Below are 144,179 nucleotides of genomic sequence, written 5' to 3'. Positions count from 1 at the left end.
CAGGACTAGGAGAGAAAGGAAGCCTTCGTTTAGCCTTCACCCTTCAGTCTTTAGCAACATGATAAAAATCAGACAAAACAAGTCCCATCCTGAAAAGAGATCTGTCTTTAATACCGACTGTGAAGTACAGTTGATCCATACTAAAACACAATCTAAGTCATCTGAAAAACATAGCGGAAACAAGAGCAACATCTGTGACTTCCATGATGCCATCCAGGAGATTCAAGAGAGCTTGTTAATGTTTTTGAAAAACAAGTGTCAGAGCAAAACTCTGAGGCCAGTCTTAATGTCAGGAATCTTTGTTTTTCTAGCAATGCCCTTTGGGTTTCCTCGTTTATGAGGTTTGAGATTGTGCTGACTTCTCATTTTTGCTTCCTTTCTCCATGATCTGGAAATGCTTGTAGCACATGAACAGCTGGAGCCTAGAAAAAAAATTGAAAGAAAATAACAAACATCATACCATAGAATGTGGGGAGGATTATCAGTGTTGCTACACACCTAACAACTTTGTAAGAGCTGCAGTAGCTCTAAGCCACCTCCCCTTGAGCAGGAGCAGCTCAGTCCTTATCTAGTGCTCTGCTGCTCTCAGGACAGGTATTCTCTCAAACCTTCAAGCTTCATGCACAGTAAAACACAGAACTGGATTGGTTTTGTTGCTGCTGGCATTTCTTTTACTACAGTTTTTAACTTCAGGTGAGAGATCACTGATCTGAAACAGCTAAGGAGAAGTGCTGTGGTGTGACAGTTTACTAGCACACTCATTTAATAGGATGCTCATTCTGGCTCACTGGAAGTGATATATATATATATATTTAATAGGGCTTCTGTATTTTTAATTGTATTCCCTGCAAACATTACTCCCTGATTTCAAAACCAAGAACTGTGTAGCAATAGTGTTCATATTTGATAAAACAGAATAATAGAATTGTTATGGTTGGAAAAATCTTCTAAGACCATCTGGTCCAAGTGCCAACTTACCATCACCATGCCACTAAACAATGTCTAGTATTAGATGTGGTCTAGTATTAGATATGGAGGTTGGTGGCCCTGCCTTAAGCAGGGGGTTGGGGCTTGATGATCCTTGAGGTCCCTTCCAATCCAAGCCATTCTATGATCCTACGATTCTATGATTCTGTGATTCTATGATTCAATGTCCCACAGTGCTAGATCTACCCTTTTGTTGAAAAGCTTTAGAGACAGTGACTCCACCACTTCCCTGGGCAGCCTGTGCCAATATCTCATTACTCTTTCTGAGAAGAAAATTCCAAATATCCAACTGGAACCTCCCCTGGTGCAGCTTATAGCCACCATCTCTTGTCCTATCACTAGTTACCTGGGAGATAAGGCTCACTCCCACACTGCTACATCATCCTTTCCTGGTGCTAGATCTCTCTAGAGAATACTTGCCATACTTTAACCACTTTGCACATGGTCTTGGGTCTCCCCTGTGTTGCATGCAGTGTTACGTAAATTCTAACACATGTTTATGTTGCTTAAGTGTGTGTATGTAATTTTGCATTGCTCTGTTTCAAAGAAAATGGGAGGGCTGTATTGCAGTCCTGGGAATCAATGTTCTTTCATGCAACAAACCTGACAATGCAAATTGTGTGTTAGGAGTACAGGAAGAAAGTATGAGAAAGTGCTTGCAAATATAAAAGCTACTGCAGTGAAGTGGAAGACTGCTGAGGAGAAGAGGAAACAAGACCATTTCATCCAATGTCAGTTAGGACAGGACCCCAAAACAAATTATTTGCAGTAGTGAAGGTTTGTTTTAGACAGAACTGGATGATTCACTTCAAAGTATAGTATGAGAAAACAGTCAGCACACACAATTTGAAGGATGAAAACTGGGAACCAAATTGTCTGGCAGAGTAAGCATATCTTTCAGAACTATACTAGTACAGTCGTTCTTGCAGCTGGATTTATTTAAAGGTTAGCTAATTTTCATTTATCTTACGTGAAATGAAAATAACAGGGAAAAAGTAGGGAAAAATTGTCCTTTTTTATGCCATCTACAAACCAACTGCTGACAGATCCTTAACTGCAGTAAACTGCCCATTTATCTGGCTTAGCCCGTGATCTGCTGTTCAGTACCCTAGAGCTAAATCTAATATTCTTAACACTAAATTAAGTTAGAATGTGAAATTAAAAGAGGAGGAAATTATGCACTTACAGTGACAGAAAACAGATCTTGATGATTTCATACGGCTGGCCTGAATGTAGTCAGTGTAAGCCTTAAAAGAAAGATGGAATATTGCTTACATTAGTTGATATTTTAAAGGAAATATCAGTAATATTGAATGGTTATTTAATTTTTATTCTTATTTTCCTGTAAATATCTGTCTACCTGGACTCAGTAGTGTAAAAGAGCAGCATTATGCTGAGCATGCCTACTTTATATTGATGTTAGAAAATATATGAGATGAGGAATATGTCATAATCATAGAATCAGTTCATGAGAATCAGTTGTTCAATCATAATCAGCCCTTCAGATTTATGCCAAAGTATATTTTAAAATAATAGACTTATCCTATGTTGGATGAATGTGAAAGAAACAGTTCCTATTTCTGTCATCTTTCTATGTAATAAATACAAATGAAACATTAAACTGTATCATGACTATTGGGGATTCACTACAGATTTCCCAGAGGAGCAATAATTCTGGAGATTATATAATCTTTGGTCTACACATTTCCTCGTGTCATGCCAAGTTGTTGTAGCAGTTTCTTTTTTTATTTTTATTTTTATTTTTATTTTTTTTACTCAGATTTTGGCTGCCTTATAATGTAGATCCTTTCATGAAAACAAGAAAACAGATTATAACACACAAAGCCAAATCAAATTATTTTGAAAGTCTGGAAGTTGAGAACTGTCCCCAAACCTTATGAGTTTTCTGAAATCTTCAGAAGAAAATGCACGACATAGTGACATCTCATTTTTGCAGTGTAGATTTAAGAGTTGTGAGATCAAGACAGGCCTGATGTTTCTGGTTCACATAGCAGATGTTGTTTAAGCTACAGTCATAAAAACTCAAATTCTGTTTGCAAATCCCACCTAAGTTAGTCATAATATGAACAAAACTCATCTTAAGTTTACTGATTACCAAAGTAATACTAAGAACTCTAAAATAGTTTGCAGTTGCACTGTCTTTTTGGAGCTGTGGCTTCATCTTGAAAACTTGTATGGAATACAAATGCTCCAAAGTAAATCTCTAATGATAAAATATAAACCACTTCATCAGGTTCAGCTGAGTTCAGATTTTATTACTGTTTCCCAAGTACTTATAATAAACAACCTTATTAACAAGCTGTTTAAAACTACACCATGGCAATTACAAAGCTACTTAATGCAGATCAGCTTATGTCTCTTAAATATTTCAGAGCAGAGTAATCTCAGGAAATGAAAATGAAATACCTTTCTGTTTGTTAACTGCCTACAATATTTCTCTCATCTTCTGAAAACAAATGCAGTCCACTTTAAAGCTCACTTTAAATAAAACATTCATGAGCCATCTTAAATATGATCAGAGGCACTTTTTTCCCTAGAATAAAGATAACAAGAAGTACATATTCACTTGCCAAGATTTCTTGCTAAAATCCTGTGTTTGCAGCTGGCAAACATTTGTTCTTTATATCAACTGGTGGTGACTACAGTTGTAGTACCCATTTGCCTCTCATGGTAACACTTATCTTAAAAAATGGGAGAGCATTCCCAGGACATTCAAATGTGATCTAGGTATTGATTGTTAAAGTGTTTGCATGGTTCCCTGCTCTCAGAAACAGACTTTTCTTGAAATAGGGAGCACCACTTAAATGTCAGAAAATCTTTTGTTACTTTACAGATACCCTACAGATTGCCCAGATAACTTGCATAGCTTCTCATTAAATCATGGTTGGACATGGTCCTGGGCAACCGGCTCTAGCTGAATGTGCTTTGAGTAGGAAGATTGGTCCTGGTGATCTGTCAAGTTATCCTCCAACCTCACCTCCTTGGTGGCTCTTAATTCTTATGCCTACCTTTATATGTTAGATGGAAACTGGAGTTCGTTGTGTGATTTGCAAATAAACAATGTTTCCAGCCCAATTTTTTCCTCATTCAAATTAATCATCTGCTGTGGATGAAAAATAATTCTGTGTCTCTCTCAGCATACTCAAGTGAAAGCGATTGCTGAACTTACAATCTTTTACAAATAAGCTTTGAAGAAGAAAGAGATGGTTTAATGCCAACCTCAAACATTATTTCTCTAGGGTCTTTTTTATCAGCATTTAATTTGGACAAAATGAAAAAAAAAGAAAGAAAGATATTCGCTATTGTGGTGGCTTGGAGGTTCAATCATCAGGTGCATAATCTGATGAAGTGAACAGAGAATGAGCAAACTGAGCAAACACCTATTGTGGAGACGAGTACTAGATGAACTGCTGCTACTGTCAGTGCTTGGAGATGCATGGAATTACTAACAATATTTTAATGGGACAGGTCGTACCTCGACAAGCTAAATCAATAGCAGAACAAAAATCACTACTGAGTCTCATTTGTAATGAAGAACTGGCACATCTGACCTTGGTCCTCTTTAACAAGGATGCTATCATTAACAGAATACATAATGAAGGATAAAAGCAATATTTCAGAAAGTGGCTTACAAATGAATGCCTCACCATGCAAATTTGCAGATTAAATATAATAAAATTATTGAACTTGCTGTTGGCTCTGTTATGGTATTATTAAAAGCCTTGTGTAAATGATGATTGTATGGCTTGCTTCAGAACCAGGGAATCTGAGTAAGAGAGAGAACCTTACTGTTTCTTTTGGCCTAGAAATAGGGTAAGATGACTCTGGACTATCTTGCACCTCACTATTTCTGGAGGTTTTGAGCTTCTCTATGTATTAGAAAAGTAAAGTCATTTACTCACTCTGTCCCTACCTAGATAGATTTAAAAGCAGTATCATTATTCTACACAAAAATAAGTATAGTGGAAATCTACAGAAAGAAGCTTGTGTCACATCATGTTTCCTCATTTGTTTGTTTATTTTTTTAACTTTAAAATCACTTGCAGGAGCTACTTCACTGACAACTTTTACCATATTTTGCTGATACCAGAGTAAAAGACATGTGATAAACAACTGGGCAGGTTCCAGCAAAACATCCAGCTTCTGCATGACACATACTTCTCAGGAATATATGCAAGAAAATAATCTCACTTCGTAGAAGCATTCTGTGTAACAACTATAGAACTTTCTCAATTAAGCCCAATTTCTTATGATATTAGCAACAGCAATAATGCTGTATTCTCCTTGAGCTATCTCAGAATATTATCTATCCTTGCATCTGTGGTCACCTCTGTGTAGAACTGAGAACACCTGTAAAGTTTATATAAGTGCTTGTAGTTTTTATGGCATAGCAGTTTTTGGTGACAGAAAGTGTACAAGGTGGAATCTTATGGGAAGAGAAGATATAAAGGTAACATACATCAGAGTCAAGTTGCAGATGCAGAAATGTAGATCTCAGATTGTAAATCCGTACACATAGGATTAGTTTGCAACCCTTTAAATATTTTTAAGTTCAGGGAAAAATGACAATGCAATTGGAAACAAAATTTGTATAAAACCCAAAGAAATAATTACTGCCTGAGGGCAAAATGTAAGTAAAATTGTTATTGTTTGGCTTCAACTTTGCTGCAAACAAAAGAATTTCCAAATTTTCAGGTTTTTTCTTTAAACTTTTTTCTTTTAAATTAGATGATTTCTAAAATACATAATGCTATTTTGAAGTATACAGCTCTAAACTTTATTTTATTACAGCTGAATGGAGACCTTTGAATATCTTGGGAGGAAAAAAAAATAAACAGGTCCTTTGCTGTTCTTACTTTTATTTTGTCTATTTCTTTCCAGCTGAATATGTTCTACAAAGATTTCTCCTTTTTATTTATTTTTTTTTTCCTTTCCTAGTTTGAAATTTTTGACATATTTACATTTTTAAAGAAAAGACCCAATTGGATATCTGATTTCTGTTATGTTGTTATTTTGTGTTACTAAACATTTCTAAAGGCAATGTTTCTCAAATCTGAGAAGAAAAGACAATATGAAATTTGTCTGGCATTGACTGACTGTGGTTTTTATGTTATATGCCAGCCAATAAGGTGCATGAGCCAAGGAAGTTGGCAATGAAATGTTCTGTTATCTTATCCAAATAAGAATAGCTGGCTGCAAAACCAAATTGGGCAGTACATTGACTGAAGAGCAGAGATGTTAATGAGCATGCAAAAGTCTCTAAAATACAGGGGAGAAAGCAAATAAGTGATACAAACCTTTTTTTACTCAAGCATCTATACATAATGACAAGACTCCCTTTTGGCATCCTCCAGGCTCCTCCCTTCATCATCTTGGTGGCCCTTTGTTGTACTCTCTATTATGTACACATTTCTCTTGTACTGAGGAGCTCAGCAGGGAGAAAAAACACTCCAGGTTTACCTCTCAGCTTGCCAGTAGTATTTTGACCAGTTCAGCCTAAGATACTATTAGCCTTTGTAGTGTCAAGGGCACACTGTTGGCTCATATAAAGCTTTGTGTCCATCAGGACCCCAAGTCATTTACTACAAAGCTGCATTCCACCTGGGTGGCTCCCTGTTTCATGCAGAGGATTCTCTCTGTGTGCAAGACTGTTCCAACCATCTCCAATGCTGGCAGATTAAATTTTTCTGCATACAGCTTCTTGGCCAAAATGGAAAAATTGGAACTAATAGAAATAGTATTTTTTACTAATAGTAAAAAATTAGCGATTACTAATAGTAATACTAATAGTAATAGTATAGGTAGCAATAATAATAGTAATCTTTTTCATGTATTTACACTTTATCCAGGGAGATGGTTCTTTGAAGGCAGCAAAGTAACTTGATTAATAATGGAAGTGAAATATCAAAATGCAGTCGCACATGAGATGAGAAGTTCTCAATGAAGAGGAGGACTTAATTTTCACACAGCATGGCTATTCCTGTTGCTAACCAATTGTTTCCTGTGACAGGTAACCTTCTAGAAACTTGGACAAAATACAGGAGTAATGGATATTGCTCAAGGACACACCACAATCAGTACATCTTTTCAGCTTGGTGTCTGGGAGAGGGTCCTGCCATCCTCTCCTTTCACTGCAAAGTTGCTTGTGGATGCCTATTTGTTGTTCAAATTTGGCTGAGTTCCTCTGAGTGGTTTAAGCATTTAAGAGTTTATTGGAAATGGAAGTAACAAAAGTAAAACAAGTTTTATTAGGGCATTTCATCACGCATCAAGACCAGTAGAACTACTTGTTTAGAGATCTGAAGAAGTCCACAGGGCAAACAAATGGATGGGCTCTGATCAGGGAACGCTGTAAAATAAAGAAGAGCAGCAAGTCACTTTTTTTTGCTCATGAAAGCAAGAAAAAAGAAATAAAGTTAAGGCAGTCTTGTTAAGTGTCAACATAATTTTGTCTTTTGATCAGCCGTATAGAAATATATCCTTAAACTTTTGCAGCTATTCATGGATACACTGTGGGATTTATTGAAAAAAATTCACATATCTTCATTTCTGTTTCAATGGAAACTAAATCTCTTGCTAATATCCTCCTTCCCTTTATTTGGCCATACTTTCCAACTGCCTAGAAATATTACAGATGCATAGAACATAGGAAAAAAATACATACTTACTTTACCACACTCTTTTTTTTTTTTTTTTTTTTGACATGCTGAGGCTAAACAGGAAACACATTGCTCTTTAGTCTTTGATTGTAGAAATAAATTTTAGTACATCATTTTATTTCTATCCCTCTTCTGAACCATCTGACTGCCACTGGAGAAATTGGTATGCAATCCAGGCTATATATGTATCTAAATATAATGCAGGTTTCTGACTTTTATTTTATTTTAATGGACAGCTGCAGGATGACACTTTGAAGGCTCAAAAGCAATCTTTTCTTGTGGGATGTAACTACCAAACTCCAATCCTCAGTCTGAGCATTTGTTTTTTTCATGTATCAGAATAGCAACAAGAAAACTTAGTATTTAGGAAAATAAGTTGGTTTTGTTTGTTTGTTTGTTTGTTTGTTTTTGTTTTTGTTTTTTTCCAGATCCTTTTTGATTTCCTTTGTTTTCATTTAATGATTATCAAAGAACTCTTGAGTGCCATTGAACCTGCTTAGGATAATAAGAACACTTAATGAGTTGGGAATAAACTGCAGTCACACTTCAAAACTGTCTGGTCACTGTGAGCTGCAGCATGCATATCTCAGTGAGCTGAGATGAGTGAAAGGCAATGATCCCCATCTTCACCTCCATTTTGCAATGGAGCATGCTGCCACAAGGTTGGTGTCATTAGCATCACATATCCCGTGTTCTTCCTTCCAACAAAATGGGGGATTCAGATGGCCTAGGTGCTTCCAAGCTGTATGCTATCTGGAAATGTCTGCTACTTTTTTTTCATTAAGAATTCTTTCATTAACCCTCCTGCCATTCATCTCAGTAAGGGAAATTGCAAGCTGTTGAAATTCTGGAAAGCTGAAGAGTGCAGTCAAAAATAGGTGAGGAAATTGAGATTTTTATGGTGACTGAAGAAAGAGGGAGTTTTTCTTAGTCCCACTTATTGCAAGAAACAGCAATCCTCCCCTCCCCTCCCCTTCCTTTCCCTTCCCTTCTTCCCCTTAAAATCTTTTCTTCTCTTTTCTTTCTCCCAATATTGAACACCCAGCCTGAGAGAACTGTGATTTCTTTAATGGTATTATGATCTTTTTACTGTGTGTCAATATGTATGGTAAATAACAAGAGTATGGAAGGGGTGATAATACTAGATATCATAGATCTAAATACATTTAAATATGAATCATTTGCAGTGGCTTAGTCCCACAACAGCTCTAATGCTTTTTTGCTGGTAGGGATCTGTAAACAAAATTTTGTATGCATGTGTCTGTAAAATATATTAGGGTTTTAAGGGAGCAAAATCACGCAAAAGAGATTTTATAAAAATATAACTTTAGAACTGCCACAGAAGCACAGTGTATTATGGCAAATACTGCTTCCTGACAAACTCATTGGAGTGTCAGGGTGGCAGGACCTATCTGATGCAGGTGAGCCTAGGAATAACCAGGAAAATCACCACTGGTGATTTGCAGGTTCTTCCTGATTTTATTTCAGAGTGCCCAGACTGCTGCAAAAGCAACTAATGAAAACAGTTATTTGGGATGTGTTTCAGATATCCTCTCCACAGCCCATCATGAGCACCATCCAGATATGTACATTGTCACGGAGTTGACCAGATCAATCTATGTCCGTGACAGGGGCAGAAGGCCTCTGCCCTTCCCCCCCCTCCCACCCCAGTCCCACAAAAATGGGAAGGAAGGAAGGGAGGATAAGAACAGCAGCAACAATCTATGGAGGAAAACTTATTTTACTATAATATCAGAATACAAGATAACACAATATATACAATTTAATTGAAATTGAGATTAATAAATCAGACAAGATGAGAGAGAGTTCCCAGGACCAATTCAAACCTGAAAAGCTTGGAACGGCTAGGAAAGCACCTCCAGCACCCACTGCAAGGCAGCAAGAGAGCACCCCTCCCCCACCCGGAAGGGCCAGATCCCGTGACTGCTGTAATGTACAGGGATGGGTACCTGGGATTGGGGCATTGACACTTTAATGCCCCGTACACTACATGATGTTTTGATGTGGAATACTGAAACCCAAAAACAAAATAACAAAAAACAAAAACATAGAACCATGACATACATACCACCTACAATACTCAAAAACTCGTCAGTATATTAAAACTGCAGTGAATGGAAATGCAGCTATGGAAACGCTGCTATTAAAGAACATTTTAGCAAGTCTCTAATGGGGACAGATATCACTGTCCCCAAAAGCAAATCCAGCTTAGATAATTAAGGTCATAATGATAATTGGTTTGGTTAATGACAAAGGACAAAAACAACTCAGTCATGAATCAAAACTTCACTAGGTGAAAAGATTTATCAATGTAAAATGAAGAATTTGCATAAAAGATTTGAATCTTAGAGTCATAGAATATCCTGAGTTGGAAGAATCTTAATTCTAACACAGGACAACAATATTTCTGTGAGTGAGGTCCAAATGCATCTTGGAGTATGGCAGCTCGGTGCAATGACAGCTGCTCTGGAGAGCCTGTTCCTGTGCCTGAATGCCCTCAGAGGCATCAGTGGTTTCTCATTACTTGAATTTGTGCAGTACTTTAGGCTTTTTCAGCAGTCATTAGAGAGAGAGCAAGAAATACACACAGAGTGTGACCCAGAATTTGCATATGATCTTTCAGCTTGTGGAGGTGTACTTCTTAATTATTTCTTTATTCCTGAGGTGTCTTAAGATACAAAGTATCTCATTTTGGTATCCAAAAACCTCAGTATAGTTGACTAAGTTTGGATAAATTCATTCGTATGTTAGGCAGTATAAAATATAGCTGCAGTTAGAAGTAGCTGAAGAGCAAGCTAGAAACACTTACTGGTATATGTGTCTGGAAAGCTACACTGATCACCAGATACAGCTTTCTACTTTTCAAGAAACTAAATTATCACTGTCACTGACTATATATGTTAGAAGTCCCTCTGTTGCCTAAATATATTTTTAATCATCTTTTGGATAACCTAGAATATCCTGCATGATCGATTCTAGCTTTCTAGGATGCCCATCAGCCATATGTCTTAGCTGCTCCATTTTAGCTGCTTCACTATATGAGTACCTTAAAACAAACAAACAAACAAACAAAAAACAACAACACAAAACAAAACAAAAAACCTTAAGACATATAAAACAGCACCGAATTAACGTCAAATATCATAAAAATCCTACATTTCATTTGTCGTGTCTATATCGAGTATTTGGTAACATTCATAGCAAAAGTGAATTTTAAGGCAGACTGGAAGGCAAGAGGTATCTGACTACCCAATACTCGGGCACTACTGTAAGAAAGATCCCATACATATGTTTGAAACAAGATCATGCTAGTTTTTCAAGGCCAGTCGTAAGTGTTCATGACAATTCATCTCAAGAGTGCTTTGATGAGATGTTTCCCCAGGTTTGCCTTTCAAAATTCAGTGAATTATTCATGAACACTACAGGTTGATTTCATCTCTACAAAAAATTCATGACCTCTTTATTCATTTCTTTGCTACTGTCAGGCTCCTCAGGGCTCAACAACTGTTTGAATAAAATGTCATTCCAACTACTGTGCATCACAGAATATGAACTTTTCTGGAGGTAAGAAATGAACCAATCACACTCTGGTTTCTCCATTATTTTTCAACATTACATAAATTAAAGTAGAAATACCAGTAATATCAATGCTAAAGGTCATACATAGTTTCAACAAAAATCTCCAAGACAACTGCTAAAGGAAAAGAATACACACAAAGCTAACATGATTGAAATATGAGTAAAATCATTTCTCTCTGTTTCAGGGCTATAAATGCACAGATTATGGGGGCAAAAGATTGATAAACATCTACTTCAAGATAGTGATTGATAAATGAATCCCATATACCACAGTCAGATAGAACTGTGTCTTATTTCATGAAAACTATCTTCCTTTAATGGCTGGTTCATGAAATGCATAAATGCCTGGATGGTCAAAAAATATAAACTTTTTAAAAGTATATCTGTGGTTTCTTATTTAAATTGAATGCTCATGTGCTGATTATCTGAGATAATTCTTATGATAAAGAGAATATAAAGGGAAAGAAGAGGATATTTAGGAAAAATCCTGTTTCAGCCTCAGCTTGCTGATATTCTGAATGGGTGCTTGTGAATTGAAAACCTCGATTTTCCCATTTCCTCTCAATCCTTCCTGCTGCATCATTGTTACAAAATTGTTGTCACTGTTGGTAAATAAAACTGGTGATTAAACAGCAATATTCTAGTAACTGCTGAAACTTAAGCCTCTTCATTTGCATGAGAATTAAACACAGAAGAAAACAAGCTATCACATTCTCAGCTTTATTCACTAGTGCATGCTTTTGGGGTTTTTGTTATTCTTGTGAGTTTTTGTTTTTGTTGGCTTTCATGGTTTTTGTTTTCTTTTAATTATAGAATCCAAAATCAGATACAAAAAGAAAAAGGGTGGAAGTTTTAATTTTCTTCTTAGAAAAGATTAGCTTACAAAATTCAGATTCTGCTTCAGAAGTGATAAGAGTATCCTGCTGTAAGTGAAAGAAACTATTTTATATACACAGGGAACTGGGAGACACCAAATCCACCTGATACTCTGGAGAGGGCATAAAGAGGCAGATACATTTTTGTCTACTTTTCTCAAAAAAAGCAATTATTTTGAATGAGTTAGTTTCTTTTTTTTTTTTTTTTTTTCCCCAGGTAGGATGACTTCCACAACGCACTACGTTTAGAACAAATGCTTAGGGCACCAAAATAGATGGGGGGTTGGAGCTTATGCTTCTAATTTGTGATCATATAGTATTCATAGAACCTTGCCAGACAGTCTAGTTTGTTATTGTGCAAATGCTATTATTAAAACAGTTCTTATTTTCTGATTGCATAGCCAGCCCAAGACCCCTCTCCAGCAAACAGCTAACTAGATCCTAATAAGGTATGTATGAATCATCTGAGCCGAACATGCTATGCTACTTCTTTGTCAAACAGGAATGTTGAAACAACAAATGAAAGTTGTGAACTCCATACATCCTTAGCTGAATAGCAGCTATGAAAACATATAGTTTTTGAATGTCAAGATCAAGATCTAGTAAACCTGTAGTTTTATGTGGAATAGGATGTTTCAAGTGTCTGTCCTCACAAAGCCATTGAGACACTGCATGACACTGTGTCCTTGAGTTTGGAGTTTCAAAAATCTTAAATTCTTATTTAGTCTTCTCTGGCTAAATCATTAATAATCTTCCTAGTCACCTGTAATCAATTATCTGTAGACGATAAAACTCAGATTTTAAAAAAAAAAAAAAAAGAAAAAAAGTAGCATAATTATTTTTTTATATTATTTATTTATTTATTTTAACATGGTCTGCATAAATAACGTGCTAATAGCAGAAATCAGACTTGAAGAGATAATAACAAACTGCATGGACACAGAAGAACTATGCGGCTTGATTCACAAACAGATCCACAAAAGGTTACAAAATCCCACATACCACTTATGTCATTCAGCTGCACCTTCTGCTACTCCTGAAGATATCTGTTTCCTACCAGCACTTTCACATTAGGTGCTTTCAACTTTTCCATGCAAAACCAGGTATAGTTGGACTAATAGTGCCTAACTAACTCATTTAAGTTCGTCTTTCAAATGTGAAACTACTGCATCAAACGCCATCAAACTGAAGAGAAAGAGCTAATATTTTCATATCTTTCCAGTATTTCTGTCCACCAATTTTAAGTGTTACTATGGACTATTCATACATTAAAAAATCTTTTTTTTGTTTTCTTCTTTTTTTTCCTGATAGTTTCCCTGTTTATATGTGCATGTCTTTTACTAGATTTTAACTTACTTATCCTAAGGCAGCTAGCATCATTCACAGGACCACGAGGAGACAGTTTTTCATAACTAGTTATTTTGAGTGTGTTTGGAAGCATTCAAAAACAGCTGGGAACTGCATAAAATTTTACTGCTTGGCCAGTTCTTATTAACATACGATAGACCAGTATTGTCTGCTTCTCCCTTTCACTGGGAATGATTGTTCTGCCATGAGCAGCATGGTTGTAACAGATCTCTGTTTCAGCCTCAAGACAGTTTTTTAATTCAAATTGGAAAATATTGTAGAAAGGGATTGGGTTTTGTTTGTTTGGGTTTTTTTTTTGTATGTCTCATACTGCCTGCTGGCTTTGAGTGCTCTGGGATACCTCTTGACAGCACTGAGCGGTCAAGTTGAACAGAGAACAAGTCAGTTCTCAGGCTGAAGCACATTTGTTATGGCCAGTTGGTGTGAATAAGCAGTTTCATTGAATTCGGTGTGACTGCATTGATTTATATCATCTGAGGACATTTAACTTCTAAATCAGCTGAACTAAAAAGAAGAAAAAAGTTTTTATTTAGTCTATTTTTTTTTTGTTTGCTTCATTTGTTTTTCAGTTCAGCTTTTAAAGTTTAAACTGAAACTACAGTTATATATCTGTATACTAGAGATAACACCATCAATGTGAGGCCTCTTACAGCGTAGGATGACAGGTTGCTGCATAAGTATAGCAGAGATCTAGCAGTGGGCAGTGTATACAAAATCCACCCAGCTCCTGAAATTAGGTGGCATTTTCCCTTGTCTTTAAATCTGTACATAATGGATGATTTCCAGTAAAGACACTGATGACTGACAGTAAGACTTCGATGTGTATAGCCTGTGTTCTGGATGACTTTCATCTGCTGTGCTAATTTAAAAGGAAAGTCATTCTCTTTTTCTGTAGGCAAAGGTGATACATAAAATCTCATTTTGTACAGAGATGCCACCTGCCTCAGAAGCATCCTCTGTGCTACTCCTTGGAGGTGTAACTTGACTTTGTTTTTTTTCTTTTTTTTTGCTTGACTTAAATATTGCAAAGGGAATTAAAAAGACTTAACATAAGGCCTTGCACTCCAATAAGGATTTTCCCTTGTCTCAGATAAAAATTATGGGCTCTAGAATAACTGATGTTTTGGTGCAATTCTGATTAAAATTATGAAAGAGTTGTTGGGGCACACTGTCAACAGATGGCACTTCTTGTGGGGTGGGGGGAATGCAAGCTATGAATGTACCTTCAAAATTCCTGTAACAATTTTTAATTTCTTCTGACAAAAGTGGGTAACAGCAGTGGAGGCATAGCAGAATAGGAAAAGAGTGCAATGATTTGCATATACTGTAAGTACAGCTGTCTCACTGAGTGAGAGTTTTGATAGTTTTAAACATAAGCATGATGCATATATGTACACAAATACATGCATTCTCCCAGGGTTTCAGTTCTGTACTTGTCATCTCTACCACTGTTAGGTTCACCAGTCTGCCAGTAGATCTGAGGAGAGGCGTCCAAAGGGCCTTGTAGAGGTTGGGTATATGGCAGGAGCATCTCTGTGTTGTTCAGATATTCTCAGAAACTTTTTTTCTTGAAATTACATTACATCTCTGATGTTTTTTTCTGTGCTGCAGCTGGTCACCCTCACCAGAGCCATCTCTGCCCTTTACCTTTAAGGTGTCCCTGGAACATCTTGGCTTTATTTCCAGGGCAGACACCTCTCCTCATTTTAGAAAAAAATTGTGAAATTTAAGCACGCTACTTCACAGCACTCAGGACAAGAATAGTTCAACCTATGAAACTTCACTAGTCAGTAATAGCTGGGAAACAAGCCTGAGATATTTCACTATATTCCTCTTGATGTACATGAGGCCTAATTGCTCCTTCATGAACTAGCTGACAAGATATTCAGGGACATAGGGATAGAGAAAAAAAACAGTGTTTTCATTACATTTAATTTTCTTTTGCTTTCTTGTTTTTCATTTTTATTGTTGGTTTTGTGTTTGTGTGTGTGTGTTGGTTCTTCTTTGTTGTTGTTGTTTTGTCTTGTTTTCATTTTTTATAGAAAGGAAACAAAGCCCAAAAGGAGAGATTACACTGGTTAGGGCAATTGGATTCTTGTCGAGGCTGAACTCAGGATGATGGCAGAACAGTCTATCCAAGAATTCAAAATATAGGGGGAAAATAAAAGAAGAATGATGGCACTCTATAAAGTTCTGAAAATTAGTTCAAATATCCTTGTGTCTGCAAATTAGAATTAAGGAAAAAAATGTGGTTTTGCTTCCATTCGTAGTTGCATTTATTAATGAAGTGCTACTGCCTCCAGCCTTTGTTTGGATGGATAGACAACTGAAACTACAACCATTCTAATGAAGTATAGACATTATTAAGTGGAATTGAAATATTCACAAAGATTTAAACATGATGTGGAAGCAAATAGCAGTATATTCCATAACAAATTAACTTGTTTTTCCATGTGGAGTGGCTCAGTATAAACTATTTGGTGAGGTATATGTAAAAACAATAAGGCAACTATTAATTTAAATAAAATGAATAGATAAGTAACTACCTTCATTGAAAAACCTGAGAAAGTGTGAAAAACAGTTCTCTTTGCCCTTCAAGGTGTTGTTGCTAAGTGATCATTTGGTACTTCAGGATAAGGGGATTATTGCTCAGTGCAGTGTTTAGCATCATGTTCCTTTTCTGGCTGGTGTAAATCAAAACATTTTGTTTTTTAAAGAGAAGACATACGTTTTGATCATTCAGAAAGGTTTTCTACTTGCCCGAAGCCTTTAAAAGGTACTTTCAAGTAGTTGATAAAAGCTAGATGTATAGTTTATGACAATATTTACATGTTTTCATTCGAGCAATAGTATAAGACACATCACGAGAATTATACTGTAAGATTAACAACCATGATTAGCATTTGATTTTAGTTTGCCTTATTGAGCTAGACTATTGTTTGATCATTCAAGACCAGTCCATTCCTTTAAGTATACTTTGAGCATTTAATATTGATTTATACTGTTGAAAGCAAGTAACATAGGGTGGATTTCCATGAGTATTAAGCAAGAAATTCTTTAAATCTGGAAAAATGAAAAGGAACCCTATTGTGTAAGGGTCCCCAGGTCCCCAGTCCTTGTACTACAGTCTGTGGGAATGTCTCAAAAGTTTAATTTCCTGAGATAACATCACCAGTTGAAATTTGGTGTTTTCAGGTACCTCTCATGGCCCTTGACAAAAAGAAGCGCATATCAATACTAGAAATTATCTGTTTAAATACTGTTATACAAGTCTGTATATGTCTTTTTCTGCACAGCCTTCTAACCATCTCTGTATGCTCCACATATAACTCTAAAGTTACTTATATTTGGAGAAAGATTTACAAGGTAGGCAGGAAGAGAGCAAGGGAGGAAGGAAGGAAGGAAGGGAGGAAGGGAAGTAGGGAGGGAGGAAGGAAGAAGGAAAAAAAATCAGGCAGCAGTCACAGCAATAAGTTGTTTGTGCAAGGGATACATGAACCTTAGAAAACTGAATTATTTTATAAGAAAAATGAATCTGGGATATGATCAACTCTAAAGGATGCTTGAGATGAGAAATTTCACAGGAGCAAAGATTATAATGCCTCTCCAGTGCACCCTGCTAGGACTGAAATTTTTCTATGTATAAGATGTCATTTCGAGCTTGTATCTGTATTTAAATTTGTAAGAATTAAGGAAGACCATGACAAGAGTTTTCACCACCTCATATTTATTTAGTCAGTGTTACACAAGAGTGTAGATTTAGATTCAAAGTCAGTATACATTTGATTGTTTTCTTTTTCCCTAATGCTATGTCAATACAACACAATTATCTTCTGCTATTAAAAAAAAACTTTGAATATGAAAATCTTTAAAAATGAACAAACTGAATATAGACAAAATACAAATTTTGATCTATTCATTTCTCCTACAGTTAAGATTCTAATGAAGATTTTAATGAAAAATCTTGAATATCAAATTCAGAATGAAAAACATCTTTTAAAAGGAAAATTTTGTAAAAATGTTTCTGTGTATGTTTTAATAATACTTTATTCCAAATAAAGCTCTGAAAAGCAGAGACTGATTGACATAAAATGAAAATTATGAGTGATAAAAGTAATTCCTCATGAAGATTCAAGACTGACCTGTATATTGAACTATGAAAGCCCTCTTGTGCCCAGAGAAGTTGGGTTAGATGATGTGTTAGTACGAGTACCAGGAAAAATTTCAGAACTCTACAGTATATTGGAAAAGCAGGATATTTGTGAAAGGAAAAGGTATATCCAGTGTTACACATGGAAAAAAAAAAAAAAAAAAAAAAAGGAATGAAAAGGACAAAAATAGAAAAATAATTAAAAACCAAATAAATATAAGAAAGGTAGACAAAACAAAGGGAAACAGTGGAAGATATTTCTTCTCAAAGATGAGCATGAGAACATTGTCCTGCTGCAAGTTTATAGGAAATAGGAGTGCTTGAAATATAAGCAACTGTTTAATGGTGGATCGAGGTCTTAACAAAAAGAAGAGGAAAGTGATGGAAAAGAGGAAATAAAGATCAATGGAAGAAAACAGAGCTTTGTGGAAAGAAAAATATAGGCAGAATGCAGGCTCCCGCTATCTGCCTGGCTACCAAGCACCCTGGGGAATGCATAATGTTGTTTCTGCTTTCTCTTTACATTGCTTTCTTAGGTCAGCCCTCACTTCTTTATGTTATCAGCTGCAGAGGTGAAGCCCTGAAGGTGTCAATGGAGATAAAAGAGAAGGAGAGCCACAGAGAGACAGAGGCTGCACCATTGTTATGATGCACTGGCCAAGCAGATCAGTACAGCATATGGTTTTTTCATTGTCTGACAAGAAGGGGAACAAAATCCATCATACTGTGGGCAAAATACCATGCTTATCAACAAGATTTTATGTTGCATCTTAACCAAATCCAGATTTAGGAGGAAAAAAATAGTCAATATTTGTCCTTGAGTTTGCTAGTCTCAAAAAAGACAGGAAAAAACAATTATCAAGAAAGTAATCACACATGGAAGTATTGAAGTTTTCTTATAGTTGTTTTTTTTCTTAATCTGACAATTCTCAGCTGTTAAGTTATAGGTTTGTATCTACAAGGGCTACTTTGAAAGTAATACCTCCTATTTTATTACACTTGCCCACAACATTAGAGGCAGATATTGGTGGTATGGCATTAGTGGTTGAACTTTCCCTTCAATATTCTCTTAAATTTTGTTGCTGTGTGAGAGATGGCAGCAGAGAGACAGTCTGAAAAACTGCCATCTGACATGGAAATGTGTATGAAGCAAAGGTATGGAACTGAATTCCTCCATGCGGGAAAAATGGTACTCATTGACCTTCATTCACGTTTGTTGAAGGTTTATGGAGAGCAAACAGTGGATGTGAGTACAGTGAGGCAGTGGGTGGTGCATTTCAGCAGTGGCAATAGCAACATGAAAGACAAATCACGTTTAGGACGATGATACACAGATGGTGCAGATTGTTATGAGCGTGGCATGCAGGCGTGCAATGTTTGTCACCGGTGAGAAAGCATAGCTAATGGTACTCACTGCTGAAAAACTGTGTCTTATAGCTGAGAATTTGCTGCTTTTTTAATTGTTCTTCCCTTCAAACCTTGTCTGATGAGACATTTCATTATTCTCATTCTGTTCATAGAAAGACATGCATACATCTGAGTTTCCTGGGTTTTTACAATAAAACCAAAACAGACAAGAAAAAAAGGAAAGGGAAAAAAAAAAGGCTAGAAATGGAATAATCCTGGATGCAGAAGGAAATCCAAACAGCATCAAGGGAGGCAGATTTTGTTGAGAATTTTTGCTGTTAATTTATGATAACATATTAAAGATGCTAAATCAGGAGTAGGAAGAGTTGATTTCATATGCTTGTGGCTCCACAGATCCTTTACTTCATGAGCCATCTGCTTGTCCCATGCCTGAATCTTTAATTTAAAAGGGAGACATTGTTTCCCTTTCTGTCAGGATAAAATGATGAATATTTAAGTAGCACAGTTAATATTCCCTAATAACAGAAAACAAGATGCTCCTACTTGTTAACTAGGCCTCCATGAGTTGTGCTCTGATATCATGATGAAATATATTAGGGAAAAACATTTTATTTAAAAACATATATTTCAATAAGCATATGAGCATTTCAAGCTATACTCTCTATATAAACAAAAATGATTCTTTTCCGTTTGTGAAATTATCTGAAAATGAATGTCTAACCTTAGCTTACACAGAGCTATGCAAATCCATCTGTTAGAAATACCATGCCTAAAAGCCTACACCAGAGTTTGCAAACCCCAGCATTTAAAGAAGGGAAATTTCTTCAGGCGGAAGATTGCCATTATGCATGCAGTGACTCCTGATGGCAAGCGTTCTTCACTCAAATTAAGGATGTATACATGAGGGCTTGTCTATACTCCTTACTTAATAATAAATATCATTTAACCTGGACACGCATTCATCGTGACCTCTTGTTAAGTGATTTACTAAACAAAACATGGGAGACTTGTTTTGTTCTTAAGACCAAAGGAGTTATTCAGCCCAAGGAAGTAGTCTGGTGAATAGATTAATATTCTGTCATGTCACAGGCTATTTAAATCATGGCTGAGGCTATAGCCAACTGATGCAGGAATGGAAAAAAGTCTTTTGTCAAGGTTGTAACAATCAGAAGCTTAGTAACTGTGTACGCCATTATTCAAGAAGTATAAAAAAGTATTTTTCTGCATATATCTGATACAAATCACCTCAGGATTATATGCCACTCTCACTTCTTGGAAAAAAGCAGAGGACATTTTATGAAATGATAGTGCCTCTCCTTAAACTGCAGAAGAGCATCCTTTCAAAGGGTGGGAATAATGTCACACACAAGATGCATACGTAAATGGAGGACAAGATTACCAGCTCCTGCACATCAGTGTTTCTCCAAAGCTGTCTATCATGGATATCACATTTCAAGGGCAAAAACAAAAAAAATGAGGAAAGGACACTTCTCCTCTAAGACACTAAGGCAAATTAAACCCACGATGGAAATAATGATAGTTTAATGATCAACTGCAATTATGATATCATGATCTCATTAGAGTTGTTGGAATCTTTATTTAAGAAAATGAATTTGCAAGTCCCCATAGTGTTTCAGTGAGACCAAAGTGAATCCAGACTGAAAAAAAAAAAAAAGAAAAAACAAATGCCCCTCTCTCGTAGTTTGTAAAAATGAGATGCCAGTTTGCTTCTAGGAACTGTTTCACTAATTAAGACTTGAGAACGAAAAAAAGAAACTGAGAAACTGAGTAGACTGAAATGACCCATAGGTAAGGGCAAATTCTTGAAAAAATACAGAGCTTTTTAGTGTGGTTGTTAGCATTAAAAAAAAAAAAAAGAAAAAAAAAGGAATGCTGAAGGAGACTGTCAATATGTTTGAGTGAAAAATATAACTATGTTTTTGGTTTTTTTCAGTATTTTTTTTCATAGAATAAAATTGTGGAATCATAGAATCTTCAGAGTTGGAAGTGACCTTTAAAGGTCATCTAGTTCAACTCCCCTGCAAGGAACAGAGACGTGCACAGATAGATTGGGTTGCTCAGAGCCTAGTCCAGCATCGTCTTGAAAGTCTCCAGGGATGGGGCATCAACCACATCGCTGGGCAACTTGTCCCAAGCACCTCACCACTCTTGCTGTAAAAGACTTTTTCCTTATATCCAACATAAATCTATCCTCTTTATGTTTGAAACCATTTCCTTTTGCCCTATAACAACAGACCCTGCTAAAGAGTCTGTCCCCTTCCTTCTTGTAGCTCCCCTTATCTGCTTTTGATTCAGCCCAGGTTATGGTTGGCTCTCCTGGATGCAGGGGCAAAAAAAAACAAAACACCAACCAACAAACCAACCAAACAAAAAAAAACCCTTTTGTAAAAGAACTTCAAAAAGATAAATTGAAGAACAAAGAAGGGTGAGAACTGCATGCATATTGTGATTTCATAACTGACATTTTATTGTGAAACTTTTTGTTCCTAGACTGAAAGGATATCTGAGCCATAAAAAGCAAGACTCAGCAGTCTACTAACTTTGCATAGAAGGCAGACTGTAACTTGGTAGGATTGATAATAGGCCCATAACAAAACAAGGTTGAAGCGCCAATTAAAAATGTAGTGAACAGCCATAATCTGTGTAAATAAGTTTCTGATCACACGGGGAGCCCAGTTTATGTAACATGTGACCCTTTGCCTGGATACAACCACCAAAGACTCCTTATGAGAACCTGAATTAACACAGAACATGCATAGTATTAGATTTATATACATATATAGCAACCCTAGGAATAGGTGGCCACCTTTTAGAAATGTGAATATCTATATGCTAAAATATGTAAAATCTGCTTGCTTTCAGTCATGGGTATGCTACAAATATGACTATCCATATGCTAAAGTGTATAAAATCTGTGTGTGATGGGTGTGCATGCTGGAAGAAGTGATATCCCATGCAACCAGCACTGAAATAAAGTAATGTCGGTTTTCTATCCTGTCACCTGGGTTGGCAAGCTTTATTCATGGATTTTGGTGACATCTTGGGCTGCAGGAAACTTCTGCTCTTCACCTGGAGCATTTCCTGCCCTCCTCCTGAACTCACCTTGTTGCCTGCAGGCTGCTTCTCTCATTTCTCACTCTTTTTTCCCAGCTGTTTCTGTGCAGCAGTTTCCCTTTTCTTCAGTCTGCTCTCCCGGAGCACGCCCTGCATCACTCATGGCTCAGCTCTGCCCAGTGTTGTGTTCCTTTGGAGCAGCTGGAGCTGGCTTTGATCTGATATGGTGAGGTGCTGGGCTCCACTCACAGAGGCAAACCCTGAAGCCACTCCACTACCAAAAATCTTTCCATGTAAGCTCAGTACAACATGTTATCTTCTTTTCATTGAGTGTATTAAATTTTGTGCAAAACTTAGGAAAACTGCACATAAAAGACTGTTCTATGTGATCATCTGTCTTTGCAGAAACAAATCCTACTGTTTACATGCATCTTCTCTGTGATGAATTCAATCAATTGTACAGCAGAACTTTCTTGACAACTCCTTTGGGTGGCAAGATTGCCCAGCCAAAATGTTAAGCATTACACTAAAGTAAACAAGTAGTGCCATTCAGCAGATCTAGGACCTGCCCAGGAGATTCTTCAGAATTTCACCAGGGAAGCTCCTTCAATGATGAGTCGAATATTCTGCTGTGAAGTCATCTTAAGAGTTCAGTCTATTACCTCGCTCTACTATCTCAAATCAGTATGTTGTCATCTATGCAAATTACTCAAAGTAATCTTCCCCTACCACTGTAGGAATTACCAAGTGTATGCCCTGGCGACTTGCACAGATTCAGCCCTGATGCTGATCTACAGGTCTAGCTTTTGTTCCCAGCACCACAGTTATAATTCAAATTTCATCTTTATCACAGCAGTTGCTCAAAGCCCATATATTTTACTACAGAAAGAAGATAGAGCTATGTAGTCTTGGATGAGTACAAGAAATCTTTTTCAGACAACAAAGAGACATGGAAGTACATGTCTCACAATACATCAGGTGTTGACTTCTGAAGAACTGTCAACTGCTCTTTAAGAGTGATAGTGTCTTCTTTCTCCATAACATCTTTCTCTTTTTCTGCCCTTGCCATAATCCTTTGTATGCTTTTCTGACTCTTCCTTTCTTTTCCTCAATAATGCTTCATAGGTTTTATGTTATGATTTTTTTTTCACCTTCTTGTTTCATTTATGCATTTATTTCATCTCAGTCCTACTCACTGACTGAAATATAGAGGTTGTCAACAAGGGTAAGAATGAATTAATACATGTAGGACAAAGCAGTTTTATTAAACTTGTTTTAATTCCATTCTTTGGATTGCTAAATGTCCTTAGCTACTAGATAGCTGAAAAATAAATAAATAAATCAGAGCTAGAAACAAGCCTGAATTTGAATTCTAGCAAAAATACAACTTCCAAAATTTTGCAATAAGCTTCCCAGGCTCTGACTGCTTTCTTTGCAGTGTCCTGTGGTTCACATTTGCATTATAAAGATGAGGTCGCTGATGGTTGTTATCTCTGAATAAGCTGAAGTCCCCTGTCTTGTAGGATTTGGTGACCATGGGGAGCTTCTCCCAGCACCTCCACTTTTTTTTTTTTTTTTTTGAATAATCTTTTCTTGAGATAGCTGCTTGGCTATCATAATGTACCCAAATTCTTTTCCTCTCATGACAAGATTGAACGTGACTAAACTTGTGATTTAAAAGAGGGTGGGTGGGCTTTTTTTTTTTATTTTTTTTTTCCAAATGATTTTGCATGGAAAGAAATGGTAAAAAATCTATCTTTTCCTGACCAAGGAAAAAAAAAGAGAGATCCAGAATTGAGTGACTGAGAGGAAATTTGAAATCATTTGAATAGATCTAGTGCAAAATATTTCTTTGGCATTGGCAATAAATAGAGTAGAATCAAGAATCATAGAATCATAGAATCACCAAGGTTGGAAAAGACCTAAAAGATCATCCAGTCCAACCGTTCACCTATTCCCAATAGCTCCTACTAAACCATGTCCCTCAATACAACATCCAGTCTTTCCTTGAACACCCCCAGGGTCGGTGACTCCACCACCTCCCTGGGCAGTCCATTCCAGTGCCTGACCACCCTTTCCGAAAAGTAATACTTCCTCATGTCCAGCCTGAATCTCCCCTGCCGTAGCTTGAAGCCATTCCCCCTGGTCCTATCACTAATGACACGAGAGAAGAGGCCGACCCCCAGCTCACTACAACCTCCCTTCAGGAAGTTATAGAGAGCAATGAGGTCTCCCCTGAGCCTCCTCTTCTCCAGGCTGAACATTCCCAGCTCCTTCAGCCTCTCCTCATATGGCCTGTGTTCCAGACCCCTCACCAGCTTTGTTGCCCTCCTTTGAACACGTTCCAGGGCCTCAATATCTTTCTTGCAGTGAGGGGCCCAAAACTGGACACAGTACTCGAGGTAAGGTCGAGTAGGTCTCGAGTAGGTCCAAAGTGAAGAAAAAACTCTTTTAGAATCGGGCAGGTTCTTACAGCATGGATTATTATATTTGCAAACTGGATTTCAATGTGCTTCAAGTATTCGTCTGGGAGAAGGCGAAAGAGCTAAAGGAGAATAAATAAATTTATCATTTATTTGAGCTGAAGGTTGTCCCCCTGAGGTGCTAATCTTATTCATTTGTCATCATCAATCAATTTGTGATGCAAGAGGGAAAGGTGTGGGTGTGGGCTTTTAAATCACTGAGTATTATGTGTGAGTGTGTCTGGAAGTAGCTTTGGTTGTACAGGGAATTCTGTAGCTTCCTCAATTTACAGCATTAGCTATAGAAGAAATATGAAATCTTCTTTCAAGTTTGTCACCTTTAATTATAATCTTTAGAAGGCTTTGCAAGATAAAAGATCCCGTTTCTTTCATAGCAAACTGTTGAGTATAAGAAAACATTGTTGGCTTTCCAATGCCCAAGACAAATAAAACTTTCAATTTTCCTTCAGAAACTTTGTCTCAACAGAAACATTTTAAAATAAAAATTGAGTTTCTATTACATATAATGTTGTATATGCTGTCATTGTACATGCCTTTAAGAGGTGAGGGGGAAACATACCCTACACATCCCGAGAGATTCATTGTTAAGAAATCAATACCAGTAATGCTGCATTTTTGTGTCATTACTTTCTGCTTTGAATTGCTTTACTGCTTTTCTATAACAGCTGTATGACTTTCTGGTCAACAGCTTAAAAGCAGTTTACTGAATTTCCTGTCATGAGCTATCATTTAAAAATCTGAAAGTGTAAAAGTGCTGTTTCAATTAGATCTCTCCAAGGAAAATCTCAAACACTATGTATGCTTTGGCTGCCTCCATCTTCCACAATCCTCCAAAATGTTGGGTTTGATATTCACAAGCACTCTCACATGAAAAGGTGTGCAGTAGGTTTGCATAGTGCTATGAAAATCCCGATGTGATGATCTGCAGTCCACCCATCATTTTAGTCCTTTTCAATTGAAAAGAAAAACAAAATGAAAACAGAACAAAAACAAAAAAAGCAGCAGCAAAAACAAACCCACAAAATTTAACATGAAGCCAAAAGAATAATGAAGATCAAGGTCTCAATGTTGGAGATATAATCAATCACTCTAAAAAGAAATAACCCTGATCAACTTGGACAACAGGTAATGTCACTTGTCCTCAGAACTGGGAATCACTCCCTGGCTCTCTTTTTATTTAGAAGTATAGAACCATCTTGGTTATATACTACTATATATAATAACCTTGGAGAATTCACTAGAAGAATCCATTAAATATAGATGCCTGAATCAGCTACACGAACTGCTTGAATCTTTCTCTTGGATATACTATGAACATTTTTATACACTTCACATTCACATTTCTAGCTACCTATATCAGACATTTGTTTTAAAACCAGACAAATTGCATTCAAGAGGTAACTCTTTCTCTGTGTGGCTGATGGAAGGTTTTTACGTAAGTGGCTTAGACTAAAACTGAGAAAGGAAAAGAATCTCAGACTACACTGGGTAGTAAATACGCTACCTTGATATGTTTGCCTTATCAATACTACATCATTCTTTCATAAAATATTCTGATTTATAGGTTCCTGATCTGATATTTCTGTGTAAACTAAAAAGTTTACTATAGCCATCCAGACTTTTTCCTGTGTTGGCAGTAGGATAATTTTTCTTGTGGGCGACTGTATGAGTAAGACTTTCCAAAAGACAGTATTTCTATAAATTTGTTGCATGCTAACTTTTACCGTTTATTTTGTTATTTAGTTGTTTTCATAGAAATATTTCCAATATCCCATTCTATTTCAATGCTATCTCACTGCTAGTCTAGAGTGCTAGAGCGTTTTTATTGCTTGTTTGTTTTGATTTGGTTTCTGTTGATTTTTTTTGGTGTTTCTTTTTTTTGGACATTTTTTCTTTCTTGGGGAAAATAGCAAACACAGTGTCTGACAGAAATTTAAGAAATCTGTAGTGGATGTAGTTGTATATGCCTTAGAAACCAACAGATTTCATTAGAAAGGTGAACTATAAAGAAATTGGTCATGTTTAAGAACTCATAGCACTGATGGGCAGAGAGCACAGTGCTTACATGTGCTGCACAGCCTTGCTAGGACCTTGGGGAAGCATTTGAGCACCACACTGCCAGAACCAGACTGCCAACATTAATGAACCTAAATCTGGGCTGGAGACATCCCTCTGTGCTGCTGTTGCACCTTGACAAGCTGCATTCACACATCTCCCAGACCCTGTGGTGCCATCAAGACTCTGTGCATTGACAGAACACACGTTCCACTTCGTCTAATTTCCTTCTCTTCTCCCTCAGCAATGTGCAGAAAAGCAGCTGTGGGAAGAGCTAGTCATGCTGCTTTACACCAGCTGAGAACTCCCTTATGCCACAGAGAATTGTAAACATTTCATTAAGTCTCTGAGCAGTGTCAAGTGGCAGGAAGACAGAGGGATGTGGCCTGGCACGTGGCCATATGCACCGCTTTCTTGTTGAAAAGCTGATGCTGAAACAGCCATTGATACCAACACCAGGCAGAAAAGCCTCTGTGGGGTGTTAGGGATCATATGATTATATGACGTTGGGACAGAACCCTGGAGAAACAAAAACAGAAACTCTCAGGGACAGAAATAATTAAAGCAAGGACTGGGATTTTGATGAAAATGCCTTGATGTGACTTTCTCTATCCTGCTCCAAGTAGGTATTTATTTACTCCTCTGTCTCCAAAGAGAATTGTATTCTTCCCTATTTTCATGCTCATATTATAAAAGATAATTTGATTTTATCCTTCTGGCTTTACTCCGTATCTCTCCCTTCAACTTCCTTCATCTGTCCATCCTTCTCTCCCTCCTCCTCTCCCTCTCTCAGGAGGAATAGTTTTGGAGAGATCAGGAACAGGGCACTTATCAGAGCTCAGAGAAGAAAAACAAAACAAAACAAAAAAAAACACCACAAAACAAAACCTCACAACAGTTTAAATAAGATGAAAAACCGAAACGGGAAAGATAAAAGGGCAAATGAGCCCCTGAGGTAAACTTTCTTTCATATTTCTGTACAACTGTAGATTTGGTTGGTATTTAGTTTGTTTATTCTGGGTATGTTTTACAATTCTTTTTATAGACATCTCACAGAAGACAAACCATTACTTTACATGAAATTCAGCAGAGATACTTTATCGAAATACTAATTTTTGCTTCCTTCTTCTGTCCCTCACTCCTACAGTGATTGAGACTCTCTTACCAGTTATCTAGTAGCTTAATTTACTGTAATTCACTTCTGCATTGCTTTTGATAGCTTAATTACTTTCTAATTATTTTTTGGCTGTGGGAGGAAGACAGGTGAAGGCAGAAGAATGAGCCGCTATAAATTATTTGTAATCTAGTGAAGTTAGAATTTCAGACCAAAAATTAAATTCTTCCTTTGCTTGGCATTACATGGAGAGCTATATGCAATCAGTCAAGGGAGAAGAGAAGGGAAAGTTGATGAAGATTAGCCTTATTTTTTTCAGGTGGAATGCAGAGATGATTAAGGATGGATCAATTTACTGCCTGTCAAAATCTACATCCCTCTCACAGATAATATTCCAGTCCATCCTACTAGCCCCCAATAGGCTCATCCTCTCTGCACTTTTATTTCATTATTAATAACAGGTCCTCATTTGCTGTTGAGCCTATTTCATTCATGAGTAACATGAACAACAAACAGATTGAGAAATCTGTATGCTGCTATATCACAAGGTAGCAGCCATGAGCAGAAGTGCAATACTCTTAGCCTGTAGCTTCTTTCTAAACCATGCACTAGGTTTTGTTTGTTTTCCAGCATAAGCTGGTTCCCGACATAGCATATATATGGGATTAAGTTGCCTAACTTCAAGCATCTAATGACGCTTGGCATGTCCTAGGGAATAACACCCATTCTGTTTCAGAGTAAGGATTTTTATTTCATGTAATTTTAATTTACACCAAATACTCTCAAGACTTCCATGGCAGTTTGCCTAATACTTTACAAAACAATTTTTTCATGCCTATTCCCCTCCTGTCCCCTTCATTCTCCAAAATCCACCAAAACAATCCTCTAGACATTCCTAAAACAAGCTCTAAATCTGTCACATGTATGAAATATTTAAGTTTTCATGAAGTAAATTCTGACAGTAATATGCAAACTAGCAAAATATGTAACAATTTGCTGTAATTCCACCTAGCAAGCTATACACATATATTATGGGTTTATCATTGTATGAACACGTGCATCTACATCTAGAAAGATACATGCAATACTTATGTACATGTGTATATATATTGGATTGTGTATAAATACAGATTAAGGCAAAAGCAGATATCAGGCTTAGTGCATGCAAGCACACAAACACTTATTGACAGATAATGTAATACTGTGATGCACAGCTCATTCAAATCCAAGAAGACAAAAAAAGACAAAAAAGAAAAAAAGTTAAAGCTTCTGGCATTGGGCTCCAAGCCAAAGATACAGATTGCAAAAAAAGAGCTGCAGGCCCAATGTTGCTATGTTTGCCAGCTTTAGCATATTGGGTGACAGTGTAATACATTTAGCCCTAATCTAACACATAATCTCACTGTAATTAAAATATAGCACATTTTGCATAAGGTCACATTTAGTTTTATTGACCACTGTGATGCTAGAAAAAGATTTATGAAGATGGCTTGACATGTTTCAAGTGCTAAGGAAATAGATGTAAAATGCTTCTCTCTTGAAAGCTGGCTATGTAATCATCCTTTTCTTCTGTGATTTCTTCTGAAATCTCTTTGTCTGATGACTGCAATACACCAGTCAAAAAATTCTCTGTGCCATTATCACTAGGGATTTTGAAATGTCAGCTATAGAGTAAAGCTGTAACAGTGTGTTAAGAGTATTTCTTTTCATATGTAGTTGCATTCTGTGGATAATCTAACTAGCTGAGGACAGAAACACAAAGCAATTTTTCTTCTGATTTTTGATGTGATTCCTCTGAGTTCTTTACTTATGATTTGTTTTTTTTTTGTGTTCTTAATGCAGATAGAGTGGATTTTCTGTGAGTTTGTCTGTATCACTAAATTCCAAAGGAAGATGTAGATTGAGTACTGCTGATGCTGGTTTTGTGTCAGGCTAGTATTTATTTGGAGGCTGCAATGATATTTGAAAAAAAAAATAATTAAAAAATCCTTCTTTTAGTTTAAAGCCATTCCCCCTTTGCCAACCACTATCAAACTGCATATAAAGTTGGTCTCCCTCCTGTTTATACACTCCCTTCAAGTACTGGAAGACTGCAATGATGTCTTTTTCCCAAACTAAACAAGCCCAGTTCCCTCAATCTTTCTTCATAGGAGAGATGCTCCAGCCTGCCAGTCATCTTTGCAACACTCCCTGGACCCACTCCAACAGCTATGCATCATTCCTGTGCTGGGGGCCCCAGGTCTGGACACAGTACTCCAGATGGGGCATTAGAAGTGCAGAATATTTCTTGAATAAGTGTTCTAATGATAATTGCTAGCATAGAATTTTCAGAGGCAGAGAGGAAAGGACTTTATTTAACTTTCAATATAAATATACTAAAATGCAAAATATTCTTCAGCTACCATAAACAAGTTTTGGAGACCTATGGCAGGAACTATGGATTCAAAATTTAGATGACACCACATAAATTTAGGATTTTACATATGATATATGTGCTAATAGTATCTGAGGAATATTTGAACTTTAATTCTAGCCACTGGGGCTCTAGACTGGGGTTTAGACTGACTATTCTATTTCTGTTCCCTATACCTAGCATCATTTTGCTAAAGGCTGATATTATGCTTGGCTCCCAGGTCCTCAGGAATGAAGTTTTTCACATGTAATGTTATATCTCTCAAACTGATTTATATGCTTTACATATATTGCTTTGAATTGTATAAGTAATCTATTTTAGGCTAAATAACTGAGTCCTAGATTGCCACCAAACTGTAATGGCAGCTTAGACACCTAGTTCACAAGTAAACACCTACACATAAACACTTAAGTTAAATTAAATTGCCTTGATGTCACACTGAAAACCATCCTGCATGTCAGATGAGCTGTAGTTATCATCAGAAGCATAATCAGAGTCCTGACAAATACCAGATAACTTCAGTAGGTACTTCTATAACTTTTATAATCTTAAAGATTTTTAACATGCATTGTATGCGATGTATAAGCAGAAACTTATATATATGTATATAATTAATATAATTAGGTTAACTGATCTGAGATGCAATGAAATATTTGTCTCCATGAAAACAGTACTGTGAATTATACACTAAAAACTGAAAGAATCACAGAATTGCAGGGGTTGGAAGGGACCTCTAGATGTCATCAAGCCCAACTCCCCTGCTACAACAGGTTTCCTACATCAGATCACACAGATAAGTGTCTAGATGGGTCATGAATATCTCTAGAGAAGAAAAATCCACCTCTCTGGGCAACCTGTTTCAATGCTCCATCACCTTTGTAAAGAAATTCTTCTGTATGTTTGTATGGACCTTCCTATGTTCATGTTTTAGCCCATTACTCATTATTCTATCACTACACACCACCAAGAAGGGCCTGGCCTCATCCATTTGCCTCCCTCTTCCCTCCAGTTATTTATAAAAATTAATCAGATCCCCTCTCAGTCTTCTTTTCCCCAGGCTGAACAGGCCCAGGTTACTCAGCCTTCAAAGAATGAGGATACAAGAAAAAAATTAATGTGTATTAATGATACACATACCTTACAGGAAAATGAGGAACTTTCCCACAGTTCAGAAATTCACTTAAATTCTCACAGGTTTCAGTGGGAGGAGTTGCTTGGTCTGTGAGACAGTGAGGCTGACTGAACCTGAAGTTCCTAAAAATCATACCAAAGGACCATGCAACTCTTCTAATCACGGTTATTTCACAGCAGCTGAGTTTTGAAAACTCTCAGTTTGCTAGGCATTAGGCAGCAAAGCAAGTCGAGGGAAGGAATGGAATATAGCATAGAAAAACTATCTTCCGTTGGAAAACTCAATCTTTCTATAACGCCAAAAGTTTTTACTTAGGGAGTTGCCTTGGGTCAACTGCCATTAAGTAAACTGGTAAATAAAAATAACTTGTCAATATCTGAACCTAGAGTGAACTTGAAAATAAATTAAAAAAAAAACAAAAACATGAAAATTAGGCTCAGAGTAACACAGATTGTTCATATTTCAGAAAATGTAACTACTTTTCCAAAGCAGAATATGGCAACTTTGTGTAATTCAGCCTCAATACTTGATGTTTTCAAATTAGCTTTGAGAGTATGCCACTACTGAGACTAAGAGCGTTCAAACAGAAATGATATTCTTAATTAATTTTTGCTCGTGGAATGAATTTCAAGTCTAAAACTGATCCAGTCCACACACTATTGTGCCATGACCTGTGTGCGTGGTTATAAAGTGTCTCCAAAGCAGATCTTGTATGGATGATCTATTGATAATTACTGTAGATTAGGGGAGCTCTATGGTGGTAGGATGTGTATTGTCATAATACTGAATCCTGCTAGCAGAAAAGTGACTAAAAGTCAGAAATGATGCATTTGGTAGAGCTTAAAAGCAGAATATTGGGAAATTCTGCTAAGCCAGTTATGGAGATTGTCAAAATGCTAAAAGTTCAGCCACAGTGCAGGTAAATTGGCAACTGCCAAAAATCTTAGTTATACTTCATTTAAATCTTCAGGGAATATCACCTGGTTTAAAGGACTAATATGTTGGGCTAAATATAAGTAATTACATTGCTCTATGGAAATATCAGACTTCTACAGAAAGCTCAGTTTATGTCCCACTGATTTTTTCCCTGTAGAATATCCACTGACTGTATTTAAACTGTCTATATTTAAAACCTATAATGCATTATTGACATTGCTGTTAAGAAGTGACAAGTTTTGTACTGAGTTTGCACGGCCTCAGGGCTGTCAACTTGTCATGTTGTTCTAACTAAAATGATGCAGTACAGAAAAATGTATAACTTGGACAACAGTAGAAGACTTGAGAAGCAAAAACAGGGTATAATCTCAGCACTGGTGCCTCCACAGATGTTAGCAATTCATTCATGGTTAGCTTAAGAAATGCAAACGTGGAACTGGAAAAAATTGGATACAATTATAAAGAGAATACAGAAGTAGTGCCTAACACATGTTAAAGAATCATAAATTCAAGTGTAACGTAGCAGTAGATCAGTGGAGAGAGAGCAAAGGTATAAAGTGTGATACAAAATATATACAAATGACCCTGAGTAAAGAGTTAAAATAAACCATCAATATCCTGTTCACTCCAGAGAAGTCTGGATGCTGATGACCATCTATAGCATCCCTGTCACCATTACATGAATGAAACCACTGATCTTTAGGATCCAGAGCAGCCATGAGAGGGCAAGCATAACGCCATAGACTAGGCAGTAGAAGCTAACAAGTGTGTGATTGAAATTTTAACTGCGTTATTCCTCTTTATTTTTATCTAACAAATAGATCTGAAATAATTAGGCTGAAGATTTCAGTTACACAAACAACAATTTCTTGGCTTTACATATGTTTCAGGCAAATATAGGTTTTTAGCTTGATAGAAGATATAACCAAAAAAAACATAAATTTCATACCTTCATCTTGATAGTATCCTCACAGTCTGGGAGTTAAAAAGATCATAATTTTTGATTGGATGTATATATTTTTTCAGTTTCAGTTGAATAATAAGATCTCTTTTTATGTGAAATCTGAAAGCTTCAGCACAAAAACTGAAAAAGACTATTGAAAGAAAAGTCAATATTACATTCAAACCTTATTCAGATTTAGGAAAATCTCATGTTCACACTGATTCTTATACATTTTCAGGATATCAGTTCTGAAATCAGGAATTCATAAGGGTGTATGTATTTCTTCATTTTCTGTTTTTTTTATCTTTGACCATTTTTGAAATGCCCAACTAAGTCTAGCACAGACACATTTTAAAATGCTTATCACTAATCACTCCATTGTTATTCACCTGTAGCCTTTGCTGATGCCATCTCCAGTATGTTTGACTGAAGTCTTAGAAGTTGCACAGAGGAACCCTTTCTGTCAGAGTTCTAATATAAGTGTAACTATTTTAGGGGTACTTAGTCTTGCTAATCTAATATAATCACCCATCAGTAATTGAAAAGAACATTTCAGACTCTGTATTTCATCAATATTGCATTTACTTTTCCATCCAGCTCTATGCAATTAATGAGAAACAATTAACAGAAAAATCACACATTTAAGGGTTAAAGTCACACTAGTGTGAAAGATGTCCTTTGCTTACTTTGAGAAAAGAGTTCAAAAAAAAAAAAAAAAAAAAAAAGGGATTTAACTTAAGAAGATTTTGAGAATTTCATTAGTCTTGGGGTAGTGTGAAGACTTTGGCAGCTTTGCACATCTGAACAAGTGAAAATTAGGAGTTAGATTCATTCTATATTTAGATTTTAGCTGAAGTGTTAAAATTACGAGTCTGGCTGTTTCAAGTTGTCCCAAGTATCATCAGAGAAAGAAGTCAGTACTCAGAGAGATCTAAGATATAAATTATTTTCAAAGCATATGGCTCTTCACATTTGCTGTAAGCAATGTCTGCGATAATTGACCAAGACAGCTCCTTTAAATGCTTATGTTGAATTCAGGAGTAAGGTTGATTAACAAGTTAAGTTCTAGTAAATTAGGGCTATGAGGATAACAACAGTGTTCAGTATGGAAGATTAGGTCTCAGGTAATTATAGAGGATGAAGTTTTGGCATTATGGGCAAACTAAAAGAAAGTTCCTGCCAACTTGGTGTGATCTGCAGATTTACTGAGGATGCAATCAATGCTCTCTTTCAGGTCATCAATAATGATATTGAACAGGACAGGCCCTGTACCAAACCCTGGGGAATACTACTAGTGACTGGTCAACAGCTGGATTTAACTCCACTCAGCATCACTCTTTGGGCCTGGCCATCCAGCCAGTTCTTTACCCAGCAAAGATTATGTCTGTCCAAGCCATGGGCTGCCAGCTTCTCCAGGAGAATACTGAGAGAGACTTTGCTGAAGTCCAGGCAGACTATGTTAACATTCCTTCCCTCATCCACCAGGCAGGTCATATGATCGTAGAATGAGATCCAGTTGCTCAAGCAGGACCTGCCTTACAGGAACCCATGATGGCTGAGCTTGACCCACCGGTTGTCCCACACACGCTATGTGATGTCCTTCAAAGTGATTTACTCTGTAACTTTTCCTTGCATGGAGGTCAGGCTGGCAGGTCTGAAGTTCCTCAGATCCTCCCTACGACCCTTCTTATGGACAGGAGTCATATTCGCAAGCCTCCAATTCTCTGAGCCCTCCCCACTTGACCAGAAATATTAATAGATAGTGGAAAGCAGCTTGGCAATCACCTCCACCAGCTCTCTCAGCATCCTCAGGTGGATCCCATCTGACCCCATAGATTTTGTGGCAGTCCAGGCGGAGTAATAGGTCTTTAACTGTTTGCACCTGAACGCTGGAGGGTTTTAGCTTCTCCCCATCTGAGACTTGTAAGACAATGTGATGTAAGAAAATATGATTCTGAGTTATAGGTAAGAAATAATAATTATAAAAATAATGGGAGAGAGTGAAATTCAAACCATGATGCTTGCTGTGCTACCAGAAAATGGAAGAGCCAGTTCACCTCCATCATCCAGAATCAGAGATCAAGTAGGGAGTACTGGAGACTCCTGTGGACTGTATTCTATCCTTTCTCAGTGTATCTTCCTCTTGGACAGCTGGAACTCATGCAGGAATAGCTGAAACTGCTAGAATCAAAGGACCCAGGAAGTACACTGTGCTCTGGCACTCAGCAGGCTGCCAGAGCATGATTTCATGATATGGAATACTGATAAAACCAGGATAGTGTGACTTTCTAGGGCGTAGCTTTTAATAACAGTGAACTCTATGCATATTGCAGGTTGATATAATAAGGTTGTCTTAGATTGGAAAATCATGTGTTTGTCTCAGTGTGGCATTAACCTAGCTAATAGAATCTGTTGGCTCTGTACCCTGACATTAAGTATTGTTGTGATCTCTGTTTAAATTGTATCAGTTGTATGAGACTCAGGTGTATATGAGGAATGCTGGAAAAATGCTTTTGAATGCTTTTAAAAGTCTCCCTTTATCAGTTACAATCATTATATTTTGGTAACTGTACTAATATTCATACTATTAAGAAACTAAACCAATGAAAGGAAAAATTAAAAAAAAAAAAAAAAGGTCAGAGGGACACAAGAAAGAGTGTCCCATTTCTTTGAAAAACTTTCATCAATCCTTTCCCTCTGTTTTAAAAAGATGTCAGATACATATTGAAAAGGAGATTTATTGTAACTTGAGTCACATAATCTGATTGTTTCATGACCTTACTGCAGACAGTCTTATAAGTGCTCTGAATATATAGACAATGATCTATGAACATATTCTGCATTGCAGTTGAGATTTCCTAGATTGATGATTAATGGTGGGTTCAGGCTGTACTTGGTACATCCTCTACTGTGGCATAAGCACTATATTCCAATGTCCTGAACAATGTTGTAGATGTACAATTATAGCAACACTTGATAGCATTGAGGGGAGTTGATAGATGTAACTAATTACCATTTATTTTAATTGAGTTATGATGTAGTTAAAACAGTAGGAACAGATTAGTCTAGGACCCCAAATTAAAACAGTCCAGCCAAGAGTTAGCTCAAGACAGCAGCCATCAATCATGAACAAAGCTGAAGTCCAAGACTGAAATGTTTCTGAATTCCAAGAATTTGACCTGAATCCAATGGAAATACCATGTTTGAGTTGCCTGAATTCTGTCTCCACCACAGACAAAAATCATAGCACATAGTCCTTCCTTTTTTCTAGATTTGCAGAAACATTTCTTCAAGACATAGTAGATGCATGATCTTCTGCTTTTATCCTATTTCTACTTCTCATCCTCTTCAGTCTACCAGCAACATCACTACTCATGTTTCCTGGAGGTGTCCCACTGCAGTGTTCTTCCTTTGACTGCTTTGTCATGCTTTAAGGAATATAATCAGTAAAGAATTTTCAGACTGAGATGAAAGAATATATCCAGACTGACTCTTTGGTGATAAAATATTATTTTCTTGACTTTCTGCAATTATCTTGACTTTAATACTGCCTTTTCATTATCATAGGGTGATTTCTACTTCTAGAAGTTTAGTAAAGCCAGAGGAATTGGTCTTCTAGGTTCTCTTTCTTGTACATGACATCCTGTTCAAACTCATCTTCAAATACTGAGATCATGGATACATATCACATTCTTATTTTATGTGTAACTCAACAGCTTCCTTTTTTGCTTTTCTATTCTTTTGTCAGCCTCTTTATTTACTTTCATGTCCTGCACCTAGACCCTTCAACCTCCCATATATTTTCTTACTCAGATACACCTATTCCTCCATAAGTGAAGACATAAACCTTTTGCAGAGTAGTTCTGGATGAGATAGGAAGGGGCAAACCAGGGATACCACTTTTTTCCCTGGATGTAGGCCATTGAACAGGCTCTGTAATAAGCTAATTGCCTTTCCAGGCTGGAATGTTAATGACTCCTCTGTTGCTAAAGCAAGGTGATAAGATATATTTAAGAATTACACTCCTCTACCTCTGAACTTTAATTACTGAATTATAAAAATTATGTCTTCATCTTGGAACTACTTGATCTGATCTGCTCTACTAGCAGGGATTTGTCATTTAGACAGCATATACATTCACATTCCTACCTCTAATAATGATCAAAGTACTGGCCATAAATTGTTCTCCATAAGATTTATCTTGGTTTTAATTTATAGTTGAACTTCTACAGTTAGAAAGGCAGTTGTCAGGTTTTCAGGACTGATGTATGTCTGTTAAAGCAACACATTGTACTTATCATCATCAAAGCACATTGATGTTAATCTGGAAATATCAAGGGATGGGAATTGTGAAACTTCTTTTGGCTAATCAGCTAAGTCTGTGCTATTCAAGAAATGCAATAAGCTTCTAATTTAGATATATGCAATGTATTTTATTTACATCCTTGGATCTTGCCATGATCTTCAGTGCTGGTTCACAAACATGTCTAAAAATGTAAAACCAAGAACTATTTTACTTTTTATTCTTGATTTCTGATCAAAATCCTTACTGTATCATTCCTACCATTGATTCCCATAAATCTTCCCTCCAGGTGATAAAATTTTTGGAGTGCCATTTATCCATTTCTTCATCAAACTAACTTCTGCATTTAACATTATAGCTATTTTTCTCTTATTCTTAGCTTTTCTATTTGTCTTCATTTTTACTACTCCTGAATCATTTTCTTGTAACCCCAGGACTTCAGTTTTCCGGCACTGAAGAGTACAAGAGCTTTGACCTGCAGCTTGCTTACTCTCTTCTATCACATTGATGGAGCAATTATAATAGAATGTAAAGAGTTCCCTGAAGCCATCCAAAAGCAACAAACAGAAAACCAATAAATATTTCCTTAGTGCTGTTACCTTACACTATGGCACATCTTACAAACTGTGTGGTTTATTACACAAGGAACAATGAAAGAAACAGTATTTTTTATAACTTCTGTTAATCTATATTTCATTCAGGGTCACAAGGTCTAAATCAGAATATTGCAGCATAGTTAAATGTAATTGAAAGGTTATTGATCATCCAAGAAAGAATTACAGGGTAGTAATTAAAAAAATCATGAAAATACTTAGTACAAAATTATTTTTTGAGGTTTGCAAACCAGATGGAAAAAAATTTTCCTTTATTTTTTCATTAGCACTAAGGGCACACTAATTTTACAGTGAAACACTGGTAACACATGTAGAAATAAGTATTGATTTTGAATATGTATGTGATTTTACAGCATTGCTGGCTCTTAACAAATAGGATACATCTCCCTAGGAGATGCAGGATTAGAAGTATTTATATGTACATAAATATGTATTTATATGTATTTACTTTTTAAAAGCAAAAGAAGAGAAACAAAAGTTACTAGCCTCTTTCTGCTTAATTTTATAGGACCTAATATAGTAAGAGCATGCTTTTGAAGTAATTTTATGACAATAACTTTGATAACAACATATTCCAAAATCATTTGGCTGAAGAACTCACTTAGCTCACTACCCTACACTGATAATAGACTATAGAGAGAAACATAGCTATAAATTCAAAAAGGCACTTCTTCATGATCATGACTTTCACACAAATGTGTCAAAATTAGAAGCTGCAACCATACCTTCCTTGAATTGGTCACTTTGTTCTTTAATTTTAAGGAACGAAGAGCAAGGTGAAAAGTTGAATAGTAGTCAGCAAACACCTGCATTACTCAAGCAATCGTGCCTTAGCATAGCATCGATCAGATAAAAGCTGAGTACAATCCCTCATATAAACTACTAGTATGGGCAAAACAGAACTGGAAAGGTTTTTTGGACATAAATAAATCCTCTTTTTTTCTTCATATGCAAAGGTTGAATTGTGTCTTCACATTATTCCATATTTAGACTACAGGAGAGCTCTTTCCATGCACCTGTACTCTTACTCATAGTATGAGGGACATGAAACTCCATAGTCCTACATGCAGTGTGTTATTGGTTCCTCCCTAATGTCGTTCAGTACAAATGAATACTTGTAGAGCAAGACAAATCACTGCAGTTGACTGAGCCATGAGAAACCAATTCCATCAATAATGGGAATATTCTGATAACCTTTCTGCTTCACATAGTTTTAAATGGGACTGTTTTCCATAGTTTGTCATGTTTCCCTCTGTATCCAAGCTGACAGTTTACTAGATTTTTTTTTTTTACTTGTCACTATAGACATTTTCAAGTATCACATTCTTCAAAGAAATCCAACAATATTTTTATGAAACAGCTTTCATCACTGATTTAGTTCTGTAATTAAAAAATATCATTAAAATTGAAGCAAAAAATATTGAGGGAAAGGGAAAATTATTAATTAAAAAAATGGATTTGAGAAAGCATATTTCTAACAAAATCTTTCTTGCATGAAAACTAATGCTTTTTTTCTTTTTTCCCTCCCATTATTGTGGTAAAGTTATTTATTTTACTCTTTGTATATAATAAATGATAAATTCTATTAAATGTAAAATAAAAAGATGATGACAGAATTATCCAAATACCCTTCTGAGTTAGAAGAAGATATTACTATGTGAATTAAAATACAATTATTGTTTCCTTCATCAAGGTTAAGCACTTTCTTCTGATTTTTAAGTGTTTTTCTTGAAGAAAAATAACCATGCTGTAGGGTTTTCTGTTAATTGCGTAATCAAATGTTTATTGGCATAACAGTTTTCTCATGTTGAAATTTTTAATTTAACAGCTTACATAATTGCAGTCTGTCCTATGCAAACAAATCACTGTCTTATCTCCATCTGTGACTTGTAAGTTATATTTCTGGTATTGTGGATTGGTGGTTTTTTTTTCCTCCATTCCTTGAAATACATAAAATTTGGGGTCTTTTTTTATTTTATTTTTTTTATTTTTTATTTTTTATTTTCAGTTTATTCTTTTTTTTTGCTTCTTCTTGTTTTGTTTTTCTTTTGCTGGTACCCTAATACACTCAATTTCCTTTCTATACTGTTCATATTCTCACTCTTTTCATATGTCCCATATTCTCTGCTCCTTTCATTCTCTCTGAGTCTGTGATTATTTCAAATAGAACTTGTTACTTTATTGTGCTTTAAAATGGATAGATCTTGTGCTTGTTTCCACCTTGCTTAAAAGAAATGAAAATCTATTAGCACCAGTCATACTAATCTACAAAGAAATGGCCAGACAGAAAGTAGCTGTGTTTATAGCAAGTAGTGACATTATATTTTCATCTAAATTCTTTGAAGTTGGCTATTATGTGGTGCCTTGGAAGTGTACTTTAATTTGATTAGAATAGAAAAAAAAAACCTAATTGCAACAGGAACTGTTTTGTTTGTTTGTTTGTTTTAAATTTTTTTTTATTTTTTTTATTTTTTTTTCATACTCAAGCCAGTAAGAAGGAAGAGATGATGCCTTTTAAACATCATTCACTTGACATCCTAAACTTTGCTGCTACAGCCACTACCTGATCTCCAATGTAAAGCAGACCCAAGGGTCAAGCTGGTTAAGTATGAGTGTCATGGGAGGAAACGAGGGCTAAGAGAACAGTCCAGAAGAGTCCCAGTACAGAGAGAGAGAATCCAGTGAGAAGTGAGCATCACAGAATATCCTGAGCTGAAAGGGACCCACAAGGATAATTGAGTCCAACTCTGGGTTCCATACAGGACTACCCCAAAATTAAAGCACGTATCTGACAGCAATATCCAAGTACTCCTTGAACTCCAGCAGCTTGGGGCTGTGCCCACTGCCCTGGGCAGCCTATTCCATGCTCACTGCCCTCTGTTAAGAATCTTTCCCTAACCCCCACCCGCCCCTTCCCTGATGCAGCTCCATGCCGTTCCGTCAGCCCTGTCGCTGTCACACAGAGCAGAGCTCAGCGCTGCCCTCCGCTTCCTGTGAGGAGCTGCAGCCGCCATCAGGCCTCCCCTCAGCTCCTCTGCTCTGGGCTGAGCAAACCAAGGCACATCAGCCTCTAATCACACATCTTGCCCCCTAGATCCTTCCCCATCTTTGTAGCCCAAACCTGTACTCAGTGCTTAAGGTGAGGTTGCACAGCAAAGAACAGAGCAGGACAATCCTTTCCCTTGCCCAGCTGGCAGTGCAGGGCCTGATGCACCCCAGGGCACAGTTGACTATTTTGGTTGCCACAACACACTGCTGACTCAGATTCAACTCACTGAGCTGCTCCTTCTTTACTCAGGGAGTAGTGAGGTGGCACAGGCTGCCCAGAGAAGTTGTGCATGCCCCATCCTTGGAGGCATTCAAGACCAGGTTGGATGGGTTCCTGGGCAGAAACCCCGAGCTGGTGGGTGACAGGGGGGTATGAACTGGATGATCTTTAAGGTTTCTTCCAATCCAAGCCATTTTGTGATTCTATGAGTCTGTGATTCTGTGATTAAAGGAAAATGCTAAGCTCTACTGAAATCTTGTCATACGCTTCCCAAGATGGAAGCCAGTCCTAGCTCTGAAGGTGAGTAAAAATTTAGTAGACCAGCTCACCAGACTGGAATTTGTACACTGAATAGGATAGAGAAAATGGCTAACTAAATACTCATGATCTCCTTTTTCTTTTTTCTTTTTTCTTTTTTTCTTTCCCTTCTGCTTAATTCATGACATAGTAAAAGAAATTGGGAGACACAAATTTTTCATCTGCCATGTTCACCCTCCTTTAGAGTGTCTTTAGAGTGCCTGCATTCTGAAACCTGGGAAGACTCAGGAACTGCAGAACAATTGTTGTATTAATTAATGCTAAAGAAAAACAAAACAAACAAACAAAAAAAAAGAAGCTGAGATATAGCTGTCTGTACATAGATATAAATAGTGCTCAGCACTTAACCGAAGTTTATATTGTCTGGTGTAAAAATCCAATAAACCTCCTTCTTTTAAGTCAAGTTATTTACAGTGTTTTTTTCTCCCTTAGGGGATACATTTACAAACTCCATGCCAATAATTCTGGGCAGGAAACATTGTGATTACATCTGAAAATAGTGTTCAGCAACAAATGAATTAGCTGTTCTCTTTGCTGGCAGATAACTCTGTATTGTTTCCATAGCTATTGTTTTAGTAAAAAAGTATTTTTTTAAGAGTTTATCAGGGATTAGGTGAACACTATGTCAATGAGACACAGAATAACCTTGGCTTAAAGTTATATCTGGGGATCATTTGGTTCAACTAACATCCCAAAGCCAGTCCATTTTCAAAGTTAGATCCACAGATATGATGAACATTCATCAGTCCAAATATCAGAGCCTGAGGGATTCTGATAATCTTTCAAAGACTTGCAACCTTCATTAGGTCAGATTCAAATTTTAAAATTCTTTTTTACTTGATATCCAGTCAACTTTGTCTAAAGGATTTGAATGGATTGTACATTGCTGTGAAAGTAATGCCTCCTATTTATTTCTTTGGAAACTACAACAGTTATAAAGAATACAATAACAATACTTGATAGAGCAAATTCTCAGCTGTGAAATACTAGTCAACATAGTCAACACCAATAGCTATGCATTTTCATGAGTGATGAACAAAAGCCTGCATACCATGCTTGTAAAAATCTGCACCAGTGAAGGTGACATACTGTATGGATCACAGCTGCTGTGAGTCCAAATCTGGACTATATAGTGAGTCATTCAGTCAAGATTGGCAATGTGCTCCAAGGTCTTGATTTACCTGGATTCCAGGAAATGCAGAGGAATCATTCCTTTCCTATCCTGCAAGATAGTGCATATCACTTTACCTGTTGAGCACTGCATCTTGAATTTTTTCTTTTATGGGGAAGCCTTATGTCAGCACTTGTAAGAGGTGTGAGAGATTATTCTGTTAACTTCTGTGTCTCAAAGCTTGCTGGGGACACAGATGGACTTGTTCAAGTCCAGACAAGTCCCGAGCAAGGATTGTGAAATCCTTTGTCTGGGGGAATGCAGATGGACAACCAGGGGCAACGAGAGCGAGATGAGCTGCAGCTAAATAGCTGTGAAGTGCTCCTTTGTGTGGACCTATCTCCGGATGATGGCCATCTCAGAGGGTACTCAATGACTCTTGCTCAAGGCCCATCCTTGTCACGTAGGCAGGAGAACAAGGAGGATAAAAGAGGAACTGAAAACCATGAGGATAGGTTTTCTGACAACAGATTCCTCATGAAGAAGAACAGAGGTTTCTGACAACAGATTCCTCATGAAGAACGGAGGTTTCTGACAACAGATTCCTCATGAAGAACGGAGGGTTTTCTGACAAGAGATCCCTCATGAAGAAGAACAGAGGGATTCCTGAAGATTGAGGTGATTCCTGCATACTGTCGAACTCTCCTGAGCCTGCTGCCTGACCGCTGTTGCTGCTTCAAGAATTGGCTCCTCGACTTCCTCATCTACCTGCCTGCTGCCCAGTGCCGGCCACGCTGCTGCTCCCCATCTTCTGCTGCGTTCTGCCCGGGACCTTCAAACACCGTGCAACAGGACCGCTGCTGGATCCTGCTGGTGACTATCCCCGCTTTACGCAACTCCTGCTTCTTTTCCATCTTTTCTATCGCACTCCTTCCCTTCCCCATCTTCCTGATTAGGTTTTAGTAATAAACTGGATGCAACAACATATGAACTGTTGTTTCTTAATCTCACACCGGGTGTACAGATATTAAAGAACCTCATCTCCCTCCTATAAATTGGAGTGAGACAAGAGGTTATTCTTTTACATCGTCTCAAAGCTTGCTAGGGACACAGATGAACAAGTCCAAGCAAGTCCTGGGCAAGGGTAGCAAAATCCTTTGTCTGGAGAACACTGATGGTCAAGGCCAGGGGCAATGAGAGAGAGATAAGTTGCAGATTAATGGCCAGGAAGCGGTCTTTTGTGTGGGCTTGTCTTGAAGAAGATGACCATCTCAGTAGGTGCTGCACATGACTCTTACCCAAGCCCAGGAATGGTGTGCTGGCAGAAGAAGAAAGATAAAAAAAACAACTTGCATATGATCTTTCTCTTCCTTTGTGAGCATTCGTGGGACCCATCTGGTGCAAACTTTGTGATATTCCAACATTGTTAACAATGCATGGAATCCAATATTCAGTTCTGTACTCAGTTCCCTGTGTGACAGTTGTGCTGTCAGACATGTAACTTGTATTTCACTTTGACATCACCACTGATGAAACATATCACTCACTGTCTCACTGTGCTCACATCCACTGTTTGGTCTCTGTAAGCATTCAGCAAACATCAGTGAATGTCAATGGGTGCAATTTTTTTTGCACACGGATGATTTTTGAGTTTCACACCTTTACTTTATATGCACTTTCATGTCAGATGCCATTTTGTCAGACTGCCCCTCTGCTGCCATCTGTCACATAGCAACAAAATTTAACGAAATATTGGAGGGAAAGTTCAACCTCTACTGCCATACCACCGACAACCACCACTGATGTTGTGAGCCAACATAATGAAATAGGAGGCATTACATTTGTAGCCCTCAAAAGTGATACTACTATTACAAAATCTAGAAAAACATATGCTTCTGGCTCAGCCTTGCAATGATTTTGAGTTTCCAAGTTTGTGAAATCACTGAAATCACAGAATGGTCTGGGTTGGAAGTGACTGCAAGGACCATGAATCTTCAACCCCCCTGCCACATGCAGGGCCACCAACCTCCACATTTAATACTAGACCAGGCTGCCCAGAGCCCCATCCAATCTGTCCTTGGACACCTCCAGGTACGGGGCATCCACAACCTCTCTGGGCAGCCTGTTCCAGCACCTCATCACTCTCTCTGTAAAGAACTTCCCCCTGACGTCCAACATAAATCTTCCCTCCCTCAACTTAAAACCATGTACCCTTTAAAAGAGTTGAAAGGGTTTGTTTCTGGAACATATTTCTAATTTATATTCATCACAAAGAAAGTCTTGTATCAGCAGTCCAAAACTGAGTAAGAGCATGAAATCCAGAATGATATTGGTTGGAAACCAATATATTGAAACCTTTGGGAAACCTTTATATATTGAATTTGGCTTTGATCATCTTAGCAAGAAAAGCTTAAGGATGAGATAATAATGCCTCTGGTTCCTTTGAGCAAAATGCTTTTTGTTATTCATGTTATTCATACGTGTAATGAGAAATGCACATCTAGGCAGACTGACAATCATTGGAGACTGCATAACATCAGCTTATTGTGTTATCCTTAAATCTGTTTCCAGGGGACAAAGCAGGGTAACAAAGCTAGTGAGTGAGTGGCTGAGGGAAGTCGGATTGTTTAGTCCAGAGAAAAGGAAGTTCTGGGGAAAACTTACTGCTCACAACCACTCCCTGAAAGGAGGTTGTTGTGGAGTTTGGCCTCTTTTCCTGTATAACAGCAATAGGACAAGAGGAAATGGACTGAAGTTGTGCTAGAGGAATTTCAAGTTAGATGTTGGAAATGACTTCTCCAAAAAGAGTAGTCAGGCCCTGGAATGTGCTGCCCAGGGAAGTGGTGGAATCACCATCCCTGCAATTGTTTAAGGAAATGGTAGCGATGTGTGTAGGGACGTGGTTAGTGGGACAGTATTGGAGGTAACTTAGAAGTCTTCTCCAACCTTAATGATTCTGTTATTCTATGGGTGGTGCAGTTGACATGCTAGAGAAGAGTGGCATCCAAAGGGATCTTCACAGGTTTGAGGAGTCTTCCACAGCAGTGGTCTGTCTTCAAAAGCACTTAAATACAGGACGTATGTGAAACAAAGACGTAGACAGCTGACTTCCCTTCCTTTTCTCCAATTGGTAGAGGTAGAAATTCACTAGAATTTCACACAGAACTCTGTAAGGTGATCAAACATTCAAAAAGGCTTCCTAGAGAGATGACTGATACTTCACGCCTGCCATTTGGATAACATCCTCAATAAAATGCTTTAACTTTTGGTTTGTCTTGAATTAGTCGGGCAGTTGTATTAGATGATTTTTGTAGATCCATCCCAACTATTCCATTGCATTCCATTGCATTCTATTGCATTCCATTGCATTCTATTGCATTCCATTGCATTCCATTGCATTCTATTGCACTGCATTGCATTCTATATTCTTCTATCAGGTTTACCAGAAAAACAACATACCTTGTGTTAGGTTTACTTGAAAAGGTTTTGGTTGAGGTGAAACTGCTAAGGGGCACCTCTAACCCAGCAGCTTTCCCAGGTTGGGTAAGAGCCAGCTCCATCCATCTCTAAAAGAACCCACAGACAAGACCAGAACTGAGCCATTAGCAGTGTTGGTTGTGTGTAAGAAATGGGGGGAAAAAAAAATCCCTGCTAAACAGCACTTGGGAAAGAGGAGAGAAAATGTGAAGAGAAACAATCACGCAACCACCAAGGTCAGTGCAGAAGGAGGGCAGGAGGTGCTCCAGGCACACAGCAGAATTTGCCTGCAGTCTATGGAGAAGACCACAGCTGTGAAACCACAGTCCATTTAAAGTCTTTGTCACCAGTGCTGTCACCTCAGCTGGCAGTGTGATTTTAAAGGCTGTCATCTCTAGCTGTTGGATACTAGCTACATAATTCAAATAAACCAAATGGTTATGTGTATGATTTTAACTCATGTTGAAATCTAATAAAAGAAGTTAAAATAGCAACCACCACTGAATCTTAGATCATTTTATTTTGTTTTGGGGTAAATGGAAAGCACTGCAGATGGTACAGTTGAATAAATTCAGGCTCTTTTCCTCAGCCTTTCTGCATTTGTGGATATCAAGAACACTGAAGACATCTACAATTTTAATAAATATATTTTTTTTTTGTTTTACATTTACAAATACAAGTCCTGTTTAAGTTACCATGTGAAATTCATGCTTAGTTCCTTTATATCTTAATTACTCATACATATGCTGCACATACAAAAACACACAGAATAAAATGAAATGAGTTAGAAAGGTGGGGAAATTACCTGAAGCATATAAAGTTAGTTCTTTTTTGTTTATTGTTTTTGTGATTAAATAACAAAAAAACAGTAACTAATTCCCTCCACTTTAGGATACCTTACTCACAGGACTAATCATCTTGATTTTTACAGTGTCACAGAATGAATGGGGAAGATGCAGGAGAAGGCACTTCTGTAAGATTGGGCCCTCAAGTAACCCTGGTGATTGCTTTCTCCTTTAGAAGAAAACTTTTGTGAAAATAAATTGCTCAATCTACAATTTGTCCCTATACTGTTCCACTGTTTACGGATCATTTACAACACTCTTGTGATCACCTTGCTAAAAATACTTTGAAATATCAAAATTGACATTATTTGTGTAATGAGGTTTGGGGTTTAATAGCTCCATTCACACTTGAGGAATTGCAGGCTTTTCTGATAGGCATCTATTAAGCAAGATGATTTGCAACCTCTGCTTGAGGGGAGAAATACTCTTGTGTTCCTGCTCTGGCCCTAGATTAAATAGAGTTTATATCTGAGCAGGAGCTTTTTTGTCAAAGAAAAGAAGCACATGTTTGCTGCAATACTTTTATTAGCATGACAGCCAAGTGGGAAATAACCCATGTCACTGTCAATGAAACGAAGGGAGTTGAGAGAGATTTTTCAAGAACATGGCAGCCTAACTCTCCAAAGATTGCACTTAGGTTCAATTTCCAATTTTATTCAAGTTCTTAAAGGTGTGGAGAAGTGCCTAGGAAAATTTTCTGAAATCACATTCTTTTCTGTCTTCTTAGTAATTATGAAATTCAAGGCAAGTTGTACCACCATTAGCACAAATTGGGACTTCAAGAAAACAATCCCTTTCTAGTACAGCAAGCTATTGACGTGGCTTTATTATAAAGCTCTTCAGCTAGGTCTATGCTAGTTAATTAAATAGCTTCAAGGAACATTTATGGGTTGTGAAACTTCATTCTGTCTTCAGTGAAACTGTGATGAACCTTGGAATTTTTAATTTTTTATTTTTTTTTTTTTAAATCTGAGCCAGCCTGTATGTTTTAGGTCTTACTCCAAGCTTGGAACCATTTCCAGTTATACTGTTTGGATATGTCCGCTCAGATATTTGAGGCTGAATGAATTTAATAGCACAAACAAGTGTTCTGTTCAACTCAGGTTTAGTAGCAGTTATATTCCTTCAATCCAGAAACAACTACAGAAGTACAGAAGTACCACCAAATGTCTAACTATCTCATGGAGATTTGCTATCACATTTTGCATGGTTCTACAAAACTTTAATTTGGCAACTGCCTATGTTTCTATGCTTGCGTAATACATATCTTGATCTGGACCTGAATTCTACTGTTACTGACTGTAAATCAAACAGTCTTTTTGGAAGGAGGTTCTGAAAAAATAGTTGCAGTGAATAGATATGACTGTGTCCATGCTAATAAATTAAAAATGATTGGGTTAATGGCTTGAGTCAACTATCACTTTATCGAGTAATGTCTGAAGACATTCTGTGAGTTAGTAAAGATGACAAACTATTCTAACTAGACACTTAAAATAGGGCCTCACAGTTTTGAGTAAAATCAGACTTCTATAATGTGAACATGAGTCTGCTGTGGTAAATGTCCTCAGCACCACAGAACGTGGTGAAAATTCTTCTCAGCTTTATTTATCAGTTTGCATATTTTCTGTATGAGAAGCTAAGTTGTAGTTTTGTTTCAGTCACAGTGACCTTACCACTTGAGTCTGCCACATGATGGTCTCTTCAGTCCTCTGAATAAATTTAATTTTCAGCTTCTTCATCACACTGGGCTTGTTCAGTCTCTAACAGAATCAGGGAAAGCTGTACATTTTTCTACTGTACTTATTATATGGATAACTAAAAGGCTTCATGCCCATAGAGGTCACACTGACGTGTGCTTTCACAAAGGAAAGAACCATTGGATGCACTGGGCCACAGAGGAGAAAAGGAAAGAGCATCTAGCTAGGAAGCACTAAATCACTTCATCTGCTATCTGTATTGTCACAGATCAGCCTGAGGGTACGTATTCCCTTAGAGCCTCTGCTAACGAAAAGTGTTGGTAAAGTGGCTAAAAAAAAGCTGTCTTCTCGTGTCTCTGTGGTGGGAGATTTCATTATTGTGTTTTACCCTCTCCACACAGTAAGGCAGTTGAACGGGGTGCTGGTAACTAACCCCAGGTATTGGAGTTTGCCTTGGCTAATAGTTGCTTCCTTTCCCTAGCTGATCTCCTCCTCAACAGGTCAGGTGGAAAAAAAACAGGATGAGAAAGATCATGGGTTGCAATAAATAAATAAAATCACCTACCAGTTACTGTCTCCAGAGTGCAGAACTCAGTGCTGCCCCTCCACTCCCTGTGAGGAGCTGTAGACCACCATGACATGTTCCCTCAGTGTCCTATGTTCTGGGTTGAAACCCAGAGTGAAAACCAAGTGAATTGAAAGTGAAAAAGAATGTATAGGTATGCACATGTATATACACTTGCTATATTTCTCTTTTTATGCATAAAAAATACAGAGACAGGACTGTACAAACATACATATCAGTGCAAGGGTGTGCAAGCTATATATATATGTGTACACTTTTTATATATAGCTACATAGCCCATAGCAAAGGACACCTACAGCTAGATCAGGTTGCTTAGAGCCTCTTCCATCCTAACCTTGTATGTCTCCAGGAATGGGGCGTCTAACATGCAGCCCCAGGCCACTCTATATGGCTATATAATTTTACCAGCTCAAACAGCTGGGTAGGGTGCTGTGAGACAAACAGCACAGTCCGTGAAAACAGAAACAAAAAACTAAATGCTTTCTCAAAAAAAAAAAAAAAAAAAAAAAAAAAGTGCATAGGGATGACAAGGAATTGCATGAGGGGAATTGGACTTATCATGTGAACCAGACGTACTGGTCAGTCGAACTGTGAATTCAAAATTATGTTTTTTAATAAGTTCCACAATGAGAGCCTACGTATAAGAGGAGGCCTGTGGTAAATACTTTCACCTATATTCAAGGGATGAATTTAGGAAAAGCTGAAAAAAATCTGCCATTCCTATCAAGGAGCTTGAGACAGAAGTGTGCCATGCCAGTGAGGCTGAGGATGCCCCCTCCCTGGAAGAATTGAAGGCCAGGCTGGATGGGACTGTGAGCAACCTGGTCTAGAGGGAGATGTCCCTGCCTATAGCAAGAGGTTGGAACTAGGTGATCTTAAGTGTCCTTTCCAACCCAAACCATTCTCTGTTTCTATGATCTGTTCATGTACTTCAAACAGTGAAAGGAGAGGAGAAAGAACACAGGAAGTATAGCAGGATTTGTGGTAAAAAAAAGAAACATGGAAGCCTGGCCACTGACCAGTGTCCTTCATACATTGTTAAAATTTTTTCTCAGTGTCACACTGGTGTGTCTGCCTTAGGACATTATTTCCTTTTCCCTGTTTACCTGATTCACAAGATTCAATAATTCTACAAAACAAATTTTTCTTATTGTCAAAGAAAATATTTTGTTCTTGAACTTTCTTTATAGGATGCAAAGATACAAGAGAAATGTAGCAGAGAAATGCAGAATCATGTGGAACAATCAATATGACTAATTACATATTTTACCTTCATATAAACCACACTATCTGAAACCACATGTCACACGAAAGCTGCTGTGGAAGAGAGCATTTCTAATGATTGCAAAAGCCTGAAAAGGCTGCTCCATAGTGATTGAGTCCGCATCCGAGGGCTTAGTTTTAACATTTTTATCAGATTTCTGTGATTATTCTAGTGGTTCTGAAACAGCTTGCTATGTTATCATAATCACCTGATGATAGAGTGTTTTGATAGTTCCTCTTCCTCTATTAATGATTTTATTTTCTCTTGCTGCTGCTAGCAATGTAAGATTGAAGGTATAAATAAACATTGTGCACTTTTTTTGTTTCTATGTTCTGCATGTGAAATAATCACGTGCAGAAAACAAGGTTCTTCCTATTAATATGAGCTCATGTCTGCCTGATTCTTTCACAGTTCAGTTTCCTTTTGAACATTCTGACTTTCTCATAACAGAGATTTGTGGAACTGAATTTCATCTAGCACTGACCATTATGCTGCTAACCTTAGAGAGAGTCAGCTGCTGCTCCCAACTATAAATGTAGACAAGAGGAACTGGATAAAGTACTTATCTCACATATACTGAAACCACTTAATAAAGTTATGATTAGACAAGAAGGTAACCCCTGATAAACATGTAGCAGGACAGTCAATGGAAGAGTATTATGGCAACTCACAGAAAGAGCATTTTGGATATTATTTAAAAATGAAATTAAATCCGTCCTGTCAATAGCAATCCTTCCCCTCTCTCTCAAATACTTTTTCCAGTTTGTCTCAGTTTAAAAGAAGTGATGTAAGGTGAATGATGGAGGATGAGAAAGTGGAAAGCTCATCTGAATCCTATAAAGAGGAATAACTGACTATGAAGAATGGATTAGATTAGAATTTATGTGTAAAAGTATTAGGAAATAGGAATAGGTGAATTTTAACCTTCATTTGTGTTCCTGGATCAAGAAAATGGAAACTTTTCCATAATATAATGCTGAAATGCTACAAGGCAAATTAGAAGCTCAAGAGGCTCTTGGGAAGAAAATGTTTGAATTATAAAAGATATCTCTCCCTTTATTTTTCTATTTATTTATTTAATTAATTTTCTCTTTAACTAGCAAATATCAGATTGCCTATAATGTATCAAAAATACAAGCACACACTGTCATCTCCTGGAAGGTATGACCAAAACCACATATCCTAAAGAAGGATCCTGGAAATATGGTGAGAGGCTGGAAAACAGATGTTCCTCATCTTCTCTCTTATTGAAAGCATCCTGGACTGATTCCTTGAGCACAGGAATATAGAATGGTTTGGGTTCCAAGGAACCCAAGGAGTTCCAAGGGGGTAATTCCAATCCAATTCCACGAGTTCAAGTTGCTCAAAGCAAGGTATCATGTTTTTAGTAGATCCTAACAGATATGTATACCGCAATAAGTAGTTGAACACTCACTCATCTAATTATAACTTGTGAGATAAAATTCCCTATTTGTCAAATTTTCAAATGTATTTTCAAATACATCTTTAATTGTGATTAATGTTATTGAAACTCTCTGTGTAGGTAAGCTTAAAAACTCACTTTAGTCACTACTAGGAAAATTAAGGAAATCTGACAGAATTACAACTTTGAAGTCCATTTCATCACAGCAAAACAGAAGAGGATTAAATATATACATTTACTGGTCCTTACTCTGATGCAATGCAGTAATAGATGGCTACTGAGCATAGCAGAATTCTCTCCATTTAAAACCACTGTGAAACAACAAAGCATCAGGAGAAATGAGAATGCTTTTATTTGACCAGGAAGACATGCTGACAATGGAATGTCCTGTGTATTTTGTAATGTTCTTAGCTAAGACCAGTAATTGTTTTGGGAAGTTCATGTGTATATTTACAGTTGCAAATAGCTGCTTATTTTTCTTATTTTCACCTTTTTCTTTTTTTTTTTTTTATCTGTAAGGAAGGAATATCTAGAGCTGTCCCTAAGATAATGTATGACATACAGAAGATGGAAAGTCTTTGCTAATCCCAGATGAGCAAGCTTTCTGTCTTTATTGTTGTGTTTCTAATTGGTGAGTACTTGTTTTTATTGAAATAACCATCTGAGATTTGAGAACCCTGAGGTGAGGGATATTAATGTGAAAAATTTTCACATACAGAAACAATTATTTGTGGAAGTGTCAGGCAGTGAAAATAAATCCAGGTAGGCCCAAATACTTCAGGGAAGCAGTTAAAGAGAGCTAGCATGAATAACAGAGATGTTCTGTCAGAGAACAAGTGTTTAAAACAATAGATTAGGGAGCAGGTGCCTACTTTTGGGGGGTTGGACACGCATTGCATATATTACAAGTGTTATGAGGCTACAGATATTAAAGAGCTTTTCTATTAATATGTTTCTATTTGAAATATTTAATTCATAAATTAACAGCCAAATCAAATCATTTTGTATACATACTAGCTCAGACTATCTTCGTACTGTAAAAATTTCAGTGAGCAGACTTTCTTTTATCCATTATTTCTTCATTATAATTGTTTCTTTCTTTCACAGGATACTTGACACTTGGCACATTGACTAGCAAGACTGCTAATATCTCTTAACCACAAAAAAAGCCAACAGGTTCCATGACTAAATTAGTCCTGCAAAGATGCTACCTACTATGAAAGTTGAGTCTGCAGTGTGTCATGCCATTCACTCAGAAGTATTCAGCAGTTGTAGCCTTAATCCCTCAAGCTTCCACTTCTCAGCAAATTGCATAGTGCAGAGGAAAAGACACTACACTGTGCACACACATACAGCCTTTAAAACAGTGTTAATTGTATGAAATGAATGCGGGGAGTGAGCGTGAACCAAATTGATCCCCCATTCAATTACTTCCACTTCCTAAATAAAATTTAGTTTTAAAGGGAGATAAAAATGACAAGGGTAATAAGCCTACATAATACCTTCGATTTTAAAACTCTTAATATTTAGCAGTTGTTTAAAAGTCAATTAGTCATACTCAGACATATTTTCTCAAAGTACTCCCCTCGGAAAATATTTTTAACAAATAACTGTGATTGGCATGTGGTACCAACAGATGGGTGTTATTTTTCAAAAATAGTGCTTGCAAGTGCTGTGGAAGAGAGGTTAATGAATACCATAGGTCAACATTTTATATGGAATTTTGTACAAAAAAAGTTTTTAGAGAAATGATATTTAAAAAAAAAAAAAATGGTCCTATTTTTTTTCCTTTTTTTCTTCTCTTTTTTTTTTATTTTTAATTTTTTATTTAAAGTTTGAAAACAAACATGTCGAAGTTTATACGCATTTCTGCCAAGTGGAAAAAAAAAATCTTAAAAAATCCTCAAAAGGGTGATTTTTTTCCTAGAAACAAAGTTAATATTCTTTTTGTTTGAATTAAGAACACTTTCATTTGACCTTTTGTATCTCTGCAGCTCAGAATTAAGCTCAATATTGTCCATATACTTAACATTTCTTGCTATTTTGATGTATAAACAGCAGACAGTGGTTGAACAAGGGCCAAATATCTTCCTTCAAAAGTCTGAGACAGCATCTTGAATGACTGCCTAGATATCTCCTCTATGTTCCTGTTTGCAGCAAGAGTCAGCATTTGAAAAACTTACTCTAGGAACGTAGACTCTATATTATCAAGCACCTTACAAGTGTCATCACAACTCAGTTTTCCTCTGCAGTACAGTAGCTTTCTTCCTTCTCAAGAGCATCATGACCAGACAAAGGACAATAATCTCACTTATAATCTGCTGACAAGATGTCCCAAGTAAATAGACTTAAAAGACTACAAAGAAGTGATAGCAAGACTCAGTGCAACACAACTGTATAACATTAAATCCATGCGTGCCTGTCTACTCTGTTTCAGAATGTCTGAAAGATGGAAAAGTCAGATTCTGCTTAAATGTTTGGCAGCATTAGTTCATAGGCTCCAAACATTGAACTAAAATACTTCATACTCAACAGGAAAACACCTGGCTCTACTAACAGCATTGAACTTAGATTTCTCACCTGTTTAATTTGTCATAGTCAGAGTTATTAGGTAGCACCATCTTTGCAAAGTCTTGGTGAATCCTTTTGAGCAGGTTCCAGCCTTTTTATACCACCTCCCAAGAGGAGCTTCCTTGTGCTGTTCTATATACTTTGAGATTGAGCACTTCATGAGAAAGTATGAGACCCAAATTCAATTTCTTGACAGTGAATTAAACATCAGGTTAGGTTCTGTTCATTTCTAAAGTACAGGAGGATGATGCTCTTTAATCATTTTGTCTAAAGGAGGAACAATATAGAAAAATGTGAAGCCAGAAGGTCAGAATTTCTATGGGAGTTCTGAAGAACCACAATGATAGGAGATTTCCCCCCTCTTTCAGTCAGGAAAAGGGAAACATAATTTCAACTATTCTTACTAGATCTACTCTAGCTGTAATGGGAACCTAGATTGTTGTATCAGGTTGTTTCATCCTAATGATCCCTACTCTGTGCTTTCAGGAATTGCTGTCCCTTGCTTTCAACTGGAGATAATGTGTTTTCCCTCTTTCCATTTACTGAGTTCTGCAACTTGATTTCTGATAAGGATATTTTTTAGAAGAGATTTACAGATCTGTTTCTCCTCTTCAAATTAAGATACTTTATAGGTGCTTCCATCTTTTGGATTTGACAATCCATTCTGAAACTATCACAGAATAACTCGGATTGGAAGGGAACTTCTACCATCAATTTCAAGTTTTCCCATGATTTACTGGCATTGACACAGTTCTCCCAGTGCTTGTCTTTGTCAAGAAGAAGAGTCTCAGCTAACTCTCATTAAGGGAGACGTCCCAGTATTTCCTCCAGCTTGGCTGTCATTCACTCTCTCTGGTATGTCCAGGTCTCTCTTCTGCTAGGGAGACCAGAGCTGAACATAGTCTTTGGTTGTAGTTTCACAGGGGCCAAACAGAGGGGAACAGAATGATGACCTTGAGCTGTTGGCAACACTGCTCTTAAGGCAGTCCAGAAAAGAGTGACTGTTACTAAAAAACTAGAGCAGTTTTTCGGTACCTCAGTCTTCTCCACTGCCAGCACTTTCCTATTCCCATGCTCTTCCCACATGAGGCTGGGCCATGCACATAGAAGTGTAGTCCAGTTGGATGCCACCCATGATCACCAACACCTGGTTCTTCCTCTCAAATTTATTCAGATTTGTACAATTATTCATGAAGTTAACAAGCTGTTTACAATAGGATCCTAAAATGACATGGTATACTTCGAGACAAAATAATATATTTTTTTTAATCAACATTTCTCTTATTTTAAAAATTTATTTCAAAAACTGATGAAATATTTGTTGCAGATGATCATATAGTAATTTTTGTCTAGGTGGTGAGATGCAAAGCTGACAGCTTTGCAGCCAGAGGACAAAAAAGGTAACAATAAGATCAGGACATGAAAGGCAGTTAGTAGGCAGAAATAATGAGGAAAGTAGGAAGAAAGGCCACTTTTCTGTGATTTTTATCCTGTTTTTATCTAAATATCCTACATGGATTTCACAGAAAATGAAACAACAGGAGTCTCCATGAAGAAAATTAACTCTCTCCTCACCAAAACCATGTCATATGGAATTTCATACAGCTACAAAATGGAAACTGAATAGCTTATTTGAATAGCTTAGTTCCCATAATATTGATATTTTTAATTCTTTTATCAGTTTTTATTTATCATATAGGACTACAGTCCAGATACTGACAGGTCTTTGAGTATGCTACAATTATTTGTTTCAGAGCAAATGATTACTCTCAAAAATGCCAGAATGCCTTTTGAAATATATTCCTTCAAGACCCAGGTCTCTGTAGGACAGCAAGCTCAACAAAGTTTGCATAAGTTCTTCTGGGATTTGTTGTTTCAGAGCAATAACCTTTAGCTTCATGCAGCTCCTTTAGGAAGTGCGTTTCAGACATACACTCCCCTGGGTACAAGTTGGCTTGCACTTTTCATTATTCTGCTGCTATGGAGTTAAAATGCAATTCATCCATTCTTAAACAGGCCTATTTTGACACAAATTCATAGAGCTTCAGTTTGCTGGATATGTTTTTCTTTTCACTGTTTGAGTTTGGCAAAATGGTGAGTATGCTTTGTCTAGAGAGCTGACAAAACCCAGTCAAGACCGTTGAGTGTTAACAAGAATAAAAAGGAATTTTTTTTTCCCAAAAGATTGGAAAATTCTGCATTATGGCAAACAGCTGATACTGAGGCCACCTTCAGACATTGGTTTATGAATATGGAAATATGTTCTCTCAGCAGAGTACATGCAGTCTGGCTTTCTGATAACATGAATGATAGACTACAGTTTCTTTCCTTCAATCATTGAACTCTCTTCCTCAGCCAGTTTACTAAACCTAATGGAGAATATCTCTAAACTAATACAACCTTCTTACTTGGATTATCCTACTCCTTGTTCATAGCTTCACATTAATCTTTGGGGCTTTGGTGATACTCAAATCTTTACTCTTAGATGGTGGCACATCAAGGGTGTTGTCTTAGCTAATTGCTGTTCATTTTATTACACAAAGATGTGGCATATTATGCCACTCACAGCTTGTAGTTTTGCATGCTATTTTCAGAGCTGTTGAAAGCTATATGCTCTGAAATTGATAAGTACAACATACTCAAAGGCCTTTCAATATCTTGGCTTTAGTTCAACACAGTAAATAAAAACTGGATGCAAATAAATAAAATTCATTTGAAAACACCAAAATTGTGTTAACTAAAGTGTTTAAATTCAGTTTCCTAATTATATGTTCAGTATACCCATGCACAAATCCCAATATAAAGCTCAAAATTTCCCAAAGCAATAAATAGGAACAATTATAGTCCTACATTCTTAGATGTGATTACAAATTCAAAGTTGATCCAGAAGGTATTTCAGACCAGATTGCATTAACAACATTTTGTAATTTTTATAGACAAAGAATGGCAAGAAGTTGGAACTTTGCCTTAGGCATATTGCAGTCTAGAATTTCATTTTCTGTCTGCTTCTGAAATTCATTGATGATTTTTTGTTTCAGAGACTGCACTTCTGGAACATACCTGTGCTCTCACTCCTTTAATGTGTCTTAGTAGTCAGTCTTCATTCTCTCACTGGATCCAGACATAAGCTGTGTGCTTTATCTTTGTTCCTCGTGCAAATTCTTAAATTGAAGAACTCACTGTTAAATCCAGAATAAGCTACTGCTGAGTGGCAGTGCCTAACTTTAGTGTTACTGTGTCCAGACATTCAGCCCATGTAACCCCTGTCATGCCAGTGAAGTTAGATGAATTGGCACTATCTGAGAACACAACCTTCAACAAAAAGACCAGCTGTTCAGTACATTTCAGTTGGCCCTTCAAGCCGAACGTGTCTTAGCACCATATGAAATACTTGTAGATCTCTGAGAATCCTCTACTATACTTACAGTATGTATTAGAAGCTGTGATATTTTCTTCAGCAATTGAAACATGCAACAGAAGGCATTTCAGTGTCTGCTACACTTGTGTTTCTCAATCAAACAAAGGCAAGATATAGACCTACTGGAAAATTAGAACTAATCCCTTTGTTATCACATTTCCTATCATTCAAAAAGAACTTGTAATTTAAAGCTTATAATAATTAACTTTCAAAGAAACTAGCAGAAATTTTATGTGGAATTTTTAATTTCCTGTAAAAGTGTTTAAAATTATGTTTTCCAGAAAAATAGAAAGAAAGGAGCAATAGAGCTGCTTCTTACTCCATGGGAGACTATTCATCCCATCACTAGATTGGTCTACAAAATAATCAAAGCTGATTCTGGAAATTAGTAATACTGAAGACATCCTACAGGAAATAACTAAATAAGTAAAGCTAAGATTTTCAAGGCTAGTCAAGTAATTAGTATTGATGATAGAAATCAGCTGTCAAAAATCCCCAAGACTCTCTCGCTTACCTCAGTGTAAATGTCAATTCCCTCATAAATATGTTTTATTCACAATTAATCTTTCTTCCAAATGGCATAATATGTATCTGTTGATGTTTCTGGTTCTGATTATCAAAACAGAGACTTTGCTTACTCTGCAGCTTCAATGGAAGAATAGATTGTAATACAGAAAAGGACCTCCTAGTTCAATAAAATTATTCCCTTGGCATCAGAGATGTGAATCCAAGTCATGCACTACCACTAATAGCATTAGCTATAATGTTATTTAAACTTAAAAAATTCCATTATCTAAATATATATTTCCAAACATATAGTTTAAGTGAGAGCAGACTGAATTACCCTCTAAAAAAAACTATTGTTTTTCTCATTGACTCAATTTAAATAGAGATTGAAACGACTGGAGGTACCCATAAGATTAAAATTGACTAGTTATCTAATTTTTAGATGGTCAAATTTACTGGCCATCAAAATGATGCCATAAGGTTTTTTGTTTATTTCTTTTCTTAACTGTTAGTAGAAAATTAGCTCAGAAGTTCATTTCTTAGAAAGATTGAAAACTCTAACATGTTGCAGCCAGTTTTTGTTAGCTTTGCTTCTTAATTATAGGTCTTAATGGTCTAGAGCATTGATACAGTCAGATTTTCATCCTGATTTTCTCCATAAATATAGCTTAAGTGTTTTCCATATCCTTTACCAGGCATCCTGGCATCTAGCTTTCATTGCAACTGATGCATTATAGCTGCATTAAAATCATTTTCTCACGCTATAGTTCTGCATTTTAGCTGCAGTGAAGTTGCCCACAAAAAATGTGGTCCAGATCTAAGACAACATTTGCATATTTACAGAGTTGTTAGGAAGGATTGCTAAGGCAATGGTGATAGAATATGAAAGATAACTCAGTGATGCTGTAAGGGCCTACAGACCAAATCTTTGTATCAATAGATAAAATCTTGGTCCATGTATTGCACTTAACAGCATATTAAGCCCTAGTATGAAAAAGCAAAAGAAAATATGAGTTCCAGATATTATGATCACTGTCTCCTTCACAACTGCCAGAACAAATATCCTACTGTTCTGCATGCAACTAAACACATACCTAAATTATTTATGGGAGTAGATTATAGCACCCAAATTTAGATTCAACCCTACATGCATAGTTAAATCCACAGTATTTTGAAGCAGAAATACTTCATTTTCCCTAAAAGGCATTGTTCAAGGAATTAAAAATAAACAGAATTAAATGCATAAGTAGGTCCCTTTTAGGCGTGGTTACCAGTGCCTTAGTATAGACAGCATTAGGTGGTTTGCAATGAGGGGAGAGCTAGGATGTGAAGACATCTTTCTCTTTGAAGAACATGTAAAGACACGAGTGCTTTGTACCCAGAAACCTTTCTCCTTCATATGCACTTTCTACTGATGTTTTTCAATTTGTTAATTATATTACAGATTTTTTGTGGTTCTCTACTATAAGCTAAAGTTCTCCTTAATCACTACCTAACAACAACCCAGAGTTTCTCGGAAGTGTGTGAGAGCATGACAAGCAGTGTTTTATCCAAAGCTGCATGCTACCCTCATGGTACCTGAGAAATTTGCAAGTGAGGAGAATACAAAGTACAGCTTGAAACATCAATGAGAACTGGTGGTGAATCAAAATCACTTTGAAATCAGCAGTTTTGTGGTAAGTTCAGTCAGCCTTTGATCAGATTCCAAAGAACAACACAAGATGATGCATTAATGTCTGAAAAATGTTTTGCTATTTCCTTTCTGCTTGTAAGGAATAGATGTATATAGATATTATAGATATTATTATAGATATAATACATCTATAATATATAATAGATATTATTGAGGACAAATGCTCTCAGTAAACCTTTAGGTTTTGTAACATGTAATTATTCTTGACTAGTTTTCTGAATAAGAAAAGCCCCAGATTCCTTCTTCCCTCTGTCCTTGGGATAATAGTTAGCAATGTCTTATAAATTTCTTTGAGATGTATTTATTCAAAAAACTAAGAAGCTAGTCCATACTGTTAAATTGTTGAGGAAAAAAGATTCTAGTTAAAAATCACACTGGATGTATTTAAACATTCTAAGGTAGTTACATGATTTCTTCATTCTGCAGCAAGAAAAAAAAAATAAAATAAAAATCCCACAAATTAATTGTACTTATTAGTGAGGATGAAATTACTCAGTTGAATCATGGGAAGAATTATTCCAGTGCAAGCAGATTGATGGGTCCTCCAGTGCTATATTCTTGACTTGTACGTTCTTTCTGAAAAATATGGACTGGGAGAGCTCAAAGTGCGTAATGTCACTATATAGTGAATGTCAAGTACTATGATAGTATGTATGTGTGTGAATTCAAGACTCTGGAACTATGCTAGCTGATAAGAAATGCTAAATAAATAAATGAATGAATGAATGAATGAATGAATGAATGAATGAATGAATGAATGAATGAATTCTTTACTTTTGGTGCAAAACCTTTCCCACTCAAAATCTCCAGATCATGACCAAAATTCCGAAAATAAATCTGTAAGCTACAGGAAAATCATGCTAAGGAAACCTTAAATGTTTCAATTGCAATTTCTTATCTTAGAGTAATTGGCTATCTCCCTTCTACTCCATTATAATTTTTGTTGATTATGCGAAGAAACTACATAGTTTGTCCTTCAAAGGAAAGAACTGTACATCTGATCATGACACTGGTTCAGGAAAACTGACTTGCATTTTCAACAGCATATTGATGGATGGTCTTGAGTGATTTACTGAAATTGCTCTTTGTCTAAGTTTTCTCTTACAAAAATATGGATGACAGTTTCAAGACAACCAGGGATGAGTTAACCCTTCACTGAGTCAGATATATGTAAAAAATAATCACCAGAGGATATAGATCACCAAAGCCCTCTCTGTAAGTTTTTCTGTTTCAGCTTTGCATGGCCTAAGAGTAATTATATGGGTAAAAATAAGGTAAGACAGTCTTTCAATGCAAAATAAACGTTGCCTGTTCATCTTAGATCCACATATTTTCTAAGCAAATAAAACCAGTGCTTATTTGGAACTCGGTCCACATTTACCACAGTGATTTTGAATATTGGATAAACTTCAAGTTTATAACAAAATGACTTAAGACTCTTGGTAGACACCAAGCTGAACATGAGTCAGCCACATATTTTTGCTGCTAAGAAAGCTAACAATAGTCTTGGCTGCATTAGGCAGAATGGCTGGTAGACCAAGAAAGGTGATTCTTCCCCTCTAACTGCACTTATGAGGCCTCATCTGAATTACTATGTCCAGCCCTGGGCCCCCAGTGCAAAAGGGACATGGGTATACTGGAGCCCATCTAAAGTCTACCAAGATGACAAAGGAACATCTCTCCAGTGAGGAAAGACTGAGAGGGCTGGGTCTGTTCAGCTTGAAGAATAGGAGGCTCGGTGGGATCTTATTCACATCTACATCTATGAATACCTGAAGGGAGAGTGAGAAGAAGATGGACCCAGACTTTTTTGAGTGATGCTTAACAACAGAACAGAGGCAAGGGGCAAAAGCTGAAGCACATAAGGTCCTGTCTGAGTAACAGAAAGCATTTATTTACTGTGTGAGTGATGCAAGACTGATGCAGATTGCTCAGACAACTTGTAAGATTCCTTGGAGATCTTCAAAAGCTGTCTGAACATGGCATTGGGCAACCTGCTCTAGACATCTCCAGTTGAACAAAGGTTCTTTTCAATCTTAGCCCATAATATGTATTTCCACAAAAGGTGAGTATCTTTCACACTCCATATAGCTGTGTAACCAATGCTCAAATAATTTGGCTTTTAATAGCCTCTGATTTTGCTTACAGTTAACTCAGCATATATTCAGTCATGGGTTTATATCTGTTTTCCTAATTGAAGACTACAAATAAATACGGATGCCCCGTCCTTGGACATGTTCAAGGCCAGGTTGTACGGGGTCCTGGGCAACCTGATCTAAATGTGTATGTTTGGTGGCCCTGCTAGGCAGGGGGGTTGGAACTACATGATCCTTGAGGTCCCTTCCAACCCGGGTGATTCTGTGATTCTGTGATTCTGTAATACCTCAGTGTATGCAGGTGTGTTTCAGTCTCTGTAAACTAGAAAACCATGTTCCTCTGTTTGTTTCTAGTCTGTCCTAGTTATTCTTATATGTCTATTTTTGTAATATTTAAGTGGAAAAATATCCATGCTTAAAGCTTTGTAAGTCTCTTGCAAAATGCCACTAGTAATTCAATCTCTGTGGCTTAAGCTTATCTAGGGTTTCAGTGTGTAAATCTCTTATCTTCATTGTATTGTGCAGTGTTTTACCCATGCAAATCTCTCCATCATCCCCTTCTCACAGCTAAGTAGTTGCTGCATCCAAGAGCCAAAATAAATATGAACAATTGCAACGTGCTTACGTTTGTTGCATCTTTCTAAATGCCTCTTTCAGGGTCATTTTCTAAATAGCTCCAGCAGAGCTCTGTGGACATAGTGCTTACAAAATACTACCTCATGTCATTGCTTTAGGGACTCTAATTTTTCCATCTATGCAGATGAAAGGGTATTAACAAGGACATATAAATCACACTTTTGAGAGGGATGAGCTGATTTCCTGAGAAATGCATGGGCTTGAATAGATGACTATAAAGAATAGTCCAGCAGAGCACTTATGGAATCAAAGTGTTCCTTTTTTTCCAGATATCTTTATTAATGGGCATCTCAAGTCCAATAGAGTCAAAAGCTATAATAACAACTGTGTATTCCCTTCATCTCCCAACTGGGTGGCTGAAACACCTTTTGTTCCATCTGGGTCCTTCAGTGACTAACTGTGCATGTGCCAGAGTGTATGATAATAGCACAAGCTTAAGCAGTAATCAATCCATTATGTGCTGAATATCCATTAGTATTGTGAAGAATTTTGCCTCTTGGGCTTATGGCTATAGCTGTCCCCACATTTATTATTTTTGTTATTTTTCTTTCAATGTTCAAATATTTTAAAGCAGAAATTTTTTCATGATATGAGGAATGTGTCCCTTATGCCTGTCAATGGCACAATGGCTAAGCTGCTATGTAATAGAATGAAACATGGGTTCAAATCTAATTCTAAAGCCATGTTAAAAGGGCTCCCATTCTGCTTAGCTAACAGATACTTTGGTGGAACTGGAAGTGCTAGGTTTGCCTCCTAGCATGCTATTAGCTAATGATGCAAGACTTAATTACAGCAGCCTGATAAGGTGCCCGCTCTCAGGATAAATGATCAGCACAGTAAAAATATTTATTCCTAGTGAGTAAGGAATAAGTATTCTATAAGTATTACGTTTAAAATGGATCACACTTTCTAGATAAAATATTTATGGAATATTACTTGCACTTCTGCTATTTGGATACATCATATCTCTATGACTAAATTAAACACACTGAAATCATAGAACAACATCTGTCACTACGGAATGTACCATATCTATATTGCTAAACTTTTAGTCTTTAAAACACAGTGCCCACATACAAGCTGCCTACTGGGAATAGCACATACCTCTACTTTGTTACACCAAACCATATCCTGAGAATGTAAATTGGCATGGATCAAAGTGCATCAGACATCTTTATTGCCACAAACAAGAAAGTGCCCTGAAACTCTGTCATTAGTTTCCCACTGTAAGGATAAACAGCAGCAGATATAGTTGTTTTAAACCCAAGAATGGTAATGGTTACAATCTGTTAATAAAAAAGGAATCACTCTTTTCCAAGGAGTCCACCTCTTCCCGTTACAGATGAATTGCTTCCACTTGTACTCCCAGGGCTGGCTACAGCCCTTCTCCAGGTGTTCAATTATGGTCCAGGCCATGATCAAACAGTTCCCTTACATCCATATAAATAAATATAAACAAAATAAATAAATTTAACATATTGACAAACCTGCTTTCACGTATTTCACTAATAATTAAATAAAGCTTGGTTGATTATATAAAGCCATTAGAAATTAGGATATACTTAAATAGGATATAGTTATATCATTTTTGTTATAATAGATACGTGATAGGAAAAGTGTGTTGTTCATCTTGTAATTGTCATGGTGTTTGAGGTGATATGGTATTGTGTTAATGTTTTTATTTTGTACAGGACAGAGAGAAATGCAGTTCCTATTCCAAAGAGTTCACTAATGCATAGATTATAAAAACTAGTACAAGAATGGTGGTGTCATTTCTTATTGGCTTGCAGATTAAGCTTCTCTTCCTCACATTTCTCCGTATCTTTTTCCTAAGTATTTTCTCTGATTTTCCTGTGAACTCAGCAGTATTTCTGAAGGATAAAAGGTGTTCATAAAGACAAGGAAATCTGTATTTCACTCTATTTGCATCCAAAAGAAATCTGAGCTAAAACACAAAATATCTCCATAAAAAACACTAGTTGGATTGCTATGATTCCGGTAGCAATTCAATTCAGTATGAAAATTGTGTTTATATACATTGGCTCTTGTTACCAAAGTAAGTGCTAGTAAAATCAGTTTATCAAATAGTGCCAAGGAGTGGTTTTAGATAAGGAAACATAATTGTTCATGCAATTAAACTATTAAAGCACATCCTGTGATGGTCTTGAATTGTGCCAGCTAACAGGCTCCCCAGAACTGATCAGCAAGGTTTGGGAATGCTGGCAGGCCAGGAGTCATTCCCAGAAAACCACTTCCACATAGCCACGTGGTTTTCAAGCCTGAGATAATTTATCGCATTATCAGAAGATGACTGCACGCCAACTGGCCACAGAATAAGAGAATAGAGCTGGCAGAGCTAGTATAGCAGTCCAACTCCCTAGTCAGCCTCAACAAGGAAAACTGTTCATGTAACACAATGCCAGCGTCAATCTTTAATGAGATTTATAGCTTGAGAAAGAGGGGAAGAGCTTTGTTATTGTTCTGTTTGCTTGTGAAACTGGGATTGAATTTGATAAGATGCAGATGGTACCTCATCTGCATACTTGGCCATATCTTCCACTGTCTTCTGTATCTACTATTTCCTTACTTCTCTTCATTCTTAAAGAATCATATGGATTTTTTTTTCTTTTTTTTTTTTTCTTTTTTCTCATTCCCCCCTCCCTTTTTTTTTTTTTTTTTTTTTTTCCCCTTCCCATCAAGATTCTGGTCAATATAGGGGTTGTAAATAAATATGATAATTCAATGTAGGTAGAGAAAAAGCATTTTTTGAATAATGGTCAAATAAGGTAAACTACCTCCAAAATACTTTCTATATTTGGCTTTGCAGTTATTATGACTTCAATGGCTGCCTCTCTACCCAAGAAGTGTACTCTTCTTTATCTAAAATCTAGTGGGCATTTTCTGCATCTCTTGTATATCTTGAAATGTCACTTTCCTATGTAAGTTCCAACCATTTTTTAAGATGCCTTTGGAGTTGCCAAACAGTATTCCAGCTCAACAAGAAGAGACAGAGCCTTGTCAACATTCATTAAACACCTCAGTAAAAGCTATTTTCAGAAAGCGGCACTCCCTTTGTTAATAAGATTTAGGAAAAGCTGTCTGGAAACACTGCCACAATGTTAATTTTTGACAAATTACCCCAGAATTTTATTCAGCCTAGAATGACCACAAAACGTGGCTAGCAGGTCAAGGGAGGAGATCCTCCCTCTCTATTCTGCCTTGGTGAGGCCACATCTCTGGAGCACTGTATCCAGTTCTGGGCTCCCCAGTTCAAAAAAGACAGGAATCTCCTAGAAGGAGTTCAGCAGAGGACAACAAAGATGATAAAGGGCTTGAAGCATCTCCCTCTTGAGGAAAAGCTGAGAGATCTGGTACTCTTCAGTCTGCAGAAAAGAAGGCTGAGAGGGGATACCATCTCCGTTTATAAATATCTAAAGTACAGGAGTCAAGTAGATGGGGTGGACTCATTTCAGTGGGGAGCAACAGTAGAACAAGGGGAACTGGGCAGAAACTGGAACACAGAAATTTCCATACTAATGCAAGGAAGAAAATCTTCTTTATTCAAATGACACAGTACTGAAACAGGCTGCCCAGAGAGGCTGTGGAGTCTCCTTCTCTGGAGATATTCAAGACCCTTTGGGATGCCTACCTGTGCAATCTGCTTTAGGGAACTGCTTCAGCAGAAGGGTTGGACTTGATGATTTCCACAGATCCCTTTCAATCTTTACAACTCTGTGATTCTGTGACTCTGTGAATGACAGAAGCTGGATTTCTGGACAGAAGAGATCGACATACCTTCAATCTGTGCCAGACATCCATGGTTTATTCAAAAAATTGCTTCCAATTTTCTTCTTCGTGTTTCTTTCTTCTAATTGTCAGTCTAAATGTATTCTTAGATAGAATTACTATAAACAGCAATTACCAATTATACAGTTAATTAGAATCTACCACATTTTGAAAAGGCCAGGCAGAACCATAACCTTGCACAATCAATTATATTAAAACATTCCTCTTGATCAGTTGTCCTCAAGATGCACTGAATAAGTCTCATGAAGTGGAATAAGGAACTCAGGTATTATTGGTTCAGGCAACCATCAGAAAAAAGCAGTGAAAGGAAATTACAGAAAAAAGGTTGCTATCTTGCATAGTTGAGTATTTCATAGTGGTTGTAGTGTTACTGAATCTTGAAATAGAATTCTGTAGAGCAGAATACAGCAAGTAACTTTGTGTTAGATTTTAATAAGAACAGGGAGATGTGGAGGGTGTCATGGGAGGTTTTGAGGATTCTTTTTTCTATTCCAATTGTGTTTTGTTTTTCTTTTTTAAAATAAAATTCTACAGTATATTATATCTTCATTAATGTGATGCACAGTTCCACTCTAAGTCCACCATGCTGTTCCCCATCTAATCACGTAAATTCCATAGTAAGAGAAGAATTATTTCAAATAATCATCAAAGGGCAGAGCGTGGTTATCCTGCTGACACCAAAATGCAGTACTACTTAACTGAAGGCAACTGAATGAATGGGTGAGATGGACCATACTTTTGGGATCCATGTCAATCTTTGAGCTTGTCATGGTTTTGTAATTTTTGGTTTTCAGTATTCTGCATCATAACATCATGTAGTGCACTGGGAGTTAAAGTGTTAATGCTCCAATTCTGGGTATCTATCCCTGTACATCATGGAAGTCATGGGATCTGGCCCTTCTGGGTGGGGTGGTCTCTTACTGCCTTGCAGTGGGTGCTAGAGGGTGCTTTCCTAACAGTACCAACCTTTTCAGGTTTGACTTGGTCTTAGGAACTCTCTCTCTCTCCTATTTTATTTTATTCATTAGTTTCAATTTCAATTAGATTGTATTATATTGTGTTATATTGCATTCCGATATCATAGTGAGTAAAGTAAATTTTCCTCCATAGATCGTTGCCACTGTTTTTTTTTTTTCCTTCCTTGAGCCCAGCTCCCATCACCCTATCCCTTTTCCCTTTTCCTTCCCATTTTGTGGGGTCACGGGGGTCCCAGGGACATACTGCTCCCCTGTCACGGGCATAAATTGATCTAGTTAACTTTGTGACAGAACTGCATGCAGAGTGTTTTATTTTTTTCTCATTTACCCTAAAATAATTAGGAAGAAATTTCATTAATTCTCCTTGAGGTCTACTCATGCACAGATTATTTAATCAAACATCTCTCTTATCTGAATCAAACATATTTCTTTCCATTTTTGCAAGCATACAGAAACTTAGTGCCACAAACACTGCATGTATGTCTGAGTGTACATATGTAGATATGCATATACAGATCAACATAGTCTACATGTATCAAACATATCCTGCAGCTCAGCCCCAGAAAATTTTGTCTGCAGGCGTTTGCACATGCAAAATGATTGAGTGCCTATACAGACTCTGTAATACAAATACAATTAAATTTTTATGAATATTTTCATCTTAGTATACTTTACTGTAGTGAAAAGCACAGAATTTGATCTGTGTCATAAACCCAGAAAAACAGCCATTCTACTACTGAGCAAATCTCACTTTTGAAATCAGAAACACCAAGGTGCCCATTAAGAAAATAATGAATGTCACTGAACAGAAATAAATTGCTTTCTATGCTTCAGCATCCTTCTGTAATAGAGAAGCATGTTACACTCTTCTGTCAACTGCCTTGTTAAGAAAGGAATTGTCTGTGCTTGTGAAACAAACGCCTCCTTCCATCCATCTTTGTTCCTGATCATGAAAGAGTCAGTAGTACTTGAATCAAGGCAGACAGAATCATTGTATCTACTTCTTTTTGCTAGAACTGCTTGGAACCACCAAAGAATTGAAAAATATCTTTTAAAATATAAAATATCTTTTATAAATTTAAATATTTTTAAAAAATATGAAACAAATAAATTAAATAAATGAATGTAAATGTAAATCATCTTTGTGGCTCTCCGCTTGACTGCTTCTAGGAGATTCCAGTCTTTTTTTGTAATGGGGAGCCTAGAACTGGACACAGTTCTCTTAATGCAGGCTCTGCAGAGAAGAATAGAGGAGAAAGATCATCCCTCTTGATCTGCTGATCATGCTCTTTTCACCCCAGGATTCCATTGGCCTTCTTAGCCACAAAGGCACGTTGTTAGCTCATGGCCAACCTGTTATCCACAAGAACATCCAGGTCCTTCTCTGTAGAGCTCCCCTCCAGCAGGTCATCTCCCAACCTTCACTGACGTATGTGGTCCCCAGGCATAGGTCCTTTATTTTCTGAATAAAGGACTGAGAACCACTTAACTAGTCATGCCTAGAGACCAGGGAAAACTTGGTCCCATATAGCCAGTCTGGCATAAGAATGGCCATTTGTTCAAATAAGTCAATTGGATGGCTGGTTTCTGCTGGGAAATATCCAGAAACAATGTATAGGAGTTTGCTAACAACCTATTAATGCTCCCTTTGATTATGAGGCAGAGATCAGAAAAGATTGCAAGATGGCAAAAAGAGTAATACAAACTATTCAACTTGATCAGAAGGCAAGGAAAGCAGTACTTTTAAATGAAAGGTATTAAACTTGCTTGATTAAGATGGGAGAGTTTATTTGTTGCTTTCTTTCTCAGGTGATAGACATGAAGTGGAAAGCATCCAATAATGGAGAAACTTTGAACAAATTATTTACCTTCTCAGCAAATGTGCTGATGTCAACCCCAAACAATGAAACAAAACAGATTCTGATGAAGAAAGCAAACATGTTGATCCAAATTAGAAAAGACAAAGGTATTTTTCATCCTGGATCTCCTATTTAAAGGTTGACTCTTGGCAGGCATGTGATAGCTTAGTGCACTACAGCACTGGTTACCAGGGCATCCATCACACAGGGGATGTGTAGCAAGTTCAAAATCAGACTTCATGCCTGGAACTGAAACGCCTGCCAGAAGCAGATAGGTCATTCTCTTCAAATGATGACAGAGTAATTGCCTCCCAGAGGAGGGCTAAAATCTGCTGGCAGACCTTTTAGGGATTCTGCAGCTACTGCTTATCTGTCTGATTATTGCTGAACTTAAGAAGACCTTAACAGGTTCCCCAGGAGTCTTCAGTATGACACTAAACCCAGAAAGTAAGCAATTCAGGAACTTAGATCAAAGACTGAAACTTCACACTAGGAGCACAGAATGTAAATGACAAAATCCAAACATACAAAGATTTTTCAATAATCAAGCATATGATCATCCTAAGAAATAATGGAAGTTGTACATATGAAACATCCCTTCTCTTCTAATTTGTTCTCTTGGAGCAACTAACACTGTCAACTGCTGGCCTTATGTCATCGATTTTAAAGTAGTTATAAGTGATAAGCATAAGTAGTAGTATAAGTGGTGGATTCAAAAGGTACTCAAAATGAGAAAACATACATAAAAAATTTAGTTGAACTATTGCCCAGTGGCAATGGGATGACTCCAAATGTAAATGTTCTTTCTCACATTTTGTTTGGTTAAGGTCAGGGATATGCCAGTAGAAAGTTTATATTGAATCTTTTTGACATGCTATTTCCATTGGTGAGGTCATCACTGGAGCACACAGTGGTGATAGATTTTATGTCTAGAGTGGTATCACAAGGGAAACAGATGAGGCAGTCGTTTGTGCAGACGAGTGCTATAAAAAGCTGCTATTTTACGTGTAAATGTGGTACTGCATCTTGTCTTCACAGTTGGACATCAAACAGAAGATGGTGCATTCTGATGCAGAGGATAAGATGACCACAAATCAGCATTTTGCCCTGGCAGACAGAAGGGTCAATCATACCCTGGGTACATCAATCCCAGCACTGCCAGCTGGGTGAGGGAAGGGAATATCTCCTCTGCTCTGTGCTCTATTGCCTCACCTCGAGCACTGGGTGAAGTTTTCTGTGTCACATTTTAAGAAGGACATAAATCTATTAGGGAGCTAAAGTAGAGCTACAAAGAATGTGAAACATCTGGAGGGCAAGAAGTTTGAGAATGTCTCTTGGTTTTTCAGGCCAGAAGCTCTTAGGAGGAAGGTTTTCACTCAGAGGGTGGTGACATTGCCTGAGGAGGTTGTGGATGCCCCATCCCTGGATGCATTCAAGGCCAGGCTGGATGTTGTTCTGTCGTTTACAACCCTGCACATAGCAGGGGGTAGATGATCATTATGGTCCTTTTCAACCCAGGCCATTCTGTGATTCTATGATTCTATGATTGAGAGCAGGCTGAGGGGAGTCCTCATAATGTCTTCAGCTCCTTACAGGGAGTGGAGGGGCAGTGTTGACTTCAGCTCCTTGAGGACATCATCAGGACCAGAAGGAATAGCATGGAGCTGTCTCAGGCATGGATTGGGGGGAGGTAAGGAAAGTTTCTTCATCAGAAACTCCCCAGGGCAGTGGGCATAACCCCAGGCTGCTTGAGTTTAAGCAGCATTTGGACAATGTTCTCAGACATAGGGTTTGGTTTGGAATTTGGGTGGTGCTGTGTGGAACCAGGAGCTGGACTTAGTGATCCTTGTGGGTCCCTTCCAACTCAGGATATTCTGTGATTTTATGATGCTCAGTGTTAATATCTTACAATTACTAAAGTGGAAAAGAAGATCTGACACAGCTCCAAAGAAAATAATCAAAGATATTTTTCTCCCTTTTTCCATATCAGAGCCTTGTACTACTTATACTGTTAACAAAGTGCACTCAGAGTGCAGAAATGATGAGAGAAGGAAGTAGTTTTATTCTCTGTATGATTGGCGCGTATGGGACAGATCTCTCTAGTATTCTGATGTACCCTACTACAGCTAAAGACAATTGCAGCCACATATTTGCAATTTCCCTCTCTGTAAGTTTCCAGGAACTTCTCTCTTGTTCCCTAAAACTAATGATATAAAAAGACAGTACTAGTACAACCCTAAGAGACATGTTTGAAAGACATACCAAAGAAAGGTTATCTCCTGACTATGATACAGTAGGAAATTACTGTGTGTTTTCAGAGAAAGTGAAAGGACAGCTGACTGCAGCTCCCATTTTCTGATCTCATGCACCCCACAATGGGAGGAGATAAAGGATGATGGATGAGATAAAGTGATTTTAGTTTGCTTTTGCTCTCTGTAGTCTGTTAGTAATAGGCAATAAATTATATTAATCTCCCTAAACTGGGCATTTGTGTCCTGAGACAGTAAAACCACCATGCTGCACCAGCTAAAGCAGGGACACCCAAGACTACATCCAGGATGCTTTTGAAGATCTCCACAACTTTCTCTGGGAAAACTTGACAGTGCTCCATCACCTGCACAACAAAGAAGTGGATGAACAGTCCCAGCTCTTTCAGTCTTTCCTCATTAGAGAGGTTCTTTTGACCTGTAACCATCTTGGGGCCCAGAACTGGACACAGTACCCCAGTACCCAGTGTACTCACCAATCCTGAGTAGAGAGAATTGATTTCACTGTGTTCTGTGAGATTATTTGAATGTATTATAATGAGAGAAGTTATCTGGTGGTTTTATTTTCATAGATAACATGTCATTAGTCACACTCCTACAATAACTTTTCTGAACTAAATTGCTGGGTAATACACATTTAAAGCTATCAGTGGAAGAATGTTGTGAAAAGTTCAGTCAGCACCTAGCAGAGAAAATCAGAACTGAGTATGAGAAATAATGTCAAATATTTTCCCAGCCAGAACTTTAAATTGTCAGGAAAATAACAATCCATAACTAATATTTTTAGATATTCAATTGCACACAGCTTCATTACCAGCTTTGTTCTGAACTCTCAACTATAGAAAAAAGTGAGTATGTTTTATGGATTCCGTATGGAGTGCTGTTGGCACTCTTCTTTTACAGCTACTTGATGGCAGTATTGTCTCCCATTTTTAAATTTGAAAATGTTTGCTTTTGAGTGGTAAATTCATAATAGTCATGTTTATTCTCCAAAGTGTTCTTGTATGTTATTAATCAAGAAAAGACAGAATCGTTATTAACTCAATTTACTGGCAGTATATACGTACATAACATTATTACAGGACAAAATTAAATGCTCTTCATCTTGGATTATGGCACAGAACTCTTGATAAAAAGTGTTGCAAAAATATAATTACAGATTTCTAGTCCTGGCTGTATGGTGTACAACTCCAGCCCTAACAGAATTCACAAGGAGATGTATTTCACCTTTAAAACAGTCTAGTTTGTAACACATTGATACTACAATTTTAGTGGAAGACTCTCTGTTTAAGAGCATTTTTGAACAGAATTTCTCTAGTACCTCTTTCTCTATTCTGATGAGGCAATTCTGAGCTGTATTTTTTATCTCCTGAGTCTCTGCTTTCCCCTCCAGTTCTGCGAATTATTTTCCAGGCTAACAATGCAACAGTGCTGAATGCTGAGAACTTCAGTCCACATCTGAACAGGAAAACCATTTTTATCCTTAGAAACTATCAATGTTTTGGAATTAGAAACTAAATAAACTTGTTCTGAGAACTTTATTATTATTATTTTCCCAGAGACTAAATGCTTCAAGAAAATTTTTCTGAGAAGGACTACGGAGTTATTTTTGTAGCTTGTCAACTTCCTGCCAACTGAACACTCCTGTCAATTTCACCTTCTGACCTTTTGTCAATTTCATTTTCTGCCAGAAGGCAGAAAGTGATTCCGATGAGAATCTTTCAGGCAGGGAGCCAGATGCTGGTCACCTGCCTTCTCTGTCTTGCAATTCTCAGCCTCCCTACCTATAGCCAGCCTACTGCCAGTCCCTTAGCTCCTCACATGAAGGATCTTCGGCAATCTTATTTTATTTTCTTCCTATTTCTTTTCCAGGTAGGTCATAGAAAAGGAAAACATAATCACAAACTTTCAAAATAAAATCAGGAGGATTTTTTCAAATATATTTTTTCCCCTATGGGAATTTTTTTTTTTTCTGAACCAGTTGTTTTCTATTTGAAAATCATTCTGCCATAAAATTGACTGTCAGCTAGGTTTCTTTCTTTCTCCTTTAATACCTAATAAGGGACTTAGCTGACTCCATAGTATGCAGAAATGATGCTTCCTAATGTACTCAGCATGGTTGCTTGTTGGAAATGAGACGAAAGCACTTAAATCGCTTTCCTTTTCAAATGGAAGACTAATTAACATATAAATCAGCTGGCTAATATTTCCATGGAACATGTACAGTACTTGTCATTAAAATACAAGCACTCTTTGAACTTCAGCAGTCACTTGAATTTTTTTATCTTCCAATTCTGCCTTTGTTTGCAATAGTTTAGATAAGAAATTGGACATACAAGGAGTGAAACCTAAGCAATCATTTGAACACTCTGGAAGTCGTGGTTGAGCTTCTATTTACTTAACAGCACATATTATGCATAAAGAATCACTGTTCAAGAATTTATCTAAATTGAATGTTTTATAGCAGATGACAGCAAGAGGATTTCTTTCAAAATTAACTTGTGTCTTTTTAGGCAAAGTGAATTATTCCCAGGTCTCAAGAAATCATCTAAATAGCTTTCACTAGCTCTTGGCAGCAGTAATGCCTTCTGCTGAAGAGCCAATCCACTGGTATATGCCTTTGTTCCTGGACCTGAAAACTGCATAAGATAGGAGCATGATTCATGAAAAACATAGGAAAAATCCTAAGGGTAGCATTACTGCTCATGGATTGCATAATGTAGATATGAAAAACAGAAGGAGCTTAATGATTTGTAGTATGAAAAAGGGAATCTTGTAGGCCTATAAGCATTAAAGAATATGTAAGAGAAAAATATTGATTCATGATTTGAATGCGTTAAAATACACCCCCCCCCCCCCCATCTTTTTTTTTTAAATTAAAAAAAAAATCTGGTTTAATATGACTTCCTTTTCTGAGTATTTATTGCAATTGTTCAATTTCCTTTGACATGAGCACAAACAATAAGATTGTTTTGTTTCGCTTCACTCTCTCTAGGTTTTGCAATATTGTCTGTAGATAAAAATCTGCTTTTTTGTTGTTGTTTGTTTTGTTTGTTTTGTTACTGGTCCTAGCATTTCCACAGAGCAGGTCATATTGTTTACAGAAAAAAAAAAAGAATATATACATATATATTCTTTTTATTTTTCATTTCATTGACTAAAGTTAGCTAGATTTAACTGCCATTTCCAGTGAATATATTTCAGAGCTCACCATATAGACAAGGAATTTATGGATGTTCTTAATTTGAAGTCAGTAGGATTAAGACATCTGATACAAATATGAGCTTAGTAACAGTTTTGCTCATAATTTCCTACAGACAGTGAATCATAAGTGCAAGTGATGAATTAATGACAGATGCAAAACTAGAGGGACAATTTATTTCTCCTTCATACTGGAGACTTAATGCAAAACTACTGCTCTTCAGGAGATGAAGATACTCTAAAACCCATAGCAAGAGTTATTTCCATTCCAGGCTTTTAAAATTTTGGTTCTCCAGCTAAACATAAAAACAACACTAAAAATATCCTTGTTTAATTTTATCACTTTTCAGTGGCAAAAGTTATTTAGGATTTAGCAATGATTACTGACTGAATTAAACAACAATAATTTCTCTCTCACTTCAGCTAGTTGTCTAGAAGGTGTTTCAAAGTCAATATGCAACAGATAGTGAATGTGCTCCGACTCTTTGACTATTTTCCCTTTGAGCTCACTCACCTCATTGCTGCCTTTTCATTGCTGGAAGCATAAGATCCAGCCGATTGTATGCGCATTTGCTGCTTTCCAATTTATTTTCTGCCATTGTTACTTCTTCATATATAACAGATACTAGGTAGAATATTCATTGTTTAATGGATAAGACATTCTCAGACAAGTAAAATACAAGATCTGGAGAAACCCTGGATCTCTCATTTATGCCAGTAAACACACATTGATGTGCATGTATTTATAGATAAATTTCAGTAATCACAAACAATTAACCTGATCAAGAAGACTCACAGTAGTCTGATCTGCCCTTAGTAGAGGAAGAATGCTTCTGTTGAATTGGGTTGCTTTCTGCCAAAACCAAACCTCCAAGAACCAAGCACCAAAAGATCCTGTAACAACTTCTTCTCAGGTGAAAATGAAAACGTTTGTCCTTCTCAAATAAAGACCTTTTATTCATATTCCCTAGGTCCTCTATTTCATCAAAGTAGAGTTAGACTCAACACAATTAGAGTCATGTTTCTATGGAAATTATGGGAGAGGTGAGGGAATCTAATTATTTTTATGTAAAGTCTGAAGAATTCATGAGAATATATAGATTATGTGGATCCTTTTGTTGGCAGAGGATCTGCCAACAACACTTACAATAAATTCTAAACTCAGGTTCTTCTTATAGCAGCTGAAGCATTTATATTCAACAGGTTTTGATTTCATCTTTGCTTCAGTATTTATTGGCATAAAGATGAGGGATCAGTCTGAAGGAATATCTCATGATTATACTTTTAATTTGTCTAAAATACAGTGGGTTTGTGCATGTGTTTGTTGTAAATTAAATACAAATACGTACTTTTCATAAATCACCATGAATTATTAGTACTTTATTAAATCTGTGAAGCCATTGTACACTAAAACACCATCTTAAACAGAACTATATGGTGATCATGACACATTGGCCTAAAGACCACCAGTCATGTACCGTGGTAAGCACAATAGCAGACATGCCAATCAAACAGCACCTTCCTTCTCCACTTTAAAGTTTTGTATCTGGTAAATCTTTCTAGCCTCTTTCGGAAGGTAAAGATTAGCTCGACTGAATGTTCAGTGGCAATCTCAGTTGCCCTCCTTTCTACCATCAGACAGGATTATAGTTAATTCCATGAGCCTGCAGATGCTAACAAATTATGTTAGCAAGTTGTGGTAGTTGTAGTCTGATATTTTGCTCTCAATGCCATTGTTTTACAAGTTTGTACTGCATGAGAAGTTTACTACTGAATAGACTCAAGTGAATTAAACCAGAAGGTAAGAGTGATAGTAATTTAACTGAAGCAATTCTTATGTGCATTGCCTTCAAAGTGCAACAGTTTTGGATTCTCCTATTTCTTGAGGCTGATAACATAGGAAAAATATTACTTAGCCTATAAGGGTTAGCAAAGGAACCTCAAACATAATGTATCATCTTGCTCTGGATTAGAGAGAAAGAGAGATGTGTTTTAGGAGAAGGCTGTCCTGTGATAACAAGTTATCTGCCTCTTCTGTCATAAATCACTCTGAAAAAAGATGGACTTCAAAAAGTAATCACAGTAAAAATTCACACCTCATATGTTTCTAATGGAAGAGTCTATATAGCATACTTACAGCTACCACTGCTTCTGAGGAATTTTTTTTCATGTGATTTATTTTCTACCTTTCTGCCATTGTTCCTTTATCTTCATATATTATAGATACTAGATAGTGAGAAAAATGCTCATCCTTTAAATTAAGGAAATTATGTGGTAGAACAAAAACATAGTTTTACTGTACCCCGACATTTGCTTCACAAAAAATATTATGTTTGTATGATCAGTCTATATTTTATAACCTGTATCAAAAAATAACTTCTTATGTCTTTAATTCCTATCTAAAGGCAAGTAGATTTCATCATAGTATTCTGAACTGTAAAGCAACAGTAGGCTTAGCTGCAACAGCTGATCTTAATCTCACTGTTTGTAGTATTCTCTGTTAAGGACTACTATCCCAACACTAAGGAGGGCTAAATGAGATCTAGAACCATTTCTCAGCTTTCAACAAAACTGAATTGTAAGGTGGGTGTAAAAGTTGAGAAAAGAGTAAGTTTCATTTAGACAATACATTGATATTTATTTTAAAAGTGAAACAAACTGTTTATATATTCTTCTTTTTCAGACTTCTCTGATATAACTTTCCTTTACTGATGTATCAAAACCTGTGTTTTCTGTTGAAATTATCCATGCATTCTGAACTGCATAGGTAATACAGAGTAGAACCAAGCTTTAAAATCATTATTGCTCCTCTTTCATCAGGTGATCAACCTGTTTTTTCACTCATCTATTTTTTTGTATCAGTGTTCGAACCTACCTTTGCTAGGGGAAAAAATAAAAATAATAATAATAATTTAAAAAATCATCTATCTAAATGTTAAGTTAGTGAATAGGACAACACTAGTGATACATGTCTTTATCATAAGGTATTCACAAGCATTCTGCAGTGTAGTTTTCATTTATACTTTGGTTGTCCTCCTGGAAATGTTAAATTATGACTTTAGTAGGGAGAATTAGTTGCATGCACCCATGATTTCCTATGATGAAATATGTTTAGTCTAACTTTTAAGATTATGTAATCTTGCCTGTTTTCAACAATAATGCACACATTTTTCTCTTTTGTTTACCTCAAAATACCAGAGCAAGGTGAAAGTCAATAAAACTGATGCTGGATTTTGTTCTATTTGTATTTTGTCTCAAAGCTAGTTGAGGAGATTGGTATCTTTAATCATCCTGTCAAAATCCACAAGTCTTTCTATATGTCACATGTTGGAATGAGAAGAAATCCTTTTGACCCTTGATATCACTATCTATTCTCAATAGGACTGACAGTACTCTTACACATACACACATATACAAATGTTCTGAATATACACACCTACAAAGATATACAGCAGATTTTTAGAGTTACGTACATAAAGAGGATTCTTCTACTACATTTGAACTTAAACCATCTATAGCCTGAATCTTCACACATACTTAAATGTTTTCTGTTTGAATTTTCTTATACCTTTTTCCTGTATACCTCTCATGAACTTACTTTGTAGGTGTTTGACATTCTGCTTGATCTCTCTATCTTTTTCTTCCCTGTGGCAATTTTCTGTCTGCTCTTTTTAATAGCCTTTTTTTTTTTTTTTTTGAGTGCAACATGAGCATATTCGGTTTGATTTAAATTCAAATTCTGTTTATACATCTGAAGTGAAGTAAAATAAGTTCTCCCAGCTGTCGCTATTATGTCTCTGGTTAGTGATAACTTTTCCAAGATAGTGGAATAAATATTTTTGTTGGCACTGTCTTAATATAGGTAGCCTTTGGCTGGTTCAAAGAAAAATAAAATGCTCTTAAGAACTCCGATAATACTCAGCTGTGAGTATTTCTTGAAATAGAGTAGGAATAATAGAATCATGGAAGCATACAATGGTTTGCACTGAAAGGGACTTTTAAGATAATCTAGTTCCAACTTCTCTGCTGTTGGCAGAGACAGCTCCCTCTAGACCAGGTTGCCTAAAGCCCCATCCAGCCTAGCCTTTGATGCTTCTAAAGGGGGGCATCCCTAACCTCTCTGGGCAATCTGTTCCAGTGCCTCACCACCCTTACAGTTAATCTTTTCATCCTAATATCTAGTCTAAACTCTTCCAGTTTAAAAACATTTCCCCTTGTCCTGTTGCTACATGTCCTTACAAAAAGTCCCTTCCCAGCTTTTCTGTAAGTCCCCTGCAGGAACAGGAAGTTCACTTTAAGGTGTCCCCCCCCCCCCCCCCCCCCCCAGAGCCTTCTCTTCTCCAGGCTGAAGAACCCCAGCTCTCTTACTCTGCCCACATAGGAAAGATGCTCCAGCCTTCTGATAATCTTCCTATGGACTTGTTGTAGAAGGACATTTCTGTAGAGAAAAGTGTTTAGGATCACTAAAATAATTTAATCCTTCTGTTAGTCTTATGGCTTTGGGCACAGTGCTTTTTGCTTATGACACTTGAGTCCATAAGTGAAGAGTAGGATGTACTAGGGAAATAAGCTTTGCAGCTGCCAAACGACTTGAGCATACAGACTAAGGAATATTTAACATTGCATGACACCAATCATTAGGTTCTATTTTTCATACAATTTTCCAAAGCCTCAATTAAGATTGATGGAAATGTTTTTTTCAGATAAGGGCCACTCTGGCAATGGAGTGATTGTATAAAAATTCTTCCATGACCAGGGGGACTGCATACTACTAAAACAGTACTGACATTGATAATATTGATTTGATCTCATGTGGAAATTTCCATTAACATGCTTCTAACACCTTCCAATTCAGTCACTTGATACATAAATTTAAGTTGTAAAGCAGTCTTAAAACTGTGGATGTGTTATCAATAAATAATTTAAAAACTACAAATCACCTAATAAAATACAGGAATTTAGGAATTCACCTAATTTTCAGACATAAACTTCGACACTTTCAACTCCCAGTAGGACCCAGAGTTCCATTAAATAACATTTACAATAGAAATTAGAAATGTACTTGGACATAACTATAAAGTATTCAACATAAACAAACTATATATTTAGGAATCCAGGCTGCCATCTTCTTACTTACGTACATACTTACATGGATGTTAAAGCCCAGCATGTTCTTTTATATTGTGAACACATCTTGTAGGTACACCTGAGCTCAATCTGCCATCACTAGCAAAAGGCCTATCAAAAGTAAGTTCATACTTTCAACACAATCAAGAGAATAACTCAAAGCAAAATTGACAGTTAAAGAAAAATGAATTTTTCTGACTGGGAGATCCTATTGTGGACTGAGCTGCAAAACAGTTGGAAGCTTCTGACCTTGTCTGCTCTCAGTTTAGAACTTAACATGTTTAATTAAAAACACATCAGATTAAGACATTTTGTTATATGGGGAAAGGTTGGAGCCCCTTAGGTGCAATATCTATTGGAAGAAACACAACAAGGACAAGATTCTTCATTTCAGCAACAGAAATCAATCACAAAAATAGCTTAAAGTCCATTCTACTGAGGAATTGGATAAGCTTGAGAACAGAAAGTGCTCTTTTATTTCTCTGGTCAGCTAGAACACAGGATAAGTTAGAATTGGTATGAAAAACCTACCTGAGACAAATTATGTTCATGTCATTCATTCATTTCCCTGTTTCCTTGTAATCCATGTTTCTCTTGTATCAGCCACTTCTGCCACTTCTGGGACTTGGATGAAACTCAGGAAAACGGAAAGCCTCATGTGAGGAAGTTTTTCTGAAGTGGGAGATACAACAAAGATATGAAGAAACAAAACAAAACGAAACGAAAAACAAAAAAAAATCCATGATTTCAGTTCAATCTTTATAAATAACGAAGTATTCCTTTAATGTGAGGCTGGATAGTTTCTGAAAAATTGCTGTTAGTAGGTGCTTGTAGTAGAATTTACTATGCAAAATTTTCCCTTTTTAAAACAGTGCATACCTTTACCTTAGGCCTTATAAATAAAAGCTACACTTACATATACTTGTGTATGTATGTGCGCGTATATTAATATATATAAGTATACATGTATGTATATGTATATACATATACTTGCATGTGTACCAAAAACACACAGAGTAAGGACATATACATGTGCGCACTTACAAGAGTATTTTTGTCTATATGTTTGATTGTTGTTCAGAGATTTTTTGTATCTAAAGTGCTCAGAAGTATTTGGACAATGCTTTCAGACACAGGCTTTGAATTTTGGGTGTGGATCCTGTGTGGAACAATGTGTTGGAGTTGATGATCTTTATGCGTCTATTCCAGCTTTAGATATTTTATGATTCTAGAGTTATCCAGTAACAGCCTGTCTATCTGTCTTCCCAAAAATAAACAAACAAAGAAAGTGCAAAAACGGTACAGTGTGACTGTTTATTGTACAACTGTAGCCAGTGGAAAGAGTAGCCCAATATTGCAATTTCTTATCCAATCATCTTGAGCATCAGGAAATAAGATAAACTAATCTCATATTTTACAAAATGTAGTCCCTTTTAAATTACATCTCCTTCCCCTAATGAAATGTTAATGTCAATAAAGCATGGATGATGAGCCTATATGTAGTTCTAATGATACCTTCAATAAATCTTACACTTACATTGATAAATATGCCTTGGTTTTTTTTTATATCTGAAATAGTCTTAAATTATCAAAGAAGCTCACTGAATACATTAATGTGAGACTACAGAGATTATTAATATTAAATGTGAAATTTCAGCAAAGATGACATTAATGATCTGATATAAACTGACAAAAGCAAATGAATTTCAAGTAAAACTTACTACCTTGTCCTTAATTCACTTTGGGGTGTCTAGCAGGGGTGTTGGAATTGATGTGAAGTGACATGAATGTTTAGGTTGCCCATTGGTGTATTGGCAGAGGGAGGTGTCTTTGAGCTGTTCTCTTAGTCATGTAAAGGACTGCTCTCATTCCCACAGATTTAACTCAAACCTTTGAATGCTATGTTATGAAGTTTGAAGTGTTTTCATAAAGGTCAAGTCAAGTAATTAAAAATGCATTGCTGAAGAAGGCTGCTTATTTTTTAATTTAATTATAATCACCTACCTTTCAATTTTTATCCAGATCAGGCATCTTCAGATTTTAGCTCCTATCTAATTGAAAGCATTGTCCTCCTCCTGCACTTTGCCCCAGAAAATTGATTTATAAGGCTAAGGTGCTATTTTCAATGGCTCAGCATTTGAATATTTGTCTTCAAATGATGTTTTACTCATTTCATAGTTCGATTTGAAAAACAAGAATAATTGTCCTGAAGCAGAGATTAACAACAGGGACAGGACTGCCCTTAAAATTCACCATATCATGGAATGCTCAAAGGACAGACCAAAGCTTATTTTGTTCAACACTGGATCTGGCTTAAAAAGCCTTCTATTCTCAGATTCTTTTTTCTGATTTATCTAAAAGTTTCCTGTCTTTCCATGATGTGATACAATCAAACTGTTTATTCAGCATTTACCAAACTCAAATACTTCCAAAATAGTTTCTCTTTTTCCATGATGGACATCAGTTTGATGATGTAGTTTATAGAGTGATCCTGGAGCAGTTAGTCCAGTGAGAGACAAGAAAGAGGCTGGGATACAGAGGAGCCAAAAGTATTTCATAGAAATACACTAAGCAATGCTATGGTGGAAAAGCATGTTTCTCATGTCATGTAGATGTGCATTTGAGAAGGTACAGGCACCTGAGTGGAGATGCACTGTAACACAAAACTCACCGCGTCAATGCTAGAACGATAATATAATAGCCTTCTTCTATGAAGCAGTCAAGCAGATTTAAATTAAATGAGAAAAATCACCTCAGGAGGGGAAGGAAGAAGAGGATGGGGTGGGGGGTGGGGATGCTAAGTGCCAGTTTCTAGTCTGATGCAAATTAGAAGATTTCACATGATAAATCCCTAAGCAAATAGGCTTTCATAATGGAACCACTGACAGTCCCTCTGTTTAGCAGCACTGCCAAGCCCTGCCATATGAAAGCATAAAAGCAATCATCTGCTGTGTTTGGTCTAGATTCAGATCCCTCCTCTTTGCTTCTTGGACCACATACAAATCATTTTGGAGACCAACTGACATCAGTTATTAGACCCTCCCTCACAAAAACACAGTGACAGGTACCTCAGGCAGTTCCAAGCCATTCCTTTCGGATTTATGCACCCTCTGTCCTGAAAAAGCCTCAATCCAACCTTTCCTCAACCTACCCAAGGGCCAGAATGTCTCTAGAGTTTTAGATAAACAAGTTGAGATCTAAGAGAAATTTCTTAAATAAGGTAAAATGATGCTATGAACAGAAAAATAAAAAATGAAATCTTGGAGTTCCTCAGTGGCTTTCAGGAACCTGCAACGCCATGAATGTGAATATACAATGCACTTAAAAGCATTAAAAATGTAAATCCCGAAGTTTCAACTAGGCAGTCCTACAGCAAACATGATTTCAAGAGCACCTCTCTGACTGCACAATAAGACTCTCACTTCTAATAAATCACTGAATCAAGTTATCTCTTCACAGCATGCCATTCTGCTTGTGTCAAGAACAAGGGCTCAGAAATCAGAAGTAATGTGAAATATATGCCTGTCTCGATTTCTGGGGATCTCTGAGCAGACAGGGAGAGTTCAGTTTCTCCTGGTGTTGTTACTCCTTGAATTAGCAGAAGGATACAGAAAAATGTGTAGTCGGTGTTATGACTACCATTAGTCATAACAGTATAACTACTATTTCAAGAGATATACTTGCTGACAGTTTGCAGGAGGCTAATGGATTAGCTAATTGGTAATGAAAATTGTTGAGAAAAAGATGTGGATACTTAAAAGTGTCTCACGTGTCTGCTTAGGTACTTAACCAACTAACTATCCATTGGTGCTCAGAACCACTCCTTCTCAGATAGTTCACATCTCAGTGAAAACAGCAAATCCCACTTACTGATTTTGCAGGTCCACATCTGTATTTGGACCATAAGCACATTGAAGACACAGTATAAAAGCAAGAGTTTAGGGTACAGTTTCCATCCTTCTATAGTTCCAAACAGAGGGAATGTAATTAAAGTACTATCAGGCACTCTGGAGGAATATTCATGCCTAAATAAAGAGAAAAATTCTCTAGATGCAGAATGACGAAGTGAGATATAGCTCATGGGAAAGTTCACAAGGCTCCAGTGTTCATGTGTGTTTGATATCTTTCACTGCAAGGCTTGATTACTTTTGTTTGTAGGAAGCAACTTATATGTGAATATATATAGCAGATCTGTTTCAACAGGTTAAACATCTTACCCCATTTCTACCACCTGCATTTTGCTATAGGTAGGCTTACAGCTCAGGTAAATCACCTCTTTATATAGGTTACTCTGTTTTATCCTGGCTATATAAAATTGCCAAGAATTTCACTGCATTGGGACTTCAGCATTAAGACGTAAAAAGAGTTTGAAAATTTTCTGAGAAGACATTTTTAGTGAAAATCTCTTAGAGCACAGAAGCAATGTGTTAAATGCAATGATTACTTCATAATTTCTGAACATTCCTTCCATTGGCTCCAGTGGCCTTTGATGCTATTCTCAGAAATAATTATTAGTGAATTTGAATTTTATGAAGTGAGGCCTGTGGAGAGTGATAATGTCATTTAGTAGGCCATATAAAGCCACTGAGAAATATGGAAATAACAACTTTTTTCCCCATATAAACTTCTATCTTTAGGGTCAGTCATGACTGCAGCAATTTTAGGACTTATAGCATGAAGTACATTGAAAATAAAACATTATTACTCATTAAATTTCCTATCCATTTGGAGGGATTCAGAATGTGTACATTTTAAAGCTATTACTGCAGGAAAAAAATTCTCATACTGGTTCACAAACTGTTCAGCTCCATGAAGATCAAGTAGTTCTCTAAAAAATTATTTCACCATGACCTCTTCTCTCTATTACTGCTATAGTTGAGAAGTACACCTCTTTTGTTTCAGAGGGTTGGAGGCACTAGAAGATTATCTAAGGTATCAAAGAAGCTACCCAGCTCTTAAATACACAGTGGCTCCCATCAAGTTCTTCTCAGTTCAGCCATAAACTAGTTGGTATCTGGAGATGAAATTATTGCATTTGCAATTAAGGGGAAGAGGAAGGGGTTTTCCTATCACAGCTGTATAACTTCAAATATTTCAGAATATTTTAGCCTTGTTTTATCTCACACATGATTAATTTACCTTAATTTTGATTCTTTATGAACTACAGATATATTCTAATATATATTTCTACGCTCTCATTATAATCAATGATGAGGGGAAAAGCAGCATATCTACAAAGTGGTTTATGTAGAACAAAAGAATTCATGCCTCTGAAGTATTTTTTGTCCAAGCTGGATCATTAGCTTAGATTAGATGTATACTTTAGATAGCTGGAGTTAGTGTATCACCTGCGACAATTAAAAATTGGGTCTGCAGTATTATTTGCTGGCCACTAAGTCAGTGAAGTCATTGAATATATAGTCAGTGGAAAGAAAGAAGCATATTCAGAAACAAAACCTGGATAATTCATCATAGCAGTTTTAGAAAGAGAAGAAATATCATCTTAAGGGTACTGTCCAGGGACTCTAAGCTACAGATTTTTGAAGGATAAAGTTAGTTGAAACACATTCCCTGTCAGGTGCCAAAAGATGAGTGCAAACATAGAATAACACTTACACAGATACCTTCTGAAATCAGTGGGGACTGAAAAGCACAAGTAATTTTAGATATCTGTCTTTGTCTTTTCCTGTACTTCAGCTTCCCATGCATAAGGCAAAAATGGCAACAGATTTCTGTCCTCCCAGAAGTACTGAGCAGAAAATTATAAAAGGCTCCTAAAGTCCTAAGCATAGGAACAGTAGCAAGGCATGTCCACAGCAGAATAGTATAAAACCAAGGCCACTCACAAATTCAGAGACATGAATCCAAAAGCATTTGTGTTTTGGTCATTTGTATGGCTGAAAAAAATAGACAAATCCGAGTACAAAATGTATATGCTATTAGGTATTTTGATAGCATTAAACTTGATTGAAATTAGTATTTAGGATTACTATCACAGTTGATATATCATGTCTTTCATGAAAAATACAAAGGATCCCCTTTATAAGTGCTTGACTAAGTTACTAAGAGATAAGAGCTTTGACACTAGCTTTGACACTGGTTTTGTGTGTCCTAAATAATTTCCCTTGAATCTGGGAGTGATAAAGCACATAGAAAAAAATGTATGTATGAGTTTATGGGGTGATGGTAGGGATGTGGCTACTATGTATTAAATGCAAAATAATTTAATTGCAGAATGGGTTTCAGTGTTGTTTGGATCTCCTATTTACTGTTACAATAGCCATATATTTTATAAATCAACAGTTCTTCTAGAGATTCCATGTAGACAAAAGCAGTAAGTTCACTAATACAATACAGAAAAACAGCACTGAAGAAACACAAGTGAAGATTGTTGTGTTTGCCTGAGTTACAGCAAGGAAAGCCTACACAAAAGGAATAATTGTTGTGCCCCTTCATTCTCAGAGACATATAAAGCTGAGGAATTAGCCAGCTAAGGAATTACTGGCTGATAGAGTAATAATTTGAGTAAGAACTATATTCACTGCTCAGAGCTCACGTGTCTGTTAAGTAAACCTTTTTTTTTTTTTTTTTTTAATGAGGGAAAATAATTAAATATCTCTTGAAGAGGAAAAAGACATATCATAGTTCCTATATAGGAGTTTGGTTCTGGACAGGGTAATCTGCAGTCCTCAATTAATTCTGACTCTGCCACTATCAGTACATTTTTCCTACTTAATCTGCAATGGTCTTAGTAAAATGAAATCCCAATCAGTTTTTCCTTCATGCATCATTGTAATACAAATAATAATGTTAACCTGTAATAATAATTTGCTTCCCCTCATTAATTCTTTCAGTTTTGTTCCACATATATATTATGTTTGTATGTGTGCATATATCAGCTTTCACAGAAAAAGTAAAAAATTATTAATGAATATTCATCTTATGGCTATTCACCATCTTTACTCTTCTAATGTGAGTAACTGTTAAATTAAATGTCACTGGGTTTAACAATTGAAAAGAAATCTGGATGGCTTTGTAATTCAAAAACAGGATAACAATTCTTCTTCAAGTAGTATCACAGATTAATGATGTCTGTGAAAAACAATCCCCTTTATTTATAACTCTGCAATGATTTCACTGTGTAATACAGTTAAAGGATGTATCTCCTCCTTGTTGATGAAAATGCCAATTGCTACAAGCTAATTCCTTTAGTACCAAAAGTCTCAATTTGTTCTTATACCAGAATAAATTTTGGCTGCTAAGAGGTGATATAGTCACGGGAAGAGTGTTGTTCTACAATAGCTTTGATGAAAGCAGGAACAAGCAAGGGCTTAACATACCCTGAGACAAAGGTCAAACTGTGATTACATAAGCATTAACAACCAAGAAGACCTTCCCATATTTTGATATGTAATTTCCTTAATGTAGTAGCACCAAAATTAATGATCATTACAGAATTTTATGGTTCATAAATTTATATATACATTTTGGTCCCCCTCTATCAAGTATGGTCTCAGTATCCCCTTATCTCCCAGGCACGTTCTGCATCTGCTGTAGTTGAATATCCACTTTTCATAATCCATATACAGAACAAATTTCATGATGAATGACTGGTTTAGTTCCTCTCTTTTCTGTAACATGCTTTCATCTGTTTCAGAGCAGAATTTATCTGGCAGGAAATACGAAACAGCAACTTATTGCCAGGCTTGGTGAAAAAGTGAGGTATAATTATAAACCTTGAGGCTAGTTGCAGGCATTGAGAGGTTCTGAGGACCAGAACGGTCCTCAGTTATCTAATGAATGGTTAGTTACAGTTGGCTACAACTAGTGCATCTTGAGAAGTTGTATAATATTTAAAATATCTATATGACAGGTATGAAACAGGACCTCTAGGAGGCCTGAAGCTGTCTGAAACATCAGGAAAAATAACAGAGTATTGTAAATGCTGGATATCTGTATTTAGGCATCTGTATCTCTTCCACAGTGTCTCTGACTCTCCACAGTGTGAAACAGACAACAGTAAAATCAAGCCATTTACAGTGAATACTGTTAAGCTCAAAATGAAAAACATCTTTCATATTTTGGTTGCTGAGAATAATAAATATTCATTTAGACAGTAGTAGTTGAAATTCTCATCTCTACTTCTTTTGAGGCCATGTTTGTTTGTTTTTTTTCCCAAGTCATAATACTTTTCTAAGCTGCTGGGCTTCATGGAAAATCACTATGTGGAATTCCAAAATAAGTGCTAATTTTAACTCAGATTAAATTATTATTCCTGGCCCTAGATCACACTTCAGCCAGATAAAAGACAATTCTCATTTGTTCTGAGTATTTCTAGCAATAGATTCATTAAATATACCCAAAATCATGACTGTATAAGTAAAAATTCCTGTATTATGAATATTATACTTGGACACAGTTAATTTAGTTCATTCTATAAAAATCATTTTTAAGAATTACCTTATTGGGTAGCAACAGAGAAACTGTAACAATTGCCCAATTCCACTCTTTTTTATATCCCTTTAATTTAGAAACTGCTCTCATTTACCCATCCAAACATTCTACAATGAATTAAGAAAGTACCTAGCAATTCCTTAATTTTAGCAGATTATTTAAGATCAAACAAAAATTAAAAAAATTACAACATAAACTGTACAATCAAAATGAGAAGATTTACCCAAAACTAGGTATTCTGGATGTCTGGAATAGTAGCTTGATTTGGATTTTTCTATTACTTTTATATTTCTTTAACGTTCTGAGTTTATCCTCATATAGATAAAAAAACAATAGCTCAAACTGCAGCAGTAAACCTGGGTTAGAAAAACCTATCCCCCATACAGCTCTGTGTATAACTCCATACACAGCAAACACTTTCTCAGGCCTGCACCTCGTTGTCTAAGTTGTCAAGAGTCATCTCAGAACTGATTGAGGTTGTGCTTCTGGCTTGCAGGGTACTGCTGTATCCAGCACCCTTTCAGTATCTTCTCCGTGTAACCTTTTGGAAAAAGATGAGAGTTGGCCAGGTTTCCTCTAGGGAAAAAAATGTTTAATTACTTTTACGCAGTTTTAACAAACTATAAATCTTGGAATGAAGATGGCAGACATCAGAGACAGCACTTCTGCCTTCAGCTTGTTCTTGATGCATTTGATAGTATTTCACATGTAAGACACATCGAACTGAAACTACTGTTTGCAGTGTGGAATATGAAACTTGAGCTGCTTCATCCTCCTTGTTCTAGGAAGATGCTTGCCACGGAGTTAACTAAATCAATCTGTGCCTGTGACAGAGGGCAGCAGGCCTGCAGGTCCACCGGCCCAAAAAAGAAAAATAACAGCTGTGACGATTTAAGGAGGAAACTTAATTTTACTGTGAAAGTATCTACAGTATCTCTAAAACTCAAGTTTATTTCTTTGGTCACTTATTCTGACTGAATATCCTCCTACTGGAAACTGGATACTGCTTCTAGTGGTGTGGTCTAATATACTCTTACAAATGAAGGCAGGCAGACAAGTGCATAAGTTCCTATCACTTTACTAAAAAATTATTTTCATCTCTTACTATGTCAATAATTGTGTAAGTCTGGGGGAAGATATCTTTATTCAATAAGAGATCTAGATTCTAAAAGTTGCATAGTAAAAAGCATAGTAGATAAGGCAGATAGAAACAAAAGCTGTGTTTTCTCTTGTCATGGAAAATGTCTTGTGCTTAATAAAATGCTTTGCCATTGTGTCTATTAAATTTAAAAAGAAAAGTCTTCCTTACTAGCGGAAGTCAGAAAGTAAGAAAATGCTATAAATCACAAATTTTTTAAACCACTTACACTATTCATTGATTAACTGGTGAATACAGATGTATTTTAAATCACTTAGATTACTTTGAAGCTTCTTATTGAACAGCAACACAGATATACCTGTTTTAACTACTTTTACATTGAAAAAAATATAATAATTTAAAAAAATCCTGCTGCATATTTCACAGGAGGCTGGTATGGGATTCAATTGACCAAATATAGATACCTACCTTATTTATAACCAGACCTGTATGTGTGTGTTTTCCTTCATGATTAATTAAAAGGAATAGGCACAGTTATAGCACAGTCAATATCACACTGAAGTAGGCATCTATAATAAATCAGATGAACTGTGGCCTTCAGATACTTCCATCTCTTCTTTGATGTTAAAGGAAGCTCAAATTACTAGGCTTTTGTCTTTGAATTGCACTTAGCTTACAACAAGTGAAATAATCCTGCTCCTGTGACCTAGCTCTGGTTTAATGATGCATTTAAAAAAAAAAAAAAAAAAAAAAAAAAAGGGAGGTTTTTAATAAACTATCAAAATGTACCTATGGCCGAAGGGAGTCAGGAAATTGTTTTATCTTAATATAAGCATAATTTCAATACACACTATTTTGACCAACATGATCTTATCCATGATCTTAAACAGACCTCATCCAGACCAATGTTTTATTTTTTTCTCTTTATCTCAAGGAATTAAGTATAAATATTTCTGAAGACTGAAAAAAAAAATAATGAAGTGAAATATTAAACATCTCTGTTTTGGAATTCAACCAACACTTCTAACATTGTCTATGGAGGGAGAATACGTTCTGCTGTGAGGAATGCCATTTACCACAACAAACTTCCAAGTGTTCACAGTGCACCTAGGGAACATGACTACACTAGCACTACAGTCCTGTGGTTACAGTACAGGGCACTTAAATAGATTATTAAAGATCTACCATTTGGAATAAACAGATCTTAGGTCTGTGTTATTGTTTCTATTAGGTAGCAAGTGACAAACATGTCAAAGAGCCACATGTTGCAGCATCACAAAGACACAAATCCAGTTCCTCTACCTTGCATGTTCTGGATGATAACTTCCCATAGCAGGAATGCATTTCCATTTTTAAGCACCTATGTTTTTTGCCTGAATAGACACAAAGAATAATAATGAAATTAAGGAGATAAAAAAATTTTCTTGTTTATTTATCCAGCTCAGGCAATCAAGAAAGCATTTTACTGTTTTCCAAACTTTCTTATTTGGGCTTTCGTGTATGTAATGATTACTTTGGCTAACCCCTTAGAGTAACATACAGTGTATTTAACTCTGACTTCCATTTAGACACGATAATACAATTCCTGCCTTAAAAATCACTGCCTTAGCCATTTGCCAGATTTTACCTACATGAAGATGATTGCCTAAATAAATAAATAAATGAAAATGAAACAAAATAAGGAAAAGATTATTCATACTTCCACTTTTATTTCTTTTAACTTAATTTAAACCGAATGATGAGCAAGAAACCTTCACTAGGTGTGGGACAATAGAGTCACTTTATACAGCAACTAGTAAAACTGTTATATTTATTTAGATTAATCAAAGATTATTCTGTGGTAAGCTTATAGATCTAAACTCACTTGATTAAAGGTGTGATATATTCAAAATTAAATTGTAAACACTTAAGACATGAGCACTTACAGCTGTAAGTAAGTAGATTCTGTACTGAATCTTTTCTCACACAATATACTCTGCCTTATTTTCCAGTAAATAGAAAAGTCTGGCACAAAAAAAAAAAAAAAAAAAAAAAAAAAAAAATCTGCTGATTTTTGGTGGAAAATTTTACAGAGACACTGTATGTTATAGAAAGAAATAAAACAGTTCTGTGGGAAAATTTCCATTGTAGATTTTTATGTAAATATCCATAAGCTCCTGTTCAGTTATTTTACAGTATGGAGGAATTGTCTTTATTTCAGAAATAATAATGAAAAAAATAGTAAGAAATGCTTCATTTCTCTGGGAGTGGCATGATATGTAGTAAAAATTATAATGGCATTTTGAAGTGAATTGCTTTCCTCAAAAAGGTAAGGAAAGAAGGCCCACTCAGGGACAGATTCTTAAGAAATAAGAATAGAAATTCTGCCTTGGACAATGATGTTAAATTACCAAATTTGAAATTACATTGTCTGAAGGCAGAGATTCTGGATTTATAACTACTAGTCCAAGTGGATAATAGATGTAACAGAATCTGTACAGTAAGCAATTTTTTTTGTCTAAATCCATGACTATTCATCTGGTACATAATTTTTGTTTCATATTCAGTCCTAAGAAGCAACACAATTTTAAATTAAGATGTAGTCTGCATTTTTGTGGAATTTTTAAACTTTACAATTATAGTGAATTTTAGATTTAATAAATAAGTAAATAAATAAATCAGCTCCTGATATTTCTAAAGGAACAAAACTATTGAGATTTAAATTGTATTAATCTCAGAGTCATAACATTATTCAAATGGAGCTACAGGTATTCTCTATGGAACAGAGCTAATTGAAAGATTCTAAAGATTTGCTAGGTATTATCAGGCTATGGAAATTGTTCTGTAATACTGATTTTTGTGACCCTCTACAGTTATTCAACTTTTATCTGAACATGAAATGTTCCTTCAGAGTTCATTTCAAAACCAAAAGATTACACAGAAGGAATTTTTATATTTTCATATTGTAATGACTTTCATCCAAGAATCCCTTGGCATCTTAAAATATTAATTAAATGAGCCTGTCTGGCATATAGACAAAGATGCTGTTTTATAGATGAATAAACTCACATGAGAGACTCAGTAGTAGGGACAGAAGTTAAGGTCCACGTTTCTGAATGTCTTCAGCTATAGGAGCACTGAAAAATGTTTATAATTTGAAATACGTAGTTAAATCTTATTACTGTTAATTTGTTAATTCATTTGCATCTGTGTTAGAAACGCATGAAAATGGTACTTAATTGGCATTCCAGCCTGAAGTCAAATACCAGAGATAATGTAGTGGACCTGGAGATTTCAGTGTCATTGCTGCTCCAAAATCACAGCCAAGGATGAACAAAAGCAACAACAAAATACTTCATTAAGAGATTTGAGGAGAATCTGGAAGCCTTTCGGTAGTCTATAAACTATTCAGAAAATCTTTATGCCTTCACTGACCATACAGAGGGAAGTAAGATTTTTATCTACAGGCTCTCTTTATAAAATCCAATCTTATTTTCATCTATCATTTGCTTTGCCCTGCTTTCTCACCAACAAGACTTACTTATATTCTCTCAGTAATATTTTAGCCTTTATTTTTTCATCCAAACTTGACCCTTTGCAGTCCTTCTTGTTTCTCTTCTCCCCCACAAGTAGTCCAAATTACAGATTTGGAAAGTAAAATTTCCCCTCAGCCACTAACGCTTATCTTGCTGGGTCATGAAACTATCTTGATAATGGTGAAAATCCAGATATCTTCGTACAGTCATCACTGCAAATATATAGAATGTTTTTAACCTCAACTTATCTAGCTGTCAAAAAGTTACAGGTCATTTTACAGAACCATTGAGATTTGTCTCATTCACTGAGGAACACAAGCAACTCCAAAGAGACATTTATTTTAAGATGGGCTGGTTCACTCTCTAGTGGTACCTGAATATCTGTGTGGGAGAGGGATCCTGTATATATGCACCCAATCTCCTGATATGTGGCACAAACTAAGTAAACTTTAAAAACAAATTAAAAAAAAAAGAAGTGCAGTAGGATAGTCATCGTTTTCCTTCACATGAAGCAGTCAAGTAGATGATGCAGGGAAACAGGTTAATGCTTTCAGTGTGAAACAATTTTAGGTGCTCAAATGTAGTAAGAAACCAAGCTGCAGCCATGGGAGGTACATTAATTTATTGACAAATTGATTACATTTGGAATGGATTCAGTGTCTTGCATCAACTTCCCTTTGAAAAAAATAAAGGAAATTTCTGTAACTTCTTTGTAAATTTTAACTCTTATCATTCCTGTAAATTGACTGATGATTCTACATCTTTTGATCCCATCTTACTCCTGCTATGGCTTTGATTGTATTTTTGTTTCCAAATTGCACTATTAGCACTCAGTTGACCATATTTAAATAACCTCACCATGAATAACCATAGTGATAATGGTTTCTGTCATTTTTCCTTGTTTATGGTTTTTTTTTTTTTTTTTTTCTCCATAAATTCTGAAACTCAGTTGCATTGCTTTGTTTGCTTGTTTGTTTGTTTGTTTGTTGCACCATGGGCTCCTCCGTGGCTGCACATGGAGACCTGCTCTGCTCTGATATATGTCCTGGTCTACAGGGAACTTCTCCACTTCTTGTGCACCTCCTGCCAGTCTGCACAGAATGCACTGGGTTCTGTGCCTGCAGGGCTGTTTCTCACACTTTTTTCTTACTCCACTCTCTCCCAGCTGCCATGCAGCATGTTTTACTCTTTCCTAACTACGTTCACAGAATTTACCATCAATCAGCATCATTAATGAGCTCAGCTTTGGCCACTGTGTATCTGAGTTGGAGCAAGGTGTAACTGGCTCAATCCAACATGGGTAGCTCCCCTATGGCACTTGCATCTACAATATAAAAAATTGCCACATAAACCTAATATCTATATTTAAACTAAACTAAAAAAAAAAAAAAAAAAAAAAAAAATTAAATGTACTTTCATGCTTTATTCAGGGACCCAAATAAATTGAATTTATTTGTACATGCATTAGAAAAAAAAGGGACTTCAGCAGACTTCAGCAGTGTACACAAGTGGTGTGACAAAGCTCTCATCACTAGAGAAGTATTGTTTCCCCCCAAAACATGCTTTCTTGTCCATGAATCTCAATAGCATACCAATTTCTGCAGTTTTGTGCTGTATGTGCCTTGGGAACTGTGTCTGGGTATTGTGGGAAAAGGCTCATTTTCACAAACTATGCCTTGGTACATGCTAGATGACAATATATTCATCCTATATTTGTCAGATTTTCTATTAAGAGACAAATCCATCGTATCGTATACAGGGATAACATTTTCTTTTCTCTGCATTGCTGCAGTTGAAAATTGTATAGGGAATGTTTGTTTAATAGACAGATAAGAGATGATCATATAACACTTAGGCATTACTGTGTGCTATAAAAAGAGGAGAAAAAGATACATAAACTAGCTAGCTAGTATTTTTGCATATAACATCTGCATCAGAGAAATTGAGAAGAGGAAAACAGAGTGGAAAAACTATGTGGGTGTCCACTTAATACTGTAAGAATATTGAAGATTCAGTAAAACTGAGAACTTACTCCATTCAGAACCACAGAGTCTCAACTCAATGAGACAAAAATCAGGACCTGATAGCAGAGCATAACCATACACTACATCTTTGTCAGATGGACTCAGATTTAAAGTGATCTTTGAAAAAGTTATGCAGATATGTTTTCCTGAGTAAATTAAATGTGCAGAGATGTCTTAAAGTTACATTTCTGAGAGTAAATAGATTTACTGTTTTGCCAATTAAGTCTTCTAGAAGACTGTGACAAGTTTACTTTCCTGGTTTTTGTTGTTGTTTTTTAAGTAATCTGCCTTTAAATGTCTGAATCGTTAAGACAAATTAAATGTCATTTCCTGCAACAATAGCCATAATCTAAACACTTCGTCTGAAATCCCATCAATACTGTATATTTGGCTGGCAAATGATTCATGTTGCATTAAATTACATTTCTGTTTTCCTGGGCTGCCTCTTCAAATTTTCCTGACACTTCAATTCATTAAGCAGATGGAGAGGCAACATGTGACTGAAATATTTTGTTCAATAATACTTAGGTCCATTCCTGCAAACCAGTGTAGTCTACCGCTCTTAGAGGAGAATTGTTTCACTTCAGCACCTTTCCTAATAACTGGCTGAAGGCTCCCTTACAGAAATCCATTTCTGGCAATTCATGCATGGTTGATTAAATACTTCTATTTAACCCCACTTCTTTCCCTTGATAAATTCAACAAAACTGAAGCTAGAAAGTTGTTGATTAGGATGATATTGGACAATTAATTATGCATTGTAATAACCTTTGACCCAAGCAAATACTTCCTTTTATTTTTAATCAACTAAAATGAAAAGTGATCAAATAATTACATGTTCTTGTCTTCCAATCAAGCTGTAGGTAGAGAAAGGAGACAGGAAATCAAGCAGAACTTTAAAGAAAGTAATGGTAATAATGAAGCATACACATAGAAATGGATCTCTTGAAATGAATAATTATATTATTATTTCACCGGCTTCAGCATCATATGAACAAGTGAACACCTCCTGAGATTACTTCTGCACTCAGTTTGATGTCAATTAGCACCACTAGGACATCATGACTGATAAGAACCTCATTCTGCACTTGATTCTGCACAGGTTACTTCCTTTGTGTCTTGAGAGTGGGGGGGGGGAGGGGAGTATTTAATGAAGCAAACAAATAAAAAAAAGTACAGTGCATTGTAATAAACACCACACAAAAGGAATGTTTATACCTTCTCAGCTTCACATTCTTATAAAAGTAATTACCTTTTGAAAAAAAGCAGTAACAACTCTTGACTTCTTCACTCATTTTGGATCCTGGGAAATAATTTTTATTGTATTGTTTTGGAGTAGAACTGTATTGAATTTATTAAAATCCCTAAGTAAGAGAATCTTATATGTAGTTTTTGAGTGGATTCCTTATGAGTCAATTCTTCACTGACCAAACCACCTACTTCTTTGCCTGCACTGTGGTTTGGTAGTCAAAGCTACTCTGGATACATCATCATCATTTAAAGCACTACCAAATGTGCCTATCACAGAATCACAGAATTGTAGGGGTTGGAAGGGACCTCCAGAGATCATCGAGTCCAACTCCCCTGCCAAAGCAGGTTCCCTACACCAGGTCGCACAGGTAGGCATCCAGGCAGGTCTTGAACATCTCCAGAGAAGGAGACTCCACCATCTCCCTGGGCAGCCTGTTCCAGTGCTCCGTCACCTCACTGTAAAGAAGTTCTTGCGCATATTTGTGCGGAACTTCCTATGCTGCAGTTTCCAGCCGTTTCCCCTTGTCCTGTCTCCACTCACCACTGAAAAGAGTCTGGCCTCGCCATTCTGCCCCCCACACCTTAGATATTTATAGACCTGGATCAGGTCCCCTCTCAGTCTCCTTTTCTCAAGGCTGAACAGACCCAGATCACTCAGCCTTTCCTCATAGGAAAGCTACTTAGCTTCAGCTACTGTACATATGTAATTATCTTAACTAGTTGTCTGCTGTTTACGGGCTGGTTCGGCCCGTTTTGTGACTGGCGGGGCAGAGGGATTTCGCAAAATCTGTGCCTCTGGAAAAAGGGAACAGGGGACCACAAAATAATTAAAAACAGTGGCAATGATCTGAGGAGAAGCATATTAAATACATTATTGGAATGCAAGATAACACACTATAATATAATATAATCAGCATTGAAGCTAATAAATCAAATATAATGAGAGAATGTCCAAGAGGTGGATAGGCCTCACCACAATACTGAGGTGAGATGCGCCATCCAGTTGAGCAGCAGGAAGACGAAGAAGAGCGGATTAAAAAGAGTGCATCAGGTGACCTTGCCAGGAGTTATATCTCCTCTCTGTGACCGCAAGGTCCCCTGGGGAATGTAGGTCTTCTTCTCTTCTGGGCAGGTAACCAGGACTTGAGCATTAACAGTTAAACTCCCAGTGCCCCACATGATGTTATGATGTGGAATACCGAGAACCAAAAATCACAAAACCATTACACTAGTGAAATTAAATACTTTGCTTAAGCAAATTATATGTTAGTCAGTTTTACCTGCAATTTTTGTTTTGAAAAATTGCATCTCTTGGCTGCACATGGCATGGGGGAATCCAGAATATATGTACAGACTGGGAGATGAGATGTTGGAGAGCAGTCCCATGGAAAGAGATCTGGGGGTTCTTACACTGAGGTGCATTAGGCCCAGCACTGCCAGCCAGGTGAGGCAAGACATGTCCTGCTCTGCTCTGAGCTGATGAGGCCCAACTTTGAGCACAACATGAAGGTTTGGGTGCCACCACATAAGAGGGATATGAAGTTATCAGAGAGTTTCCAAGGGAGGGCTACAAAGATGGTGAAGGTCATACAGAGGAAGATGTGTGAGGAGCAGCTGAGGTCCCTTGGTGTGTCCTCACAGGGAGTAGAGGGGAAGCGTTGAGCTCTGCTCTCTTTGGCAGTGACAGGAACCAAGGGAACAGCATATCTCTCCATATACTGTATGTATATACATTATATACTTTACATATATAGTCATATAATATATATGAGATACATAACACATATCTATATTGTATAATAATACAATGTCATTGAAATGCATTTTCAGATAAGTGCTTTAATGATCACTTATATGCTTAGAACACCTTTCTGATGCTAAGGGCTTGCTTTAATTTTCAAAATGGCCCTTATTTGTAAATGTCCTGAAGTACATTTTGTTTATTTCTGAATACTGAAATAATAACTGTATTTAATTCCATGTGTATTGAACTATTTACTTGACTTGCTACAAATGTGTTTTCTCTTTTATTAAGTCCTCACACAGATGTGAAGATTTTCATATTCTCTTTAGGATTGTCAGCAGGCTATGCAATATATAGTGCTGAGGAGGGATAGAGTACATTGTTCTCTCATGAATATCACTTTTGATCCTGTCATTAAGCACACAGTCCTGCCATACAGATGAGCAGGGTGTTTGTGACCTGATGATGTGGATTATAATGAGCATTTTTCCTTGCATCTGACTTTGATTGAACTTTTCATCACCTTTTCTGTTTGGAGAGCTTTGCTTCAATTCCAGTTAAGTCTTTGCAGAACTCATTTAATTTCTTTTACATGACTGACCTTTCTCACACATGACTGGCTGTCACAAGCTGAAGAGCCTGGTAGGTCTGGGTTTCTGAATCTTGAGCCATTTAATTGCATCAAGAGGCATTTTACTGTAGGGTAGGAAAGAATGCTTGATTGCTTAACTCATTACATGCTTTTAAAATGATCCAGAGAAGTGAGGTCAGACACAGATTTTCTATATGTTTTTTCTTTTTTCTTAGCATTCCTGTTACCCTTGCTACTTCCCCCCTCCATGCCCCCCCCCCCCCCCCAACTTAATAATAAACAGATCTATATAAAGAATCAGAGAATGTCCCATGTTGGAAGAGACCCACAAGGGCCACCAAAAAAATCAAAACACATTTTTGATAGTGTTGTCCAAATGCTTCTTGAACTCCAGCAGCTCAGTGCGATGACTACCACCCCGGTGAGCCTGTTGCATGCACACAACCCTCTGGTGAAGTATTTTTTTCAAACCCAGCCTGACCCTCTCCTGATGAAACTCTATGCCATTCCCTTAGATCCTGTCCCCACCACACCCTTATCTCCAAATTGAAGGGATGTGGATTTGATGGGTGAACCATCCGATGGATAAGAAATTGGTTGAAAGGCCGCAGATGAAGGGTAGTGATTAACGGTTCTATGTCCAGGTGGAGGCCAGTAAGGAGAGGGGTCCACCAGCGGTCTGTCTTGGGACCGATGCTCTTTAACATCTTTATCAATGACATTGGTGATAGAATCGAGTGCACCCTCAGCAAGTTTGCTGATGTCACCAAGCTGAGTGATGCAGTTGACATGGTGGAAGGATGCCATTCAGAGGGACCTCAACAGGCTGGAAAGGTGGGCCCGGGTGTACCTAACGAGGTTCAACACAGCAAAGTGCAAAGTTTTGGCTAGGGGCTGTGCAGACCTGGACTGTTTAAACTGAATACTTATTAAATTATTAAAAAGAGAAGTAGAACATTACTGCTTCATGTATTAGTCCAAATCTGTCTACAACTTATTATGGGGCTGCTGGATTGTGGCTGTAAAATTATCCTGTGATACAGAATATCAAAATTCATATAATAAAACAAAATACTGGTGATCTTTAGAGACAACCTTGTACTTTTAGTAGGAAGGAAAATGTGGAGAAGTTCAGTTTGCATATGACAGTTACAGCTATTTTTAAGGTCAGAACTGGCATCAAGGAACTGCTGGAGGATATATTCTTACTCTTTTTAAAAAATATTTTATGAGAATCTTGCTTTAAATTCCTGGTGATCTACTATGATTCTATTCTATGATTCTATGAAGTCAGATATATTTGGAAAGAATTAAAACTTTTAGAAAAAATGCCTGGCTCCTGGAAGAAAACAAGTTGTAAACCATGCAGCCATGGAAAAAAATAGTGCCAGGAACCACCATGAAAAATCTCATCTTTTAATAATTTTTGTTTTGTTTTTCTTCCTAAATCTAGCTATTTCTATTTTCTCTAGGCAGGATCTGATCTTTTTGTAAAGAATCACATTTCATTCATTTTTTTTAGGTGGACTCTTTACGTAGAAAATCCTTAGGAGGCTTTCTAGCATGATTAGTGTGTGTAACACATGTATACTATAGGTCCAAACACAGGAACAGGACACCTCAAGTTAGAATCATAAAATCATAGAATCACCAAGATTGGAAAAGACCTCCAAGATCATCCAGCTGTCCACCCACCACCACTATTTCCCCACTAAACTATGCCCCAAAGTAGATGCTACAGAAGACCCATCCTAGAAGATATTCCAAACACTGTTGGATGAGGATCTGAGCATCCAGGTCTACTGTAGAATTTATCCATTTTAAGTGGAGAGTTGAACCAGATGATATCCTGAGATTCCTTCCAAACATAGTTGCTTCCCTTTTTGTAGGCCACAGTTTTTACTACTCCTATGTAAAAGAGTTCTATATTTACCTCTGCTGGAAGGTAACAGCTCTCAGGGAAAGAAGTGGAGTGTGCAATTGCCAGTGTATAGATATATAATCTTCCCAAATTAATTGTTTGGTCAAATGTTTTCCTATCTGTAAAATCTTTACTCTTTCCTGTCACAAAATAACACTCTCAGTTATATTAAATTATTCACTTCCCTTGGTTCACCTTTTAAAATTAGCTATTATAGATTATACTGACAAATAAGTATTTGTCATCATTTTGTGTATAGTTCTCAACTGTATTTGCTTAGCTTAGATGCTTTGTACGATGCTTCTGAGGCCAAACAATTAACTGTAACTATAGCAACCTCTAAAATAAGGCTGCTCAAAGAATTTAGCTCTCACTCACCAATATCTGCCAAGGTGAGTTAACAGCACAGCCAGAATAGAATGCAAGCATTTAGATGCTTCAGCCTTTTTTTTTTTTCTTTTTTTTTTTTTTTTCTAGCCATAAATCTTTCCTTAAGGAAGAACATATTAATTATAAACATTTTCTTTCTCCCACGACCTATCTGGCTCACATTTAATGCTACGCTGGAAGTTGGTAATGATGAAATGAGAAAGTTTATCTGCTGTTTTCTAGGATTAGACACATTTGTGGGCTCATGTTATCAACTATCTATGCTGTATGTTTACAGACAAACCTCGAGCTTTTATTGGATCTGGTCATGGGGTATACAAAGACATACAGTCTTCTGCCAGTTTTATTTGCCTGAGATGCTTCCCAATATCAAAATAGCTTCAAAAATAAGGTATAATCTGACTTTCCCTCTCAAGGTCTTTCATTCAGCTTAAATTCCTAGCAGCACTGGCTCAGTATTGTAGTGGCAGTGCAGATGGTAAATTCACACCTGTCCCATATTCTGCACCTTGTCAGAACCTGTCATGGCATAGATTCTCTGGGAGTGACAGTATTATTAAACATCTTCTGGCGCTAGCATCAGAAATCAACACTTAGCTCAGATTTGAAAGGCTGAAATGTTTGTTCAGAACATGAAAAAAACAATAACGTTCTACTGTGGCAAGGGACTAAAGGACAAAGGAATCCAAGATAATTCCTCTTCGTTTTTTCTTTCATTTTTTTTCTTTTCATTCTTCTCACTCTCTTTCTTTGTGTAACAGCTTTAATCTAAAAGCAAGTAGATTTAGATTAGAGTTTAGGGGAAAATTCTTCACTCAGAGAGTGCCTCAATTTGTGTGAGGCCCCTATGCAGCCTCAGGCAGCCAGAACATGTCATGGCAGAGGGGTAGGACTAGATGGTCTTTAAAAATCCTTTGTAACCCAAGCCATTCTATGATTCTAAAAGTCTTGATAATTGCCAACTTTGATAAGACTAAACATAGGTAAAGTTCAGTTAACATACTGCAAGAGAATTGTCCCTATCCCTTCAATAGTATAGACATGCAGCCTGGATCTAATTAGTTGAAAATATAGATTTGACATTCTGACCTTACAAAAAATATTTTAGCTTTATAAAATATCCAGAAAATCAAGATTGAGTTCAGCATTTCATCAGCATCCATAATCACTTGCACTCATTATGAAGGAAGTATGTGCATTTCTTACTGGACAGATTCAAGGAGTAGGAGCCTAGGGAGACTTTGCTGTTAAATCAAAGGATGATAATTTCATCTGTGATATTTTAAGTAACAACACTGAAGAAAGTAGTATCAAATGAAAAGGCTTGTTTCTTAAAGGTTTATGGTTTCACACTGTCTCCTTCATTTCTGGCTAATGAGAATGGGAGAGACTGCAACTAATTCGGTAGCCAAGGAGATTGCTATCCTGTTTTATATGATTAATTATTTTAGAGAATTTCCTTTTTGGCTACATAATATTTGCCAGAATGACAGATATTTGTATACCGTTCTTACCAGGTATGCACACTTATGATTTCAAATATTCAATTAACTGCTACAGAATCTCAGGATTCAGTGGTTCAGAGCTAGATTCTCTTAGGCACAGTAGGATAAATTTTATACTATATGTATTTATATCCTATCTATACTATATACATATATTATTTATTATAAATATTTATCTCATATACATACATATATATATATTTGTATCTTATAAATAATTTATCCTAACAAATGACATAATTAATTTATATCTAGGAAAGTGTTAAGTAAGTAGATTAGAAACTGGCAGAAATTTTCATTCCATGAAATTTCTCATACACAGTACCTTTTAATTGAGTTGATCACTTGAATTATCAGAAGATCTAGCTCTAAAAGATCTTGGATAACTGGATAAGTTAGTTCAGGCTTGATATACGTATTTTAATAAAGTAGTATGTTTATTCATAAATGCTATGAAAAAGAAACCCAAGCAATTATTTTTTTCAACAGCATAAACTAATTATTAAAGCTGATTTTTAATTAAAAACAACTCAAGTGTATTTGTGCACAAATGGATAGCATAGGGCTTTTTAAGTAATCACTCTGAACATATAAATCAGCTAAACATTTATCTAAGGTAAATTTAATTTATTTTTTCTCTTGAGTTAAAAATTGCACTTACAGAAAAAAAAAAACACAACCATTAACAAAAATGAATGTGTTTCATTTTATTTCCATATGAGCCTTAATTCTCTTCCACTTTTCCTGGACACATCAAAATTTTACAATAATGGTGGTGAAGCACTGGAACAGGTTACCGGAGTGATGCTGGATGCTCTGTCCCTGGAGACTTTCAAGGTGAGTCTAGACAGGCTCTGAGCAACCTGATCTAGATGCAGGTGTCCCTGTTCATTGCAGATGTTGAAGATGTCACCATGCAATTCTACCCATGGTGTTCTTCCTGTCCTCTAATTGGAGGATTTAAGCCCTGTGTTGTCATTTGCCAAGTGAGACAGATGATACAACATCTGCAAAACCTGAGGGCTCAGGAGCCTCTCAAGCTGGATCAGTGTTCGACAGAATAGATACCTTCTGTGTCAGTTCTTGCTCCAGTATCCCAGCCTCATTCACTGCCACAGGCTCTCATGCGGCTGAATTGCTCATTTGTGTAGTTTGAGCTAAAGGTTTGGAGTTGTCCAGGGAAAGGTATGTAGAAAAGGTCATTTTTCACTCATTTAATCAATTTTTTTTTTTTTTGTCTTTTTTCCCAATTGATTCCTAGCTGTTCATACCTGTCATAAGAAGCAACACTACTAGAATAAAACCTGTAAGAGTTATCTTGGCTTTGTTCAAGCACATTCATTTCCCAAATAATTGTAACGTGTGACAGTCAGAAGTGCTGATCTGTCAGTGTGAGTACGTTCAAGTTCACTGTTTAGGTTTTGCATTCAGTCACAATGAGGATGAAAACAGAAATGAAACTTCACAGTCTATTGTGCTGGAATGGAAATCCTAGACTTGTTTTCTCAGTTTCTCACAGTCAGGCCATAAAAATGTATTTATATCCGTTACTGAAGGAGACCTCCTTGGTGCCCCTGCACTAGGAACACATGCAATGAGATTGGCCAAACAGCCACTAACTTCAGCAATGCTCAAATTGCATCTCTAAAGGGCATAAATTAAGGAAGCCATGTGCAGTGACACAGATGGCACAGCAAATTAACAAAGCTATATATATATATATATATATATATATATATATATTTTTTTTACAGTGGAAAAAAATGCCTTTAATTTAAAAGAAAGAAAATAATAACAAACCAGAATGAACTTATTATGCAGAATAAACTTATAATTGAAGTTTAATTGTCACCTTCCATAAAAGTAAAACTGCATAATAAGAAGCATTAAGAGCAAGCAATCGCAGTTAAAGGCATAACATGAGCATCTGGTTCTTGCATATTATGGATGATATGTTAATATATGATCTAAACTTCATCTCTAATGCTTTATAAACAAAGATAAATTAACAGGATCAATTTTTCCTAGCAAATATTTTCCACCTAACAGGATAATCTTTGAACACTAATAAAATAAACCACAAATCATATTTACTCTTGGGCTTACTTTCTTGATGCATTTTAGCCTAGCTTGAGACAATATGGCAAACTCTATTAGCTAAAGCATAATTTACTTTTTTCTCCAAAGAATTAGTTTTGTTTTTTTTTAAGGTGGTTTTGCATAGATACAGTTGCTCTCAGAGTAAATGAACTAATAATAATTAAAATTTACTCATTAAATTAACTAATTTAATTAAGCAATTAACTTAATCTGAATTTTCCATGAGGTATGAACCCAATACTACACATTTATTAAAGATTACAACCACTTTTTACATTTAGCAAGAAGACTTTTACTCATACAAGTGCATAGGTGTATTATGAATTCTATACATGATTAGAACAATGAGTATTATATGCACGTGGTCATTTTAAACCAAGATCATTTCATGAGTTAAGACTCGTGTATATAACAATCACAAGTACAAAAATACAGTTGGTGGGTGAAAAGGCCATATATCTAAGTTTATATATTTTTGACTCAATATATTCTTAGAGTACTGAGTATCTGTGTTGAGGGGTGAAACAAATGAAATTCCCATTACACTGAAAAATGTTATTTTCTCTGTGAATTGGTAGATAAATGTCATTCAGCAAACCATCTGAAAAACCTCGACTTTCATGTAACTCTGCATGTTTACATAGCCACAAACAAGTGAAGACACATCTGGAGGTCTTCTCTTCTCAGGAGATTCTCAATCCTGAACTGATAGATTCACCTATCTATCTGATCCTTTTTCACTGAGAAGCATACAGTCAATTACCAGGTCTTTACTGAAACAAAATAAGCACTGTCTGGAAAATTAATAGTTTCTTTGACCACACCTATATAAGCTTTTTTGCCAGGGAGGCTGACAGAAGACTGAGAAGTTCTGAAGTGGGTGAACAGAGAAATGGTTAAATGGTACTGACCAAACTTCCCCAACAAAGTAAACAAGTACATAAATAAATAAAATATAGAAAAAAAATAAGACAGTATTGTTGAATCCATTGAACGTTTTTGGGTTTTTTCTTTTTCTTTCTTTTTTTTTTCTTTTCTTTTTTCACTTAGATTACAACCTAAGTTCTTAGTGGTGCAGTATACCAAGGAAGCTCTGCCATAAAATCATAGAATCATAGAAACATTTCAGTTCTCTTAGAAGAGAATATCAAGTCCAACCTCTTTGCAGGGAACAGGAACACCACAAGATCAAGTTACCCTGATCCAGGCCTCATCTCAAAAGTCTCCACAGACGCGGAATCCACCACATATCTGGGCAACCTGTGCTAGTGCCAGTGCCTCACTACCCTCACCATAATAGACTATTTCCTTGTGTCTAACCTAAATCTACAAACATTCTTGCAAATGTTTCCCCTTGTTCTACTGCCACAGACCCTGCCTGTCCCCTTCTTTCCTGTAGCTTTCTTTTAGATATTGAAAGGCCGCAAACGGTCACAACTACAGGCTTTCTCTTCTGCAGGCTGAACAGCCCCAGCTCTCTAAGCCTGCCCTCAGAAGAGAGGTGTTCCATCTCTTGGATCATTTTTCTGATGTGCTCCAACAGGTCTATGTCTCTCCTGTGCTGAGGACTACACACAGTATTCCAGGTGAGGTCACACTAGCACAAAGTAGAAGGCAGGATCAGCTCCCTCAACCAGCTGGCAACCCCTCTTTTGATGCAGCTTAGGATGTGGTTGTCTTTCTGGGCTGCAAGGGCACATTGCTGGCTCATATCCAGCTTCCCATGACCAGTACCCCCAGGTCTTTTGGGGCAGGGCTGCAGTCAATCCTTACATCCCCAAGCTTGTATTGGTAGTGAATGTTGCCTTGACTCAGGTGCAAGACCTTACACTTGGATTTGTTGAACCTGGTGAAGTTCACCTGGGTTCACTGCTCAAGCCTGTCTCGGTCCTTCTGGATGGCATCTCATCCTTCTGTATCTAACAAGAACAATTATATTCCCTTAGAAAGAACAATTATTTCCAGTGATAGTGTTTCATGATTGATTATATGTCTGTAAGAGATTATTCTGTTAACTTCTGTGTCTCAAAGCTTGCTGGGGACACAGATGGACTTGTTCAAGTCCAGACAAGTCCCGAGCAAGGACCGTGAAAATCTTTGTCTTAAGGAGACAGATGGATAAGTCCAGGCAAGCCCTAGGCAAAAGTTGTGAAATCCTTTGTCTGGGGGAACATAGATGGACAAGGCCAGGGGCGACTAGAGCAGATGAACTGCAGCTAAATAGCTGTGAAGTGCTCCTTTGTGTGGACCTATCTCCGGATGATGGGCCATCTTAGAGGGTGCTCAATGACTCTTGCTCGAGGCCCATCCTTGTCAGGTAGGCAGGAGAACAAGGAGGATAAAAGAGGAACTGAAAACCATGAGGATAGGTTTTCTGACAACAGATTCCTCATGAAGAACCCAGGGTTTCTGACAGTTCAGATTCCTCACGAAGAACGGAGGTTTCTGACAACAGATTCCTCATGAAGAACGGAAGGTTTTCTGACAACAGACTTCTCATGAAGAAGAATGGAGGTTCCTGACAACAGATTCCTCATGAAGAACGGAGGTTCCTGACAACAGATTCCTCATGAAGAACGGAGGATTTCTGGCAGCAGATTCCTCCTGAAGAAGAAGACGGATTCCTGAAGATTGAGGTGATTCCTGCATACTGTCGAACTCTCCTGAGCCTGCTGCCTGACCGCTGTTGCTGCTTCAAGAATTGGCTCCTCAACTTCCTCATCTACCTGCCTGCTGCCCAAGGCCGGCCACGCTGCTGCTCTCCATCTTCTGCTGCATCTGCCCGGGACCTTCAAACACCGTGCAACGGGACCGCTGCTGGATCCTGCTGGTGACTATCCTCGCTTTACGCAACTCCTGCTTCTTTTCCATCTTTTCTATCGCACTCCTTCCCTTCCCTGTCTCCCTGATTAGGTTTTAGTAATAAACTGTATGCAACAACATATGAACCGTTGTTTCTTAATCTCACACCGGGTATACAGATATTAAAAGAACCTCATCTCCCTCCTATAAATTGGAGGGAGACAATGTCTTAGAGAAGTAATCAAACAAGCAAACACAAACAGCAACATAATCCCCTGGAGCTGAGAAGATGACTAAGAGACTGGAATACCTTTCACATGAGGAAAGGCTGAAATAAATGGAACTGAGAGTCTAGGGGATCTTAAACACATCTGTAAATATGATGGGGAAAATGAAGTTGAGGGAGAAAGACTTGATGGATACAAATGACAGGACAAGATGAAACTTATAAAACATAAATCTAATTCTATCTGAACACAACATTTTATTGAGAGAGTGATCAAACATTGGAACAGGTGGCCCAGAGATCCTGTGGTGTCTCTGTAGATATTCAAAACTTCACTAGAAATTCTATTGTACAATCTGATAAATGATACTCTTGATCAGAGAGTTGGGTTTGATGAACACAAGAGGTCCCTTTCAACCTTAACATTTCTTTGATTTTGTGATTGTTTGAATTAGCTGTATCAAAATTTTGCAAGTTTTATTTAGCTGGAAATTTTTAAAAGCTATAGTTGATTCCACAGAAATATCTTTATTCAGATGTCTTTCTTTCTTCTCCTGATACCAACCTAGAAAAGATATTGAAGTTAGATAGATGGACTTTAATTAGTGTTCTTCAGAATGCCATGTCGAGTGGATTTGTCCTGGCAACCCTGAAGGTTGAACGAAGAGGACATCTAACTGGGACTGTATTCCAGCTCTTTTTTTCTGTGGAGTACAAAGGCCAAGAAAGAAAGACAAGCATCATTCTCGCAATGTCTTCAGCTCTATCAATTAGATCAGTCTATATCAGTTTAGATAATATGTACACAATATACATGTATAAATTAGATGACCAGTCACTTTGACTCACTGTTTCTCTAAGTGGGAGAATATTTTTGAGATAATATTCTCATTCTAAGTGGGAATTTAATACACTTATCTCCATTTCAGACTTAAAATGAAGATTACTGTACCCCAATGGAAGTGCCTGAGAGAAGACTCGTGGGGCTAATATTTTTCGTGCATGTCAAGGGTGCTACATGTTATCATCTTGCAACCCACAGTACTTCATAAATGAAAAATAATGTGAAAAGTCGTCAAAATGTTATTGTTATGAGCTTCAGTCCTCTGTATTATAGCTAACTACTCCTTGGTTTTCTCCCTATTCACCCAAATTTCACATTCTTTTTAACCAGGAAAGTAAGCAGATAACTCCATAATCTGGGCTCTCATTAAAAGACTTTCTGCTACTATGAAGTCACAATGGGAGTCATCAAAATCAGCTTTTGATCTGTAGTGCATAAAAATTAGCATATGAGCAATGCATCTCAGAATGGCTGGGAGACCAGTTCCTACTCCAAGCTACTTGAAAGTGCTTTAGTTAGCCTAGGTTTTGTTGTTGTTGTTGTTTGTTTGTTTGTTTTAAACTAAGGTAAGGGAAGAGGAAAATTCAGTCAAAATTTTGGGTTTGGGTTTAAAAAAAATTTTTTTTAAATGTTTACAAGAGACAGGAGATCATTATCTAAAAGAAGTATTTTTAAAAAGAAAACAAAACAATATCCTCCCTAAAGTGAACAGCAGTCCTCACCAGCTCTACCTGTCTGTGAATAACTCTCTTATCCTACAGGCTTCCAAATCATAAATATCACTTTAGCCTATAAGACAAGATACTGTCTGTGCATCAATATCACCAGATTGAATTTTAAAAGAATACTGGGAGAGGAGATGCTACTGCCATGCTAAGAATTTGCTGTTAAGTCAGCCTCTGAATACAGATATTAAATGACAAAGAAAAAAAAAACAAAACAAGGGAAGAATGTTGCCAGATACTAGATACATGACATGACAGACAAATTATCTCTTCAGTGTCACATTTCTCCTTCATATTTGAATATGAAGTTTCATGAATGATAAAATGGAGTTTAAGAGCTCAGAGTAATTTCTGTAGGTACTGACTGACCGATGCTCTCTCTGATTAACGCTAAATACAGAGGTAGCTCATTGTCCTCAGAGAAAGGAAGAAAAACTGTTTTGGCACTTCTGTTTGACTCCATTGTAATCCAAGGATAGCACATCATGCATCAACGTATGTGTGAGGCACTACGAATTATATAGGGACAAAGAGGAACTGGCAGGCAAGATATCTGATAAATCTGCCCTGAGTAAGATCGGAACATTCAGAAAGGAAGAGAGCACCAATTTCTTACACTGCAACAGAGGCTCAAAACATATAATCCTGACTTTCCATCTTTGTGGCCTTGTAACACAGGATGATTGACAATCCACTAGCATGTTCATTTTCCTCTCAGGAAAACAGCAATGACTGTCTCTGAAGTAACTTACAGGAATCAGGTAGTAAGTAATATGACTTCAGTCATCCTTTCATTAAGTAAATTACAGTATTCTTGACAGAATAGGAAAAGGGCCATATATTACTTCACTTGATTAAATGCTTAGTATGGGGACATTTTTTACCTTGGAAGGTAGCCTCAGAGACTTGAAGCAGCTCTGCCAGACTACCACACACATTAGTCACTGAGGCAAGTCTGCTACCATCCCGTCCTTTCACTGGATTCATTTGTATTTCTTCCCTTCCCTTCCCTTCCCTTCCCTTCCCTTCCCTTCCCTTCCCTTCCCTTCCCTTCCCTTCCCTTCCCTTCCCTTCCCTTCCCTTCCCTTCCCTTCCCTTCCCTTCCCTTCCCTTCCCTTCCCTTCCCTTCCCTTCCCTTCCCTTCCCTTCCCTTCCCTTCCCTTCCCTTCCCTTCCCTTCCCTTCCCTTCCCTTCCCTTCCCTTCCCTTCCCTTTACCGCATCAGACCCATTGAATTTACCTTGTAAACTGAGCTGAACTTCCTTTTATAATCCCTAAGAGTTCACACATGTTGGAACTGCTGAACAGGAACTGATAATTTCTCTCCCTGCTTTCCATAAAATGGTAGGTTTAGTTTCTTCTCCAGCATAGTGAGCATAGTAAGATTTATAGTTAGCTGGGCTGCGTCAGGCCTGGTTGTATGAGGTGTTCATTTATGTAGGCCACCTGACCTTCTGGATTGTTCAGATGCCTTAAGAAATTCCCTTCTATATTTTCTACCATCTGTGTCTGTTCCTTCGAAACTCCTGATTTTACTCTTGAAAAAGTACAAAACTAAAACCTTGCCAGAAACAAACCAGGCAGTTTGAAGTATGCAAAACTTGAGAATAAATGAATGACAGATAGCACTCATCTTGCAAACTCCATCCCTAATGGCTGCTGTTCTGTAAATATTTTAAATTTCATCCAGTGTGCTTGGCCATTGAAAAGTATTGTGGTGTGCAACTGACAGGTAATATATTTGGTCCAGCAGGCAATAGGGGAGATTCATTAGGTGATTCATTTTACATTCAGCCTCCCTTTTCTTTCAACAAATGATCTATCTAATTCATTAAATACTGCAACATATTCCAGACACGGTATTTTTATTTTGATATATGTCATATATGTTTGATTAGAAATATTTGTTTCAATAGTTAATGTACTTTAGGCATTCTAGTTTGTAATATTCCCACCTCAATCCTTTGTTTCTGTGTTTAGAAGACTGAAGCACCTCTGAATAATAAATATGCTGATTAAACTCCAACTGCCTTGTGCAAAATGTGCTGATTCTGCTGGAAAAAGTTATATCGTTTGTCACAGGTTTTGGCCTAAGAAGTATTCGCAGAATTAAGATAGCTAGGCCCTAGTTCAGAATTTGTATTGTATCTTATGAATGAAGTCCTTTAACTTAAGCCAGTGAAAGCTAAAAAAATTAAGCATGTGCTAAGATTGAGTTGTTAGCTAACTACATTCCTAAAGGAAACCTTTGCATAGAACTGTGCTATTCTGTTTTCATTCTTCTAATAAACAACAATTCATAGTAAATTTCTAATAAAGACTAATATTTATGCATGTTTAATTTGCAAAGTATCTAGTTTCTCTTGTTCTTTGACCCTGCTGCTTTGATTCTCCTCATGGAACAGGACATTGTGCTTTCAGTTGTTTTTCTTTCAGTTTATTTCCTCTTTTTTAAATTATTCATTAACATTTAAATGAGAAATCAGCAATGTTGTTATTTGAAGCCCCATATTATATCAAAGAAAATCAATTGTAATTTTTTTATTGAATATTGTAGTAGTATCTTGTCCTTTATCTGTATTGATCTAATGAGATAATATCTAAACTATTTGCTGTTTAGAGAGTGGCATATTTTGATGGTGTCCATACAGCTGACAAAATCAGACAGTATGACAAAAAATAGCAAAATGACTTTCAAAAGGAAAAGGAGGTGAGAAAAGAATATTCTGTGTACAGTGTACTTTTATTCAAGGGCTGAGTGTGTGTGTGGAGCAGCAGAGAGAGATGTGGAAACTGAAATGTTTCATGAAGACAGTTTGAGGTCCACATAACAAGTTTTCCAAGAACTTTTATTTCAAATCAGTCCTGGCATATGTTCATAGACTGAATGTACGTTTGTGATTTGAGAGTTGTCTTGGTGCTGATCTTCCTATTTCCTTCATTCAGGATGAATACAATCTACAGACACAAAGAGTATACTATGGTTAAAGTACATAGTCACTGGTGTGACTACTAACTATGATGCAGCCTTAGACACAAAGATATGAATCCCATACTTCTTTTACTTCACTTTAATTACTGGACATAGCTGAATTTCTTAGCAAAATTGGTGTAAGTATATATAAATAAATTTATTGAGAGAAAATCTCAATTCATAAGTAAAATAATATTATCTAGAAATGATGTATCTGATAATTAAAATTGTTACAATTTTTGCTATTATTTTACCTTCCATTACTCGAGATAAAATCATAATATTGTAAAGAACCAGCCATTTCCCACAGTGCTCCTCCATGAAAATTCATAGAGGTGGAAAAATTTCAGATACATCTTTTTTACTTTCTCTATCAGGTTCCCTCATTTTAAACAGACACAATAAAATGACACTGGTTAGGGAGGCACTGGATTATTCTGATATTATTACATGCAATTTGAAGAGTCTCTATTTTGACCTGCTTGTTCCATTGTGACCAAAAATGCAAGAGAATTGCAAGGAATTAGATTTTTTAAAAGTTCTAACTGCAGTCATAGTATTACACTTGCATTTTTCATAGCCACAGATCTGCAGCCTTTGATCTCCAAAAGTTCTGCTGGTTTTGCTTTCAGTTTAAAATACAACCTGCAGCTGCAAAATTCACTATGTGAGCCAGGCTAGTTCACTACATTGCTTTTTCATTATCTCTGTTGCTTTCTTTGATGCTTTCAGTTCTGTTTGGCTTTCTGTCTCCTTTAGGCACTCACAACTATTACAGAGGCAATGTTCCGGAGGTGAGAGAATGAAAGATCCTAATGTCACTTCTGGCTTCTTGGGAGTTTTGCTTGTGTATGTATAAGCTCCATTAACTCCTAAATCTAAGCTGAAAAAAGCTATTGTGTCTCACCTATGCCAGTAACATTCTGTTTCCTTCAACTATGATATTCCATTTAACCCAGTTCATATACAGTTTGTGAAAAGTCCTTTCATAACTTTTTTTTTTTTTTTAAGGAAAATAAAAGTAACATGATATTACCTTATTTTCAGGTCTGGTCTTATTGTTAGTCCATTATTCTTTTCTAGCAGTTTCACACCAATAGTTACATAAGATCCAAAGCACCTCTCTCTCACTCCTTCTCCTCCAAGGAGCAGGAGAAATTAAAATGAAAAAAAAAGCTCACAGTCTGAGCTAAGGACAGGGAGAGTACTCATCAGTCACTGTCATGGGCAAAGCATACTCAGCATGGTGAGTTTAAAACAATTTACTACATATTACTAAACAGACCAGACAAGTAAAAGCAAACTGCAAACACCCTATATGCCATCTATTCTTGTAGATCAGAGTAGATTAAGTAGTAAATTAGTAGTTTAGTAGTATTCTTATTTGTTTCCCATGTAAGCCTCACTTGTAAAAATACTTGGTTCAATTAAAATTACTACCATCAGATTTTACTTTTACTATTAATCATGCATGGATTCTTGTGACCCTATTATCATTATAAATACAATTAGTTATCAGAAAATATTTCACAAAGGACTATGTTGCAGAGGATATTTTCAATAGTTGTGAATATATCCTTGCAGTATCCCATAGAAGAGCAGTAGATGTTTTGTGGTTCTAGTCAAAATCTCAGTTGTTCTTTTTCACAAATGAGAAGAAAAAATATGAAATTGGTAAAAGAAAAAATATCTGTCTTAAATTCTTTCCTTTAAAAACATAACTTAGAACCCTAAAAGGTGAAAGACTTGAAATGGGAGGTGGTGAGATACAGATAGGATTTTTGTTGTATGTATTTTTATTGATCTCATAGCCAATGAGAGACAAGCACGAAAGACAATGCATGTCCCCTTGTGGCATCCTGATGGAAAAGGACATATGCCCAGAATAGCTTGCAATTTCTCTGAAAATAGGGTTCAAACCAAAAAAGTTAATAATTTTTAGGCCTAATCCTTAAAAACATTCCTTCACTCCTACTGCAATTAATAAGATTACACATTTGGAATAAAGTATGGATTGCATATCTTATTGCACAGATAAGAGAACAAAGAGCATGATGTGGTAACTAGGTATGTTGATATCTTGTGGTGAAGGATGATATGGGAATATCCAACCTACCTGGATCTAAAGTCAGCTTAGGCGTAGAGAAGTACAGACCAAGGGAACCACCTCTGAGTGTCCAGAAATAGTTGGTCTGAGTTACATCTTAGCTGCTGTCAGAAAGATATGTGTATTGTCATGATATATATTGTGTTGCTTCTTTCAGATGGACAGTTTCCAGTCAGTTGTAGCTCAGGGACTGCCTCACTATGCTCTGTTGTGCAGTGCATTTGAGTTATTTGGCTGGCTCTGATGAATCCAAAGCTTTTCTATTCTTTGATTTTAGTTTGCTTCAATTTTTTTCAGCCTTGCTGAAAGTATTTTTATTTATTTTGCTAACTAAATAAAAACAACCACATCACTTCTCTCAATCTCAAATATTTGTGATTGACTTGTGGAAATTAATATCAACACGTATTATTTTCTCTTCTTATCTATGCTTTTATATGAAGAAAATTAAATACTTTAGCCAATGTAAGTTTTGTTGTGTGATTTCACTCTCCAAATTCTTTGAAGGTATGTATTTTTTGCCAAATAACGTGACTGATTTTTCAATGTATATGAAACAATACATTTTCCTGGAATGATGAAGCAATCAAGATTCAGGATTTGTATGTATAAACCAAGTATTTGTGAAGTGAGTGCATAACATTTAGTGAATAGTGGATAAGTAGTAAGTACTGGCTAATGATGCACTTGACTAAATAATTTTTCTCGTTGGCTACATGTAAGTAGTTGTGTATATTTAATAGATCCTATTAATTACTGAAACTCTGAAATTAGGAAAGAACAATTAAAATAAAGCACCAGAGACTTGTTACACGAGAGAGAACGATCCTATACCGAGTTTTGCACAAAGGGACAATTAAACAACCTTGTAACTGTGAGTTTGTTCCAGTTGATAATTCAGTGCATCTACTAACAGAGATGCTAGCTTCTGTGTTTTTTCAGTTACTAACTACTATGTCCAAGGGTATGACCTAAATTCCATTTCAGTTACTGGCAGAACTCTCACGGACTGCAGTGTGCTTTGGATCATGTGTCCCAAATCACCCAGATGACTGACTTTTCAACCTAAAATAATGGAAATCTACCAAACTGATTTGTCACCTTTGCCTGATGTTCACACATGCTAATGAGTTCTGAAAATGTTAATTTGCTTTGTGCCCAGATCAAATACACTGCTCTGTCAGAGTAAAATAAGTTCAGAGCCAACAAATTTACATGACTGTGCTTTATTCTGAAAATATTTACATGTCATTAATACATTAACATAATATGATGCTCAGTGCAATACATAGCCAAGGCTGGGATGCTCCTGATTAGGAATTGCAGCCTATGAAAGGATCACAGCTTTTCTGTGTTATTTTTTGTTTGTTCAGTTGATTGGTTGGGTTGGGATTTTTAGACATTTCTGGATTGCCTTATATCAAAGGAGCTGACACATTCTGCTGAAGTGAAAAATGAAGATCACAGTGCTTTATTATATTCCTGTAGGTTCACCTATTCTTACTGGGTTTTGATAACTTTGAGTTTTGCTGGACACATTGGAGTCTGCTGTCCAAACACAGGTACCTAGCATCACTTTGTGGAGTCACAGAAACACAGAATGACTGAGGTTGGAAGGGATCTCTGAAGGTCATCTGAGCCTGCTCAATCAGGACTTTCCAAAGCAGCCTTTGTGAGAAGAGAATATGTATATCTACTAAACCAACAAATAAAAAATGGATACCATAAGAAATTTAAAATAACCATCAGTGCCTGGTATCAACAGAAGTGTCAAGTCCTTGATTTTCCCTGGCTATAATGGGGGCATGTACTCTTGCTAACATATAGATAGCAATGTATTTACACCAGAATTTAAGTTCTTAACATGAGACTGATTCCTACTCATATTATTTTATAAGATTCCTCTAGAGATTCCTGAACTGCCAAATCCAACCTTAAGCAATAAGAATAAGAAGTCATTCCTTCCCAGATATCTTCAGATAGAATTTTACTAGGGTAGAAGGTGGGAATTTTTTCTTCCAGTTTTCTGGAGAACATAAGACCATGCCATTTCCCACTATCTAGTATATCTCAATATATGCTATCCCAATAGCAGAGCAAATCCATTTGAATATCGGAGCCCAACATTACATTTTTTCTATTAATAGGGTTGGGTTTTTGTTGTTGTTGTTGTTTTTTAATTAAGTAGATTTTTTTTACTCACAGAATCACAGAATTGTAGGGGTTGGAAGGGACCTCCAGAGATCATCGAGTCCAACCCCCCTGCCAAAGCAGGTTCCCTACACCAGGTCGCACAGGTAGGCATCCAGGCAGGTCTTGAACATCTCCAGAGAAGGAGACTCCACCACCTCCCTGGGCAGCCTGTTCCAGTGCTCCGTCACCTCACTGTAAAGAAGTTCTTGCACATATTTGTGCGGAACTTCCTATGCTGCAGTTTCCAGCCGTTTCCCCTTGTCCTGTCTCCACTCACCACTGAAAAGAGTCTGGCCTCGCCATTCTGCCCCCCACACCTTAGATATTTATAGACCTGGATCAGGTCCCCTCTCAGTCTTCTTTTCTCAAGGTTGAACAGACCCAGTTCACTCAGCCTTTCTTCATAGGAGAGATGCTCCAGGCCCCTCACCATCCTTGTGGCCCTCCGCTGGACTCTTTCCAAGAGATCCCTGTCTTTTTTGTACTGGGAGCCCAGAACTGGATGCAGTTCTCCAGATGAGGCCTCACCAGGGCAGAGTAGAGGGGGAGGATCACCTCCCTCGACCTGCTGGCCACGCTGTTTTTAATGCATCCCAGGATGCCATTGGCCCTCTTGGCCACAAGGGCACACTGCTGGCTCATGGCCAACCTGTCGTCCACTAGGGACATACACTTAGTGTAAGGAGACCACCCAGTTTAGAAAGCTGAGGTGTTTCACTTCAATTTAGATGAGGAAGTGGGTGGACTTGAGGATCCATTAACCTGATCAAGCAAAACAGATTCTACTGCCCCATGTATATATCTAAACTTGTTGAATAACTCTTCATGCTTTTTCTTTCAAAAAGTGTTCTTTGACTCACAGCATTTGGCTGCTTCTCACTGCTTCAAGCAGTTGTGAGAAGTCAGTGAAAATTCTGGGAAGAGAAAACTGCTTTGGCACTTAACAATGAAGTTCTTGCCTGAACTCCTGTAGAACCCTGTTCCATAAAAGAAAGCATTTTGTTGGGAAAGTTTAACCATTATGAGTAAAATAGAACCAGTGGCCACCAAAGCATCCCTATAGACCACAAGGTTCATGGCAAGGAAACAATGAAGTAGTCTAGAGCAGGTCAGTCTCAGGTGGCTCTGCTGTTTTCAGACATTTTATGGCAGAGGAATGGCAAATCAAATGGTCTCTGTATACGAGTCAGATCAAGGATTTTGACTTAGGAGATTTCAGTACACAAGAGAACTGGAGTTTTAAGATAGAAGAGCAGCTTCGCAGGCAGACAAAAGGATCTTCCTCTTTGCTACGTGGTAACCTTTGTGAATATGGAATCCATGTGGGAGGTTGTTTTTTTATGTTCACCCTTATATAAAGCCTGCTATTCAGGCAACAGAGACAACATTTTTAAGTGTAACCTGTCTGAAGGACAGAGTAATTACATTTTTTCTTAACTCACTAAGACTTTAGGAAGAATTGAGCAGCCCAGCAACAGGATTGCTGCTAGCAAGCTGCATGTCGCAGACCCAGGCTGTGCATAACATCACCCAGTAGCTGCCAGCCGCAAGCTGACTGCAGTCATCCCATTGGGTACACACACAATCAACTCACTCATACGCATGTGTTGCTTTCTTCTCCAGGTAAAAAGGCTGTCTGGTCCAGTGATAGCACAGCAGAGTGTTGTCAGATCACAAGAAAGAAGCTTTTCTTCATCATGTTTTGGAATGATTGTTCAGAAAATTTAGTCCGTTGGAACTGTAAGTGAAAATACAGTGACAAATGCATCATCATAGAATCATAGAATGTCTGGGGTTTGAAGAAACCTTAAAAATCATCTAGATCCAAGCTCAGTATAATGGAATCATTGAATCATTTGAGTTGGAAGTGATCTTCAATGATAATCTAGTCAGGTTCTTTGCCCCAGCACTGAACCTCAACATGTGAGGGTACACTCAATCCCACTGTTGATGTCACTGATGAAAGTATTGAAGACTGTCAGTTCCAGCACTGACCCTCTGAGGGACATTTCTTCTCATTGTTCTCCATCTGGATATCAGGCACAGTTGCCACCCAATAGATAGACTGCCCATGCATGCCATCCAGTATGACCTTGAACTCTTCCAGGCATGGGGCATGATGGGGTAGCATTACTTAGTGTTACTGTCTCTCAAAAGATACTTCACTGCATTACTGTAAAAATTCCTACCCCTCATAAGTAGAGACGGCAAGGGTAGGTAGAGAGGGAAAAGGATTAATATTAGATTAATATCTTTTTGTAAGCTGCCTTCCTTCAAATTGTACAAGAGTAATTAGGACTGAGGCTCAAATACAGCAACAAACCCATGTATGTGGTTTGCATTAGTGCTGTTGCATTTAATAATTCTTGTAGTTTAACCCTGGCAGCTCAGCACCACACGGCCAATCACTCTCACACCCCAGGTGAGTTGGGAAAGAGAACTGGAAATGTAGAAGCGGGAGAACTTGTGGGCTGAGATAAGGGAATAAGGTTAGGAAAAAGCTATGTGCACAAGTAAAGAAAAACAAGGAATTAATTCAGTACTTTCCATTAGCAGGCAGACGATTCCACTTTTCATTACCTAGTGCCAGAATTATTCATTCCAGAATAAGACCAGCTACAGAGATAAATCGATATCATAGTTATATTAGCCTGATTTTGTTTCTTACGTTCAAAAAGTAGACTTCTACAGACTCAGCTTGCACATTGGAATGTGTCACTGATAGAAGCTACATTGCTTGATCAGTTCCTTTATTATTCTTTGATCACACCAGGACAGTTGCTCAGCCCCATCAATGCCAGTATAAAAATTCTCCACTAAAAATTCTTCTGATTTCTAGAATGTTAGTTTTAACTGTATCCTCACAGGACAAATATATGTGTGTACACTTGAGTGTATATAGAGATCACTTGATAGGGGACCTTTCCATTTTACTTTTAGTTTTGTTGCAGATCTATTTTTGCATATTTTTGTGAGAGAATTCTGGATTGCATTTCAGGTGATCTCTGAGCATGATCTTTCTGTTTGTTTTATTTTGTGGGTTTTTCTTGTGTATTTTTATTTTGGGGAGGGAGGGTGAATGTGGGAGGTGTCATTGTTTATTCATTTCTATTTTGTTCTTAAGCCTCTAAATTAAACAGATGAAAAATGATTCAATTCCATTTTTTTTTCACTTTATCTTAATCTCTTCTTTCTGAGAACACTGATTTTTTTATTAAATGAAAAAAAAATTCACTGATTTTGTTTTCAATTAAGAGCTCAAGATAATTTGACATCAGGTTTCTGAGACTAAGATGAATGCAAAAGAAAAAAAAAAAGAAAAAATATCAGCTATGATAATATTAAAACAATAACCATTCTCCCTTGAACACCTAGGAATAATGATCTTGCTCTGATGGTGGTTATTTAGTTCTATAAAATGCCAAACATTTTGAGGCATTTCTAAAAGCTCTGAAGAAAGAATTTACTTTGGGGTGTTCACAGTATTTCTCTCACTAGCAGTCATTTCAAGTAACGTGGTCATAAATAGAACAAGTCAGCGCTTTCCTGAAAAAAGAAAAAAAAAAAAAGTTTTATCCTGAAAAAAAGTACTTTTTTACATATATTATTTTTTTACTCTTAAAAAAATGTATCTGGAAAGGGAACTGTCTCAGGTTTCATCTATGAGTAATGGTCAACAATTTCTGCAACAGAAACTCCTCATGCTAGAAAGAAGTTATAGTACAGTAATGGTTGTGGTCTAAAAGAGATATCTGCCCTCACTTGCGACAGGGCAAGGGTGAATGACTTGAAGCTAAAAGAGGGGAAGATCAGGCTAGATATCTTTACTCAGAGGGAGGGGAGGCACTGGCACAGGCAGCCTGTAGAATCTTTAGATGCCCCATCCTTGGAGATGTTCAAAGCCGGGCTGAATGTGGCCTCGGGCAGCCTGATCTTTTGGGTGGCAACACTTCCTATGGCAGGGGCTTGGAAATGGATTCTTCCACCCCAAACCATTCTATGACTCTGTATGATTCTACTGGGGAAACATGTTACATCTTGCATATGTTTTCTGTAGAACACTAATAAAGGTATGTCATCAAATGTTAAGTTAAAATATCATACTAGTGTTCCTTTGCAAATACTAAGTCATATCAGAGAACCTCATAATTACAGAAACATTAAAGTTGTAAGGGGCATTTTAGAGATTATCTGACTCAACCCCTCTGCTCATGTAGAGTCACTTCTAGCAGGTTGTCTAGGAGTGTGTCCAGCCAGGGTTTGAATATATCTAGTGATTTCACTACAGAATCTGTTCCCATGTGTATAATCAATGAATATATAGATAGTATACTAAAGAAACGCATACAAGAGAGTTTGGCTAAGCAGTTTACTACACCTAAAAAGAACAGATAGAGGAATTACCCTTGTCCTGGGCTCACTGGAAAACTCCAAAAAAAGAGTCTCCAGAAAGAGATCCTTCCTTACTTGTAGTCAACTCTTAAATGAGTCTAGGAGAGGTAGATCCAGGCTTCACCTATGCTCCCAGGACTGACTCATTGCTCACCTCAGGTGATCAATCAGAGGTTCAGGCCGTGATTCAGCAGTTCCCATACACCATGCACCACAATATATATGTGCAACCTGTTCCAGTATTTGACTACTTGTGCAGTAAAATGAAGGGTGTTTTTCCTTTAATGCTCAGATGTCTTGGATTTTGGACTGTGCCCACTGGTCCTTAACCTGTTGTGAAGTCTGTCTCTCTGCTTCATCCCTAAGCATAAGATATTTATACACATTGGTAAGATTTCTCTGAGCCTTCTCTCCTTCATGCTGAAATGTCCCAAATCTTATCCTCTTCTTGAATGAAAGTTGTTTTTTGGTTTCACAATCCTCTGGAGTAAACCCTTAGTCAACATATACTTGGCCTTAAGCATCTGTCTGTATGCATGTGCATAGGTGAATATATATATAGAAATAAATGTTCTGAAGAAGTGTATAGCTTTCGCCTTGCTCTTCTGAGACATTTTGGGGTAGGAGTTAGGTAAAGCTGTTCTACTTCTTGTAGCCCTACAATTAGTATAACAGTTGACTGAGGAAGTCTGTAGGCATTATTACATCAGTCTTAGGTTTGTTGATGCAGATTCATGTATTCCAACAAGATGGGATGTGATTATAAAAAAAAAATAAAATAGTTTTGTTCCTTTTCAACATAGTACCTAATTAACTCATGCCTAATGACTTCATATCTGTTCCTAACTCCATATATGTTCAGAACATGCTTGTCCAAGATTCCTACATGTGATAAGGAATTCTACTTCTCCTTATCTGGTTTCACTGTGTTTTCCCAAAATTCCAAATATACTATCATGCTCTGTGTCTTCCTAGGTTGTCACAATGCCCATGTGCCACATCAAAAGACCACATCCCTCCCTGTTTTGCATGAGACTGCAAAAATAGGTGGAACTCTTCCAGCAGTATGGAAAGAGAGACAAACATTATAATCAAATCTTACAGAGGCTATCCATACACCAGTTAGATTTAATAAAGTGAGCTTTTAATATGCTTTGAAATGCAGATATGGATAACAGTACCATTACCTGGAGGAACAGATATTCAGCCATGATTGCTCTTTAGAAGCTGAGGAAGCTGGTATCAGTGTAGCCTAGGTGAGATTAAAATTTTCTCATGAATGTTCACCTTTGTAAAGTGAGATGAAGGTAAGAAAAGGCATGTAAGCACAAGAAAGTTAGAAGCACCACACTGTCTCCCTTCCATATCCTAACTGCATTGAGAAGACACAGTAAGTTATGACAAGCTCACTAAAGAGCATGGAACTTTGTATGAGACTTTGAGAAAACATGTGGCTGATGAACAGGAAATGAGATGAAAAATATATGTTGGAAGCAACAACATATTAATTTTGATGGTAGTAGAAGTTAATTATGGATCATTTAGAAAAACCTGCCAGTTATTTTCATGCCAATAATAACAAAATAGTAACAAAACCTAGCAGTGGTATATTGATAATGACATTTTGATTACCTGCATCTCCATGAGATCTCTCAGCTGCCAATGATCCATCAATAAACGTTTTGGTGATAATTTATTTGAAGTTATATTACTTCTCAGGAAGTGGTTGATATTATGGACAGTCTAGAAAATTCTTCTTATTGTAGTTAGACCTCAACAATTTTGTGTGGTTGGTAGGCACAACAGTAGAGAACTGAAAGTCACTCTTGTAGTCTTCTAGGGTGCTATGCTGAAAAGTAGAACAGCACAGGCAGGCTTTCTCTTTGCCTGTAATTAACAGGTGCTTGCTGGAATAATCCATAATATTTACAGTGGTTATATTTGCAGGGTGTTTTAGGCACAGCTTATTTCTTACTTGAACCCACATATAAATACTGTTCTTATTGCCAGTGTGTGTACAAACAACCTAAAGTTAATGTACCTAAATTGAAAACATATCCACAGAATCATAGAATCATAAAATCTTTTGTCCACTTGTTTTCCTTAAATTCTAATATCACATTCTTTGTCCTTAGATCTGAAAGCTCCTTGGTAAGAGGAGCCAAGGTTTATCTTCATTTTGCAAATTCTGGGAGCAACCTCATTTCTGGGAAGAACTAGTTACAAGTTATTGTTATATAAATAATTCATTTGTTTAATAATGCCCTAATTGTCAAAAAAGACAGCATGAATCACAAAACAGTGTAATTAGACCAAGATGTAAACAAGAATATAAAAAACAGACAAAAGCATTTATAAGTCACACAGAATCCAATAACTTGTGAATTGGGCTTGATCTAGGAGGAAATAAAAATAACAAAGAAGTAATTTAGAGAAGGAAAATATGATTATCTCTGAATAACAGAATCCTGAACAAACAAAAAGCAAACAGTGATTAAAGATGAATTCTCTTAAAAATCGAAACAGAGATGGAGGATAAAATGAAAATGTAAATATATTAAATAATTGCCAACTGCCAACATGAATGGGGTGAGGGTTGAAGTACAGAGCTTTGCTGAAATGAAGAAATGATATCCAGAGAACACTAAGAACTCCAAAATGTAGCTAGAGATGAAATTGCTGTTAGTCATCTTAAGAGTTGTCAGAAGGGTGAGTTGGTTTAAGAGTGTTAATATATCAAATCATGGAGTGACTGAAAACCTTTAAGAGGAAAATGTAACTTAAAAAAATTATGAATTACTGGTTTAAAAAGAGAATCACATATTCTATCCACTCATGTAAGATACCTGTGAATTGAGTCAGATAATTAAGTTGTTCAAAATGGAGAAGCATGAATATGAAATGAGAGATGGCTTCTTTTTCCTGACAGAGGGGACTTTAGAAATTGCACAGATAAATATTTTAAAAGTACTATTGATTGACCTGAATGACAAAATGAGCATTCATGATTAAGAACATGATACTTTAGGGGGCTATCTTATTTTATTAGATGGATGTGTATTTTTATTTTTCATGTATTTTATAGAATAGTTCAGCTGAAAAAGACCTACAACGGCCTAAAAAGGACAAGTCCAACTGCCTGACCACTTCAGAGACAACAGAAAGTTAAACCACATTACTGACAGGATTATCCAAATGTTTTTTGACTACTCACAGGCATGGGACATTCTCTAGAAAGCCTGATCCAGTTTTGACCAGCCTCACAGTAAAAAAGGTTTTGTAATATCTGGCTTGGACTTCCCCTGGAACAGCTTTGTGCCATTCTCATGCACTGTAACATCTGAAGAAGCCAGCATCTCCCTCTCCATTTCCTCCCTCAGGAAGCTGCAGAGAGCAACATGGTCACCTTTCAGCATCCTTTTCTCCAAACTAGACTATTCAAGTGACCTCAGAATCTTCTCACAAGACAAGTTATCCAGCCCTTCTACAAGCTTTGTTGCTCTCCTCTGGATGCTTCCATATACCTTAACGTACTTTTCATATTGTGGGGCGCTACAATAGTCAGGGTGAGGCTGGACCAATGGAAATGCTGTTTTGACAATCTGGCTATGCTGTGTGGCATCCCAAACATGGTTTGCCCTCTTGGCTGCCAAGGCACACCACTGGCTCACATTGAGCCTGCTGTCAATCAACACCCCCTCACCTCTTTCTGCAGAGCTGCTGTCTAGCCATTTTTCTCCCATTCACTACCTGTATCCATCATTACTCCATCCCAGGTACACAACCTGGTATTATCCTTTGTTAATCTATTCATGGCCCAATTATTTTCATGAATAGAAACATAATCTACCCTATACACTGAGCAACTATAAGGCAAGGCATAGATTTACTTTGGAATGAGTGATGAGTGGTTTAATTTCTTTGTGTAAGACTGGTGGTTGTTCACTGGTTATTATCCAGGTCTTGAAATTGTGTTCAGACAGGTTTGAATATCTTCCCTGATTATTTTCCTCCCTTTCTGGGAACGTGTATTGCCTGTTGCTATGCAAAACATAATAGCATTTATATATTTGTCTTCTGAATGCCACAAAATTCAAATAATTAATCAATGTGCTATCAGAAAAGTTAAGAAGGTAAAGAGTGAATCGTACACATAGGTATGAAACAGTCTTCTGAATTAAAATTGCTTAAAAGTGGTGGATACATATACAAAGAATGTGGTAATGTTGAAACACTTTTAAATGTTTTGAAATACAAGGCTCCTAAAGGGAAAATTAAGAAAATGCCATCTTAGCATGCCATGTGAGAGCAATGTAACTACCAGCTACTAGGAGGTGGCATTATTGCTGTGAAATGCAATTGTTACACCTCAACCAGAGTGCTTTCTGCAGCTTTTGTTGTAATACCTCAGCAAGAACGTAATTGTCCTTGAGGAAATAAGAAGCAGAGCAGCAAGAATAATATCCTTTGTGGTGTGCCATAGAGAAAGGTTAAAGATTTTTGGTCTGGTACAATATAAAAGAACTTTGTAAGGAATTACTTGAAATTGTTGAGTCTATTAACAAACAATCAGCCATCATTTAAGAAAAACATGAATAAATAAAGCTTATCAGAATAGCTTAATTTTAATACTTAGCATGCTAAATGACACAACATGCAATAGACCTGATGCTCATCTGGGGAAGCCTGAGGTCAGGCTATGAATTCCACCAAATTATACTAATTTATACCTGCTGAGGATCTATCTTGCAATACAACTGCCCTCAGAACATTCTTGTTTACATTAAACCCTCTCACTACAGTAAGTAAAATAACTGATTAAAGTGGATAAATAATTCCTTGAAACTGGTACATGCAGTGAATGTCAAGAGAGTTTTTTTTTTTATTTCTCTCTTGGTGTCACATTTCCTTTTCTACTGGTCTCAAAGTCCACTAAGCAGTACAATGAGGGTAGATTGGCATAAGGTTCTCTGATCAATTAAGTTTAGACAGAAGTTGTGGGAAGACTTTTTCCTTTCTGTGACACAGTCCAAGTATTCTGGGATCTTCTCAATGTCAAATTTTATTTATTTTATTTCTTTCTTGTAGCAAAGTACTTTTCCTGGGGGAAAATACTTTGGAAAAACACTGCCTATAGATTACATATTAAGCCACGTGTTTACCTCACATAATTTCAAGCCTTAGGGTTACCCTAGGCTGACATATACCTAGCAACAAAACAAGAACTATATTTTCATAACACTTTCTCTGCCAATTGTTATTATTGATGGAAAACTTCCCTGCCATGTATAGGTTGTAAATGCTGCTATGTGATACTAATTTCAGAGATGTTTCTAAGAATATCCGTGGTCAGACCTTGGCCAGGACACCCTCCACTGGTCTAAACCCTGAACTGAATTGTATTCAACAAAATTTCAAAAGTTCAGAACAAGAACAAACTACCAAGGAAGAAACTCATCATGAATCTGAAAGCAAAAAAATGGAGATCAGGAACATATTAAAATCCAAAAAAGAGGCCTGAACAGTCATTCTGAGAGCAGTGAAACCTAGCAATCTTGGTTTTAAGTGACCTTGTGAAAGTAAGCTGAGCTTGTACAAGGGTTCTTATATTTATTTAGGGAACTGGCTTTGAGCTTTCATCAATTCCAATGAAAATGAAATGCAGGCAGCGTCTGGGCCTACAAAAGTGGCCTTTGTATGCAGGAAAGAATGGACCATGTATCACGATCTGTGTCTATCTATGGGAGTTCAGAACTGATGAACCTATTGCTACTGGACAGCTGCCATACTCCAGGCTTTTTATCTCAGGTAAAAGATAAGCTCCTGTCTGGGTGTTTAATATGGCAAAACACTTAATGAAGCTTTCAAGGTTATATAATCCAAGATGTTCCCAAATCCCTTTGCCACTCATCTTGCCACAGGAAGCAGTCATAGAATATTTTGAGTTGGAAGAGAACATAAAGATAACCTAGTTCCAGACTCCCCCATTATGGACAGCAGGGGATTTAAAGCAGGGATTTTGAATCCCGATATCCAGCATCCCAATTTCAGTGCATAGATTATTTGATCACAGAATATGCTCAGTTATTTCTCTCATACTACCTACCCATGTTTAAATAGTCAAGTATAAATTGAACTACAGACACATAAAAAAAAAGAAAAAAGGAAGTAGAACATCTAACGTAATGATATATACGTTCATAAAGGACAGATAAGTACAACCTGAACTTTGTCTGAAAGTATTTAAATTCAAATAACCTACAAAGATTGATTTGAAATTAAACATGGTCGTTCACATGTTAACTTTTCCTGGATGTTGCTTAAGTTCTTTCTGTATGCTAAAAAAAGATCCATTGGCTGAGAATGTAATAAACCATAACAACGATTTAGGAGAGAGAAAGGATTCATCTTCTGTTCTTAAAACTGCAAGTAGCTGAAGATTATTTATTTGTTAATTTATTCAAATATATATTTTTTACAAAATAAAGTGTTTCTGGTAGGATAGAAATAGAAAAAATTCCTTTTAAATGCTTGATATTCTCATTGTTTGAATATTTATTTAAAAAGAATAAATGGGATCTGTTAGGTTATAGCCTGAACCAGTGACTGAGCATATGTTGAAGGGACATAAACAGTCCTGGGAGCAGACATGGAAACTATTCACCTGCAACCCCTCCCTAACCTCACGAAGGGCTGGCAGCTGTAAGAGAAGAATCTCTGCATCTGCTCTGGAGTGTTTAATAAGCCCTGATCCTCAGAAAGGAGTAAGCAATTCCTTCATTATTACTAGATTGCGACTGCTACCTTTCTTGGGTTTAACTCTGCTACTGCCTGCTCTGACAGGTGAGTTAGATTTGCCCTTCAAAGAAAGAGAGAATTCAAACAAATAGAAAGAACTTATTTATTTTCAGGAATAAGATCCATTCATGAAACTTGAATGGAATAAGGTATTTGGAAGTTAAATTTTAGGAAAGACACAGCAAAACAGGCTTGCCTTTTTTTTTTTTTTTTTTTTTTTTTTCTTTTTCTTCCCTTTCCTGAAAATCACTAGTTGAAAGGCACACATTTCCTATGGCATTAAAAAGGAGAGCCTGTATAGAAATCACTAAATTCCTTTTTCCAAGAAAATTATTTAAACCTTACTGCATCTGAAGCCTGAAGTGTCTTCCTTTCCCTTCTTTTGCTTTAAATGGCACTGTGAATTCATCTAACATTGAGTGTTTTGAAATACTTTTTTCAAAATATGCATATTTACTGAAATTTCTCAATGCCACAAGTATATCTAAGCTTTTTATTGACTCAGGTGAGCTTTTAATTTCACCACAGAGTAGAAAACTTTGAAAGAAACACTTCTCAAAGTTGACATCCAAAAAAAATCAATGAGTTCATAGGTGGGCTCAAGCGAGAATCACATCCAATCAATTTTTCATCTTGCATAAGGCTTCTAGGACACTCATTAAACTATTCCAGGCATATTGAAAAGATATTGATCATCACAGAATGTGTAAATAAATCCCTTGAATATTGCAGTATTGAGCACTCCCAGAGTCTCCATATAGATTCAGGAAAATAGGAAGGAATATGCCATTGCAGCCTTAAGTTTTGCAGTACCATGTTTACCTTACACAATAGTGTTGGTGATGAAATACTGATTCCACATTGCAATGAATATACAAATATTATTCACACTTTACTGGGCATGCTCAAGATGAGAGTTTAAAGCAGCCTGCATCAATTTTAGTTTTCATAAAATGTATCACTTAATAGATATGGGGAAAATGTACACCACTGCTGTGTACTCTTTGACCTTGACTGGGCATAGGGCACAGAATTTTTTGTGGTAAGGAAGAAGGAAATAGCAGAGAAATAGCTAGCCTTGAAAAATAGTGTACAAAAAAAAAAAAAAAAAAAAAAAAAAGGAAGGGTCAGTAGTTGTAATTCCATTCAAGGTGTTAGTGAAGTCAATAAAGAGAGATCATTGCTTTCCAAACGATCAGGATTTTACTCAGTTGAGTTAAGAGTTAAAAGCAGATTTTGATTTGTACTGGGAAAATATTCGTAGGCTAGTAGTCTATTTTCTAAACATTCTATTTGTTTCATTTGAAATTTTAAAATTCAAATTAATCTCAGTATTTCAAAGTGTGCTTTATTTTGGACAGTTGCTTTGAATAATGGAAATACTTTTTCTTGATGGATGCAAAATGAAATACTGAATTTTCATTTCTATATGACTTTTTGAAGAGAAAAACAGAATTTGCATTTTGAGATACAGAATTGAAAACATATATTAGAAAGGAACAAGCATTTCAGCCATCTGAAAAAAATCTATCAGTTTTCTTTCCCATTACAATAAGTCCCCCATACAAATGAATTTGCACTCAACTTCAAATGCTTCCCTTATGTACATCTCTTACATTCTTATTTCTGCTTTTTTTGGTCCATGTAATTTTCGAACTTTGAATGTGCTGCCCAATTATTCCAAAGAAATAATTCTTTTCAATGCCTACTACTTCTTCAACACCTAAATTTTGATGTTGAAATCATCTATCGTGAAGTGCCCTAACCTGCTGTCATAGATATCAATATCAACCTACACTTCATTGAACACAGGGACATGCTTCAATTAAGATTAGAAGAGAGTGGAAGTTTTCTATGACATCAGTGCCAAAATACTAAACCTTATACAAAGCATGCTGATGGGACCTGCTGATTAGTACTCTGACTGCCTTAAAGATTTCCTAATATTTTGCTGACTGCATCCTAGAAGGCTTTTCAATCATGTAACATCCAACGCACACCTTTCAGTAGCTGCCTTAATAAGCTGAGCTTTCATAAAAGTTACTTATGTAGAGAAAAATCTTGTACGTCACCCACAAGGTTCTTTCTTTAACCAATCTTATAGCCCCTATGTCACTGAGGAAGGGAACAATTGCACAAAGTTAAGAGCAAAGGATTTTTTTATAAGAATTGCTTAGTAGTAGCTGATTGACTCTCTCTGACACCTTAAAGCTTCCTGGATCCGGTAATGCCTTTCCTGAAGCCACTGCTGGGTCTGGTTGATAAGAGTACTTGAAATGCTGAAAGCTGTGATCTTGTTAAAAAGGGTCAAAAGAAGAAATCTTAGTAACATTTCAATGGTTGGATTATTGCTACTGAAGAGAGCAGTAAATGCCACTTACAAGTAAATTTTCCACTTCATCCAAGGTACAGATAACTGTTCTCCTGATACTTTTCCCCAGAGGAAATCTCTGCAGCAGTAGGAAAAGTAATTACATATTTAAAGGTACAACTGTATTAGGAAAAAATCAGTGTAGTGAAGAAAAATAAATAAATAAGCATGCAAATGAAAACAAACAAAGGGGAAAAAAAACACAATGATTTTATAGAGACTTTGTTTATTTAATTTCTTAGATTAAGCCAAGAAAACTCTCAAAAAAGAATTAATTGCTTAAAATCAACTAAGATGTGTATCTGCATTCACAGACTTTATCTTTTTTTCTGCGTTTTAGAGTACCTCTATCTCTTTTCTTGTCATAGCTGCACACCTCATAGACCCTTCACTATCCAAGGTAAAGTACATTTATATCTTTAACATTTCCCTTTGTTTTCATTTTCTAAGTGTAAAAGCTGAGCTGGAGCTACTGAAGTTATTCTTAACTGGTCATGGGGCACAGAGGAGGGAAATAAGCTTTCAATGATAAAAAGTAGATTTGGCTGTATGTCGCATAGATTAGGAGAAACCTAGGAGATATTTCATTTCCAGACCTGTACAGCCAATTGTTGAATAAGCAAGGCTAGTCATCTACAGAGTGCAGATAATTTATGACTCTCAGAAATAAGAAAACACAATCCCAGTTTTATGAATGACTTTTGAAATGATGCTAGAAATTGTAGATACAGCATGATGTAGTATCCAAGCTGTGGAAGTTTTTTCTCTAAGCAGAAATTATACAATATCGTAGGATGGGACTGACTTCAAGGCAACATGAAGAACTTCTAGAAGACTCAGGAGAGAGACAAAACAGCAGATGCTTTACACTGAGTTGGCCCCATGTTAATTACTCTCTATCTCTTAGTTGTTCTAAGCAAAGTTCAAAGCAGTTATTTTGCAAGAAGTTCATATTATAGAATGATAGAATGGCTAGGTTGGAAGGGACTGTGAAAATCACTTCCAACCCCCTTGAAATTCCAATCCCCTTGCCATGGGCAGGGGCAATTTCCACTATATCATGTTGTCCAGGATCCCATCCAACCAGATTGTGAATACCATCAGGGATGGGATATCACAACTTCTCTGGGCAGACTGTTCCAGTGCCTCATCATCCTCTGAGCAAGAATTTCCTCTTAACATCCTATCTAAACCTTCCTCTCTTTTAGTTAAAACTCTTCCCACTTGTCCTATCGCTGTCTGTGTGAAAAGTCACTCTCCATCTTTTTTGTGAGTACCCTTTAAATAATAAAAGGATGCAATGAAGTCTCACTGGATGAGGAATTTACCCATAATGCACTCCACATAGCAGGCATCTGGGTGGTTGAAATCCCTCATGAGAAGATAGTTTTACAAGTGTAATGCGTCTTGTAGTTAAAGCAAGAAGACCTTGTCAACAAACTCACCTTGACAGCCCACAGTAGACTCCAACCACCAGAAGGCCTTTATTGGTTCAGTCCTTGACTTTTACCCACAAGTTCTCAAACCTCTGTTTCACAAATGCAGTACTTAGTATTTTATCCATTTCTTAACATAGCGGACAACATCCCCATTCCTCTTCCTGCTTGTCCCTTCTGAAAACTTGTAGCATTGGACTGTTCCAGTTGGATGGTTTGTCCCACCATGTTTCTGTCACAGAGATTAGGTCAGAGTTTTCTGATTGTGCTCTGGTTTACAAATCTTACTGCTTACTTTGTATGCAGTGGTTTAGAGGCATTTCAAATGGGCTATCAGACACATTACCCTTTTAGAGGAGCCCTCTTTCCTTGGGACAACTCACAACTCTGTCTTTTGTTTCCTTAAATATTGGTGTTGTTGAGTTCTTCTCTGTCAATAAGATACCCTCCCTCTGCTGAATCTTGATTAAAGCTCTGCTACTAAGTCCAGTCAGCTTGCTAGCAAGATATGAAACAACATACTCAACATTATTTAGAGGATAGCCACAGTGAGTATTGTGTACAGCGTAGAGACTGTAGAGAGATTAAAAGCCTAGAGTGAGGTACAACCTGAGCTAATTCTTCTGCACAGCAATAGGATTGTTAACCTCTCATATCTGGCTGTCTCAGTCTGGACATAGCAAACTTATACCTGACTGAATAAAAAAGCTGAATTTCCTCAATTCGAACAGAAAAAAAGAAAAAAGAAGGAAGGGGGAAAACAAATAATCTGTTATTTCCTGTAGGATTTTGAGGCCAGACTGGACAAAGACTTGAGCAAATGATCTGACCTCATAGCTGGACTAGAGATTTTTTGAGGTGCCCATGATTGTATGATACCATTATCCCAAGCTGATAACTTAAATCACTCTCCAAATCTAAACCAAACCTGCAATGTGATGCCTAAAATAAATTATTTTAAATCCTAGATTATGGACAGTAAATAATTGGGGTACAGGACATAAGTCTTTCTTTGTCTTCCACTGCTGCTAGCTGGACTGATGAGGTCAGGACTGCCTCAGCAAATTTGAGGCTTATGAATGGTAAGACTAGGAGTCACAAACTAAATCATTGTCGGTATTCACAATGGGATTTGAAACGGAATATTTCCTTTAAACATGCCAGAAGATTTATGCTGAGCAGTAGTTAAAAGTTTGTTACAGAAAAAGATACAGAAAGAATGAAATATAATGAGAAGAAAGATTACTGCTTAAAAGAATACAGAATTTACAGCACTTCCTAAAGAAGCTGGTAAAACAAATTCTTAATATTATTTTACTTATTATTCACTTATACATTATCTACTAGTGATGTTAAACCATTTAATTATATAATTTCTTCAATTTTAACTTACAGATATTTCCGTATTCCACAGAGAGAAAATCAAATGAGAAAATGAGTATCTAGAGTAGTTGAGTAGAATAGTCCCTAGTAGGGTTTTATGTAGTTATTTTTCACTAACGCATTACATGCAGCGCAGGTAAGTTCCCCACATAGAAACTTACAGACGGATGCTTTATATATATATATATTATTAATTATATAAAAATACTTCCATAGTATAATAAACAACAATAGAAAGGCTGACATTACTTGTAAAAAATCATTGTGTATTTCTGCAATGCCTTGAGTGGACAGAATGATAGAAAATCACAAAAGTTCTCAATGTGCTTGGGGGTTAGAAAAAAAATGTCTTGATAATTGATGGTTGTTTTTGTGAACTATTTTATTCTGTTCTGCTCCTTTCTTTCTTCTTTTTCTAGCATGCTGCTTTTTACTGCCTCTATTATTTTACATTCCTGTATCCCAACCTGCTGAAGGTGTGTTTTGTTCTCAATGTGACACCAGCTTCCCTTCATCACAGTTTGCTTAAATGCTCTGCAGATTGGTAAACCTCCAACTATATTCACAAGTCTTTTCTTATCCAGGGAATTCATTTCATGAAACTGAGTAATGCTAAGCAGGCTGTCAGAGACACTTTAGTACTCTCTACTGACTAGTTGTAGAGTTACAATAATTCATTTAAGGGAAATTTTTCCTACCAATTTTCCTACTCCTAAAGTAGCCTTCCCCTCCCTCTCTACTTCACATATACAGAACAGTACATGTGAGATTTACCCACGCCATTTATCTCACGTGACTTGTGCCTTCATAAACAAGTGCATTTTCTCTTTTTTATAAACAAAATAATTTAGGTGCTCTTTAGACTAGCAACTCTCTGAGTACTGCTTGTAGCATATCACAAGCTAAAAATGTTCTAAAACTGATTTATTTAGCCAAAGTAAAGTGTTCTCCTGCCCTTTATAGGTGATTGTACTGTATTGTCTTATATTTTAAAAATCTAGGTTGATGGCCAACATGATAGCCATAACATTTACACTGCAGCTGTCTCTTTCACTGTCATCTGTTTATACTCTGTAGTGTTAGCCTGATAAGAAACATGTCTCATAACTAAACTAAAGTTGTTTTTCGTTCTTTTTAATGCTGAACAGATTCTATCAACAGTGTTTCATCCCCCTGCAATAACTTCTTATATCTAGTACAACAAATAAGTCTATATTTATTTATTTATTTATTTATTTATTATTTTTAACAAGATAATTCTTTTTTAAAAGCCAACCAGAACTTTACTATCCATACATCTAGGAATTGTATCCAGGAACTGTTCCTACGTAGAGTCTTCCAGCAGGCTCCTCTGTATTCTTATCTGGAGCTCTAACTCAGAGATTCAAATATATTGAGCCTTAGCACAAATCTGACAGTGCCTGTTGTAGCCTACTCAAGGTTACTAACTATTTGAATACAGTCTCTTCCACATTTCTCTGAGTAAATCCTTGTATTTCTTGCACACTAACACAAATACTGAAATTTACAGCTTATTTTGGCTTTCAAAAATAAAGTGGTTTTGTCATGCTCCAACTTTGTTCTCTTGAAGCAACACTGAAGAATTAATGACATTCAGATAAATATGTTTAGCAATGTCTTATCAAAAGCTTTATTACTGTGTAGGTTATTAAGTAAGCCTTATTTAAATGTAATTAGATGTTTCATTCATTTGTATTAAATAAAATATTAATGAGCAAACTAAATGCTTGCTCTGTCATTCCAAGCAATAATTTAAATTTCCCATAATATTTTGGAATACTATACTTACTGACTAGGAAAAAAAGGTATGCTGTAGTAGGATTCACACTGTGAGTGTTGGATGTACTACAGTACAATCTTGCAATTATTGAGGAACTCTTCTTTAGAACGTTTTAAAGCTGTAGCACCTGGGGAATAAGATTTCATATGAAAAATTTCTATATGCCATCTGTTAATGTGTGAAAACAGATGGGGGTTCAGATAGATGTAGGGGCAATATTATGTGTTTGACAGGATGATCTTTTGTTGAAGGCACTAATTTAGGATTGAGAAGCTCTGTGCTATATTCCCTTTGACAAAGAGTTTCTGAATTGTCTTGAATGAGTCATTTAATCTTTTTCTTCCTCATCTGTGTAATTGAAATAATCTTAATGATGATTTCTTTTTTTTTTTTTTTTGGAGGCTGATAGTTGATAGAGAATCAGTGATCAAAATCTGATGTACATTTAATGCATACTTAACAATGACAAAAACAAACAAACAAAAAAAGATCTGAAACTACAAAAGGTATGGTTTGCCCCAGGAAGTGAACTTTGAAGTATAACGAAGACAAAAATTAAATTTATAATTAAGAATATGAATGATAATTGAGAGATTTATGGGAAAAAAATACAGAAACATAGATTAAAAATGCAAGTTTGAAGTTAAAAAACAGCAAAAGCTACTTTTATGAATTTTCAAATATTTTAGCCCAAACACAAAGAAATAAAACACTTCTGGTCATTCAAGCCTCACTCTTGTAGCAAACTTTATTGGTAAAAGTATCTGTTTTAAATTAATACGCACAGGCATTTATTTTAACTCAATGTGATATTTCAACTTGAAAATATCAGCATATAAATCATAATGCATATATTAAAAGGATGAAGTATATTTCTCTGACATTTTAGTAAGTCAACATTCAGGTCATGTTGAATGTCATGTTAGCAGGATTCTGTATGCTTTGGACAGGCTCACAGAATCACAGAAGATTCCGAGTTGGAAGAGATCATAAGGATCATGGAATCCAACCCCTGGCTATACACAGGACCACCCAAAATTAAACCATATTTCTGAGAGCATTGTCCTAAATGCTCCATGAATAATAGCCAATTGCCAATAGCTGGGATCTCCACAGATTCCCAAGACCACTGAACAATAACTGAGACAGTTCTTATGATGACATCAGCCAGTTCTTTCAGTACCCTGAGATGAATCCCACCAGTCTCTATAAACTTACATGCATTCAGCTGGAGCAACAAATCTTGCATGACATTGGGGTTAGCTGGGAGTTTATCATTACCATGATCTTCCAACTCAAAGATCCAGAGCTGCTAGGTCCAACATCAGTGTTAAAAACAGAGGTGCTTTGCCTGCATTTGTGATTTGATCGTCCTCAAGTAGCTGAACAATATTGTCTCTTGTCCTTTTTTATTTAATATATTTTAACTAGCACTTTATGCTGTTCTTGACAGTACTAGACATCTTCAACTCTGATTGAGCTTGGGCTGATCAGATTAGCTCCCTACATTGTCAAACAGTGTTTCTTTATTCATCCCATGCCACATGGCCTTGCTTCCACACTTTTCCATTTAAAGAACATTAACAATAGCATTAAGCACCTCAAGTTATTGTAAAATTATTAATGAAAGAGTTATTGGATAACTCAAATAAATGTGTAGAAAATACAAAAATAAATGGTAAGACTAATTTAATTTACCTTATAGATACTAATGAAATATTCAACATCCAGAGAAAAAAAACTGTGAAACTCATGCTGCCCTAAAATCAATGGTTCTGAGAAGGCTTATTCATATTGGTTAAGAAGCTCCGCAATGGTATTTTTGTTTGCAAAGATATAGGAAGGAAAGACAGCAAAACATGAATGTAAATATTGAAACATAAGTGAGTTAAATTGTACTTCTTTTTCTGTACAGTAGTTTTTACCCAGATAGCATGGTCAGATCTATTAACTATAATTTGGAAAGGATGTTGAAAAGTTTGAGAGAATTCAGGAAAGCAAAACAAAACAATGAAGTATTCAAGGGATGAGAAAATCCATTAATAAAATGGACTTCTGAAAAGCATGGCCCACTTGATTTACCTGAAAGATACTTAATAATTTCATCAGTGTGTTTCACTAACAAAAGTATCAGGAAAAAGAGGGCTCCAATACGTAGATATTTAATATCTATGTAGTATGAAGGAATATCCTGTTTGTCAATCCATAAATCCTTTTTCTTTCCTGTCATTCACATGCAGGAGCCTTGGACAACCTAAGTGATTTTAAATGGTGATAGAAATGGTGATAGAAATCTGTATTTCTGACACTAAATTTCATTCTTTGTTCAAAAGGGATTGTTAAATAGTTTTATTGACATTGATAATAAACTATATCATAGCATTAAGGATTTTTTAGGTGTTCTAAATATGTCTGGATGCCATTCTATAATCATATTTCAGCTGAACATAAATTATTTTCTGAGTACAGTGATAAAATCAACAGTCTGCAAAATCATGCCAAGTTATTTACTGAAACTTAGACACAGAGGTATACATTTTAGCCTTTTTTTTTTTTTCATTTGTCAGTCACCAAGAATTGACCATAGCCCTTTATAAACAGAGAATAAAAAATAATGACAATAATAAATGGCAAGATATCTGTTAGTTTCTAATTTGATGTCATTTAGTAAAAAGAATTATGTTAGCGATACATTATTACTGAGGTCAACCCACTGAAATATGTGGCTTAGTGGCAGCATTAGCAGTGATCAAGGAAATTATGGCCTTGCTAAAAAATGAAGTAGTAACTAATTACCTAAGTGAAGTGATTCAAAATGGATGCACTCTCAGGTGTAGTGATTATTGCATACATTTTGATGAATCTTTCCACTTCTTTTCTGGTCAAACTGAAATGTCCTGCTGAAATTGCCTTAAGTCCAATAATTTTTTTGAAAAGGAGTAGACAAAAAGATATAGTGAAATCTGTCCCAAATTGCTGAATCTCACAGTTTTCAAGACTGTTCATTTGAACATAGAAGACTGTGAGGGATGAACCTACTTCTACTTTTTTGCAAACATCCTTACAATCTATCTGACTATGTGAAATAATTAGATCATTCTTTTTCTTATTATCTTGGAAGAAAAATTATAAAGAAAATGGCCTCATTTTTATTTCATACTGTACTGAAGCACATCAATAAGCCCACACACACAGTGCTTTTTTCCTGGTGGTGAAATGGCAATCTTATTTTTCCAGACATTTCTACATTTCCATTTAGCTGATGCTGACATTTATTTAAAAAAAAAAAAAAAAAAAAAAAAAAAAAAAAGTAAGAAAAATCACTGTGTATCTAATACATCTTTCCTTTCCTCTCTTCTTCAGGACGTAGGTGATGTAAAATGATTTTGCTCCCCAAATCAGAGAATTTTTAATGAAGATATCACACCCATGTACAAAAGAAAAAATACACTTGCTATATTTTCTTGAAGAATTTGTATGGTTTCTTTAAGAGAAATAATGAGCCCAAACTTCAGCTGGATCCAATAGAGAAGCATTTGTCCTTAAATCATTAAAGAAAATGAAGAACTAGTAATGCCACAGCACATATAAATAGAAATAAATCAATCAAGAATTCAGAATCAATGTGTTCCGTAGAAAGATGTCTCTTTTCAGACATCGCATAAGTTTTTTAGAGATGTACAAGAGAAGGGTTATCTGTACTGCCAATGAGGTGCAGTATTGCTCAGCTTTCCTCCGTGTGTCAAAGAATGGGAAACAAGGCTTGCTTTCTTCCTTACCTTCTGTTTCCTTCCCTCCCTCCTTACTTTGCTCTTCTTAATTCCTTTCTCCAACTTCCTCCTCTCCCTGCAAGTGTTATTCATAGAATCATAGAATGACTTGGGTTGGAGGGGACCTTAAAATCACGAAATAACAATATTTCCAACATGGGAAGAGGGGACAAAGAACAGCACAATATATTGCTCCAGATTTGCCAAGACACAAAAGTGCACCTTTAGCCTAATGAAATTGCAGGGAGAGAGTCCATCTACAGGAAAATTCATTTGATTCTGAATATTTCAGAATAGATTGTTCTTCCCTTATAAATTTGTGTTTTGTTTTGTTTTCAAAGTTTTGAAATCAAATTCTGCCTTCCAGGAAGTACATTGATTTTCCATCACCTCTGAGAAAACTTCTTCAACATCTAGGTGAAAAACTGGAGTTTATATTGACAAACTACAATCAAATGAACCTGTAGCTATTTTCCCCACCTCAGTGAAGCACTGCTGTGAAGGAACATGTCTTGATATATAACAAATGCTCTTAAAAAGGCCCTGTATTGATGTTAATTAACTTCAGAGAAGGGCTTCTTGTTCATTTGTAATTTTCATGGGCTTTTGTTTCAACAGATTCATATGCAAGCCAGCAAATTCCATAAAATGGTTATATTCTAATTAAATGATATGCCTTCTATGCCTAATTAACTGCACAATTGTCCTTGTATCCAATCTCAAAATTAATCTCTTCTTCATGATATATAACATTTATAAAATTATTCCAAGTCTTCTTTTCTGACTTATTTCCAGTTCCAGATAGCTTTGGTAGGTATTTTATTGTCCGTGTATCTTTGCTATAGTTATTAGTGTGAATCATCATGCCATTGTATCCTTTTTGATACCAGTGCTATGAATAGTTTCTTTAGCAGAAGCAGAGTTTGTGAGGTATAGACATGTATAATCGAGAGCCTACAGCAAATTGGGTTCTTCAGTTAGCAGTCTGGACTTCCCCTGGGGAAATAGTATTGTCCCCTGGGGGGCCACTAAAACATCTTTCAATATACAGTGTTATTTAGGATACTGTCTTAAAATACATGAATCTTAAAATCTTCACCTATCAGGAAAGACTGGAAGTGTTCTTTATTGCATAACAGTAAATTATTTCACATGAAGGGCTTAACTGAAGCTGGATCCTGTTATACCAGCTCTACATTTGATTGACTGGGGGAAAAAAAATAAATAAATAAAAATAAAAATAAAAACTAAAAAACTAAAAAATAAGTTTAAAAGTTGCCCATAGACCACCATGTTTACCTATGAAATTCACCCAAGCCATAGTGAGAACAAAGTAGAACAAAAGGTAAAAGGCAGTTTGAGCTATGCAGCCAGAAGTTGATTTCTGGATGGATACTGTAGGACTAACATGGCCATATGAGTAAATGTGTAATCACTGAGCTGAGTTTTGTATTTCAGCACACAGGCCAGACCCCTTGATGGATGTAAATCAGCATAAACCAACTGTGGATTTGGCTCACTAATTTGTCAGCATTATTTCGATGAACAATAGCCTTTTCTCTTGTTCCATTCTTAGAAACAGAGAGTCAAAGAATCATTAAAGTTGGAATAGACTACTAAGATTATCTGATCCACCCATCAACCCATCCCAACCAGTCCACTAAAATCAGTCCACTGAGGGATACCTCAGTGCTGCATCTTAATAATATTGTGGTCACAACTGTGACCACTTCTTCTTTCAAATAAGAAAGCAGTTTTGAGGAAAACAGACAGATCACTTCCACTGTGTGAGGAGAAATATCATTTAATTTTACTCATGTTCATGTACAACTTTTCCTCCCACCTGCTATCCCTGTTGAACAAGGGCTTAAAAGTTCAGGGCCTTGGGGCATAATTGTCATGAGCAACAATGTGGCCTTAAAGCTAAGACAATCTGAAAGTTGTTTCATTTTGTAGCATTTAGCTAAGCTATGTTTTTAAATACCTTAAGGAATAAATACTAACCTCAGACCATAGACTGTGATCCCCAGTCAAATTTTGAACTGAATTACATTTGAAAACAAAATTATTTCAAATCAGTTTTCTTCTTCACTTATCTGTCAAGACCCAGCATATGGGTTCAGTTTTTATTGCTATTTTTTTTTCCTTTGCTGTTAAAAACATGAATTTTCATCAACAAAGTTATGTTTGAGGAAGAAAAAAAGGCAAAAAAGTCTTATATTTTAAATTGATTGTTGGTCTTCTGATAAAAAGAAGTTGACAGTCCAACCTGCTCTGCAAGGGGGAAAGCCCACAGAGCACATTGTGTAGGTGCATAAGGTTATCCTTTTCTTTTAGATTGTTCCTTTTTACTGATTTGTCATGCAGTTCTTTGCACTAGGATATGTGGATAAGTGATATGAGTCAGGACCAATTTTCAGTAGTCAAATAACCATACTGTGATCCTTAAAACACCTTAAAACATCTACTGCTATCTAGACTCCTGGGAAGCTCACCAGAGAGGCATGCTTCATGTCTGCATGCAGAAATATAGACGAAAAAAAAAAAGCTGGAAGGGTCATCTGGAGGTCCCATCTGCTTTGTTTGTTCTAACTTTGAAGTTAGGTAGTTTTTAAGATCTCTGATAAAGCTGAATTTTGAATGTCTCCGGAAACTGTGTCCTCATGGCCTCTCTGTACAGTCACACTCTGTGGATAACCACAATTAGATGGCTGAAAACAGACATTTAATGCCTTCAGAACCTTTGCTTCTCCAGCCTAATCAAACGTGAACTCTCCTGTTACCTTCATGCTCTTAACCCTAAACCCTTTTAGGAGCTCTCTGCTCCATCAGATCCAGTTAGCTGACATTTCCCTTCTGCTGAGTACTTCTAAATCAGACACAATGTGCTGCACCTCTCTGGGACATTTGGTCTTTTCTACTCCATGAGTTTTCAATCAGCCCATCTCTCTAGTTTGTCAGAAGTTCTCTAAATAGTGACCTTGTCCTCTGGGGAAACACAACTGCTAACCTTCACTTGGAGTAAACCCCAGAACTGCTGCAGGGACACCCTATTTGCTCACCAAGAAGTCCCCAACTACTACCCCATAAACACAAGATTGTGTGAAAGCAGGATATGGAAGAAGGACGCATCAACTCTAAGTAGTTTTATCTGTCACTTCTCAGAGGAAATGTAAAGACTAATTCATCTGCTAAGAATACAATAACAACTACTCTTTATTTTAACATGCAAACAGATCGACTTCTTTTCAGAGGATTCACCCAGAATGCACAGCTGTGCCTGAAAAACTTCAAACACCTCTTTTCATAATTGCAGCATATTCCCCAGTAAGGAGCCTATTAAAGACAAGATGAGGATAAGTTCCAGTAGATTTTGCTTCAATTTTTAGAAAATAATTCAGGATCTAGCAGGAAATAAAAAGTGAGACAGAATTTCAGTCTGGGTAGTTCTCTGGGAGAAAAGCACTCTGGATTCCTAGGGCTGCTCTCTCATTTTGAATCAGACATGAAGCCCCATGGCTTGTCTTTGATTTGAAAAGAGAGGAAAAACATTCTTCATTCCTGATGTTTCCAGACCTTTTGGGTCTCAGACTCATGGGGAAGCATAGGTGTTTCATTTTATGGTCTTAAAATGCTAAAGCTAATTCTGGAAGATAAGCAAATATACCCTGAAAATGATTATACATCAGATCTGTAAAACTCTGAGAATCTGGAGCAGCTACAATGGGCCAGATTTGGCATGCCAAATCCTAGAATAAACAAGTTAAAAACATAATTAGTTATAGATTAATAGAATAATATAAAATGAAAGAGAAAGGCATCATGAGGCATCAAACTTGACACATATCAACATGTGAGATTAAAAATGTGGGAATAAATAGGAAGACTGTCTTGGGAGTAAATATTTCATGGAGAATGAACAGGAGCAGTGGAAAGTAGATGACTGTTTAAATTCAGTTAGACAGACATATTTTATTTTGCTTTATGGAAAGCTCAACATCTAAGTCACATTTAAAAATGTGGCTGTCATCAAATGCCAATACCAAATAGCTAAGGAATGACACAGGCTTTTACTCACTTCTTAATTATTAATAGTCTTGTTTTGTAGAAATCAGACCTTAGGGAAAGCTGTCAAGTAGTGCACAGAATAGCTATTTAGTGGCAACTCAACACCCCGTCAGGCAGTGGCTCCCAAATTTATACCACATCTTCTGCAAAAACTTCCACACAGAGAAATAAGCATCAGACAGTCTCTAAGTTAATTCTCAGACTTCCTGCCCCCTCGCTGTAGTAGGCTTGAACATCCTGGCTCCTCCAGTAATGGTCTTGAAGGCTCTTGATGCTCTATTGCATCATCCACAGACTTATGGTCATTTTAGTGTTCTTCCCTTACATCTCGTGAAGAGCCCAATGCTGCTGACAATCACTGGTCTGTTAAGTGACCCAGATGGCTGCACCACTGTCTTCATGAGGACATGCAGTGCACCACTGCACTCATTATTGTGGGTGAGTGCCACCTCAGGGCACGGGACTGAGACTTTCCTGGGACACTGTGAGACTGAGGCTTTTAGCGTTCTGCAGGAGGCATAAATTGGAGTAGGCATTTGTGTCTTTGTCTGGGGTTTCAGAGTTCTCCAGCCTGCCCTTATGTTTCTGGCCTCCTCTGTGCCTGCAGAGATAAACCTTTCATCATATCTTACACTGATTTTAGATCTGATCTCTCTGATATTTTGGGGTAATTTCTGAGCATTGCCAGAAATGGAGAAATCATTTCTCTGCTTTGATTGTCTCCTTTAATGACATTTTCCTTCTTTCATCTAGTTCTTTTCTTACATTTCTGTTTAAAAAAGATTTAGACCACCACAGCTCTTTCATTTACAGTTCTGTTGTGAACCCATTATCAGAGAAACATCGAAGGAAGTAGAATAATAATAATAAAAAAAACTTCAACTCTTTTTGAATATGCTGATGGTACAAGTTCACTGTTTTGGGTTTGGTGCATAATAAAAGCAAATGTATGTCTATTTTTCCTTATCAGTGAGGTTTACCAATAAGCAGCAGCAGCAGCAGAAAGAATATTGCATTTGTAGCTCCACTGTTGACTTCTGTCCATATTTTCATGTGTTTCTCCCATTCTATCTTTAAATAAATAAGATTAGACTTTAATTACAACACTAAAAAAATCTTCAGACAATCTCAATTAATTTTTAACTATTACTGTGTAGAATATTTTTCTTTAAAATTCCTAAAAAGACTTCGCTTTCTTTTTTTTTCTTTCTTTCTTTTTTCTCCCTTAAAAAATCATTTTCCAACTATAAGAAATGTAAATGAAGGATATTGTTAAAATGTAAATTCTTATTCAATACTTCATATTTCAAAGTTTTAATGTTGATTTTTTTTCCCTTTCTCTTACTCCTTCTACACATTATCCTTACTTTTTCTGTTATTTTAATGAAGGTTTTTAAAAGTATATATTTAAGGGTTCTCCAGAACTCAGCAGGATTCATTGACTATATTTG

At 36.6% G+C, this 144,179-nt stretch overlaps 1 long non-coding RNA gene across 1 annotated transcript; it reads left to right on the top strand.

Moving 5' to 3' along the window:
* The first annotated feature begins 43,138 nt into the window (after window positions 1–43,138).
* Window positions 43,139–107,567, top strand: LOC128090870 (uncharacterized). Its single transcript, XR_008211127.1, has 3 exons — window positions 43,139–43,251; window positions 107,161–107,208; window positions 107,244–107,567. It is a non-coding gene; the product is annotated as an uncharacterized LOC128090870 (long non-coding RNA).
* The last annotated feature ends 36,612 nt before the right edge of the window (window positions 107,568–144,179 follow it).

The sequence above is a fragment of the Tympanuchus pallidicinctus genome, unplaced genomic scaffold (assembly GCF_026119805.1).
Source record: "Tympanuchus pallidicinctus isolate F22 unplaced genomic scaffold, pur_lepc_1.0 scaffold5, whole genome shotgun sequence".
In the NCBI taxonomy this organism is placed as follows: Eukaryota; Metazoa; Chordata; class Aves; order Galliformes; family Phasianidae; genus Tympanuchus; species Tympanuchus pallidicinctus.
The sequence above is the reverse complement of the archived record's forward strand: the minus strand, read 5'-3'. Positions and strand labels throughout refer to the sequence as shown.